Below are 144,179 nucleotides of genomic sequence, written 5' to 3'. Positions count from 1 at the left end.
TGATATGAAGAGAAAAAGAGGCCCAATTAAAACTCCACTCACTACCCCTACCCAAGACAGCGCCAGAGAGACTGGCATATAAACTGCCAACCGGGTCAAACATAATCATCTGAACACAACAAAGCATTTAGTTTTAGCCATTGAATTTTAGGACAGTTTACTAGCACAGCTACTGGTAATCCCCCCTCAAAAAAATGAATCAGTGGGTGATTACAGGCAAATTATGATGCTTAAAAGAGGCTGTAATGTTTTCATATATGAAGCCAGTTTAGAAATACAAGGAAATGTATGAGAATATGATATGAAAAAGAACCCTCTCATCTATGCTGGTTAAGAATCAGGAAAATCTCACAAACAAATTATGAATCATGTTCATAGTCATGTCTCAACTTCCTTATGGCCTATGGATAATAGGAATTCCTTTGACCTTTTTTCAAATTTTTTTTAAATCTCATCATCTTGTAGGCCTGTACAGTGTGTGTGTGTGTGTGTGTGTGTGTGTGTGTGTGTCTGTGTGTCTGTGTGTGTGTGTGCGTGTGTATCTGTGTCTATGTTGTATTTAAATGTAACTCTATTGAAAAGCCTCTAGGACCATTACTAATATCCACTTCCTAAGTGTCCCCCCTGACGATACTGAGCTTAAATCTACATTAAAACTGTCTCTTAACTAATTGCAGCAATTGAGTCGTTTTGAAATTCTTTTCTGTGCTGTTAAAGCAAGTATTACAACTTCACCTCACACAAGGCCTCCGGAAACGACACCTCCAGCTGCTGCAAACATCAGCATTGATGCGACTCTCTCAGTGCCACTGTCAATGCTATCCAGCGGTCTGCTCTCAATTCAAGGAATATTTATTGAGCCCCTGCATTGGCATGGAGGGAAAATGGAGCTCCTTTGAATCCACTTATACACAAGAAAAAAGTTTTACTTGAAAGCTAGGCATCTCCACGCTATTGATTCCAGCATCCTCAAGGTGGCCTTGATTGCAACAGCAGCAAGAAGCCTCTGCTTCAGAGACCACTGACATGATAAAGTAATGTTTGAGGCATTCGTTTGGCAGGAGCATAGAGATACGCTGTGGAGAGTGCAATGGAAACTGAGCTGAGTCTAACCCAAGGTGGACATAAAAGGAGAGAGTTGGGTAAAATGTAGAATATGAAAAATAATGAGATTGGGAGGAAAAGTGGTGTCATTAACATAAAAATGTAGGAATGTGAGGCCAATGGAAAAGCAGTAATGGATGGAAGGTCCACCCATAATTACACTTACTCATTCAGATCAGAGAATAACTTAACAGGGCTATTATATGAACTGTTGTCAGCAAATAAGTGTCTGGGGAACAGATAGGTAACCCAGGAAGGTACAAATCCAGGATGCCACCATGTGTGTCCCTTTGAATTGGACATTGTTTTCTCCCACCTTCCAAATGACTTCATGTTCTAAGATATGATTGATGGCTCAGAATTCCAGAGGGCTGCCTGTGGTGATATATTGTTTATGATCTAATAAAGCCACTGAAGATCACAATGCAAAGCCAGCCACACTAATTAGCTATAGAAGCTGGGCAGCGGTGGTGCACATCTTTAATCCCAGGACTCAGGAGACAGCAGCGGATGTATCTCTGTGAGTTCAAGGCCACCCTGCACTACAAGAGAGTGAATCAGTCTAAAAGAGAAACAGAGTTCACACCTTTAATCCCAGCACCAGAGAGGTACATAAGATAGGAGCAGGGTATCAGAGCTGGGAATTAGTCTCCAGCCATGATGAGGATGGGGGAGATTCAGTTTTCAGTCACAGAGAAGACAGGTCTCCATTTCAGCCTTGGGAGAGGTAAGAGGCTGGCTGCTTTGCTTTCATGGTCTTCAACTTGAACCCTACTATCAGTCTCTGGATTTTTATTGTTCATGCTACAGCTTCCTCATGAGACTTCTTCCTGAGGATATCATCATGCTTCTAGACTGCCCAAGAATCACAGAAGAAAGGTGGTTCTCCCAAAACAGAGAACAAAGCACCAAGCCTAATTTGATACCCAAAGGAGATTCACTATGGCCTACTCACCCAGAAAAGTAATAAAATTCGATTACTTATGCTTCAAGCATACACTGCATATGGCAAGGTACTTGGCGCCCTACCAATAACTTGGTAACATCTCAGCATTCTTCAAAGTCATTTGAAGAAGCTTCTGTCTTTCATCACTCATGACTCCAGATATCCCTGTATTTAAGCCAGAAATTGAAAATGAATAATACTGTAGCAATGAAACCATACATGGATGGCTTCAGTTCTGTCATGCCATGTGATCCATTGTTTTATGCTTAAAAGTTTAAAACAATAAAACAGAATTTGAAAATCATGTTCAAATGAATCTGAAATCCAGATTCCTCTTTAATGTATTTTTATCATTTTTGTTTGCTCCAAATTGCTTACTTGCATATATTGTGTTCTGTATATTGTGTCCTTGCATCCTCTGCCCTCCCTTCTCTAAGCCCCTCCTTCCTCCTGTTGGTTTCCTTTGTCCCCCCAGACAATTTCAATTCTACCTCCATGTTGTGTGTATGTGTGTGTGTATTCATGAACGTGGGGGGGGATTGTGTATTTATATAAAACCTGGGATATACAATACTTGCCTTACTTTTTTGTTTGTTTTTAAAATACTTTTGACATTTAACTCTTTTAATTTTTTAAGAATTCCATATGTGAGTGCTGTTACATCATTTCTGCACATTCATCTTTCTCCTCCTTCCAACTCTCCCTGAGTCCCCCTCACTTGATCTCAAATTTGTGAGCTCTTCCTCTGTAATTATTGTTATGTATCATATATATGCTTGCTCATATGTATATGTGATTAGGGCTGAGTACTTGGAAGTGAATGACCTACCAGGGGCCTCATCCCTGGACAAGATTGATTCTCCCTCTTTCCACAGCTATTGATAGACTGTGGCTCTTCTTCTATGTATAGGGCCTTGTGAGATTTCCCTCAACAATGGTGGCATATCAGCTGGCCCAAGGAGCCAGTCTTATTTAGGTGACCATATATTTGAGATTCTAGGAGCCCAGCATCCCTGTCATTTATAGAAGATACTATCCTCACAGTAGATGCCCTGGCTCATACAATCTTTCCACCCCCTCTTCCGTGATGTTCCCTGTTTGATATATACCTTTCCAAGACTGGTTTAAATTACTTAATATGATTATCTATAGTTGTATCCATTTTCCTGCTAGCAACACAACTTAGCTCTTTATGGGTTATGAGAAAATCTCATTGTGTATGTGTAACACATTTTCCTTGTTCGTTTTCTATTGTTAGACACCTAGGCTGGCCTCACAGTTTATCTATTTTAATATACTTTCAAAGCCAGAGTATATAGTTGATATCTCTTCTGTTAGGGACCAACTATAGTTTATACTATACCCTTATATCTCTTTAGTAATTTTTGATATTCAGATAGCAAAATATTTTCTTTTAGGAAGGACCATTTTATAACTATTGTGACATATAGTGATAAATTTTAAGGATACCAATTTTCAGCTGGCTTCGTTTTCTTTTTAATTTTTTTCTTTCTAGATAAGCTTCATTATAAAAAATGCAAATAAAATTCAAAATCCCTCTCAAAATTCTCTTCAGAAATGTACCCAATTATTATCTATGCACATGGTGAACCATTCTCATTACCCTTGCTGTGAGATGGTACTGAGATGCCTCCGTTTCCCCAGAGTAAATGGCTGCATGTCAGAATGAAGATACAGACTGGAGGGAGTTCTTTTAGTCAAAGCTGAACAACAATGTGGGATTACTTTCCTTACCATTACCTCCTCTGCATAGTCTCACTCTTATACAACAATCAAAATAAGAACTAACATTTTTACCGCTTCCTCTGGGCCAGGTCTCACACAAGGCACCTTGCAGAAAGACTCTCATTCAGCTCTCACACAGAGTTAGTTGACAGCACCGTCTGCCCTGTTTTGTCAGAAAGTAAAATAAGCTAGGAGAAGCTGAGCAAGTCACCCAAGTATTGAGTGCATGCCCTGTTGCCTGGACCGCTCGTTCTCCACAGTATCTGTCCCTTTCTCTCTCTTTTCCTTTGACTTACTGCCAGATCATGATCTTAACTCTATTGCATCTAGACTAACTGTCACCAACGGAATGAAGAGAAAGTGATTAACACCACCCTCAACTGGTGCCTGAAACAAGTTCCAGCAGATTGTCCCTACTTGCTTTCTTCCTGTGCCTGCAGGATGAATGCAGGGGATGCGCTGGAAGACTTGGGAGGGAGCCTGGGCCATGTGCTGGAGATCCACAGAGACATGGGATAGGATGGAAGCACACATGTAAACCTGCATACAAGTAAATGTGAACATTCAGAAGCTGGAAACATACATACGCACATATAAGTACAATGGTTATGTGATCTAGGCTCCCAGAGTTACAAATACTGAGGGGTCTTAAGACCTGTAAGCTGGGATCCAGCAAAGCTGGTGGTGTAAAGGCCCGAGAGCCAGAGATCCCTGGGCAGAAAACTGACGCTCCTGCTCAAGCCTTCAGATATAAAGCCAGAGAATCTTACTTTCCTTCTACTCAGACCCTCAAGGTTAGAGAAGGCCCTCCCACACTGGGGAAGGTGAACTTCCTCCTCAACACACCAAAACTTTTTGCTGGTCTCCTCAAGACACACTCTCACAGAAATAATATTTAACGCGAGATAGCGGACATCCTGTGAGCCAATCTAGTTGACAACATAAAGTTAACCATCACAATCCCTGCATCTTTCCATGAATGTATGTAAGCATGATCAAGCTCAAACTAATTTTCTGAAAGATGAATCACCACATGGAATTGAAATAAGCCATCTCAGCTAGCCAGCTAAGTTTAGCCAGCCCTCAGCCCTCTCTGCAGCTGACCAGATGTGTGAGATACAAAAAATACACAGACAACAGCAAGGGAGAGAAATACATCTTTATTGTGAGAAGACAGTGTGAGCTTTGTATTACATATTGTCATTGGTACTTTTAGTCAACTCCAATGCCTGTTCTTTCAACAAGCCGAGACTGGTGATGAATACCATGTTCTAATAAAGTTCTCCCAATATCACCTGGCTGTTCAGAAAATGACCCTAAGACACGTTAAACTCATGCTTTTACCAGTACTAGAAAAAAAAATCTCAGGAAATACCCACTTGGGAAAGCTTTTTTACATAACAAACCACCCCAAAACCAAGTAGCTTACAATGAAACAACCCCACATAAATACCATCCCCCACCCAAACCGCATGTTCTAGTGCACAAGTGTGAGACTCTGCAGTATTTTCTGAGCTTAGCTGGGCCGTTCTGCCCACCTAAGTCACGCTCTGCTGATATCAGCTGGAGCACCCGAGGGCCAGCCACGAGTTGGGTGATGAAGTAAGCATGACTGAGCCAATTGCCTCTACTTGGAGTGTCTCTTCCTCTAGTAGACTAGCTGAGTTTGATAGCTTGGTCGCCATGGCAGAGACCGCAAGAACAGCAAGAGGGCAAAACTGCATGTTTTCAAATTACTTGGTCAAAGCAGGTTCAATGGCTATACCAAGAAAAAAGTGTGGGAGGCCATCATCAAATGCAAGGGTATGGAGAGGTGGGAACAAATGAGGTTATTACTACAAACCATCTGCTGCAGTATCCCAGGATACTGTCCCCAAAGTCATTTCTTCTAGCCTCTGACCTTTAAACCTCAAGCTAACCAACAGTAACTAAGTCTTCACGACAGCAGCAGCACCAGTTAGTCTTTTTTGGCATGTATTAGAAGCCACACTTAGAAAGAAGTGACCGATTCATTACTCTCATGGCTGCTTTGGCAGGGCCCTTGGAGGCGGAGCACCAACTCCATCTGACCAAAGCCTGTTCCCACAGGATGTGAGAAATCTTCGTGCAAAGAACTATTTGTGGTGTACAGAGCACCCTGCCTCCTTGTACTCCTCTACGTGGCAAAGATGTTGTGTAGCAATTTCCCAAGACAGAGCCCTCCATCTTGGAGGGAAGTTCATTAAGCTGAGGAAGTGAACAACTCACAGGCTGCAAGAAACTCCTGGAACCGACCAGATTTATTAGGCCCCTACCTCCCCAAGCATATAAAAGCAGTGAGAACTGCTGAGAGACCGTCACAAAAAAAAAACTGAACTGTCTACAAGACTCTCTGACAAGCTCACCTGCCTAGAAGAGGGTCAGACCAGCCAGGCTACCTGGAAGGAGCACAGATAACCTGCGGTTTCTGAAAGGGACAGTCTCCTACATACTGAACTGCCTGCAGCTTGTGCATGCATCCTAGGTTTCCAGCTTCCGTCACATATGCTGGGGTGGACTGTTGGTGATGTAGCCATCTGAGTCATTTTTGCTCTTATAAGTTACACCTCGCCCATGTTTTTTCAACAAACCCAATAAAACTCACTGAATCAGTACAACACCACGTTGGACTTCGGTGGTATCCTTACCTTGGTCTGTCCTTGATTCCCTAACTGGGGAGAGTGGATGTTTGCCTACATCTCTACAGGAACAGGGTCACATGACAGAGGATGTGACCAAAGCCCAGTTGAGTACAGTACACTTTCCCCTAAAGGACTAGGAATACAGGAAGATAGTGAGGTTTAAAAAAAATCACCAGAGCTGCTGTTCAAGTTACTACTACCCAGTTTTATTTCCTTCCTCTTTGCCTTAGTTTTTATATACAAGGGCTTCTCTTGTGGCTTATTGCTTCTATTAAAATACATTTCATTTAACAATTTACCTCAGTCAAGAAAAACAAAATGTCTAACAATAGCAATAACACGTTTCAGTGACTTAAGACCAGACTGTTAGTTTCAGTTGTGTCTGCTTCCAAACTTGGATGCCAAAGTTCTAACCCCGTAGTTCAGAATGTGACCCACCTTGGGTACAGGGTCATTCCAAATGCAATCAGTTAAGACAGAGTTATGCTGATACACACACAAAGAGAATAGCATATAGTGATGCAATCAGAGACTGGGGTGGCCCAACAGAAGCCAGAGGACACCAAGGATTGTCAACAAACCACCAGAAGACAGAAGAGAGGCATAGATCAGCTGTCATAGATGTCTACTCTTCAGGAATATAAGATGAACCTTCCCTGTTTCTTAAGCCATCCAATCTGTGGCCATTTGTTATGGCAGTCCTAGAAAATGAGTACATGTGTGTACTATGGGCTACTGCACACTTATTCCAATTTTTTGCATTTTACTCTTAAAATTGCTGGCCCCAGTTCCATCTATGAACACAGGCGGTGTTTGCCTGGGCTCAGCCTGCATGGTCAAAAAACAGTTCAAATCTCAATCTCCTGACCCAAACTATGCACTTTTTGCAAGTCATTACTCTGTAGACATTTCTAACAAAAACAACAACAAAGTTAAGAACAAAGCAAAGGCTGGAGCTCCTATTCGGTGGTGCCCCCATTGTGCAATAGATTGGTTTCTAAAAGAATTAGTTCTTAATCGATTCCTTATAAACTCAATGGTATTTTAAGCACTTCCAAGGCATTTCCCATTTAAAAGTGCCCTGTGGGAACTCCTTTTGTACAGCGAAGGGTATTTTTTGCAATGTGAATGATTACCTGCTTCCTTCTAAATTTGTTTGTTTTCCAAGTATAATTTCCTTTCCTATAAGAGATTTGTGTGTGTGCATGAAAGTAGGCCTGCCTTCAGTTCTGTGCCTCTGCTTTGCCTAGCGGGGGTAAGCAAATGCTTGCCTCTGCCACTAGTTAATGATAGAAATGAAGGCTGCCCACAAGTAGCAGCACCTTTTAAATACACGTGGTTTCTGAAATGCCTCTCTCCATTTCCAGCCATTTGGAACATCCTCAACTTAAAAATCATTGCTCATGTAGGAAAAGGGGGAAAGCATCATTTTGTAGATGCCCAACCCTGAGTTATTTACTCCCTAACTATTAGAGAGTTCTGTATTAATTACTAGTCCAGATACCTAGTGGTATGTAAAACAGCAGGTGCTCCCTTTCCTTCTCTGGGTCTGCCTCTAGCTGTCTGTGGAGGAAGAAATCCTTCTGGTGGTCCATGTGGGAAGGGATGGCTATGGCTAACAATGCAACTAATTGTGTGACTTTAATAACTGTTTTTAGAGGCAACAGAAATGGTTCCAAAGTTAAGAACACTTACCTGTTTTCAGTTCTCAGCATATATATAACTGTTAATAGATGTCTATAACACCACTTCTAAGGGATCAGATGCCCTCTTCTGGCCTCCTTGGGCCCTGGGCACACATGTGGTGCACATACATGCATGCAGACAAAACATCTCTGTCCATAATAATCTTTAGTAACAGCTAACATTGGGAATGAAAGTTACCAATGTTTTCAGGATTCTCTTTTGCTGTTGCTTTTGTTACTGATTAGATAATTTCACAAACACCTGTAGAGAACCCAAGTGTCAGGTGCTGCTTTTAGTCCTAGGGACACAAAGGTGAAGAGAACTCTGGCCCTATGTCTCACATGTTCTCTCTCCACTGAGAAGATTTATGTACAAACAACAACCACAGCAACGTGGAAGAACAGAGTTATAGAAAGGCACTTAGGGAACACAATGAGAAGGGCCACACTTTGCCTGAAGTGAAAGAGCATTTCCCCAGAGTTGGTGATATTCTCACGAAATCGTAAAGAATGAGTAGGTGTGTGCCAAACGCATGATGTCACCTTTCAAGAAGAGATAGTCATGCATTCTCTGAGGCAGTGATGCGATCCTGGTGGGTGGTGGGCGGCAGGACACAGGAAATGAGGAGTGAGTAGGAAGCTGGTTGGAAACAATCATGGCGTCAAGACCACAGTGCAGCCTGGGCATTCGTTTGCTGTGGAAGGATGTCTGGGTTACTTTTTTCTATTGTTATAATAAGACACTACATCCGAAACAACTTACAGAAGAGTTTATTGAGGTTTAGAGTTTCAAAGAATGGACCCATGATCATCATGGTGGGGAGTATGGCAGGAGGCAGACAGGCATGGCACTAGAGTAGTAGCTAAGGACTCATACCCTGATTCACAACCACAAGGCAGAGAGAGAGGGGGGGGGAGAGAGAGAGAGAGAGAGGGAGGGAGGGAGGGAGGGGGGGGAGAGGGAGGGGGGAGGGAGGGAGGGAGAGAGAGAGAGAGAGAGAGAGAGAGAGAGAGAGAGAGAGAGAGAGAGAAAGCTGATAATGGCATGGGCTTTTGACCCTCAGGCCCACCCTCAATGACACATCTCCTCCAATAAGACCCCATCTCCTAATCCTTCCCAAACAGTTCCAACAACAGGGGACAAGTATTCAAATACGCAGGGGTCAAGTATTCAAACATATGGACTGTTCTTTTTCAAACAGCTACAATAAGGAAAGGACATAATGGAATCTGGTAGCCTTGGAAATGGCCTGAAATCTGTTGGGGTTGAGGACAGGGAGCTGAAACAGAAACAAATATAATGCCAGGACAGCAACTATGGGGAAGGAGAAAGGGCAAATGATTTATACAATAGTGGTAAAGTAAAGCAAAGTAAAAACCTACAAGTTGATGATTGAAATAGGAGAAAAAATGATCTTGGAAGATCACACATCTCTGGCCTCAGCATACATGTGTCCTGGGTGTTATGTGTCAAAGAACAAGCTAATGGGACAGATTTCCAGAGACCAGAATGTTCAGAAACTTCAAAGGAGATGTTTAAGAGTTATATCCCCACTCACTGCTACGTGCAGGTTTGGGACCAGCTTGCTTATTCTGACCCAGCTACTCCTCAGAAATCTTACTTTCAGTCAGAGTAGAAATGAGGCCAATTTGCAGCCAACAGCCAGAGGAAGCATCAGCCCTTAACAACCAACAATCAGGAGCTGTGTCTGCCAGGGTCTCACTTCCACACAGCAGGAAGTCCTACCTGCTTTAGTCAAGGAAGAAAAAAAATCATTAGAATATATGATTGGCTCATAAAACCACCCAGAAGGCCAGGTTTGGAAGCATCATGGCCAGGGATAACACTTGGACCACACAGGACTGCTTATGTTGGACTCTGGAAGCCTAAAATTCTTCCTCTGTTGCTCAAAAGTCATGCAGATTGATCAGAAAAGTCATGCTGATGGATCGGAAAATAGTCCCTAGGCTTTATTTCCTCCCTTTCTTTTTTCCCACCAAACTCTCCCATCAATGAATGTAATTGGTAGAACTTGAATCTACGGATATGTCCAGAAGGTAAAAATGCACATGTTTGACTTTTTACTTGGGGAGGTGAAGTTCGTGAGTGCAGAAAACAATTGTTGCTTCAAAGGGTCACTGTGAAAGACAAAGGTAGAACTAAGAAACCCCCTGTTCCTATAACTTGGGAGCTGGGATAATTGAAAACTTTACAACTTTGTGTTTTGTAGGATAATTCTCCCCAGATTGGAGAACTCACTGTGGCACATGAAGCATTTTCAGTTTTGGATAGTGCATTCAGGCAGCACAAGCTCTGTCAATGTGGTCCTCTTGCCAGGCCATGGCAATTATGAAACTCTCAGCTTATGCATTCATTGAATACTAACTGCATGCCTATGATGGGCCCTGACCTATGTTTAGCATTAAAGTCAATTGAGCAGAAGTATTGGAGACATCTGTGCCCATATCATTCCATGTCATGTTCACAGAGATGACACCTGGAGTCTGTCATCACTGCCACAATCTGTCATTGTTATAGAAGCAATTACAGTTTGCTATGACACAAAGACCTTCATGGTCACTCGGGGACATGAGAGCTTGCTTGGCAGGTGCAGCGGGACTATCTTGCTACATCTTCCAGCTAGCTACTACAGACTGCTTCAGTAAAAAGAAGTCACCAAGGAAAAGACATGAGGTCCAAGGAGAAATAGGTCAACATCTTCAAATAAGGATCACAGGCCTGGGAGAGAGCTTTACTTCCTGATAATCATCTCCATCTTTCCCCCAAGGGCAGTCACCAGGGACACCCAGCCCACTGGACTCTCAGTCCCTTTGTGGCACAGGGAGATTCCAGACCCTCATTCCCCGTCTCCAGAGTCTCTCCACACCAGAAAGACTTGAACCATCCTGAGGAAAGAAGCCGTGTTGCTGTAGAATTAAGCAACATCCTAAGAGGCACAGTAAGCCATGGCAAATGGCTTCATGCCTTAGTAATGGGCTAATGTTTAGGTGTGAAGAGTTCTCCTGGGCTTGGGCCTGTTTCCCTGGAAACATGGGCAGAAACGGTCTTCATGGGAACCAGGTAATCACACTATGATCAGGGGTCCATGAGCACTTGGTTCCAATAACTATTAGTAAGATTAATGTTGCAGCTTCCGTGTACCTAGACTTCCCTGTCCTGCTCTAGGAAAGCCTTCGGCATGGCCCAGTGTGCACTTCTGACATGTGACAGGCAGAGCTGACTATGTAGAGTGTAGCACATTGAGACTATGTTAATGCTCCCCACCTACTCCAGGCCTGCACAGTTGCACTTCTTACAGCCACGGCACTGTTCTTTTGAATTCAGGACTCGTTTTAAATGAGGTATTTTAGTAATCTCACCCTAAGATGTTTTATATCAGCTTCTACTTCCAACAAGGTGGAATAAGGATGAACCAAATCGGCACCCTTATGAAACAACAAAACTGAATACAGTCTATTGAAAAATGTTCAGGCATCATACAATTAAAAATAAAAAGAAGGAACAAAATAAGTGGACACTAAGTATGCTGGTGCTTATCTAGAGTTTGTTGTTGTTGCTGTTATAGTGATAGGTGACTGACTAACAGAACTTACCTGCTCAGTGAGAGATCTGTGGAGATTGACAAGATAGGTTATTGAATATGGTTGCTCCATGGTCTCCACAGTGAATTGGTTCCAGGAAATCCCACAAACACCAACATCTGAGGACACTTAAGTCCAACATGTAAAATGGCATAGTTCATGTGAGTGTAGCCTACACACATGCTCTGATAGACTTCACTCATTACATACACATTACAATGCAAATGCTGTGTGAATCACCGTCATGTTGAGTTGTTTAGGGAGTAATGAGGGGGGAAAGACAGGTCACTACAAAATTGAGTATAAACATAGATTTTTTTAAGAATATGCTCCATACAAGGATGAGTAAATAAATCTGCAGACATGAGACCAAAGGATACAAAGGTTACCTGTGCTGATTAGCACCTGTCTGTGAGAAAACTGCCTGAGACAGGAGAAACTAATGGGAACTGCTAACACCACTATTTCACTCAGTAAAAATCACTTTGAAGTCTATCCCCCAAGAACTTTAGATAACACGGTTTTATTTTTACTCTTTTATTTTACTGTTTACTGTGCTGGTGCTAGTCGAAGTGCTGCGGCTGGTGCTAGTGTGGTGCTGGTGCCGGTGCCGGTGCCGGTGCCGGTGCCGGTGCCGGTGCCGGTGCCGGTGCCGGTGCTGGTGCTGGTACCGGTGCTGGTGCTGGTGCTGGTACCGGTGCTGGTGCTGCTGGTGGTGGTGGTGCTAGTGTGATGCTGATGTTGTTGGAGGTGGTGCTGGTGCTGGTGGTGCTGGAGGTGGTGCTGGTGCTGATGGTGCTGGAGGTGGTGTTGGTGGTGGTACTGTTTCCCATAGTTTTGGGTTTGAGTCTTTGAGGAAATGTCTCACTAATTCCAATCAGAACTCAAGCTCACTACAGTCTGGGCTGCCCAAGAACTAGCTGTCCTCTTTCAGCCACCATCCACCGCCCCATGCTAGATTATAGACATATGACACCACATCTAATGTGTTTTCATGGCTTCAAGTTGCTAAATTTGTGTTAATCTGTTACAAGCAATAGCATAAAACTAATACCTGGGAAGGACATTTCCAACTTATTCCACAAGGCCAGCACTATCATAATACCCCAAACAGACCACAACATTACAGTAAAGAAACCCACAAAACCATTACCAAATTAGCAAGCCTACTCTAACAATATAGAAAAAGGACAAGTCATCATGACTAAGTGCAATTTATCCCAGGAAAGCTATAATGTGTTCAAACCCCAATGCTTTCCTGTGTCCCAAATTCCTCTAATGGGTTTGACATCCAACATCCATCATGTGTCACCCTTTATCTTTCCCCATTCTGTCCTTAACTCAGGCTTCACCCACAGTCGCTATCTTTCTGTTTCCTAACTTGCAAAGCACCCCCACATGCCTTGACAAGCTCAGGCTCTGCCACAGCAAACAGTCTTCTCTCACCCTCTCCTGGGAACCATCTCTTACTGATCCTGGAGCAGATGTGCCCTGGGGTTCTGCCTCAGGCTCCTCCTCTCCACCTCTCCTACCTTTCCACCACACTCTATTAGGACTTCTATACCAAGACTCCACTTTCTATTAACTATTGCTTCTTTTCTAGACTATGATTTCCAATGAGATGAATGTGTTATTCAAGGCATCTTTGAGTCTAAATGCCTAGCATAGCGTCTGGCATATGGTAGACTCTTCATATACATCTATTGATATGTATCTATTGAATAGGTCGTACTTCCTAGAGATAAAATCCAGTGTTCTGGGACACAGAGAGGACTAATTAAAAAAAATAAATGCTCCTCCGTGGACACTGAAAGGGCTCCAAAAACAAACATATCAACTTTCCACTCAAAAATACACTCCACAATTTGCCTGTGTTCATGGGCATGCCATGTCAAAGTATTTATAATATGTCAGACTGTCTGAGACACTAGGGAGGATGCGTTGAAGTTCATTTCTCTGGTGAGAAAACTGAGAGCCAGGAAGGAAGAAATGCCTAAGAGTCTGGTGTGGGATGCAGCAGAGCAGCTGGACCCATCTGCAGCTGGCTCATTCGCTGGCCCCCACTCTGTCTGCTCCCTCTGGCATGGGCTGCAGTCCCGCCCCTACCTATAGAGAGCAGAAATTAAAAGGGCTTTTGCACTTGCCTTGGGCTCTGTACATTCCATCTCTATTTCTGTTCTCTGCCCTCTGCATGACTTTTGCAACAATTGAATTGCAGCAAGTCCACTCAGCCCACAAGAACCCCAGTTAACCCTTTGGTCCCTAGACTTTCTGGGCATTGCTTTTGCTTTCAGGCAAGCAGGCTACCTCTTTTATTATCCTCCTTAAATGTCAATTTAAGAAATGGAAATGGGTATCTGAATAGAGAATTGATTGGGTACAACTAAACGGGCCAACATCCCACTGAGTCTTTCCTGTTTCACATCCTGGCCACTATTTCATCTCTAGACACAGCCCACTGGTCTACCATAACCATGTGTCCCACTTCAGTGATGGTAGGGAATCATCGGTCCTGTCTTGTGTTCCTGTGTGGACCCCTGCTCTTGTTTGGCGTGTAACTTACTGTACCAGTCTCCCTCATCCACCCTTTATTCTTTAACATTTCTGGGTTTCTTCCTCTCTTTACCCAGCTGCCCCATTGCTACCATGTTCCTTTTTTGCCTCTGTTTCTCACCTTGAGAACTGTCTTCAGGTTCTGTTATTCAGGCTCCATCACTCCTTGTCATCTAGGAAATTACCTTAATTTCCTTCCCACTGATTATTCATTTTTTCATTTGTTTGATGTCATATTTTAATTTCTTCCTTTACAACCATCACATTTCTCAGTCTATTTAGACCTCTGCCAAATTCCTCAGATTTGCATTTTTTCAGACTAGTACTACAGCATCTTCAGAAGAAATGCTTTCCTGGTGGGTGGTCCTTGATCTCCAACAACCTTGAAGAACAAAGGAACACCTTTGTATATTACAGGGCAAATCAGAAATTGAGTCCTGTTTTAGTCAGGGTTTCCTAAGAGGACAGAAATGATATAATATAAAACATATCTGAGGAATTGATTAGCTTGGCTTACAAGCTATGGTCTGGGTAGCTCAGCCTGGCTCTCTCAGACTAGAATGACAAGGAATCAGCTGTTCAGTCCATGAGAAGCCCTAATCTGGCATAAAGGCCTAGAAGGTTCCTGGAGAGTCTTTGGTTTCAGTTTATTGAAGCAGCCCCCCAAACTTGGTTCTAGTATTAGTGAACACATTCCAGAGCAATGGGACAGATGAATTTGCCAGTGAGAGTGAGGGTCAGTAGTCACAAAGCAAAGAGCAAAGAGCAAAGCTTCCTTTATTCTTGTCTTTCTCTCTAGAATGGTATTAGAAGGTTCTGCTCACATTTAGGGTGACCTTCCTGCTTCAGATAACCTGATCAAGAAAATCCCTCTCTGGAGTGCCCGGCAGCACTCAGATGGGCCCGGGTGACATCTAGGATTAGCCGTTACTGGCAGCAAAGTCTGGGGACACAGAAGTGCATGACGTCCCTTAAAACGGTGATATGTAGCACTTATAAAGCCTTCCATGTGTGTCATATATATAAAGAAACCACATAAAGAAATTATCACAAGGCGGTTGCTAGAAGTAATGAAGGTACTTACTCTTAAGAGAATTCCGCTTTTGTGTTGTGTTTTGTACTTCCCCATTTTGTGTCTCCTTTCTCCTTGAGGGACAATTGGATTGGTTCAAGTGCCCAGCACAAACCCTCAGAAAACCCATTCATTCCCCTTTGCAAGATTTCTGCTGCTGTTAGGAAACTTCAATTCTCCAGTCTTCTCTGGATGTGTCTTCATGTCACTTCTCAACACTTGAACTCTACTGTCAGTCATAATTGTTCCTCCATCTTTATCCTAGAATTGAAATCGATTCAGACATGAACTCAATCTTATTCTTTAAGGTAGAGGGCAGGAGGAAGATAAAGAGAGGTGGGGAAACACTTTTTAGTGTAAGGAAGATTAGTTCAAATTCGGAGAAACAGAGTAGCTCTCGTGTGTGTGTGTGTGTGTGTGTGTGTGTGTGTGTGTGTGTGTGTGTGTACAAACCTCTAAAAACTGAGCCTCGGGACTTCCTTGCAAGAAGTGGGCTTCCCTATTCATTCTGGGAGAAGCTATATTTGGCTCTTAGCCGTCCTCCAAGGGCCAAAATCTTGAGTTCCTGATTTTGTACCAAGTTACACTCCTGCTACGGCATGCTGCTTTGTCACAAGCCAAAAGCAGCAAACTAACCAACCCTGAGTTGAAGTGAACCTCTTCTTTCTGTAAATTGATGTCCCCAGGTATTCGCTATAGTACCAGAGGGCTGACTAACACAGGGTACCCATCCATTCTCTGACCTCTCCTTTGTCTTCTCCTTGCTCTGTTCTCTTCCTATTCTCTAAATTCATGTCCATTTCTCCAGATTAAAGAAACTAAAAGAAACAAAACTGAGTCTTAAATTCTTTTCAATAGCCATCACTGAATGAGGGTAGGTTATGGATGAGAAAAAAAGAGTTGGGACCCTTAGCAGGTTACCAAGTAGCTATTAAGGCATTTCCCGTGCCAAAAGCAGCAGGAAATCCAGAGGCAACCACAAAGATAGCTATTTTTAATTATGAATACAAACAGGGAAACTGAGGCTTCCAAAGGGTTCATGTCACTGCTGATTCTTTGTTAACTGGATACACAAAACCTCTGAGACACAATTTTCCATTACTGCTCCCAATGCTGGGGCTACAGTCCTATTTTAAGACACAATCAATTGTGTTTCGAACATTTTAGGGAAACAGCATGGATTTCTCCATCCAGCTCCATGGGAGGCCTGTGAAATAGAATTGCGATGTGTGGCCTGCTCCGGGTTTGTCTCGTGTCAGTACAGGATTCTGAGTGTTGTCCTCACTTTTTTCTGGAAGTGTGATCACTAATGATATGTTGCCTCCACTGTGGATGATACTTATTGAACTGATTCAGAAAAAAATTAGTTTCTATTCCAACAAATACAATACTTAATTTAAAGAGAATCTCAGGTTTTCTCTTTCTCTGCTGTATTATTTTTTCCTACACTGCATTATTATAATGTGATTTGGGTTTTGTCTCTGTTCATAAATCAATAGTTTGCAGCAGTAATAAAATATAATTGCATACATCAGTGGTAAAGGGACACAAAGGTCGCTGCCTTTATGTTGTATTTACTTAACGTAGATTGAGATCCCTGTTGGACTTTTTTTCTGAGAGAGTCTCATGTTATAGCCTAGGCTGTCCTGAAATTTACAACAATCCTCTTTGCTGTTGTCCCAAGAACTGGAATTACAGGTGTGAGTCATCACACCCGATGCTGCATTCTCTAAGAAAACAAGGTCAAGAGTTCCTATGGATCATCTTACCAGTGCCTCCTATCTATGTGTGGTATCCCCCAGACACTTGTCCTCAGCACAATTTGGGTAGGACAGCCATGGAGTGTGGAACCTGGGGCTCACAAATGAAAACAAATGAGCAGTATATGTCAAGTCTGAGGGTAGGGAGAAGGATCCTATGACCAAGGGGGAAGTTCAGAGATCTTTTATCCATCCAGATGGTTGCTAGAATGTCAAAAGAGAGATGGAGTCACATCTCTAGAAGGTATGGGATACTGAGTGGATTGTCAAAGCAAGGTCCCAACTCATTCAATTATTTAAGAAGTATTTGTGAATGGTTACTATGCATCCATCATTGTTTTGAAGGTTAGAGGAGCAATAGAAGATTAGAAAATAGTTCCTACCATAACAGAGCTTCTAACCTTGCAAGAAAGACAAGTCATAATTAAATAATCAAACCAACGATTAACTACTCATAGGATGCTGAGGTGAGGAAGAGGTGTGGGACCATCAGGAGCTCACAACGGTGATTCCCAGCTGGGTCTGGGAAACTGAAATGGGAGTGGCATTGGTGAGTTACGATATAAGGTTGAGTTAGCTAAGTGAAAGGTCGAGGCTGGAGGTCAGCGATTGGAAAGGACAAGAAGGAAGAGTGATCCATAAAAAAAAAAAATGAGCCTTCCCAAAGGCCTAAAGGAGGGACAAGGCTTGACTCGGTCAATGACATGGAAGAAGGAAAATGTCCAGATAGATGTGACAGAAGATGGTGCCTGGGGAGGCAGAGAGCCAGCCAGGAGCCACATCATGAAGGATCTCATCATACTCATGGCTCTCTGATGTCCCTGAAGCAGTGGAAAATCGTTGAAATGTATTTGTGCATTTTTTTCAAAATATGTGATGTAATCTTTTTTTTTTAATTTTATTTTCCAGTTTAAATTTAGATAAGAATCAAGGTTGCTTCACAAGTCAGTTCCAGGTCCCTCTCCCATTCCCTCCCTTCCTCCCGTGTCCTCCCCCCCGTTATCCCCTCATTTATGTGATGTAATCTTATTGGATGTTTTTTAAGATCCTTGTCAGTTACAGTATAAAAAAATAGTTTGGAGGGGACTAGAGATGGCTCAGTTGGTAAAGGGCTTGCTGTGAAATCATGAACCCTTCAGATGCCTGGCACACATGAAAAAAACTGGGCATATCAGTACATATTGATAATCTCAGCACTATAGAGACAGGGACACATTCCGTGAGCTTGCTATCCAGCCAATTTAACCACCTCCATGAGTTCTGGGTTCAGTAAGAGATCCTGTCTCAAAATATATGGTGAAGAGAAACTGAGGAAGACACCCCAAATGGACCTCTGTTACCCACATGTACACAAGTATATGCACGTGCATACTCATACATGTAGGCACATGTACACTTTCGCACACATGTAATAGTTTGGGGCATTGGAGAAAGAGATATATAGGAAAACCAACTAAGTGGCTCCGAAGAGTCAGAAAGAAGCTTGGCTCTAGACATAAGGGTGAGAGGTGGGGATGGAGACTGTGGCCAGGACCAGACACTCAAATGAACACTGGGTCTTTTAGGCTCTAGGTCAGGTTAAGCCTGAAATTGAGGTTGCCATGGCATGCTAAGCCTCAGAGGAGTGTGTGGCCCCCTATCTCCTCTGCTAAGGAGGAGCAGATACAGAGGTGTCATTGCTGAGCACTGAGCTGAAAAGTCCTAAAGCTAAATCTCACCACCTGATCTATGAAGAGCCATCTTGTTGATGTATACTTCTTCCACAGTTAGTTTAACTGAAAAACCTAATGGTGCAGGAAGAAGAGTGGAGTAGTAAGGGCTGGGAGTGTGAATAACCCAGGGGAATTTAAAGAAGGTATATACCTTCTACTGAGGTTGTCTACAAACCTGGGTCTATTTACGAGTGGTAATCCCACCAGGGTCAAATCTGTATAACCAGCTTACAGCTTACCTCTTGAAGTCTGGAAACGAAACAAACAAAAAATGAAGGGGCTGCTGTTGTGAGGTCTCTTCTCTGCGGGGATGCGCTCACTCTTGACATTCTACAGGCAGGGTTTGGGGGTTTTCCACTAGCCCACACCCCACACTACCCAACACATTCAGTCAAGCAATCTTCACGAGTAGGATGGGAACAGGCAGTCAAAGGGCAGGGCCTAACCAAAACGGAGGAAGGGGCTCTTGCAGAAAACGTGGGTTTCTGCTTGAGCTGAAAGGGAAGACAGGTGGGAAGCAAAGAGACAGAAGGCTAGAGAGACAGGTTGGGTTCTCAATGCCCTATGAGGGGATTCCAATCAACCTGTGTGCTAGAAAAGGGAGGGGGAAGGAGAAGGAAGAATCTAGGTTGCTTTAGAGGTTCCTAATGAGGAGACACTAGGAACTTCAGCCAGAAACAGTTGGCAAAGGAGATAGTAGCTGGCTGGAAGAGAATATCAACTCATTGATAAAGCAGGAATGTCAGGACACTCAAAGAAAGAAACACCTAGCAGGTAGATTGGAACACTTGAATTGAGAAGAAATGTCTGGTTGGAGGGACAAGCACAGAAGACACCCTTGACAATAACAGTCAAATCCAATATCATGAGTGAAAGCCCTGAGGGACTCTGGGGAGAACCCCTTAGGAAATGGTCAGACGCTGAAGGAAATCAACGGGCTGGGGTGGGGGGATCCTGGCCTTAGAGGAAGGAAATAATGTTGCTGAACTGATAAGAACCAAGAAGAAGGTTTTAAGTGTGTCATAAACAGGACCTTTGGCAGCACAGGGAGAAGCCAGAGCACATCTCCACGAGCTTTACAGAGGCTGGCTGTCAGACTATTTGAGCAGCCCTGTATTCTGGGCTAAGTGATTGTGGAACAGTCTATGCTGAGCTTCTTACCACAACTGGAAGAAAATTTGGTCACTCTGGCCCTAAAGTCGTAGCCCACAAAGTAATAAATGGAACTGTGCCTCTCCTTTTGTACACTTGGAACTTGAGACTTAGTCTAGCCTCTTACCTGTCTTCAAGCCATCTCAGCCAGATTGGAATCCACCTCCATTTATAACCGCTTCAGAGACAATTGCTCAACTTTTGGTAGTCTGCTCTTCAGTTTCTGGAAAATCCTGCTAAGGTCCATGAGAAGATAGGCCTTTGTGACCCGTAATTTCTAAAAGGCATGCTTGACAATGAGTAATGACTCAATCGATAGGAAAAATAAAGTCAGAGATCCCCCTCTTGTGAAAAGTCAGAGCACAGGGTCATGGCAGCTGAGGAACCCAGGCTGGAATCCCTCAGAACATGTTGGAGGGCCCCAGCGAGGGAACTGAGGACCTCTGTCCTACCCAGTAACATCAAATGCTTGGAGAACAAAGGAGCATTTGTATGCTGCAGCCAGAAAATAAGCTCCAATGGAGTTATGCATAAGGAATGGTTGTTGTCAAGGTCTTGTCATTGGAGTTTTCCCAATTTTTTGGTACCCAGAACTGATAACCCTTCAGACAATGTACAGTGCTTAAAGATAAAGGGCATCAATTAACATCAGGCAAACATACTGGAAACCCACTGAGAAAGACTCAGGATACAAATGCATCGTTACTGTAGGTAACAGGACAGTTTGCAGGGTTTATCAGGGAGGCATGGAAAATAAGGTTTCATCATATTTCCAAGAATAGATTTATTTTGCAAATGCTTAGTGAATACTGACACTGAACTGAGTGACAGAGCGCAGCGGCACATTGTCCTGAAGAGGCAACAGCCTCCTGCGGGAGATCAGTGTGAGCGAGCACTTCGAACAGCGCATAGGCAGCCAGCACAGGCAGGTGTGCGGTGCTGCAGCAGGTAAAGGAGGCTCATACGAAAAGTGGAAACCCAGCAGGGTCCAGGTGTAGCGCCAGAGCAGGGCATGCCTAGAATCCGGCAGTCCTAGGGTAGACCCCCAACGCCAGCAAAAGGGGAGAGGGAAACAAAGAAGAGCCTCACAGAGCAGATGTTGAACTTGGGAGTACTTCATCTGCACTCCATGCGCAGGCGCACTGGCATCTGACAACCAGCAGCTGGGAAGACTAACAGTCCCCAGTGAAGGACCTGAAAGGTCCATGTCACAAAGCAGTTTGCTGGGACGAAAGTTTGAATGAGCTTCCGGGGAGTGAGAGAGTCCTTGCCAGCCACATATCCAGTGTGTGGACCTCATTCAACACCTGGCATTTGTGTCCCCATATAATGTAGCTCTACTCTTCTATTGACATTTACGCAGTAAGGCTCACAATGATTCATTTTTTTCCTTCTTGTAACTCAAGCAATGATGCAATTGATAAGGTAATCGTGCAATGTAATGAAATAAGTTTATTTTAATGGCAAATCTTATTTAAATACCTTTAGAAATTATCATAATCCCATATTTGCAGAACAATTAAGAGTCTAAGAGGACTCCTTACATTTTATGGCTACGGCTTACTGTATTTTATGGTTGAAATTATGTCATGATGACATTCATGATTCTGGAGACTCACCAAGGTCATGGGTAAATGCTTCAAGGGAATAATGGATCAAAGTCTGTAGGTAATATATTTTATTGACACTCTGCTAGATACAATAAAGTCTTACTTTGAATTTTGAAAATAAAAATATTCCCCTTTACAAAATTTTTCTACAAGTTGAAGACAGCTAACAGGCCCTCCCCATTTAAGTCAGCTTGGCTTGCACTTCCAGAAGACAATGAAGATATTTATCCACACAACCACAGACTGACAAATTATTCAAATGAGAAAGATAACCTGATTCTCCAGCTGCACATTTTTCTTTCCTATTTCCTAGAAGATAATAACCACTAAAACTCCAACTCTGGCCCCCTCCCCCACACAGGCTCTTGAGGATCTCCAACTTAACCTGATTTCACTCATAACCCCAACATACTCCTATTTTTTGTCTTCTGATAACATGGGTTTTATCACCAAAGCTGGAAAACCCAATAGGTGGCCCAAACCTTCCTCTGACACTAATCAATCACTGAGTAAATCAAATTTACCTCCTAATGACTCTCAGACACAGCCAGACAGAGCCCCCGTAATTCCACCCTAACTCAAGGCCTAGTCATCTGTCACCACAGATCCAGAAGTCTTGCCTGTTTCTAGACTCCATTTTATACAGAGTCATCCACTCCCAATATGGTGAACTTGCTTTCATCAGCCTCCTCTGAAGATCAGCTACTGTGTCAGCCAGTGGCTTGGGGACAGAGATTTGGCACCCACTGTCCACAGATGACGTTGAGAAACACTTTGACCAGCAGCAGTTTTTCCCCCAGTGTAGTTCTGTGCATCTTGCTTTTGACACACTGTCTCCTTCTCACCCTCACACTATTCTCTTCTTGGAGCCTCCATCAGTCCTTCAGGATCCAATTCAATTGTCATTGTTTAGGTAGAGCCATCTATAAATCTGTGTGGCTTCCCACGGCATTGGGTGTATGTTCCTGTTAAAGTGGTATCACAGATGACCGTAATAACTTGTTACCAAATTCACCTTGTCAAGTGAACCACATGCTTTTGTTCAACTCGGAATCTCCAGTTCCCAGCACAATACTTGGCTCCTGCCAAGCCTCCAGGAAGCATTTGCTGAATAAAAGGACCTGCGATTGAGGTCTGCAGCTACATCATAAAATAAGCCATGTCACTAAAGAAGAAAATTGCTTTTCTGTTAACTCTAAAGTGAACCGAAGTGTCAAAAAAGCTAAGACAAGGATGAAGGCTGCTTTTAGATCTTGAGTAATTTTTAAATTCCTCATCATATCTGTTCTAACTAAAGACTAATCCCAGCAGGCTCCTGTGGCCTGTTAGCGGAGTTCGCTTGAGTACCAGATCCAGCAAATCCTCAATGATCATAAAAGAGAGAGAGAGAGAGAGAGAGAGAGAGAGAGAGAGAGAGAGAGAGAGAGAGAGAGAGACAAAGACAGAGAGACAGAGACAGAGACAGACAGAGACAGAGAGAGAGCATGAAAGAAGCTACTGGCTCTAAATGATGTGAGAAGATGCACAGTAAAAAAATTATCTGCTAAATATTCTTCCTCTTTGACACTGAGATCACAGTAACACACACGGCAGATACACTGAATGACATGTACCGCACATCTGTGGGGGCAGTTTCCATCAGCAGAACTGTAGACAAGGGCTTTTCCATCATACGTTCACTCCGACACAACTGTTAGGGAGTGACTATGTGCTGGCCACTATGCAACTTCCAGAGAAATAAAGACAAGAAAGGACCCCTGAAATTCCCAGATTTCTGTGTCGTGGATGGTTTACTACAAATTGGCGTTTTGACTTTGTATGACCAAGTAGTTACTCTTTAATCCTCCCCGGTTCTATAACGTCCTGAACGTTCCCTTGTACACAACAGGCCTTGGTAACACGGGGAAGGCAGCTAAGCATTCTCATCTAGCTAAATGATGGTGCTAAGCACAACCTGTCTCAGGATGCGAGACATTGAAACAGCAGTGTTTCCCAAGGAGTTTCAATTCCCCGGTGTGTGTTGTGCTCTGATGAAAGAGTATATTCGGGGGTTGTGGAGGGGTTGGAAGAAAGCAGGCCACGAGTAAGCTGAGCTCGTGCTTAGACTCTCACTGGCATTCTGGTGATTCTGTGTCAGCCTCCAACGGGATTTCTCAGGTACCCACTCTCAATACAGTGGTGCAAAGAAAAGCTTCTACTAGACTCTAGTAACTAGAGGAAAAGGCGGGCCAGGGAAACAGGTAAATCCATTCAGTGCCACTGCTGGAACCCACACTTCAGCCTTCCTCCCGATAGGATACCAGAGGAGGTCACGCCCAACTCTAACAAACTAAATCACAAATAAATGTCAGATAGAGCAGGTTCTCCAGCCCCTTGGCTGCCTCGATCGTTTTCTCCTCCAGGAGTCCCTAACCCGCTGTGGTTCCCACCGGTCTCTGAACAGCGCCGCGCCCTCTCGGCCCCACCCAACACACAGGGGCCGGTGTCTGCACCCCTCTACCACTTGCGGGGCGCCACCTATCGGGGTCCCGGCCCCGCCCAGCCCCACGTGCAGGGCCCCGCCCGGGAGCTAGCGGCCCTTTAAACTCCCCCACCCTTGCACACTACCCCCCCACCCGGACGGCAGCCGAAGAGGGACAAACTCATGGCGTACAGCCAGTGTCTTCCGCGGAGCGCGTCCCCCTCTGCCCTGGCCCGCTGGGCTCTCCACCCAGGGCTTCGACCCCCTGGCGCCCCCCGCGCCCCCGAGTCCAGGTGCAGGAGTGTGGGCGCTGTCCGACTCCAGGGAGGGGCGGGAGGGAGCGCTATCTCCGCCGCCTGCCTCCGCCTGCCGCTCGGGCCGCCCGCTCGCCCGCCGCTGGGTGCGCTGCACGCGGGGGGCAGCCGCGGTGCAGAGGTTCATGCAGCGGCGGCGGCGGCGGCGGCTGCTGCTGCTGCCGCCGCGGAAACAGACAGACCGGGCGCTGCCGCCGCCACCCTCCCGCAGCTCCATGCCGCCGCCACCGTCGCCTCCTCTCCGGCGAAGGGCGGGGGGCTCCGGCCCGGGGTGGGCAACACTCCTCGCAGCGCCGCTCCCCTCCCTGCCCTCCGCCGGGGCGCGGGAGCCGGCGAGAGCGCCCGCCGCCTCCTAGGAGCGCACGCTCCGCGCGCCCTTGCTAGAGCAAGGAGGCGGGCGTGGGCGGGCGTCGGGGCAGCCGCGACCCAGCGCGCGGAAAGGGGAGGGGGCTTCCCCGGAGGATGCCCCGCGGCGGTGGCTCCTCGCTCTTAGGCGCTAGCTGAGCTGGACCGGGAGCGAGCGGCGCGTCGCCATGCCGGCGTGACGGGCGCCCGCGGCTGCCCGCGCCGGGCCCCCGCGCTGCCCCACGCCGCGCCGCGCCGGCGCCGGGCGGCAGGATGGGCTGTATCCAAAGCATCACCTGCAAGGCGCGGATCCGGCGCGAGAACATCGTGGTGTACGATGTGTGCGCCACCATCGACCAGTGCCCCACGCGCATCGAGGAGACCTCGCCCATCGTCCTGCGCTACAAGACCCCTTACTTCAAAGCCTCGGCCCGCGTGGTCATGCCCCCCATCCCCCGCCACGAGACCTGGGTGGTGGGCTGGATCCAGGCGTGCAACCAGATGGAGTTCTTCAACACCTACAGCGACCTGGGCATGTAAGCCACCGGCCACGCCACGCGGCGCGGAAGCGGGGTCCTGGTCCCTCTCTCCCCTGTCCATTCCGGTCCCCCTCCCCAGCCCCTCTTACCGTTGTCCCCATCTCTCTCCGAACCCTCCTCCCGCCTCCCCACCCACCTCCCTCCTCCCTGCGCTTTTGTTTCAGTGACAGGGCGGGTGACGGGAGGCTCCTCGCGAAGGCATTTTCTCGTGCTTTGCTTCTGACTTCCTCAGAAAGGCGAGGAGAATAGTGAGGGGCAGAAAGAACGCGACTGGGGGGTTCGAGAGGCAAAGATGGGGTGATTGGCGAGTGTCATGGTAGTTTTGGGGGCGCAGTCTGTGCTTGTGGGTCTCCCCGGGAAGAGTTTGGGGAGAGGAATGGAGTGCCTGGGGCGCATGGTCTGTGTCGTGCGTCCTTTGGAGGAAACCAAGCCGGTTTAGATGAGAAGGTACAGGGCGTCCGAGTGGGAGTTAGAGGTTCTTCCATCGCCCCCCAAGCCTGTGAGCATAGCGGCATCTCCGCCTGGAACGTCCTGCCGGGCAGAGAGCCTCTGTGGCGGTGCGCCCCAGGGACCAGGTCTGGGCGATGGGAAGCTGGGAGGCACAGGATGCTCCCGGGGCCAAGCGGAACTGATGGCCTTGTGCTAGCGACCGGCTGGTGCAGCACTAGATGTTTCTTAGACTCGAGGAAAGGATGAGTCCCTTCAGCTGTCTGGGGTCTTTACTTTTCAAAACTTTCCTAATTGCGGCGCTGGAAGTGATTCCCAGGCGCCCACCGTCGAATCCTGTCAGCTGGCTGGGAGCTCTCCAACTTCCTTCAGCAGCGCCCTTTGGTGCGCGCTGAGGGTTTGGCCGCTGCGGTGCACCTAGATCGCCAGGGCTCCGTCGCCACCAGGGGCGGACATCCTACCCTGGAACCGCAGGCTTTGGGAGGTCGCGTTCTGGACTTTTTTTACTTACTAATTTTTCATCTGTCCTTCTGTCCCTTTTCAGGACTAGCCTCCTCCGTGCACTTGGCAACTATATATGGCTAGGAGATTTGGGCCCTGCATTCTACCTACTATTACAATGTCAGTCTCGAACACCCTAATTAGCTTGTGGCCTTTAGGGAAACCCCTTTCTCTGGAAATTCAACCTCATTTCATTTCTTAATCTAAAATCGTGGCGCTCCCAAGATTTACCTATTTAAAATGGATATGGGATGGGGGAGTTCTAGTTTTAAAAGGTCAAATCATCTTTTTAGCAGCAGTTTCTGGGCTTTTTCTTGCACTCTCAGAGCATGCAAGTTAACACTAGTCATAGGTGCTAAGAGGAATTTTGACAGATCGTTTTGTTTCCTTTTCCTCCCAGAGTTTGCACTTTGCTCTTTAAGCATAAAAGCTCAGTAGAGAAAGCTGGTTGGTGGTGGAAAGATATGTGAGCCCTGCATTGCAATACGCCTGAGCACACTGTGTTCTTGTCTTTCTGGAAATGAGAGAAATGGGGGACATATTATTTTGGGTGAATCATGCCATCTAAAAAGACACAACCTGAAAGGAGTGGTCATATCTTTATATGTGTGTTAGAACTGTTTGTTTTGTTTGGGTCTGTTTGAAACTCATTCTTTTCAGCCAAGTAAGAGAATGTGTGGCTAGGGATGGGCATGCATTTCATGCTTCTGGCCTCACCCTGATGGGGGCAGTCACAGAGCCTGAATCCCCTAGTAAAGGAAGCCTTGAGGGACTTAGCAGGAACAGCCCCATATTTCCCAAGATTATACAGAAGAGCCCTCTGTGGCTTAAGTCCCTTGTAAATCAGTAAGTACAAAGTGCATATATATCAATTCCTTCTGTAAATTACATTTTACCAAAGAAGTCAAGTTGAGCTATAAACAGATATGATAGTGGGACTTCCTTGTATCTAGGGAGGGTGTGTCTACTTTGGAACCATTTGCACAGTCATGAATCCCTTACAATAAAGTCCCTTGACATGCCCTTCTGAATTCCTGCATTTGAGGTCTGGAAAGATTTTGTTTGTTTCATATAACTTCTACTTTCAGTATTTTAGGGTTGCTTGTTTCTGTGTTGTTGGTGCAGGGAAGCAAGAACAGTCCCAAAGAAAGCATAAGTTGCATTATTACAGGTCTGTATCCAGAGTTGATCTATCTCTATGTGGTTGTAATAATTGCTATGTGTTTAGAGCCTAGATTTTACGGATTCAGTTTCTACCGAATATTTATGCCCTGAAAACTTTGCCAGTGCAAACTTTTTAATAGAATGGCAAATTGCATGGAAGTGATTGTAGTCTGTTGGTTGGTTGTCTGTCAGCTTTAGCCAGTACCATGAGCAGCAGACACTGAAGGCTGGGTTTTCACTCCTATACAGCTATACAGTGTTCTGTCACAGAAGCATGGTGCAGTGAAGTTTGGGTTAGAAGGGTGCCTTTTCAATATTTTGGAAACAATTATGCAATTTTAAATCCACAACTAAAACAGCAAGAAACCACTAGTTCCAGAACATGCCTTTGTGGTTTAAATGTTGAAGTTCCTCAAGAGAGGGAGAGCGTAGGCTTTTTAAAAAATTATTATTAGCATACAAGGAGTTAGGTTTCATGACAGCATTTTTCAAACAAAATTTTTGCTGTTGTTTCTCTTTACCCCTCCCCCACCCCAGTCCCCATCCCTTCCTGTGCCCTTTGACCCCCGTAGCCTCCTTTCTGCTTTCCTGTTACATCTGACCTATTGACCTTTCCCCTTTCTCAATAGTTCCCCGTACCCACTCTCACATACGTACAAACACCAGAATTTAGAATCTGCATCTAAGAGAGAACATGAGAATTTGGGGAGGGTGTTGTTGTAGTTGTTGTTGTTGGGGGAGGTTGTTTTGTTTTTGTCTTTCTGAGTCCAGGTCACCTTACTTTAATGTGATTCTTTGTGGATCCATCTATTTTCTTGCAGGTTTCATAATTTTATTTCTCTTTATGGTTAAGCAAAATTCCGCTGGACATATGTGCCACGTTCTCATTCTCCATTCTTCTATTGGTGAACTTCTGGGGTAGTTCCATTTCCTTCTTGTTGCAAATAAAGAAACAACACACATGGCTGTGCAGTTATCTCTGTAGTTGGATACAGAATCCTTTGGTCGTATACCTAGGAGTGTTGTGGTAGTTCTATGGTATGGTGTGGTGTGGTATGATATTGTATGGTAGTTTTATTTTAATTCACTTCAGACAACGCCATACTGATTTCCATAACAGATAACTGGATTTGCACTCCCAATACTGAATAAGGGTTCTTCTTTTCCCCATGTCCCTGCCAGGATTTATTGTCCCCCCCCCTTGATCATAGCCATTCTGATTGGAGTGGAATGAAATCTCAAAGTGGATTTAATTTCCATTGTGAAGGGAAAGCTTCTAAAGGAACATTTTGAATCATTGATGGCCATGATGTTGTAGTTTGAACTTGAACTCAAGTGACTTGGTATTTCCCCTAGTGACCATGAAGAGTCACATTGGTGACTACTTGCATCACTTCCTTATTTCTAACTTGGGTCTGGTGAATCTGGCTAATGCAGTCTTCAGCAGAATGTTCGAAGTCTTCCTCCTCCATCAAGAAGAGTCACTGGTTTCTCAATCAGCCTGCAGTGAACATACTTACCAAGTGTCCTGATATACAAGCACCACAAGGGAACAATGGGATTTGTAGTGGTCTCACTTCCTCACACTAGAGAAACCAGTGCTGAAAAGAAAGTAAGAGAAGGATCTGGAGAAGAGGGACCAGGAAGGGTTTTCTGAAGTACAGTGTTTCCAGTTGGTCTCTATAATATGGAGAAGCGGGGGGGGGATTTTAAAACAGGAGGTTTAGGGGGAGAAGGAAAGAAGACATTTTAAACTGCAAGGACTAGGATATGGGGAGTGTGCCCAGAGAACAGTAGCTGAAGTCTAAAGGGTAGGTGGGGCCTATTGGGAGGCATCACATAACAGTCTAAAAAAGGGGAAATTTAATGTCAGCTCTTCATCGCCAGGGGGTGTTAGGAGTTCTCTGTGCCTTCTTCATACCTCTTGCGTGTGCAGAAGCTGCCCAGCAGAGGCAGAAGAACAGCCCCAAGTGTTCAACACAACTCCCAAGACATTTCCTGGGTGGGGCTTGAGCAGGAATGGAGCTCTCTTGCCAGGAATGGATGAGGTGAAGCTGAGGCGATCAGGGGAAAGGTTGTGGCTAGAGAGCCTCTCACCCACACTGTCTTCTAGGGCTGTAAAGGAAATCTTCCATAATAGCTCAGACCTGCCAATCTGGAGAACTTTGGCTTGGGTGAAATTGAGGTCATATTTCCCTCCTCACTTTGAAGAGAGAGTCTGCTCACTCTCTACTTCATCATTCCTGTAGTTGGTGAGCATCTGACTAGCCTCTCACCTCTGAGACCTGTTCACTGCTATCCAAGCTGCTCCCATTCCATTGAGAAACCCACTCATTTCGAGTTTTTAATTTCCACGTTGCTAACTCCAATTGACCTGCTATTGAAAGACACTCACCTTCCCAAGTGACTGACAGCTTTCTGCATTAGTTAACTACTCTCATATCTTAGCTTCCATACTCTTTCCAGCTGTTCTGGCCTCTGTCTTACCTTATAAATCTTACTCTATGTTATTCAAAATACATATTTCTCTTCTCATTCTTCACTTTCTCCGACTAATTCCATCCATCCCAATAGCTCCAGATGCTCTCTATATCTCTCTGGTATGCAGCCAGGTACGTGTGTCTCTGCAGTTCTGCCTGACTATTGGAAAGGTATCTCAGGCTTAAGATTTCCACACTTGAGTTATTTTCTGTTCATCTCTTTTGATGTTGTTGTTTATTTAGTCTTTTGAGAAATATTGTACTATGTAACCGCACATGGTCTGCCAGCCTGGAATTCATGGCAATCCTCCTGCTTTGACCTCCTGCACACTGAGACTACAGGGCTCCACACACCCAGCTTCACTCATAAATGTTTCATCCCCACTGAAGCATTCACCAAATTTCTGCATTCACAATCCTTGCCTGTCTTAATAAAGAATAGCTCCACTCCCTGAGTTGCAACATGCTAAAACATCTCCGTATCATTCCAGATCTTCCTCCACACATCCAGTCTACCGTCAGACCTACTGACCGCACTCCGTATCTGTGATGCAGCCGTTTCTCTCAGTGTATTGGTGCCTGCCTCCTGTGCTTTCCACCTGACCTTGCCACTCCATCCTTGTTCCCCCACTCCTCCACCTCACCCCACCCACCCCTGCGGCACCAGTCTCTTCCCACACAGCTGGGCAGAGCGATACATTATAAACACAGGTGTTACCATTCCCCTGCTTAAACTTTTTCCTGACTTCTGGCATAGTGGGTATACAATGTATAAACCACTCCCCACTCTGGATGTCTGTTCTTAAGACATGTCAGTGGTCTCCAGGTCTTCAGCGGAACTGACTCTACCCAGCACAGGCTTCACCCCAGACTGGCCTCTGTCTGAAATGCTCCTCCTGCCTACCCTGCTCTACCTAATTCCTGCTCTTCATTCAAGTCTCAGCTGCCCCTCAGAAGCCATCATTGACTTTACAGTTTCAGTGAGGTTCTCCGGTTCTGCTCTCCCATAATGTCCTGTTCCTATACCTACAACTAGGGGGTGTGTAATGGTTCATTTAACTTGCTACAAGTATCATGAAAGTAGATATTATGGCTGTTGTGTCCTACATAGAAAACTGCCATAGAAGATATTCAGAATGCATGTGATATCATTAAATACATGAGCCATTTTTATCACTTTAAATCACCAGTGTTAACAGATCATGTCTCTTCAAAATTAGCTTTTCATGTGAACCCTCAGCCTAATCCACAAAATTCCTGACACCCCAGGGAATGCTTGACACTAACACCCTGCCTAACTGCCCCATGCTTTGGTGTCCATTTTGTTCTGCTAGACCTCACTGAGAGGTTTGCTTCTCAGTATGTGGCTTGTATCTGTCACCTCCTCCGTCTCCCGTCTGTGTCCTGCTCATCAAATGCTGAAGCCTCACTCTCATGTCACGTAACTGCTATAAAGTGGCATCAGTGCCCACCCAAAGAAGCAGAGGTGTAGAAACCCTGGATCCATTGATCCACCTGAACCCGTGATTCTGTAAATCCCAGGATTTGTGGGAATGATGACATAAAGGTCATGCCTGATTGGGTCCTGTTCCCCTTAGCTAGTGCTTGCTTTTTTGTTATAGGATATATGCCGTTGTGTGCACAGGGTGGTTTAGAGGGTGGCCCCTGCTCATAGGCATTGCCTTCTTTCGGCATTTTGCTCTTCAAAACCAGATCAGCCATTTGTCAGAGGAATCTAGTTGAGTCTCCACGCTGCTGGACCATTACTCATGATCCCTTCCCATTATAGTCTCATCGGGACACTCATGAAACACTGGGGACCCTAGTCTGGAGCGTCAGGTGGAAAACAAGATCCAATTCCCTGCTGCATGTCCTGAGCGCCCTTGAAGGGGAGATGGCCCAGCCCTTTCCCTCTAATCTCCTCCATCTCTGCAAAAGAGGAGCAGCAGAGGATTAACTGGGTTTATCAGCAAAGCATTGAGCTCACTGGAGATAACACACAACTCCCAAAGGGATGGAGAGTACACACCTGATTAGGGGAAAGGTAGAAGGAAGAAAACATGATGTGCTTTGTGCCGGGTGCCAGACTGTGGCTGCATGGGCATGGTGGGAAGGGGGGAAGCAGAAGAGGGTAGCTTGAGGGCACTGGCCTGCAGAATATAAGTGACCTTCCACTGGGCAGCAGGAGTACATGGAGTCTTAGGGGGGCATCAGTTTCCCTCCTTCCAGCTTCCTTCTCTTGTCTACATTGTTGCACTAGGAAAGGTTGCCAGGGATGACAGGGGTCACTGTTTCTGTTGTGCTAACACTAAACAGGAAGTGGCTACAATTTAGAAGTTGGTATGTATGGACCCCTTTAAGAAGGAAAAACAATAGGAAATAAGTGAAGAGCATCTGGGTGAACACTGAGAGTCTCTGGGAGGGAGAGGCTGGAGCCTGAACTCCAACAGTGGAGACACAATGTGAGGTAAGCATCCACAGAGGTGTCATGGGGTACATTGCCTCTTGTATTCTTACAGGTTCAAATCAATATGATGTTTAAGGACCGGTTCCATAGTTGTGATGGATTTCAGTACAAAGCAGGTGATGACATGTGTGGGGAGAATTGTCCACATGGAGGAATGCCCGGAAAATCTGGATGGCTTTGCTTGAGAAGGGAAGGATCACAAAATAACACATGTTCTACGCGTTAGAGTCTTGTGTATGTGCCATGATGCTGAGTGCCCCTCATATGTAGCCTCATGGAAACTTACCCTGAAAAGGAGTGTCTCCTAGTAAGGTTCAGCAAACAGCAAGCCTGTGTTTCCTGGCCCCTCCATTTCTAATGGACCACTTTGCCTTCCAGGAAGGAGGCTCTACAGACTTGCTCTGCTAATAAAAATAATGAACTTAGTCTTGTTGTTTTTACTGATTTGTGCATTTCCTGGATAATTGTGCATTTCCTCAATTCTTTGGAATTGAGTTCAGAGAGCATGAAAGGAAATCTTTTTGAGTCTCCACCTCATGCTCCCCCACTCCCAGAGAGAAAGTTGTGATTAACAGTAAGAAATCGAATCTTTGTAGGAGGGTGGGAACAAAGACAGTAGGGACTGAGCAGCATCTATGCCAGATCTCGTTTTCTGGGAACAGAGGCATCATCTCCAGCTCCCAGACTCCTCACAGTGGACCAGCTGCAGAGTTTAGCTCTGGGGAGTGTTTTCTGGTGACTCTGCCCTTAGACATTCAGACATGCTTCTGGCTCCTGCAATTCTTGGCCTATTCCTTTCATTAAAGCCCATCAGACCAGTGCTAGTGGGTGGACCCTGCTTCTAATTAAGTTCTGGGAGACACACCAATTGCAGCTATTCGCCATGCCAGTTTAAGAGCTGCTGACTCCCCAACACAGAGCCCCAGTCAGAAGAACTGGGTTCCAGTGCCAACTCTGAGACCTTTGGCAGGGTCCTCAAAATTCAGTGTCTAGTCTGCTAGTACATAAATGAGCAATCATGTCTACAGTTAGGAAGCAACTGAAGTGAAAACTGTGAGGAGACATTCCAAACAGTGGTATGCTATGTACACATGAGTTTGATTATTATAGAGCTTATTGGTTAGTGTTACTAGTTGGTGACTCCAGAAGACCCTTAGGAAACAGTGGCCCTGTGTCCTCCTTTGGCAGAGAGTCACTTAGACCTTCGAGAGTGTCCTGGCAGCTGCCCAACAGCCCTCTCCAGATCTAGAGGAGCTGGGAAAGACTCGTTTTGTACCTTGAAGGCCGTGCGTTCCACTCATATGGAGAGGCAAGAGGGGAAGACACCCCCAGTCCACCAAAAGCCACTTCCCAACTGTGCTCTAGGCCGCACTCAGGACCCTGCCTTGAATCCCGGAAGCTTAGTCACATCCTCAATGGGACCACCTGCCCAACCTGGAACCCTCCCTTGGTCACAGTGTCACTCAAATAAAGAAGCTACAGTGTACCCCATGCAAGGAGTTAGGGGCAGCACCCTGCTTTTCATAGCCTAGAAAGTCACAGGTTTTCCATTTTAGAGAAGACAGAAACCATTGAAATCACTTATATCCAAAACAATCTTTAATATTCTTTATTCTTTCCAAGCCCTTTGCACAATTTCATCTCTCTGTAAGGGGATGTCCCATAATTAATCTTACAATAATCATGAAACAGATTTTAGGACAATTATTTCCTATTTTAGATGAGCAAGTAGAGGCTCAGAGAGACTCAATAATGTGTTCAGTTTCATCTTGGCAACTGTGAGTGGGATCAGGCCAGGTACGTGACCCCCCACTCCCTTGCCCAGTGTCCTCCCACAAGTACACAGGAGTTAGGCTTGGGAGACACTGTCATCCATGTGTATGTGTGTTGCTTGGTGTGGGCATGTTTGGAGACATCATTTATAGCCTCTGAAAACCAGAGAGTGGAAAACAGGAACATCTAAATGTGTTCAACAAACACAGTGAGAACTTTCAGGCTGTCAGGTAAGCACAGAGTAAATAAGGCTGTCTGATGGTCTGGTGGTCCATGAGTGGGGTGACTATGTCAGTCCTGTCTCTGGAGCCTCCACTGGCTTAACCTCCTGGGGCCTGACCTTTCCCAGCTGGCTTGTGAGCCTGTGTCAGGCCACAGCACTCAAAGGCCGTCAGAGGTCTGGCTAATGGGAAATGGTAAATCGCCATTCTCAGCAGCCACAGCAGCATCCTGAAGGGGCAGACAGGCCAGGGCTTCCAGGGAATGAGTGGTATGGGGAACAGGCTCTGGCAAAGCTAGGAGCCACCAGAAACCAGTAAATTAGATCTTGTCCTCTGCCATGGAGTAGGGAGTGGGGATGTCAGGGACTGGATATGTGAGGAAGGAGAAGCTTCAGGACATTCAGAGCGCTGGTTCTATGAGGAAACAGGGTCAGACTCGCTCATCCCTTTTTTTCTTTTTTAACCTTGAGAGTCATACCATGAGCCTCCATTCCAAAATGGCAGCCTCCACACCTGAGCCAGGAAAATCAATTCAATAACTGATTGTTTTAAATGACTCCACTCTTCCAAATTTCCATGAGCCATCTTCACATTGTTTAGAGAAGAGATTTATGCCACCAAACTAAACCCAAAGCCCCTGCTGGAGATATCTTCTTGACCTTTGGAACCAGGGAGCCAATCTTTTATATCGACACCTGTACACTTTGAGTGATTGACAGGTATCTCTTGGCACATATCCCTGTGCAACCATAACCAACTTACCCAACTTAATGAGTACAAAGCTTTTTGTTGAAGACTTAAATAGGGCCAAGTGCTTTGTATGCATTGCTTCTGAAGTAGGAACCGCCATTGTTTTCCTCCAGAATAAAATAATGAAATAGGAATAAAGAGGTTTGGGTGTCGTGTCTAGTATTAGGCAGCTAATGAGAAGGGCATATTTAGGAACGGATAATTCTAATGACTGTGGTCAGCTGCCTCAGAAGAGTTGAATAAATGGATGGATGGACGGACAGACAGACAGATAAGTAAATGGGTGAATGGATGGATGAACATTGGATATTCTGGACGTTGACTCATTGCTTGTTTTTGTCCTTGCTGAGAAAACCAGGGAAACAAAAGGTTTAAACCAAATTGGATATCTTAGTGTTCTTGCGTTCCAGCTGCCTAGTCCATCCAGCTGGTCAGGATCTGGTGCTAATGAGACCGAGGTCTTAGGAAGAAACCCAAGAAAGAATGTGAGCGCCTGAGTCAGGACTCTGGGCTTCCAGCTCCCTCGCCAGTAACTGTCCCCAGCTGCTCTGGTTCATAGCAAGTGAACTGACGGTGAAAAGGCTAGAAAACACCAAAGTGGTGGTTCAGCAGAATCCTCTTTGCCTCGCCAGATGGTCAATTACATGACCCGGAAGCACACTTTACAGACATGCACACTGAGGCCCAGAGAAGAGCAGGGTGAGAATGTGAGCTTGAGTGAGTGGCAGAACCAGGATTCAGACCCAGGTCTCTCTGATGCCATTGCTAATGTTTCCCATCCCGGGGACCTCTCCCCACTGCCTTACTCTGTGGGTCAAGGATGGAAACATTCCTAGTCTTTTAGTTTGAAAATCAGTAAACGGGTTTTAACCTTCTAATTTTACACACACACACACACACACACACACACACACACACACACACACACACACACCCTTGTTTGCTGAGAGTCCAGGTCAGCTGCAGAAGTAATCACCTGTATCAGAGAGGAAGCAGACAGAGCATAGGAAAAGTCAAGTCCCTTGGCAGCACAGAAGGAAACTCAGATCAGTCCAAGGGATGTCTGCACAATTGCCAGGAGCAGAGACCAGTCCATTGCCAGTGTCTGTACACAGTGATTAGCAAGCTGGAGAGGAGAGGGTCTCCCCAGAGACACCCATCACAGATGGCAGGAAATAGGAGTTCCTGGCAGCCAAGAGAGACTGGACGCATGGAGAAACTGCGATTCAGCTGGGATGCCCAGCAACTCAGAAGCCCTATTCTCCAGCCTCCCCACACCTACCCCACCCAGCCCAGGTGCTAATGGCAAGCTTGGTCCTCCTGGCTGCCTGCCCACAGACAGGCATGATATCTTCGTGTCCCCTGGCAGCTCCAAAAGAAACAAGATCCAAGTGGTGTCAAAGATGACAGATTGTGAGGGGGCCAAGGGCCCTCCTCTGACAGCAGGGCTCAGCTGGGAGGCCCTGGAGAGCAGAACAGATGGGGGGAGTCTGACGGGGATATCCTAGAAGCCTGGGACTCTGTCTCTGTTGTGGCTTTTAGTTGGGTTTCATTTTTTTAAAACATTTTCTTTTTGTGTTAAGGGCTTTTAGCATAGGGACATAATAATGCTGTGTCTGCTTACTCTAATGGAGGTGAGCTGGGAAGGAACGGGGAGAATGGGTCTATGCCACTCTGTTGTGCTTTGGTCTTTAGGGGACTTAAGATGAGTATAGAGGAACCCATTCGGAGGGGAAAGTGTAGACCTCCCAGTAGATGTCACAACACCAGAGCTGTCATCTGTACCTTTCCAGGCCACATCTCATGAGGACTCCAGAAATCCAGGGCGATGTCAGGTGATCAGCCTCCCTTTCTCGGCCCTATTCCAGCCTAACCTCCACCCTCAAAGCCTGCACTAAAACCTAGTTCCTGCCTTCCCTGGAGGAGTAGGCAGACTCGGATCTCCTGGGCAACTAGGCCCCTATTATCAACTCGGAGAGCTCCTGATGCCTGGTTAGCCTGTCACTTGTTAGCACTTGCTGTCATGCCCCTCCTGGCCTGCTTGCTGTTGGTTTTTATCTTTTTAGATGTATTTACTTGTGTATTTTATGTACATGAATGCTCTGTCTTCATGCACACCAGAAGAGGGTATTAGATCTCATTACAGATGTTTGTGAGCCACCATGTGGATGCTGGGAATTGAACTCAGGACCTCTGGAAGAGCAGCTAGTGCTCTTAACCTCTGCACCATCTCTCCAGCCCTTCCTGCTTATTTTTTTGTCAAGATCTGCTTGGGGTGTGTGTGCGTGCGTGCGTGCGTGCGTGCGTGCGTGCGTGCGTGCGTGTGTGTGTGTGTGTGTGTGTGTGTGTGTGTGTGTGTGTTGAAACTACTAGCTGTCTTGTTCCTACCCACTGCTTTCTTTGGGCCTGCCACCTTTTCAGACTGTTAGGCCTCACTTGATGGGTCTTCTGAATCCTCTGACTTTTCATTGGTTCCCTCCCTTGGGCTCACCCAACTGAAGTTAAGAAATAGATGCAGATAGGGCTGCAACCAGACCATCAATGCTACACACCCTAAAAGCAGGACCTCCTACCCTTCTGGGAGCCCATGAACTACTGAGTCCTCTACCTTCCCTCACAGCCTTGGTGGGCCGCTGCTTTCCAGAGGAAAATCACTCCTGGATGCTCTTTAAAGAAATTTACCTGTGAAATTATAGCTCTGAAGCCCACAGATTGGACCATGGTGTTGAGGAGTCAAAGTAGGAAGGGTTTGGAATCTGTGGAGAATGCAGAGAGGAGGAGGTATAAGTCAACCTTTAAGAACCAGTTTCTTTCCACAAACTCCTGGCAAAGAGAGTGATAGGAAAGAAGTTGGAGAACTTGGTTTGCGTCCCCTTTTCCTTGGAGACCATCAGAAAGCCCTGAATATCAAAAGCAGCCTCTTAGGATGTAAAAATGAAACAGATGTAGGGTTGCTAGGGCCCAGGGAAGCCATACTGGGCCTTGTGCTTTCTGACAGTGCCTCACAACTCAACCTTTTGCCTTGCCTTGCCTTGCCTTGCCCTGTCTAAGTGTGAAACTGGAAAGCCACAAGCAAGGTTTGTAGGTGTGGCCATGCATAACCCTGTACCTAAGAGCAGCCATCTGCTATGGCCTCCTCTACAACAAAGACCCCTGAAGGAACAGCCTCCAGCCAGGTGCCTGAGATGTACTCTCTTTACAGATCCCTGAGGGCTGAAGAGCTGGACCAGCAATTAAGAACACTTACTACACTTTGAGAGGACCCAGGTTTGGTTCCCAACACCCACACCACAGCTCACAGCCATGAGTAACTCCAGCTCCAGGGGAATCCAACATTCTCATCTGGCCCCCAAGGATACAAGGCCACATGGTGCACATACATACATGTATGTAGGCAAAACACTCATATGCATAAAGTAGAAGTTAATAAACCTTTTTTAAAGATCCATGAGAGGGAAGGGAGGACAGAAGCCAGAGCACTGAAGTGGCCCATCTACAGCCAGGGGACCCAGTGAGCTGGCCAGTGACGGCTTCTGGGATTCTCTTGTGTCTCTGTGGCAACCTCTTTTAAAATCCTGAGTCTCCAAAAACATCTTTAGGTTACTTGTGACCTTGCTTAAGTTCCAGAAACTTTCAGAAGTGAACTGAGGCATGATTAGCCTGAGAGTTGAACCTGAAGGGAGGCTGACTCAACGGGAGGCTTTCGCCCACAGTAACTTCCAGACCTGCAGAGCTGAATGGAAGGGGAGAAATAGTCTCTGTTTATATAGTAAAGTTTTCTTGAAAACTCTTCCTGTTGACCTTTAACCTTAGGGCCTGTGCATAGTTACTTTTTCATGAAGTAGAAAATTCTCTTCAGCCAAATGGTTGGATAGTTGAGTGAATCTAGCACTTGCGGTAAGGTCATTAGCGAACAGCCATATTGGGGATTGTTTTTTGAACACCTAGATGGTTTCTTTTCCACTTATTCTACATTTTACCAAGTGACCTCAGGTACTTATCAGTTAGACATCCCCATAAGTGGATACACTGTTGGTGGTTAGTGAAATCTCAGGTACTTCTCAGTTAGGCATCCCCACAAGTGGACACACTGTTGGCGGTTAGTGAAATCTCAGGTACCTATCAGTTAGACATCCCCATAAGTGGATACACTGTTGGCGGTTAGACGAAAGCAGATGTGTTCTCAAATCCGAAGGCAACTGTGACTAGGTCTATACCTTGAGAGGAAAACCACTTATGTGGATGCTGAGAGATTTTACCTCAGAACCTGATACTTCCTGACGTGGTGGGTCACTTACATTAGCACCCAGAATTACAATTTCCACAAAGGAAAAAGTTTCCTGGAATTTTTTCCCTTCTCCCATAACCACAAACACTGGACAATATTCCAGTATAAATATTGCTGGTTAAACTGAGGTAAGATGCCTAGACAGAAAGACATGGATGAAACACTCATTTTTTTGTTCAGAGGGACAGGTCAAGAGCCATATGATCTGGAGTTTAAGAGCATAGACAGGTTTAGCTGGGCATTGGTGGAGCACGCCTTTAATCCCAGCATTCAGGAGGCAGAGGCAGGCGGATCTCTGTGAGTTCGAAGCCAGCCTGGTCTACAGGGCAAGTTCCAGGACAGCCTCCAAAACAAAACAGAAACCCTGTCTCGAAAAACCATTTAAAAAAAAAAGAGCATAGACTTGATTACAGCGTAGCATTTAAACTCTAGGGCTTTTAAAACCTGACTGCTTCCTGTCTTGAGTGTTCTGTTTCTCTGAAGCTGACCCACATGACCCAACACAGAGCTGACAGAAGCTCCCTGGCCTGCAGGTTCCAAACTAGATCACAGTCTTATGTCTGGGTTACACCATCAACCTTCCACGTGGTTTTGATTAGTTTCTGTAAATGTTTTAAAAGAAGTTGTATAAGATCCAACTTGTTGAAAATGATGTAGGGGTATTCTGTGTTCTAGATGATTCTATCTTAAAATGTTGCAAAGGTATTCTGTGTTCTAGATGATTCTATCTTGAAAATGTTTCAGAGGTGTTCTGTGCTCTAAATGATTCTATCTTGAAAATGATGCAGAGGTGTTCTGTGTTCTAGATGATTCTATCTTGAAAATGATGTAGGGGTATTCTGTGTTATAAATAATTCTATCTTTAAAATGTTGCAGGGGTGTTCTGTGTTCTAGATGATGCTGTCTTCTTGGATTGCCAGTTATGCAGGTCTAGTGAAGTGTCTCACTATCCCAAATAGTTTATGGCTGCTCTTTCTGTTTTTACATTATTTTTTAGGATGAGTCTTAAGTTTGAATTTTCAGTTTTTGTTTCATTTTTTAGTCCAAGAAATTTATTTTGCAAATTTAGCCATGCACTAAGAAGAAATTCATAATGGGGATATTTTCCAAGATGTTTAGCTTATTATGATTTGTTTACTAGATCTTTCATTACTCAGTTATGGACAGAAGTTAGCTTTTAGTGATTCCTGTCTGGATTGAGTGAATATTTTCCAAATAAACTTGTATTTGGCAGCACTCTTAAAAGAAGTGCTGTTTCTCAGCATTCTGTATTAGGAATTGAGAAGAGAGCCAAGGTACCAGGAGACTTCTGACTGAGGCCAAGGTCAAGGGAACCCAGTAAATTCCCCCACTGCGCACTTGATACAACCACAGAGGCAGACTGATGCCTCAGCAGATCTAGTTTTTCCTGAAGTATTACAAAGGACTCTGATGAATGACAGTCATCTTTATCACGCAGCTGTACACACTGTAAGGCACAGACCCTTATGACAAGTCAGAAGATTCTTCTAGAAAGGAGTCTGCATTCCTAAGATGCCTCCAGGCTCTCCTGAAGCCCAGCAACCCACAATGTCTCCCTGGAGTGTCAGAGACACAAGCAGCTGGCTCCAAGTTTTACTGCACCTGTTCTCTGGCCTTGCCCCAAGGGCTCATTTTGCACTGGCATTTGGCTTCGGGCAGGCAGGAGCTTGTCTGCTTCCTTCTCTTCCAGATGGCTCTGAGAAAGACCAGCAGAGGAGGGAGGTGGGGTAAGGATAGAAAATAGGACCAGGAGGCAAAATGCCTGCCATTTGGAAGATGCAACCAGGGACCCCTGAGGAGGCACACATGCCTAAAGTCAGCCTGGTGCTTGATAGTCTGACTCTAGATGGGGGGCGGCGGGACAGGGGACAAAGCACAGGACTCCTTGCTGGGTTATTCTGGGATGCAGCAATATCAGGTTTGTTGGAGCCATATAAACCGACACGCCCATAAACAAATGAACTAACAGGCAAAGAAACAAGCTGAAAGGTCAGGCTGTACCCAGGACTCATAGAGATGCTTGTGTGTGTTCCTTCTGCGGAGCCCCTACTCACTGTTAGAGGCTAGATACAGAATTACCATTCTCCATAGAACAAGTGGGCAACCCAGGGTTCAGCAGAGCCTAACAGACAGGTTTACATAGTTAAGAAGTGCTTACACTTCCCATCCAATTCCACACCGATTGTTCCCTTAAATAGCTAGTGGGGGATTGGGGTGGGCTGTGGGGGACTGTTCAGAAGCTAAAGGACCAGAGATCTTAGTGAAATGCCTTTATCTCACAGGTAAGGAAACGGATTAAGGAGAAGGGGAACTGCCCAAGGTCAATCAAGTTCTTCAGTGATGGAGCTTATTTTAAAAGTCTGTATTTCAAAATATTTAATTCAGATAATGTCATTTTTAATGAATGTTTAACATTTCTCTTAGAAACCCCACCCTGCCACAGAATGACAATCTATGGGAATGGCCCAGCCTAATAGACAATTAATTGTATAGGAAGAAAGGATCTCAGGCCTATTTCATTTTCACCTGTGTAAAGACACAGACTGGGTTGTCTCCTCCCATTTAGTCTCCATTAAAAGAATCTGAGCTGTGGAGTATCTGTCACTGATACCTAGTGACAAGTAAAATTCAGAAGGATGGGGAGGAGGAGAAGGCGGAAAAAGAAGAGCATGAGATGCTAACTGTTTACACAAATTTTAACTCATTTAAAGCTCATTCAAATTCATATTACCTCCATTCCATATGCAAAGAAATGGGGGCTTTTGGAAGATTGTGTGATTTATCCAAGCTTGTTGTGCAAAGAATTCTAAATGAACACGGGATCACCAAGCATATGGGTGTTTATCTTTAAAAAAAAGAGCAAATATCAAATTGTAAGATTTGAAAACACTGTAAACAGCAAATAGTTGAGCATTTCAAACAAAACCATTACACTCTTCCCAAACTGAAACTGTACAAAATATATTCAAGATCCATCTATAAGCCAAAAGCTCCAGAATACACCAAGGCATTGAATTCCATAAGTTTTCAGCTTTCTGGGCCCCTATAGCATCCTAAGTGTCCCTCCGAGGTTTCCTGATAGGAAGAGCTCCGTGCTGAATATCCACCGCTGTTAAAACTGAATGTCTAACTTAATACAAAGGTGTGGCTCAGTAGAGAGGAGCATGAGATCCAGAAACCAACAGCCAAGAATTTATTACCCCTGACTTTCCTCTCATGAGAAACATCATATAGAAAGCATGGGCCAAGGAATCTCAGTACAGAATTATCCTTCTCCATAGAGCAAGTGGGCAACCCTGCCTGCCCCTGACAACTTACTAATACCTCGGCCTGCTTCCCCATCTAGAAGAATGAATAGTGATTGTCCTACTTCATGAGCTTGTTGGCAAGATTAAATGAGTTGTTGGCATTTATAAAGGTCTCCAAACAGTACCAGCTACACTGAAGATGCAATGTTTTGTTAAATGGTTAAAGAAAAGATAAGCCTTGAATGAAAAGCGGAAATTAATCCTTGGGGTCAAAAGCCCCCCCAAAAAAGTGGTGGTTATAGTGAACTTTGAGGCCTAAAATCCCTGCATTATCCTCAGGGAAGACACTGAGCCTGCCAAGATGTGCAGATACTCATCCTTCATCTTGGTCCTACGTGCTAGCATCCTTTTATCTACTGCTTCCCTTTGCTCCTCCCATGGCTGTATGAGGAGGGCAGAGAAGGTATCTTCTCTATTGCACGTAAAGAAACTGGGGCTCTGGGAAGTTTTATGATTTGTCCTAGACCAGAGGGAGCAGACAAAAGACTAAAAATGTGTCTCTGACTCACTGCCCACCACTTGTCTACATTATCATCCCACTGGCCTTCAGGTTCTGAATTTGAATACCAGCTTAGTAGGCAGCCAAAAGAAAAAAAGCATTAGTCACCTTTCCTTTGGAAAGCTTGAATGGGCTCCACTGAATGCTAAGAAGGTGTCTGACTTGAGCTTGTCTCTGAATCTGCGGTAGAAGTTCCAAGACTGGACATTTTGCTGACTTTGGCTAAGAAAATGCATTGTGGCCTACCTTTGAGTCATAAAGCAGCTAGAAGGGACTTTGGAGAAATATCTGACTCATGTCTTCCCTTCCTCCCTGCCACCCGGAGGCAAGTAAATGTCTCTACTCTGTGGGCCTTCTTCCCTGTTAAAAGCTTAGACAAAGTGCATGGATGGCCTCGGGCATCAGCTTGCAGACTACTTGGATGGAAGACACCAGGTGTACTCTGGGAGGCTGGATTGGACAGGGGCATGATATAACAAAGGTTTCTTGATGTAAAATCCCCACCCTTGGGTCTGTGTTGGGGGGCTCTAAATTGTATAGATGAGTCTGGAACAGATTTGATGGAAGTGAGAGGCATCTCAAGCAGAGATGGTGACTCCTGCATCTTGGCTTCCTGAATCTGTGTATCAGAGAGGAGTTCAGCTTCAGTATCCCAGGACTAGCCTTAGCAGTGGTGCCTATAGTGGACTCTTTCAGTGAGAGCATCTCCCCAGCCTCCTAATCTGCTGTCTTTGGCATAGCTTGTGTTTCTGTTACTTTTCTTGTTGGTGGCAAAATACCTGAGAAAAGCATCTTAAGGAAGGAAGGAGGTTTTGCTGGCCTCACCGTCTGAGGGACAGTCTCTCGTGGTAGGGAGATCATGGGGCTCACAGTCTGAGGGACAGTCTCTGGTGGTAGGGAGATCATGGGGCTCACAGTCTGAGGGACAGTCTCTCATGGTAGGGAGATCATGGGGCAGGAGCTTGAGATAGCTGCTCAGTTTGCACGTACAGTCATGAAGCAGAGGCTTTTGGTTTTCTTTCCTTTCTGTGATTAAGGCCATGGCCAAAGACAACTTGGCCAAAGGCAGTTTGGTTTACGTGTCCCAAGTCACAGGCTGATGAGGGAGGCCAAGGCAGGAACTCAAAGTAGGAACCTGGAGGGAGGAACTGGAGCAGAACTGGAAGGATGCTGCTTGCTGGCTTGCTCCTCATGGCTTGCTCAGCCTGCTTTCTTTTACAACCCAGGAGCATCTGCCCAGGAATGGTACCAACCACAGTAAATTAAGCCCTCCCCCATCAATCATTAATCAAGAAAATGCCCCCACAGGCTTGCCTGCAGGCTGATTTGTTGGGGGCATTTTCTCAGTCGAGATTCCCTCTTTTCAGATGTCTCTAGCTTGTGTCAAGTAGATTAAAAAAAACTAACCAACAAACAGGAAGTGCTGAGTGTGGGTGATCAGCTCACCCTATCCTTTTCTTCAGTCCAGGACCCCAGCCCATGGACAGCACCACCTACACTCAGGGTAGGTCTTCCCATGTCAGTTAACCCAGTATAAACTCCCTCACAAAATGCCCAGAGGTTTATTTCCATGGTGATTCTAAATCCTGGAGTTGACAATTAAAATTAACCATTATGGTTTGAGATGCTAAGAAGTGGGTATGAGGGCACCCACTTAACTTCAAAATGAAGTTAAGTCTAGTGCTCCCACACTCCACTCCACTCCTGAGGTTCCAAAAAACCCCAAGCTTCTTCATGAACAAGGACAAGAAGAGGGCTTGCTTGCCGCTTTGTGGGAAGATGAATGAATTCACAGAAGCCTCCAGGTCAATGTGGAAGGAAGAGAGAGATGTCTTGTAGGAAGGAGTGGCAGGCCTCTCTCCTTTGCGTCCTGTGTATCTTTGATGTGCCCCACTGTAACTGAAGATGTGCCCGGAAGGAAGTTAGTTTACACCTCTTTACTGAAGAAAATAGCTGGGATTTCAAAGATAAACAGCCACCCACTCCCTGTCTATCAGGAGAGAAGCTGTTTAAGATGAATGGAGACCTCTCTCCTCTCTGCTCCCCGCCCACCCCATCACTCTCTGATGCTTCCTGCTCTATCAGGAGGACAGCCAGCCTCCTCCTCCCCTTCCTGCCACTCACCTTTGGAGGGAGGCAGATCAGACTTGGGCTAATCCCTTCAGAAATATTTCATGGTCCCGTTCCTGCCCTGACTAGAAGCAGTTTAAGGGTTCCTGTGGCTCTGGGTTTTAAATCGCTTTCATTTCCTACAAATTTATTGGCATCTGTTGATTTCATTTCAGTGACACCCACATCAAGATCATTCATAAGGAGAATTAGACCACTCCTGGACCCCTCCCTTCCTCTCAGCTTGCTCCCATTCAAACAGCTGAGCCCAGATCTATAAACACACTCTCTCTCTCTCTCTCTCTCTCTCTCTCTCTCTCTCTCTCTCTCTCTCTCTCTCTCTCTCTCTCTCTCTCTCTCTCTCTCTCTCTCCCTCTCGCTCTCCCTCCCTCCCTCCCTCCCTCCTTCCCTCCTTCCCTCCCTCTCTCCCCTTGATGGGCTGTCAGGCAATCTTGAGTTTTGAGGTATATGTCATTTCTTCTTTAAACCTGGTTTCTGGAACCTTCTGTTTGAGCCGAGGATTTCTTCTGTGCCACTAGTCAGCTGTTTGATCTGCCTCGTCATTACCTCTCAGTGAAACTGCACCCTTTGCATTTTTATTGAAGGGCAGGGGCAGGCTGTGTGCTGCTCCCCCTCCATCATTCCCAGCCACATACATTGTAGGGTTTGGATAAGAGCTTCAGAGGTGCCCCATGGGCTGTATTGGGCACAGGGCCAATGTACACATGCACACACACACACACACACACACACACACACACACACACTAAATTATTTGTCTAAGACTTCTCAGCTTTTAAGAGCTGCGGCTTAAATCCAAAGATCTGAAGTCCACACTTGGAGTTCCTGGGCTCTGTACCCACACATGTATTGTGCCATAAACCAAACCACAGTTATTCTAGGTCTCTTGAGCTGAGAAAGCATGTGCCACTATCCAGGTTGTGTTCTGGAACCTGGTGTGGGTCACAAACATGATCATTCTCAAAATTAAGCCCTCTCTTCAACCAACTTTCCAGGACTGTCATACTCAGTAGATCGTAAACCTAACCCGCCCCATCACTCCAGTGGACCTGAGTTGTTCAGAACACTGGAACTTCCCTTAAGTGAAGTCTAGTCCCTGCCTATTTATGTTTCCATTCATGACACATGACATTCATGTAGTGTCCTGTAGTGACCTACATAGGTATACGCACACGCAAAAAGCAACCTAGCTCTTCTATGTGACATGACTCAGGTCAGAGCAGAGCTGGTCATCCTCACATCCAGCCTGACCTTTTGAGAGATGTGCTAAGGGCAAGGAAACTCGGGACCTGTCACTGTTGACCTGTTCTGCTGGGACACACAGAGAGCAGTGCAGCTTTTCACAAACCAGCCAGCCCCTGCTCCCTGCCTTCTCCCTTTCTCCTCACTATCCCCAGAGCAGTAACCCTCCTCCAAAGCAGGATGCACCTGGCGTGAATACCTGTGCCCATCAGGTGTGCACAGAGGACAATGCAAGTTGTCCCCGAATCGTGCATCCAGGCAACAGCCGGAACAGTCAGAGGTAGCTGTCCTGAGTCTACCAGTCACACTTTGCCTTGATGTGCACCACCGTAACACCTCCATGCTGGAACTTTCCTGCCATGTAAAGTGGGAATAAAGATCCTACATTTGCAAACTAGAAAGATGCTTGTTAGGTACCTGTTGTGAGCTCAGCTCCCAGAACAAAGTCAATAATTAAGGGTGGTATTGATAAAGTCTCCCCTAGATGAAGGCTATCCAACAGTGTGAAAGCACACAGGGAAAGACATTATGTCTTCTTGCTGTGGTTGGATGGCCTGTGTGACTAGGACATGCAGGGAGGCATGTCTTGCTCCATAAGTAGGGTAAAACTCCTATGGGGTTCATGTCCCCAGACTACCAGAGTGCTCAGCGTCACCATTTGTCCCATTACTTGTTTGTCTCCCTGTGACACAATTGCATGTTGACTATGTCTGCTGTGAGAGATCATCAGATCTGTGTCCCTTATAGACAGCTGCCCTCTTACCCTCGTAGGCCATCTTGGTGCGATCATGCAGGAGCCTCCTTTGTTCATGTTCACCTCACCAACCATTTGTGTCAGGGGAGCATGCCTGATGATTGAAAGGGCACACATTCTGCAGACATTTAATGTTCCTCTAATTCATTTTGCTTACAGAGGGTTTGCTTTCTGAAAAGCAGATTATAGTCACAGGTAGCCTCCTAGTTGCCTGTGAGCTGTGAAAAAACTGCTTGGTTCCTCTAAGCCATAGTCTCTTAATTTGGAAAAAATGGGTGCATGATGATAATACCTCCCTCACAGGCTGCTTTAAAAGTGAGCATAGCTATAACCTTCCCTCTCCATAGTACAGACAAGCACGAGCCCAGTGGTTAGGGTAGGTACCACTCATGCCCACGCAGCTCTTTCATTGTGTCTTATCATTATTTTCTAAGAGACCCTCCACATTCTTTCGCTAGTCATTATCCCACCTAGAGATACTGATGCATGCCTTGACAACTTAACATCAGCTAAGGGTACAAAGACAGAGGTCCCTGCAGATGAGTCCCATCACTCCTCCTGTGTATAGATGATGGCTCCTCTGTCTGTCTTCTGGCTTAGTTAAGAAGACAAGTTTCAGATTTATTAGCGGCCCTAACTGCTGTTTTCCTTGAAAGCCCTGAGCTCTTTCAGCTGCCGTCTGGCTCCTGAGATTTATAATCACTATTTCTAGCCACTAATGATGTCTGCAGTTTGATTTGCATGTCCACCTTCCCTGTTCAATCTACATCCACCCCAGTGACTGTCATGCTAGAGGTGGCCCTTTCCCAGCAAGTAAGCTTTCTTTGTCCTGCAGAGTGGTGACACTTAAGAGCCATAGGTTGGCAGTGGATCAGGCTGTGGGAAAGAATCAACGTGCAACCTGCACACTGGAGGCTTGCAGGGGCACAGAGTGGCGCTTCTGCTCCTGGAATGTCCACACCGCCACTAGAAAGGTTCTCTCATAACTTAGAAGAAAGAGTCCAGCCCCACCAGAATGTGACACAAGTACGCATACTCTAAACTGTTTCCTATTTACTTAAAGCAGTCTTCCAAAAACAATGGCAGAAGCCTGTTTCTACCTCCCTCTTCATCCCGCATGACCTCCAGCGTATCCTACCCCAGTGGGGCCCCTGACAGTGGTAAAGACTCATATCCAAAAATGAACATCCTCCCTCCTCCAGCCCAACTTGATGTCTCATGAAAATGTAACAGAAAGGGAAGATCCTCATAAATCCCTTCAGAAAGAACGCACTTGGCTACTTCTGAGGAGGCACAGACCTGGCTGGTGGTGTCCACAGAAAGAGTACCCTCTTGGATTCACCAGTCTGGTTAAGGCCAGCCTGCAGCCTCCTCTGCGAGCTGCACACCAGATACATGCAAAGAAAAGCAATTTGCAAATCTTAGCTAGGGTTTCCATGGCTGCAGTGAAACTCCATGACCAAAATCAAGTTGGGGAGGGAACGGTTTATTTGACATTGAAGGAAGCCAGGACAGGAACTCAAACAGGCAGGAACTGATGCAGAGACCATGGAGGAGGGCTGCTTACTGACTTGCTCCTGATAGCTTTGCTCAGCCTGCTTTTTTATGGCATCCAGGACCATCAGTCCAGGGATGGCACTATCTTTCACGGGCCGGGCTCTACCCCATTAATCACTAATAAAGAAAATTCCTTACATCTGGATCTTACGGAGGCATTTTCTCAGTTGAGTTTCCCTCCTTTCAGATGACTTTAGCTTGCATTAAGTTGACAAAACTAGCCAGCACACTAACCTAGGCAAAAGTCAAATGTTCAAATGCTGCAGCCTCCACCAGGAAACATTATTTGACATAGGGACTTCTCCTATGTTACCTTCTGGCACGATCATGTCATTATGGTCAGTTTGTGGGATTGTGGAATGTAAGTACCAAATTGTAGAGACATTTGTTTTCAACTCAGCATTCTGAAAATCCAGGGTGGTTCATAGTACATGGTCTTTGTGTCTGTTGCGTGAATAATGAATCCAGTGTTGAGCTAGGAGTGTAACTCAAGGGTGGGGTCCTGAGTTCTCATTCTCTGTTCTCTCTCTCTCTCTCTCTCTCTCTCTCTCTCTCTCGACTGCATCTAAATCTCTAGTGGGTTTGAGCTATATTAAAGAATTCTGCTACTCTCATGAATAGCATAAAAAAGATTATAAATACATTGATCTCAGATTTGTTTTTCCTACAAAGTTTCTGCAATGTGGAACTCATCACAACTGTTTTTTTTTTTTTTTTTTTTTTTTTTTTTTTTAGTTTTTACGAGACAGGGTTTCTCTGTATTGTTTTCGAGGCTGTTGGTCCAGCCCAGCCTCGAACTCACAGAGATCCGCCTGCCTCTGCCTCCCGAGTGCTGGGATTAAAGGCGTGCACCACCACCGCCCGGTTTAACACAATTCCTGAACCGTCAGCCTAGGCTTTTCCTTCAACTGTAGCTACTGTATCAGATACACCTTCATTTTCTCTTCAGAATAAGAGTGTTGGTAAGAAAGAAAAATTCCCAGTGTCCCCTGGTACTCTGTGATTCTGAAACTCTAATAAGACAGAGGGTCTGGCTTTTTTTCACATAATTTTCAGGGACCTACAAATGTTTTGTCAGGGAAGGAGATGACTTGGGGAGCATGACAGCTGTCTCAAATTATTTCAGGGCCTGTCATGTAGAAGATGAAAAGGATTAGATTTTTTTGAAAGGCCCCAAGGACTACATGCAAGACCAATTATTAATTCATTCAACAAATATTTTTGAGTGCATGCCATATGTCATGCACTATTCTGGGCAATAGCAAGGCAGTTACGAGGAAAACTACCAAAAAATCCCTGCCTTTTAGGAATTTACATTTTAATGAAGAGAGATTACCCAGAAATAAATGAACCCAGTGGAAAGGAGCTTCACAGATCCTCAGTGCAAGCTTCCTATGAGCTCATTAGGCAATGTCCTGTCACTGTAGCCTGAGAAAATCTACTTTTATTAATCAGATTTTATTTTGGCTCATGGTTTCTCAGGCTTGGCCCAAAATCAGTTGGTTTCATCACTATGGGCCTGAGGTAAGGTGGAATATCATGGCGGTGAGAGCTTTAGCTGGACCAGGCTGCTCACCTCATGACAGTCAGGAAGCAGTAAAATGAAAAAGAAAATGAATCTGGGAGAAAATACACCCCTCAAAGGCATGATGCCAATGGCCTGCTTCCTCAACTAGACCCTATAAAATAATAGCCAATCCAGTTTGAGACTCATCAATAGATTAATACCATGATGAGGTCCAGTGCTTTCATGATCCAGCCTCCTTTCAAAGTCTCACGTCTGCATATTGCTGCATCAAAAAACAAGCCCTCAATTACCTGGTTTGGGGAATACTCTATATCCAAACTATACCATCTGCTCTTAACCTCCAAAGACTCTTGACATCTCTTCATGCAAAATGCACTTATCATATATCTAAGGGTTCCCAAAAGTGTAACAGTACCAGCATTGCTCAAAAGTCAAAGGCTTTTGAGAGATTCATGGTGACTATTACCTTTGAGCCTGTAACTTTTCTATTGCTGTGCTAAGACACCATGGCCAATACAACTTAATATGGTTTATTGGGTTTACAGTTGCAAAGGATGAGTCCTTAACCATCATGATGAGAAGCATGGCAGCAGACAGGCCAGCATGGTGCGAGAGCAGCAGCTGAGAGCTTACATGCTGAGACAGCAACCACAAGTCAGAGAGAGAACTGACTAGAATGGCATCAATTTGTGAAACCTCCAAGCTTGCTGCTAGTGACATGCCTCTTCCAACAAGGCCACACCTCCTCATCCTTTCCAAACAATTCCACCAACTGTGGACCAAGCATTCAAATATATGGGCCAATGGGAGCCCATACAGGTAAAAGTTTCCATTCCAAAAGTAAATAATGAAGATAGCAAGGAGAAGTGAGGCTAAAGCAAGACTAGACCACACAGAGCAAACAATAAGTCCTGTAGTTCCATCTTCAACATGTAGTTGTGACATAAGCTGCAAAGTGCTTGAACAACCATACCCGTATGACCTTGCTAATGGCAGCCCAGATGTTCATTCCCTTTGATCTGGCTCCACTTGCTTCCTGTGTCTTTTCTCAATAGATATGTGCTCCTGACATCTCCTAACTTCCTGGGGTTTTCACTGCAGCTTCAACTTCACTCATATTCTATTGTGTGTTGCCTATTCAGGAACCACCATCGAGGACTCTAATCATGCTGCATGTTGCCTTACTTTGAAATCTGGGTGTGAACCTCCATTATCCTGTAAGTCTTGCATTCTGCTTCCCTGCCAAGCAAGCATGAGCGGGACACCATCAGAGTCTGCTTCCAATCCATGGAGGATCTGGGCCTGCTTGGACCACATCGACAGGAGCCTAAGTGCCAGAATAGATCCACATGATAAGGTGGATCCTAGAGTAGCATCTTCTTAAGCAATCCTGTCTAAGGGAAGTACTGAAGTACTTTTTTCACAAAATCTTTCTAAAGAGTTCATACTTGTATACTCTGGAACCAGCTCCTAGCTTAGCAGTTGCTGAGATGCTCTTGGGTGTCATGCCTGGTGTCCTGACAGACAGTACTGGGCTTCCTCCCAATGGAACTATTTCTTCAACACCAACATTACTGGTATTTCTCCTCTTACCAAACTGTAAGGTTTTCAAATTTTTGTGTTCTGATTTTGCTTTCAGTTATCATTGTAAATCTGGCTAAAAGTAGCTAGCAGTACCCATGTCATGGCCTAAATGCTTTGGTGTCTTGAAATTTCCTCTATCAGGCTAGTCCATCATCTTTAAATTCTGTATCCTTCAAAGTCTGAGGACACAAACAAAATGTACATAAATGTCTTTCTGACTATAAAACAAATGTCCTCTAGTCTAATTTCTAATAGAGCCCATATTTCTTTCTGAAGCCTTATGAGTAGAGCCATTATTGCTTATATTCATATCAGAATTTTGATCTGAGTGCCGTCAGCATAGACTGTTAAGTTCTGTTGATGGAATTTCAACAGTTTTTAGCCACAATCTTCAAACCTTTCCAAATGTCTCCTACAAACCAGTTCCAAAGGTTTCCTAACCACATCATCAGGTAATAATATCACAGCAACCAACCGACTCCTGATACCAACTTTCTGTATTAGCTTCCTCTCAGTTGAAAAATACCTAGGAGCATCATGTAAGAGATTAATCATCTAATTTGGGCTCATGATTTCAGAAATTTCCACCCACAGTTGGCTGACTCTGTTGCTTTGGTCTTGAAGCAAGATTGAACATCATGGTGGTAGAAGTTTGTAATGCAGAAAGATTGGTTAATGGCATCTAGAAAGGAGAGACACAGAGATAGAGAGACACAGAGACAGAGAAACAGATAGAGCAAGCAAAACATACCCTTCAAAAGTATACCTCCTTTGAAGTAGCTACTTCCTTTCCTTTAGCTATGAACTCAACTCATTGATCTTATTGATGAGTTTAATACTTTCTCCAGTCACCGCCCCCAGGCCCTCCAGGGTTAAATCTTCACTACACAAATCTTAGGAGCAGGGGAATAGTTTGTATTCAAACAATAACAATGTTCAAACATAAATCTACTATGATGACCCATTTCTAGTGGCTTATTAGATCAAACAACCCTGTTAGTTCCTTCTAGTCCTATAATTTCATGAGTATAAGACTAGTTAAGATGGATGATATTTCAAATTCTAACATTTCCAACTCAAATCATGATCTCCACTCTGGGCAGCATCTCATCAAGGTAAATGTAGTTGTGAAAAGTATCAAGAAATAATCCTTTAAAAATCATTCACTGGCTGGAAGATGGTGGTGTACACCTTTAATCCCAGCACTTGGGAAGCAGAAGAAGGAGGATCTCTGTGAGTTCGAGGCCAGCCTGGTCTACAGAGCAAGTTTCAGGATAGTCAATACTACACAAAGAAACCCTGTCTCAAAAAACAAGAAACAAAAATAAATAAATAAATAGTTCATTGTAGTAGGGAAAGGGTGTGTACTCTCTATGTAGACAAGGCTGGCCTGGAACTCACAGATCCAATTATCTCTTTGGGGATCAAAGGTTTTGTGCCACCATGCATGGCTTGAGGAGACTGATTCTACTTTAAGTCATTGTGAGTCTAAAGCTGAAGAAAAAAACTACAGGAGTTGAACAATTTGGTTGATGAACCAACAGAAGTGAGCTGTAAGGAAAAGAAGGAGGTGATAATGGGCAGGCAAGTGGAGCTTCTGACAAAGAGAATAAGGATGCGACAGAGCTTGGAGACGGGCCAAGGGAGAACCACCAACTAGAGATCTAGGAACCCTAGCATCATCCTCCTTTGCTGCCACCGACCTCTTCTATGAGGAGATGGGAGTCTAGATACATTGTCCAGTTGTGAATTCATCCTCAATGAACATTCCATCTGAGAGCAAGAAGGAGCAGGATGCAAGAATTCAGAAGTCCTACCCAGTTGGAAGTGTTCACTTCCTGTCACACCCTTTGACCTGAAACTACACAGAACCAGATGCCTTGGGGAAAGGAGGATCTGTTTGTGCTGTAGCCATGATTTCCTCTTGGGCTCCTACACACAGGGATGTAGAGTAGAAGCCAGTAGGTCTGTAACAGATACAATGAGTCAGTCTAGAGCCCTAGATGCCTAACATCTTGTAATTCCCATAACATCCTGTAATGCCCGGTAACAAACATCCTGTGTTCCCCTGCATCTTGTATAACTGCCCTGTGTTTATTATTTTTCCATCGACTGATAATGTCATGGTACAGCAGCATGGACATGGGCTGGGAGGCCATTTAGGGAACTTGGATATTTCATTTGATTTTCAGCTGTTCTATGAGATAGGAAACAGAATTCAATCACAAATAACTCCTTTACCCACACCTATAGCTAGTAACTGATATTAGGCCCAGGATACCATAACATAATAGGAAAGTACTTACTTTCCCAGAGTGGTAGGTTCAAAGCTCAGCTCCCCCAATACACAGTTATGTCCTCTTGAATCCATGCACGAGTCTATTGTCTATAAAATAGGTGGGACTAGAAAAGGGAAATGTGACAAGTGGATGACATCTATGGAATTACTTGTCCTTTCCTTGTCTGTGTCACCACAATATACCACACTGTCCCACTGGGTCTGACACACCCCCGAGTCCTCAGTGCATACCTTGCAGGAGCCAGCAGCCCTTGCTGAACATTGACTATGGAGTGCAAATACTTGCCATATCTCAGCTTACTGTCCACACCCCTTTTTAGGCTAACATTCTTGTCTTAGACAACTAGTTTCTTCCTTTTCAGTCTCGCATTGTCTCCAGGTCATTCTGGAATGCTCCTTTCCTATAGATCAGTAGGAAATATAATAAATAGCCTGGGACTGAGACAGCCTCGGGACAGACCCCCTTTCTGGACATTACAAACTTGTTTCCTTATGCTTCCGTGGATATAGTTGTGGAAAGTACTCAGCTACAGTGGATGAATACTTTTCTAAACTGTAAAATGCAGTGCTGGCTGGTCATTCTCTTGGCAGATCTGGTTGTGTGCCCATTCTGTGCCAGGCTCTGTGCTAATACACTGGAACTTAGGATCCTCACAAAGCCATGAGACCCAGATCTCCTGCTGCCTCTGGGGCTGAGCAGGTGCCTAAAGTATGGACCACTGGGCAGACCATGCTGTGTCCTGTTCATTGTCTTTCTTTTGGCAGATCCTCTTGCTCCCCTTCACTTGCTTACCTGCTCTTTGGCTCTTTATTCTTTACTTAGCTTACTGCTAAAGTGATGCAGATTAAAGGGGGAGGAGGGGAGGGGTCCAATGCTTTCTAACTCTGGGACAGAGTTGGCAGGAGCAGTGGCAGCTGAGAGGGCAGAGAGATGGAGCATCTGGAGACAGCTGTCCTGCTCCCCACATCACTGCTCTGCTCATAGAAACCAGCATACAGCTAGAAGTCAGCTTCCCCAGCCCTCACCCTGTCCCTGCAGGCTCAAGCTTTCCATTACCAGGCTCTGTGAAGATTAACGTGTCATCTTTAAAGCACTAGGCGCTCCTTGGGAAAAGCCATGCTGTGAATTCAGGCATTGCTAAAAGACTGAACTCTTATTAAGTTTCCGACACCCTGCATGCATCAGAATTCTTACAGCCTTTGCTGTTACATCTCCAGTGTCCTGGGTTAGTTCCCAGCTGGCCCCATAGACAAGCAAATTACTGGCAAGCTCTGGTTAAGACACTGTACTTAGCACACCTAAAGTACTAGTGAGTGACAAGGCTCTAAAAAGCTGTTTGAAAAGAGACTTGCCTCATCCCTACACCCCTTCTTTTCCATCTTGAGAATGCAGGAACCTCTTGGGATTTTATAGGTCTTGGGAGGCTAGATCTCTTAATATATCAAAAACCAACCTTAGATAACAGGCTTTCTCTGTGCTGATTCTAAAATGCTTGGGTGTTAACCTTTGTGCTCTCTCTCTCTCTCTCTCTCTCTCTCTCTCTCTCTCTCTCTCTCTCTCTCTCTCTCTCTCTCTCTCTCTCCAACAGAACATATCTGTTTGGTGGGGAGAAAGCTCATCTAGGCCTTGGCTTCCCTTCTTCACTTGGCAAAGTCATAGTGCAGAGTTTCACACCCTGTTCCTGCATCTGTTGGGTGAGGCAGGGAATCAGAACCAGACCATGGTGGAAACTGTTCCATTAGGAATTCTCTCTGACTTGGATCCTCTTCCATCCCTTTCCTCCCCCTGGCTCCAAACAAAGACTTAAGAATGCAGTCCGACTGTTCTGTCTTTGCATCAATAAAGAGAACGCCCCGCCCAATGTGCCCCTTGCTATTGGGCTGAGCAGACCAACACCCAAGACTTATTCCTCCACATGAGAAACAAAGCTTGTTGAGAAGAGTCTTACAATGCAATGGGCCTTCCCTCGGGAGGGTGGCTCCTGGCATTCCATCGGCCTTTTGAAATAGCTCTACCCACTATGAACCAAAGTGGAGTTGTTCTGTGAGCACTGAACTTTGAAAACAAACAAATTCATTTTCAGGAGTCACCGCTGGTATATTTTGACTATATTCTTTGGATCCCTGCCCCACCCAGTGTTACCCAATGTTATTTTTTTTCTTCTGGTTCAGAGATAAACCAGGCCCATACAGGTGTCTAAAGAAAATTCTTGCTGAAACAGGTTTCCAGCTGGGGAAAGTTAGACAGTGTAAATGGACTGAACTTTTTCAGGACACTTGTTGGAACCTCAAAATTGGCCTAATTAATGTGTTTGCATAGCATTATGCCTGTTTTCATTGTCGGCTTAATTAGCTTCTTTAAAAATAATTCTTCAGGTGAAGGATGTTAATGGCTTCTCATCCTGCCCTGCTGCGCAAAGCCAGAGAGCTCGATAGTTTAAGGCCAAACAGAAGGAAGTAGTATTTTACGCTGCAGGTAGTCAGTGTGTGAAAATCGTTACTCTAAGAAACAGTATGGGCTGGAGTTATAAATAGATCCCGGGAATGAACTTTCAGAGAAAGTCATGGATGACAACTATAAACTGGGTTATCAAAGGAGACTCAGGGGACATTTCCTAAAATTTTAAAGCTAACATTGTAGTTAAGTCACCCGTATTCTCCCAGGACCATCTTGATGTTGCCCTCTGGGACAGAATGGAAGGCAGTGACTGCTATCTGACCTATTGAGCTACTTCAAGATATCCATGCTCCATTGTTTTTAAACCTATTTAGTTACTTCACTTTTCACTTTACTTTACTCACTCCCCTCAGTGAGCTGATCTTTTAAATGGGCACTTCTTCAGAACTCTGAAGTGACTTTAGAATGGTGAGCCTAACCATAAGACAGGAAACTCAAGCTCAAATTCGGACTCTGCTACTAACTAGTTGCCTGATTAGTACTCATTCCCATCTGGACATCACTAATCATTACACCTTCCTGCCACTTCATTTTACTTTTTAAAGGTTGGGGGGGGGGTATAGATTCAGGGTCCCATTGGCGACTAAAGTCTGACTCAGTCAGCAAATGCTACATGCACTTGTTCAGGGACCCCTGAGATGAAAGGATTGTCACCGAGTGGGGCAGCATAGCTGAAGGAAGTAGCATGGGAGGGTCACAGCCTGCATCCCACAGCCAGGCAGGAACACATTTTAATTAAGTCAGCCGTAGTCAGGTGTAATACATTCTAACCCCTGAACATCAGATCCAGTGTTCCATACTCTGTCTAGGTTTGTCTTTTTTCAAGATTGCTCTTCAAAAGTTGCCTGTCTTTTAATTAATCACTGGAAATCATTACACATTTGTGGAATCTGGGAATGATCTTTACTTGAAACTCTCTCGCAGTTTGGTTTGTATTACAGCCGCCTGCTGGTGGAGTGTGTAAATTGCAGGTTCTTTTAAAGAAGTCCCTCTGAGGTTCATCTCAGAAAGTGTTTACCTAGAACCTGTAGAGCAGCAAGCATCCTCCGTGCTGTGAGCCCTCCTAACCAGCTCTGGGGAAGGCAAAAAGCAGCGCTTAGAAGGAGTCTTGGGCACTGCCATGCAACTACAGATTGGGGCACACAGCTGGGCTATGCTGGGCCCTTGTATCCACCCAAGAAGCCTAGAGGAGAAACAGATCCTGTCTCTAGTGGAAATCTTCTTCTCCAAAAGCAAAGGAGCCACTCTGCTCCTTACTAAGCCAACAATGCAGCTCCCAGACATCAGCAGTTTAACAAACAACCACTCCTTCCTTTTGTAATGGAAGCTCAGCTCCAGTCCTCCACAGATTTCCATAACCCGAGACTGACAGGCTGCAGAGATTGCTCCCATGCCCCAGAAAGCTTAACTAAGACAGTGGCAACTTTACACTACAAGATGTTAGGCATCTAGGGCTCTAGACTGACTCATTGTATCTGTTACAGACCTACTGGCTTCTACTCTACATCGCTGTGTGTAGGAGCCCAAGAGGAAATCATGGCTACAGCACAAACAGATCCTCCTTTCCCCCAAGGCATCTGGTTCTGTGTAGTTTCAGGTCAAAGGGTGTGATAGGAGGTGAACACTTCCAACTGGGTAGGACTTCTGGATTCTTGCGCCTCGCTCCTTTTTGCTCTCAGAGGGAATGTCCCAGACCTGTTCAATGAGGATGAACTCACAACTGGACACTGTATCTAAACTCCTATCTCAAAGAAGAGGCCGGTGGCAGCAGGACATCCTACTGCAGAGGAGGATAATGCCAGGGTTCCCAGGTCTCTATTTTTACAACCAACCTTTACCTATCATGATCTTGGAGAGTCATCACATGCCATGAAGCAATCCCTTCTTTGCGTTGAGCTGGTAGTATACCTGTAAATTGTTTTTAAATGATCCAGAGTAGTACAGAATTAAACAAACACATAATGGGTGCTTCCTTCACAGAAAACAACTGGAGGAAAGTGGCTTTTGAACTTTAGGACTTCATCCAAACATGAGAATCTCTGCCTGATTTTGTGGGATGATCTGCTGTGAGACAGCAACGGGTGAGAGTAATGAGTTAGGGGCACGGGGGACTCTCCATCGAGGAAGGGGATAACGTGTGGGGAAGCCCTGTGCTCTGGTGGCTGGCCTTCACCAGTCATTTGCTGCACGTGTGTGCTGTGTGCATTCCCTACTTTATTTTCTCCACAAGTACCTCGCTGGGTCCCTAGAAGATGCTATAAGTTACGTAGAAAACTGCAGAAAAAGTTAAATGACATACCAGGTATAGTCATGTTCAGTTACACCACCAGATTGTGAACTTAGCCAATTAACGTGAGTCAAGCTCAGTATAGTCTGATCTTCATGCTGTGGGTGTTGAGGAGATGGGTACATTTAGGATGACTCATGAGTAGCAAATAGAGAACAAAGTATCTTTAAGTTATGTATGCGAATAGCTTGTTACACAGCAGCCATGACAGGGTACCACCAAGCCTATCTTATTCCTTTTGTGATAACCATGTTTCACGATGACATTTCCAAATCCACAGAGCTCTGCCTGCCTCTGCCTCCAGAGTCCAGGAATTAAAGGTGTGTGCCATCATGCCTGGTTTCTGACAAGTTTTTGTTCATTTGTTTGTTTTTTGGTTTTGTTTTGGTTTGATTTTTGTTTTTTTGAGACAGGGTTTCTCTGTGGCTTTGGAGGCTGTCCTGAAACTTGCTCTTGTAGACCAGGCTGGTCTCGAACTCACAGAGACCTGCCTGCCTCTGCCTCCTGAGTGCTGAGATTAAAGGTGTGCACCACCACCACCCGGCTCTGACAAGTTTTTTTAATTGAGAAAAAAACTGCTTTGGTGTTACATCTTTGCTGGCATTCTGCCTCAGATAAAAACAGGCATCTTTCCACCTAAGGGCCTTTTTCAGGCACCCGGGACTCTGCAGAGTCCCCTGCCATTTTAGGGACAGGATGTTCTAAGTTTCATCGGGCACCCTGCTGAGGCTTGCTGTTGTGGTTTCAGCTCAAGTCCTGCAATTAGCACACAACATAGCCTCCTTTTTGCTTTCAAAAAATATAACACGATCTTGGATGTTTCCCATTGGAACCTTCTTTAGTGTTCCTCAGAAGTTATCCAGATTACCCTGATCCCCAGGGGTCTGGAACGTTGTGCCATTTTAGACAGTTCTCATTCTTATCAAGCTCAAGTACAGCATATATCCAAGTCTTGCCTCCCAGAGCCTCTCAGGGCGCCTTCCACAGAACCACACGGTGTCCCTGCAGGTACTGGAAGGTGCTCATTACCGGCAGCTTCTGCTTTCCCATACCACTCCCCACAGCAAAGACACTTGGGCTGGAGGCTCAGGCACCCATTCTTTGGGGGTTGTTTTCCTCTCTCTGGCCTCTCCTCACATGGACATGTATAGTTGCTTCAACCCTGGAGCAGCCTTGCCTGGCCACTAGAATAAGGCTTAGCTATGCTCTGGCCTTCAAGTATGGCTGCCCCACTGTCCTATCCACTTTGAAGGAGCTAGCTATAGCAATCACCTAGGGGAGGGGCTAGTAGGCCTAGTTGTTTTTCCTGCGCCCTGTGACCTGTGGTCACTTTGACATCTACCAAGCTGAACAATGGCAGCAATCTTTATCAGGTGTGACATTTTTCGGTTCCTGCTGTGACATCTGATTATGCAGGTGAACCCATGATCTCAGGAGGAAAATCACTCAGAGAATCAAAAACTGGGGATTAGACCTAGTTCTCTCTCCTGTTAGCTGTTGTCCTGGGGAAGACGTGTAGTTGTGACTCAGTTTCTTCACCTGGAGTGATGTCAATGCCTATTTTACATTAATTCAAGGTTTCCTGCCAGTACCATTATTGACATTTTGGTCTGACAAGTTTATTCCTACTGTGTAGACTGGCCTGTGAATTGTCAGGTGGTAATCGGCATCCCTCTCCCCATAACTGCAAATAGCACCCCTCCCAGGCATAACAGAGCAGGCATCTCCAGACCTTACCAAGTGCCTCTGGTAGTTAAGCTGCCCCAGGTAGACTCTCCTGACTCATAGGTTTATTGAAATACATTCATTCTCATCATGAGGAAATGCAGCCTGGTGGTTTTCCTCCTCCTCCTCCTCCTCCTCCTTCTCCTCCTCCTCCAGCATCTTAGTTTTCTCCAACTTTGCTTTGATGTAAAAGCCAGCAAAGAGTGATTTTCACACCACACCCTTCTCCAGTCCAGAAGAAAACTTGATAAGCCTCTGTTATGCAGTTCAAGGAAGCTTCTCCCTTTTAATGTATTTAAGAGCCACCGTGTGTGGAGAGTCACAAAGTAATGGTGCCTGTTTTCCTGGCTGATTCGTTCTTATGGGAGGAATATTTAAACAGAAGTGACTAGAATACAAAATGCAGGAAAGTAGGACCAAAAGTGAGGGCTCAGGTAGCAGACAAGAAAGGCTCCATGGTGGAAGGTGATGTTGGGGTGGGTCCTGAGGGTCGGGCAGGGTTTTAGCTGTCAGAGGTGGGCCTGAAGGTGGTTGAGGAAAAAGAGTAGCATGGTCTGGGGCAGAGAGCTCAGAGGATTAGAGGAGAAGGCAGGAGGGGGTTAGACCTTGTGGCCAGTTCATGAATGCTCCAGTGCCATGTTGGGACGGTGGATTTACCGGAGATTGTTTCATAGTGTGGGAGTGGCATGCTCAGAATCCTGTCTGCCAGGTAGGAGGAGCTGAGTGAGCAGGGGTGAGGGGAGCCAGTTACAACATAGTGAGCACCAGATTAGACAGGGAGAGTGAAGACAAGCTAAGAGGGGAAAGCATGAGAGACACTGGAGCAGGCCAAAGAAAGGAGAGGCGGCAGCAGAGGGTAAGAATGCAGATCTGAGTCCCTGGGAAAGGGGTTCCATTAGTAGAGCAGTAGTCAAGAAGAACCAGGAGTCGGGAACTTTCAGCATTGGGCAAGAGCCAGGGAGCAGCATTTAACTGGGAGGTTTCTGGACTTTTCCACACCCATGTCTGAAAGGTCGCCGGTACTTCCCGTGAGAAAGCATGAGGGTTTTCCCTCAGAGACTTGCTTTGCCCTGGGGGGATCAGTTATGAGATCCTCAGAAAGTAGCATTCGGGGTCTTTTTGCTTTGTTTAGTTCTGTTTTTTCGATTGGAAAGCAGCTCATCTGGATCCTTCCCCTGTTCTCGCTCTCTCTGAGTACAGACAGGCAAAGTTCAGATGTCACTGAGTTGACCACAGGAACACAACTGCATGTGGCACATGTGCTGTAGGCATTCCCTGATGTCCCAGCAGCACTCCAGGATGCTCTAAGTCGGGTACACTGGGAGTGTGTCCTAGCAGCACAGGATGCTCTAAGTCGGGTTACACTGGGGGTGTGTCCCAGCAGACATTAGGATGCTCTAAATCGGGTTACACTGGGTGGTGTCCCAGCAGCACATTAGGATGCTCTAAGTCTGGTTACACTGGGAGTGTGTCCCCAGCAGACATTAGGATGCTCTAAGTCAGGTTACACTGGGGGGTGTGTCCCCAGCAGGGGATGGGGGCACTAACTACAGTTGGGCTTCCCTCTATGTTCACACAGCCCAGACGGCAAGTGGCAAGTCACGGCCTGAACTTCAGAGAGCAGGAGGCAGATCCCACATTTGCGTTCTGGCAGAAGGCTCCCATCCTTCCCAGGGACTGCTTGGTCACGTTTCCATTCTGTCCTCTCAGTAGGTGACTTGACTTCGATCCATTATTGTTCCAAGGAACCTTGCCTTTACCTCCCCCAGTCTTTATTATCTCATTCTGACACTCCCTCCCCTCCACGTGATTACAGTGCTGAGCTCCTTAAATACAGTCAAGGAGGGACAGTCACAGCGGTGACTCCCAGAACACCCACCCACCATCCACCTGATATACATATTCACCCTCAATATTTATCTGCTGGCAACACAAGGGGTACTCTGTGCACCACTGAACCTGCCCACCATGTTCATTTAGAGCCCCTAAGTCACGTTCACTCTCAGTGGGACAGAGGGAGGAGAAGCCCAAGGACCTGCCCCCACCCCCACTCCAGCTGTGAATGTGACAGTAAGATCCAGGTGTGAGATCTCTACTCCAGCTCCTATTCAAAGAATGGCTTCTCTGTGGGTAGTTCCCCTCCGCTGTGTAGGCACCCTCACAGCACCAGCCCGTCCTGTGACAGTGGGACCTGGTACAGGTAATAACTCCCTGCCTCATAGAGGGAAGGTAACCATGAAGGACCAGACTGGCTGCACCTGCTCACCGCCGCCCACCACCACCTCCTCCTGTGTTTTCTTTCCATGTCTTTCCGCAGGCTCCCTCTGCCCTGCTCCACTCTTGCTAGGAACTGCATGGACGAGAAGTAAATCCAGGAGGGATGAACTAAGTGCATAAAATTGATGAAGGAATAAAATGAGTGAAGTAATAGGAAAATAAAAGGAGAGGCAGGGTTAGTCAGACGGTCCAGCTGGAAAAGACACTTGCCACCAGGCCTGTGTTCAGTCCCCAGGACCCACATGGCAGAAGGAGGAAACTAACTCCCACAGACTATGTTGTGGTATTCCTGCCTGGGTCCCGTTGCCGCTTTAGCTCACAAATAACACACGAGACACCATATTAATTATGAAGCTTTTGGCCGTTTGTTATGGTTTCTTAATGGCTAGCTCTGACTTAATTATTAACCCATACTTACTAATACATATTTTCATAAGGTCTTATCTTACTGAGAACTTGCACCCTCTTCTCCCAGGATCCCATGGTCACTCTCTACCCTTGACTACATTTCCCAGAATCCTCCTCAACTCTTAGTCCCACCTATCTTGCTTCCCTGTTGGCCAACAGTACTTTATTTTTCAACCAATCAGACAAACATATACACAGAAGGCCTTCCCCCATCAAGACTGTCCTTTGACCTGCATCCATGTGTGGACTGTGGTGCATACGCATGTGTGCACTCACACACACACACACTAAATAAATAAACAAATAAATAAATCTGATGGAAGTCTAATGCAGGGAAACACAAAAGGATAAAACGTCAGTTCCCGTTTACAGGCCTGATTCAGGTGTCAAATTTGTTTCTGTATATTTAGCCTTTCTGGTTCTCAATATGCACACATTTTTTTAGTTCCTATGTTCTCAGCTTTTATGTCTTAGGAATTTCCCAGTGTTTACAATCAAGTCTACTCCTGAGGACAGTTTCAAGGGTTGCTTTTATCAAGTACCACAATTCCTTATCTGATACTGATGGTTTTTCTAAAATAACCCTTTTAACCAAATAAGTCTGTGTGGATCTATTTACCACCTGATAGCCAGGACAGTCACAGATTAGGTCTGGTCTGGGGACTTCCTTGGCCTTCAGGTCCACTCAGCAGGGACTCTGTGTGATTTCTGGTCTTGGTGAGCTTATTTGCCATGCTCAACCTCGAGGAGTACTCAGACAGTACTGTGAATTAAACATGTTGCTCTCCTCCATAACAAAGTTGTCTTTACCAGCATCTGTCCAAACTGGCTGTACATTGTTTTTTCTTTTTTTTGGCGGCAACAAATCCCAGTTCTACCAACTGACAATTTATGGGGCCTCGAACTTGTATCTCTAACTCCTTAGACAGAGTTGTAAGCATCTGCAGTTAAACTCCCCCTGGTGAGACAGAGACCATAAATCTCAAGCCTGGAGGGAGATGAAGTTGGTCTCAGGTGCAGTCTCCCTAACCTCAGGAACACCTGCCCCAGGACCAAGCGTGTCATTGGAGGTAGTGGCCATGGAGACTATCTGTGCATATCCTGTCTCTGTCTGGGTACTTGGTGATGGTCAGGGACTATAGCTGGAAGAAGCCAGGGAAGGAGATAAGAAGTGAAGGAGGGGCTGTCAGTACTTTCAGAGCCCTTGCACACTGATCATTTAATTTAATCTCCCCAGTCCTATAATGCTGGAATGATTGTCTTTATTGCACATCCAAAGACCATGCCGTATGTCACCCAATGAAGGAAGATCGGGCTTGAGCCTTGAAGTCTTTCTTCCATCACATGAGAATTATATCTCTAAGATTCCTTCCAGGTGGAAACTTTCTGAGTCTTATGACCTGGCAGCTTCTTTTTCTTGATGGGGGCAGACATCACATCTTGGCTTGTCATGTCTTAGGAGGCATGTATTAGGATGAAATCATGAGCCTGGACGTAGGCCACATACGTTCACTTCCTGCTCTGATATGTGTAGGTCATATCACCTTAAATGAGACATGTAACCTCTCCCTACCCTATTTTCCTCATCTGTAAAATGGGGCTAATAATGGCACTTACATTGTGTCCCAAGTAATAGAACAGTGGTTCGTTTCACACCCTACATGATATTGCTCCAAATCACACCTTATCTTCATCTCCCCCATCTCCATTCCTTCCTGGCCTTCCCCCTGAGAAGCCCAGGAAGTGTTCCCGCCCTTAGCATTTGCCTAGAATGTTCCCCAGATCTGCACATGTGGACACTATCTTAGTTAGGGTTTCTATCCGTGTGATGAGACACCAGAAGCGACTTGGGGAGGAAAGAGTTTACTTTGCTTACACTTGCAAATCACAGCCTGTCAGTGAAGGAGGTTAGGGCAGACCTGGAGGCAGGAACTGGTGCAGAGTCCGCGGAGGAATAACACTGAGGCAGGTTATTAGAATGGGTCTCCATGGCGACTGGAGAAACTAAGTTGGCATTTGGAAGCTTGTTGCAGCATCATAACTTGGCAGGGGCTGTTGCTGACTTGAAGGAAAGGGAAACTGAGTTGAAGGAGACCAGAGTTCCAGTGAGCAGCTCCCTGAAGAAACTTCATTTTCATGCTGCCTCTGGAGGCTCCATAACCTTTGCTTTAAGGATCTCAATGCAAGTTGGAATGTGGAGAGGTGTGTCTGTATTAGGAAGGGACATTTCACAGAGGTGACCTTGAAGGGTATAGGGCTCTGGGTGGCTTACTTGGTGTCTTATGTCCCCTCCTTATACCAAGTCTGCCAGGACAGCCACTGTGGGGTTGAGCTTCTAATCCCCATGGGTCCAGGTAGCCTCGTCTTCCTCCTTCCTCCTTCCTCCTGCTGCTGCTCAGTGAAGATTCTACTTCATTCTGTCAGTGTGGTGTGAGTGTCTCAGTCAGCACCATGAAGTATGAGGCTGGCTGTCACAGGCCCTTCATCATAGGCCAAATGGGTAGACTGGGGCCTGCTGGGTTACTTCGACAGAGCACAGGCTCAGGGTCACAGTGGCTCTGCTGTTAGCTTTGTGGTCCCAGAAAAGTTATGTGGGCCACCTGACCTCAGTTCACTACCTGCAGAAAGTGGGACTAATAAGAACACCTACTGTTGTGGGAAATACATGGTTAATTGAAGTGCATCAAGTGTCCAGAGTGTGGCTTGGACCGTAGTCCATGTGCCGTGTGTTGGCTTCTACGGCCATTCTCATCCCCGCTGTTCATTGTTATGGTGTAGCAACCACCATAAAGGCACGCAGGTGAACTGGGAGCTCTGCAGGAAGATCTAGTCTAGGAGCCTAGGAAGGGCTCTTGGAAGAGGACAATGAACTGGATCTCTAAGGTTGACTAGCATGTACCCAAGCCAAAAAAAAAAAACCATGCAGAAAATATGCTAGAAACCATAGGCAGAAGGAGATGAGTTACCACCGAGGCCCTGACACCACTGTGGTGTCACATACAGGGTAGAGAGCAGTGAGATGTCTCAAGGTCAGATTGTGTTAAGCTCTGTCTTCATCGTCTCAGAACCTCCTGACCTCCTTAGCCCTGACCCACTCCCCTCCCTGACTCTGCACTAGGCCCAGCCCTGGAACCCAGCTACCAGTCAACTGCATTCTTTCACTGTATTGTCCGCAGTATGGAAAGGAGAACATGTGGCTTGAGCTGGTCAATTATGGTGTTCCCCAGAGTTTCTGCCAGAATGGTAGCACAATGCAGTCTGCCCTTATGACAGGTTATTGGGAAGAGTAGTTTGGGGCCATGGGAGGCCATTGCCCCTGTCCGAGGTCTGGCCCTTGAGCTCCCAAGAGCCCTGTGATTGTCCCTTTAAGGAAAGTAAGTCCCTGTGTCTCTTCCTTCTGTGCTATGAGTGTTCCCAGTATCCTACCAACAACCCTTTTTTAAAATCAAAGTTTCTTCAATCTGATTTCTTAACATCTGTGGGTGAAAAGGTCCTAACTAGTAGACTAAGGAGTGTGGATCCCACCCTTTATGCACTGAGGAGCTATAGAAGGGGATTAAATTGGGCTCAGCTGTACATTTTAGAGCTGTGTGAAGCAAGACTAAGAGAAAGAGAGGTTGAAGGTGGGGCTGCTGGGTAGGAGCTATCGCCCATTGTCCGGGAGAGAAAAGCACATAGAAAGAAACAGGCAAGGAAGGTGATCTGGGGAATGCCAAGTATGTGCTTGAGCTGTAGTAAGGCAACCACGTCAAGGTTTATTGGCAGCTGTGCTCCCATCTGTGAAACTGAGGACTCGCTGCAGGTGGTCTAGGCATGTGTGAGGCCAAGTCCCAGAGGTAGGCAGTTGGCAGAGGCAGTAAAGGTCTGCTCTCTCTTATAGCCCACACCTTCCTGTCACACCTCACTGTCACCTTGCTGGGTCAGGATTCAGCTTCCAGGAGAGAGATACAGAAGTTAGAAATGGCCGAAGAGAGAGAACGTGACATTTCGAATGCACATTTTATACACCAGAGATGTTTGTCCTTCTTGTAGTAATTCTGTAAGACAAATAATGTACCATTTATACATAAGAAAGTCAGGGTTCAAGAAGAACAGATGTTGTAAATAACACCACATACCTGCTAAGGGAGTAAATGAGGATTTGAACCCAAACCTGAACAACTCACAGCGTACACCCCCTTTCACCTGTAGGGCAACCATTTTTGAATGAATAGGTTGTAGCTGGTACCCATTCTGAAGTCTGTTAATGTCTAAAATGTGAATTGGCTTGTTTGTTATTGGATGGCGAGCCTTTCAAATGTGCATAAATAGTGGATCAATATTTATCCCTAGTATATGAATAGACTTTGGGAGCCCATTCCACATAGAGGGATGCTCTCTCAGCCTAGACACATGGGGAGGACCTAGGTCCTGCTCCAAATGATATGAAAACTTTGAAGATCCCCCATGGAAGGCTTCACCCTCACTGAGGAGCAGAAAGGGGATGAGATAGGGGGTTGGTGGGGGTAGGGGAGGAGGGGAGGGAGAGGGAACTGGGATTGACATGTAAAACAAGCTTGTCTCTAATTTAAATTAAAAAATATGTATAAGGTGGGTGGCATTTTCCTTGGCATCCACTCTGGTCTTGGGTAAGTTAGGGTTCTGGGAGGACCTATCTCAGGTGCAATGGCACTTGTTTCTTTGGCTCATACTTCTCCCCAACACAAGGGCAGCTTCCATCACTAGCTGCTGGAAGCCCTGCTCATCTGAAGTTTGTTCAGTGCTCTGCTCTGAGCAACCTTCTGACTATCAGCTATGGTGTCCAGCCACCAGTGTCCCACGCCCCTGGGGATCCAATGCTTTGTCCTGGCTGAGCACTTACCTCCAGCTTCCCAAGTGATGCAGTCAGCAAATCCACTGCTCCAAGCCAGGAAATTCACTCATGACTCAGCAAGGCAGTCAGTGTGGGACTCACTCTGGCAAAGGGAGGTTCTGGATATTCACAAATGTAGGCCACAACTATACAGCAGGCAGTTCAGCTGGGAGTTGTCTTCAGGCCTGAGCTCTGAAGGCTGCACTAGAAACTGTGTGTCCTAAAGATAGGTTATACCCCAGGTAGAGGGTGTGTAGCATGTGAAGAGGATGGAGGACCTGCAGCCAGAGGACCTAGCTCCCTCACTAAAGCGTTTTGAGCAAGTCTTAAGCTCCTCATCCAAAAAACACCAGCAGTTTACCTTACAGAGTTCTATGAACTTAACACACATGTGTAAATATCAGGTGGGTGACATTTTCCTTGGCATCCACTCTAGTATGGGTAACTTAACACATGTAACTTGCTCAGGGCAACTGTAGGCTATCAGCGTCTTTAATACACAGTGTACATTGAGCATTAGCAAAAATTATTGCCAGTCTCATTCTTGTCCAGGTCCCATGCTTCAGAGAGCACCACTGTGGCCCTCCTGTATGACTCCTTTCATGGGTTTTGAAGTTCTGAAGGCCCCCAAACCATTCTTCTAGACCATTCTTCAGTGGCAGCTGGGGCCCTGGCATCTTCTACTAAAATAGCTTAGAATTTCCAGAACCCATATGGACATCTCCTGGGTTATTTTCTGAAAATGGACTCTACTGCCTTCTGAGCCCAAAGGGAAGGAAGGGCTGGAAACAGTCTTTGCAGACGGGACCGGGTGTCCATCCATTCTCCATGGTTCACTCAAAAGCCCAAAGGTGTCTGGAAGTCAGGGTGTGGACAGTGTGTGATCCTGTCGACTTCTGTATACCATGGCAAGTACATGACTCCTTGAGGATGGTGGCATCACATGCTCAATTCTGTGTAGCAGCTAAATGACTCCTCGAGGATGGTGGTTTCCACTTGTTCATTTCTGTGTAGCTTCTTGTAGATCCAGAATACTGCATTCCAATGCTGATCAGAAGCAAAGATAGTTGTTGAGGTAGGGGACTATCACAAATGTAGCAACTTGTAGGCTAAAAGGATAACTTTTAAGTGTAAAGTCATATGATAGGAAGGTTCGTTTTTATTCTTGTTACAGATTCTGGGCGCTTTGGGGTCTGGTCCTTTTGCTTGGTGAAAAGTGAGAGCAGAGAGCCTCGCGCCTGGAAGTGACCCTGTTACCACACTGATCTGTGCACTCGCTTCCTCTTCCTGCTCTCTTTGCTCCAGTAGACAGGGAGGGAAGGGCTGGAAACAGTCTTTGCAGTCGGGACTGGGTGTCCATCCATTCTCCTTGGTTCACTTAGTCTGAGCTAAAGATCAGGCAGCACTACCCACTCCTACTCACAGAAAACCGCTCTCGGCTCCTCCCATTTCCACCCTCCCACCTCACTCCTGGTCACTCGAGGACTTGGCTGTTTTTGCTATCTTAAGCTTCCTTTGCAACATCTCTCAGGGACGCCTCTCCATGTCCCAAATGAACGCAGCTGGCAGTATCGCAGCCACGATCAGTTCGCGCCAACATAAACGAGCGTTTCTCTGGGAAAACCAGGTGTGCCTTCGTGTTCCTCGGCTCTGCAAATGCCCTTCGGTTTCCACGCGTTCCGTGTGCAGTGCGCTGCACCACGTACTGAAAGGGCAAGAGGCTCAGGCCTCCTGCAGCCCTGGAGAAAGAGCATCTATGGAGTTTGGAGGTGGCGCCACGGGACGGAATGCCCCATTGCACCACGGGCTCCATTCTCTGCAGCACTGACTTGACTGATGTGTGGATGCTACATATATAAGACGAGAACAGTGCTGCTGACTTCGTGCCTGTATGAGGAGTTAAAGAAACCGCATACGCAGAGCTCCAGACACAGCACCGGGCACAGACGTCAGTAAACATAGACATGAGGGCCCTGTTTGTCTTCGTCCTCAGCGCTATGCCCAGTGTGGTCCTAACACTCCATGTTGGTCCACATCATCTTTGTGCTGAGAGGAGCTGACTTGTAGGAGGGGGAGGCTGAGCTCCGAGGGACAGGTAACAAGAAAGTCACTAACTGAGTCCTAAGCAGGGATACCTCTGTGAACTCATCTTCTCTGTTGGCCTCAGCTTTCCCCTGTGGTTGCAAAATGTCACCCTCGAAATTAAAGTTTACGCCTGAGCTGGGCAAGAACTCTTTGGCCTGGGATAGCACAGGCACCGTCAGTAGAGTGTATTGCTTTTCAAGGCTTCAGGGACCTGGAGTGAGCCCTTCTGACGTGCCTTATTCTCTCAGCCACGTATGTTCAGAGTGTTAATTCACTTTCATCCCTTCTGTGAATATTTATTCCTGACTGTCTAAGAGAGATGCTTGGTGAAGTGAGGAGAGCACAGACAATGAAACGGTGAGACCATGGAATAGGATGAAACAGCCTCCTGAGGGACAGCTGGGAGTTGTGGGTTTCAGAGTACACTGTCCTGGACAAACGCAGGTTGTTACAAATGTCTGATTGGTTCTTGTCACTCTGGGAAATCTCCCACTCAGACGACAGAAGACTGATGAGGCCCTCAGGTTGGCCATTTGTTCCTTTAGATATAATCGTGGCCAGGGAGGGCTCGTTGTCCCCCTTCACGCCATCCCCACCGGAGCCTCTTGTCTCAGAGGAAGGTAAATGTCAGACTCCTGTGTGGTTTGCTGTCTGTAGCAGATGCTGCTGGAGGAGCTGAAGACAACTAGGTGTGTTAAAAATCATTTTAACCCATTAGGGCTGCTTGAAGTAATTTCCCTGGAAACCTGTGGAAAGGGTTCTCGAGTTGAGCTTCAGACGGTTGTAAATGTGTCCTTTTGTTGGATAACAGAAGGTGAATGCTAATGCTGAGAGGGGCCCTGGGAGCCAAAGGAGCTCTTCTCTGCAGAGCTCTCAGAGTGCCTTCCTCGCCTCCGCCTCTTGGCCCACACGTGATGGTTCTCGAGGTTGGGGACTGTCCTGTGAGTAGGCAGGTGCGGTGGTGACCCCAGCCTGTCAGTTCACCTCTGCCTCTCAGCCTCTGTGTCTGTAAAGTCACAGTGTAGATGATGTGGAGAGATGCTAATCAACAAAGGATCCAGGAATGAGACACGGGGAGCAACGGTGCCCTGAGTCGGTCACCAACTAGCTCACCTGAACTAATTCACTTAATGCTGTCACTGATACTTTTCTTGTACAAAATCACGGAGTTAGACTCCATCAAAAAGGGAAAAGCATTTTCTCCCGAGAGCCAGATAATACTAGGTCTTAAGCTTCAGGACCCGAAACTCCCCAGCCCTGCCACTACAGCATAAAAACAGTCCAAGATAGCTAAGTGGGTGGCCATGGCTGTGCACCGATATAACTTTATTCATAAAAACTGACAGCAAGCCATACTTTGCCAGCCCCTGGATTGCATAACTATAAGATTCTTTCTTAAAGTTAATGAATTTTATCTTGTGAAGCCATAAAAAGAGTATTTGAATGTGGGATTATCAATTCTTTTACTTACCGTGTGATTCACTGCTTTCTTGGTGTTGAATTTTCTAAAATGTTAGAGCCCCAATGCCCTTATAGATCATGAAGTTGCAGGCCCTTTCCCTGCTAGAAGCTCCTTGACAAGACTCTGGCTGTGTGCATTTGTTGCAGTGAACTTCTTATCTTGAGATCTTGAGATACACACACAGACACAGACACACACACACAGACACACACACACACACACACACACACACATACACACACACACCTATTCAAGGCCTAATGAAGCTAATGAAGCAGAACCTGCTTCTGGTGACCTTTCTTCACAGTCTTATGTGCACCACCTCCTTTGTTCTGCCCCCCTCCTTCCGTGGATGGGGTGCTGCTTTCCTGCTGAGCCCACGAAGCCAAGCTCCCCCTCACTCATGCTATCCTAGTTACCAGCCCACCGCCCATTGTCTTGTGCTACACTTACTCTTGGCTGAGTCTGGCAGGGGGAACAGTATCGTAGCACTGCCTGCTTGCTCTAGCTGCACTCCTGTCTACTAGACCCCAAAGGACCCATCTTATGTACGACTTCCAGACACCCAGGAACTACTCTTTGGGCCTCAGTTTGTCCAGAGTGGAGGATTGGAATGTTTAATATAACCTTAGGTATTTGAACTCCACTCTTTCCAGGCCAGACAGAACTCCCGTGTATCCCACTGTATGCCCACAGTTCAGGCATTCCTGCATGAATAAAACAACTAGCTGCTTCTCAACAACAACAACAACAAATCTATGCTAATACGAGAATGCATCCATAGAAAAATAAATACCATTAAGACTGGAATGAAATGGAGGCCCTTGGAGTAGCGTTTCTCAGATGGGAGTAAATGGGTACTCACTGTTATTAGCCTATCAGAGAAACAGCAGCTTGTGCTGATGAGGGAATGTGATATGGAGATGCCAAGACTGTAATGGCTGATCCTCTAAATGAAGGAAGGAAAATGTGCTATTCGGAAGCCTATTAATCTGCTGTCGTATTTACTGAGCACCAACGGCAAACTACATGCTCCACAAGATGCAAAATGCAAAGTGAGACACAAGTCTTACTCAGGGAGTTACAAGTTTCCCAAAACAGACAGGAAAAGAGAAAGTGCACAAAAGCAAAACCCAAGGTCAAACAGGAGGGACATGGTCAAGGGTAGATGACAGGGCCCTGCCATTAGTGACAAAGGGCTGTGAAGTCCAAGAGGTTCAAGCTAGGAGAGATCTTGGGCTCTTCTGTTCCAGCATTCCTCTTTATAGATTGTCATTGGAACCTGAAGAGTGCTCAGGTTCTTGAGCCACTGTTTTGCCTTAAGCTGAGAGTAGACATTTCTGCCAAGAAAGTAGACTTACTGTGGGACAAGTCTGATGGAGAGAGAGTACGGTGCAGGGTGGAATGGATGAGCCTTGGGTTGGGGAAGGAGACTTTCCTGAAGGCACTCCAGAAGAGAGCAGGTGGCTCATACATCATTCCAGCTTCATTGTTGGGAGTTGTTTCATTTTACACTCTGACCTGGCCAATATGTCAATGGAAATTTACTCCTGAGATGTGCCTTCTATATAGAGAGTGGAAATTCTTCTTTCCCTGGCAGAGTGCCTCTAGCTGTAGAGAAATACAGTTCTGGCCTGAGCCATATCTGGCTTATAATAGAAACAGCATCCCACTCCCAAATGTAGCCAAACGACAATACAAATAGCCAAACACCTGCATCCTGAGGTTCTGGTTGGAGACCATGAAGCAGCCAGAAGCAAGGAGGACGAAGCACACACGTTTGGGCATTTCCAGCTTACCGTTATGGTAAACATCACAGCTGTGCCCACTGAGAGCTAGAGTGGGCACAGAAGCCGCCAGGCCCTGAGATAAGAGGCCTGGCCGTAGATCCCTATAGGACAAGTGAGCAGGCTGGATAGATCCGTGAAGATGGATAGTGAGGAGCTTGTGCATCTGCCTGGCACATGCTCACACAGGTCCATGGTGGAGAGCACAAGGAGATGCTAACCAGTGTGGTACACTGATCTAGGATTCACAATCCTCAAAGCAGATTCATACCTTGACCTTATCTTCTCTGGAGAAAAGTCTTAGTGTTCTCATTTTATTCACGAGCAAGTTGAACCTCGGGATGACTAAAAGATTAGACCAAGATGAAGGATGGCAACCCTGGACGTGAAGCACAGCCACTCTGTAACAGGTCATTACTGACCCTACAGAGCTTAAAATGCTGACCCCGGGAGCCCTTCCCACCCCAAAGCCCCTCCAAACACCCCAGCAGGGCCATGAGGTCCTCAGTTCAGCTCCTTCTTTGCCTATCCTCCCTTGCTGGGTCATCAGATGCATGAAGTCAGGGCCATGGCTTGTCCATTTTTGTGTCCCCAGACACAATAGTTGACAGGCTTATAGAAGACACAGAACAAATGCCCAAGTACCAGCATGACTCAGGGGCTGAGCATCTGCACCCCCACTCTGCTCCCTACCTCTTTGATGATTTCACCTCTATCCCCCTTCCCTAAGCTGGCCTCAGGTGCACGAAATACATTGACACCTCCAAGCCTTTACCTTTGTCCTTGTAGTCGGAACTTTGGGCATCAGATATTCCTTCTCTTCATTGGCATTCATTTAAAATAGCAAAGAAATCATCTTCACAGATCGGAAAGCAGCCATGTTTCTCATTGCCTTTGTGTGTTTGATGTCTGCAGATAAGACCTCCCAGGGAGAAGGGACTTTATTCACTGTTGCGATCCTAGAACTTAGTGCAATGTCTGGGCCCAATAAACATCTGCAGAGGGAATGTCAAATCACACCATCCCATCCTGGAGTAGCTAGAAAGTGCCCTGTCACTGTTTACATGTCCCTCCTCCTTCCTGAAATATGAAGAGTCACCTCTGTTGTCAAGTGGAGGATGCTGAGGGAACTCATTCTATAAGATCAGACTGTGGCCCTATGACCTTTAAAGAACTACAGGCCACCAAGGAATGCTGTGAGCAGGAGAAATACTCTTCTCCAGGGAAGACCCACCCCCCACTGATAAATGCTCATCACTGAAATTATATGCCTTCAAATAACATTACATAGAATTGATATATTTAAGAAAGTATGTGTGTATATATATGTATATTGATATATATATAGATATCAACAATTAAAGGACTTGAGAACAATCAAGAGGGTACATTGGAGGGAGGGAATGGAAGGGGCAAAATGATGTAATTGTATTTCAATTTCAAAAAAGTAAAAAAATTATACAAAAAAGCTCTTAAGACCAGACTGTGTCCCTGGCATCGGGAGGCCCCGAGAGATGCTGAGTCACAGGGGAGGTGCTTGCTGACATAGCTGCGGTTTCTGAGTTTGGGGAGGAAATGAACAGCAACAAAGCTAAAACAAAGACTCTAAACTATAGTGTTGTCTTCGAAAATAGAGAATCGTATGTTGTTGTCATCCCCTCCTAGGTAGGCTCCCTGTCCTCCCTTTCTGTGCCCTCTGAGGTAACTCGCATAGGAAGGGGTATATCATGGCTGCCTGCTCCTCACCCCCACTCTGTTAAAATGCAGACTGGACCATGTCTCAATCGTGTTCTATTGCTGTGAAGAGACACCATAATCATGCAACTCTTACAATGGGGTGACCTGCTTATAGTTTGAGAGGTTTAATGCATTGTCATCGTGGCGGGACATGGTGGCATGCAGGCAGACATGGTGCTGAAGAAGGAGCTGAGAGTGGAGAAGGAGCTACATCTTGATCCCACAGGCGACAGGAAGTGGTCTGAACTGGGCATAGCCTGAGCATAGGAGACCTCAAAGCCCTCCCCCACAGTGACACACTTCCTCCCACAAAGCCAAACCTACTTCAACAAAGCCACATTCAAACTACCACAGGCCATGTTGTTTCAAGTCTTGCTGGCAATTTCCTAGCTCAAAACCTTGAGTCAAGGCCTCATGAATGGTGGTACCAGGTCATTGGCTGCTGGGCTGCTCAGGGCAGAGAATGGCAGCTGGAGACAGCCAGCGCAGACACGCCCTCTCACAGTCCTTGCAACCAGCTGGATGAGCAACAGAACTCTGGTGTTTCTTATGCTGCCTCCACACCCACCTAACTGGACGATCATTTATTAAATCCCTCTACCAACGATCAAGTATTCTTGGAATCCTAATTGTTAGCCACACCCTCATGAAAATACATTTAGTTATGGACTGATTACTGAGGTTTATAAAGCCTCAGTGTTGTCTCGTCACACATTTATAACTCTGAGAAGTAGCTGTGAGCCCTGTCTTAACACCTAAGGAAACTGGATCAGTAACCTGAAGGCTCCAAGGCAGAGAGAAAGGATTTCAGCACAGCCTTATCTCCCCGCTGAGCATGTCTCTGCCCTGTACCACACTATCTCCCAGGAGTCTGCAAGTCTGGAGGAAGTAATCCCCTGCTTAGGGGAAGGACACCAAATTGAGGACCTGCTTAAGATGGGCCCTAGCCAAGGGCAGCCCATATGGTCTAGAGACCTCGGTGAGAGTCAGCTTGTCCATCTACCGGCCACTTTCCACCCCTACCCCCCACCTCCCAAAAGAGAAAGTCTAGGGTCTCGGGAACACTGACCATCATAAGGCTGAATGACCATCAGCGGAGACACAGCTGAACTTGGCTTGCTACGGAATTGGTGTATTTTCATTTATTTAATTGGAAAGTGGTTATTTAAAATCTCTCATGTCTCTGATTTAGCCAATGTAACAATGCACTTAAAGTGGTCTTTCCAAGATTAGAGATGAGAGAATCTGATAGTTTAGATCCCAGCTGTGGCATTTATTAATGACATGACTTTGGGTAAATTACGTAATCCCCATGGGCCTCAGTTTTCACATCTATAAAATGCCTGTAACCTAGACAGATACTTCCACATTAGGTGAAACTTGTTTGTTATATAGAGTGCTTAGCGCATGGCAGGCATGTAGCAAAAGCTCACAGAATCCTGGGTGGTCCAGGACCTAGTAGTCATCACCCCATGCACTCTGTTTGAGGACAGGAGTTTGGGCAATGCCCGCCTTCAGTGGCAGCACCACTCCTTCAACAGTGGAGAAGGGAGTGGCAGGCGTGGCAAGTTTGCTGTCTTTGCTCTCAGCAGAGTCCAGGCAGTCACAGCTTCATGGATGGCCTTTCAGAGATCCAGCCGAGCCAAGGCAATTCCGAGAGAGCCGGAGCTGAGCCTCCACACACCGGGAAGCGTGGACTGATGGAAAGCACCTGCTCAGGCTCCCAGGTGTTGTAATTTAAGAACAGCAGCTCTGGAGAGAAAGACGCCATGAGACAGGGTTCAAGCAGAGGGTTTTTTTAATTAGGGAAAGAATCATGAAAAGGGGGAAGGGAAGTGGGTAGACTGGCCTCCAGAGACAGGAGCAGCTAGAGAGGAAAGAGGGAGAGAGAGAGAGAGAGAGAGAGAGAGAGAGAGAGAGAGAGAGAGAGAGAGAGAGAGAGAGGGAGGGAGGGAGGGAGGGAGGGAGGGAGGGAGGGAGGGAGGGAGGGAGAGAGGAGGGGGGATAGGAGGTGGGCAGGGACCTCTTAAAAGGGAACCTAGTGAATGTACACAGGTGGTGCTCTTAGTGGCTTCAACTGAGGGTGTACTGTCAGAACCCCAAGGACAGGCCAGAACAGATGCCTGAATACTAACATCAGGTTTCCCTTCTCAGTTACTGTAGACTGTTCACCCCAAAGCCTTCATCAGACAGCTTCATAAAAGGGGTGGCATGGAGATCAGAAGGAAAGGAAGAGGGGAGGCTCATAGACCCTGCTGCGGACTCACACCTGTCTTTCCCTCAGCCACAGACTGTTTTGGGTCAGTCTATCCAGAGACCAGGCTTTCGAGTACAATTATCATAGAAATGTAATAAATGACTATCATGAATGTCTAGTTAATCTATTTAAAGGATGGGAATGAATGAACTGAAAGACAAACTCAGAAGCACTGGCGAGCCACACCCTAAGAATTTAGACAGAGACGGCAATGCCACCTGCCTCAAGACGAAATGCAAAATTATAGCCTGGGAGGCCCAGCACTGAGTAATGTCTCCCGATGTTAATAAAGTCTTTGAGAGCCTGGATCGTGCAACTTATTGCACTTAATTTATATTCTCTTAGGCAAAATCACCATGACCTGGATAGAAATTTAGCCAGAAAGTAATAAAGCATGGAGAGCCACAGGTTATGAAGCAGCCCGAGAGCAGCCAGGAGTCCTGCTCTATGACTCAGTATATTTTAAATGTTGTAGGAAATTAGATCATATTGGACATTTATTGAGCGAATTTGATGTGTCAGGAACTGTGCTGTGCGCTCTGATGACCCACAGTCACCAGTCACCTTCAGAAGCCTTCTGCAGAAACCATTGCAGTCGGACGTTTCTGTTAGAAGACATGTTCTTTGACCTTGGCAGTTTGACTTTTCTTCCATTGGGGTGGCCAAAAAGAAGCCATGTTCCTAGTTACTTACGAGACTTCTTGCATTCCTACAGCGGGCTGTTAACAGTAGTCCACCTGTCCACATGGTAGACAGAAATCCTGTCTCTGTCACAGAGGCGTCTGAACACTTCTGAGATGTCTAGGTTTCTCTCCACACTCGGTGAGATCAGACAGATACCCAGGCTCAGAAAACCACTGGTTGGAGTGCAGAGAACAAATAGGAACCCCATCTTAGCACTACTCTTTCTGCCCCTCCCACTGACTGGGAGAGAGTTCTCACAAACTCTGGGACTCTGAGGACCCTTTGATAAGGAAAACAGGCTATCATTCCCACCAGAGCCCAGCCCCCTTGCTCTTGTATTTGCTTCACCTAGGACAGAAAGACAGCAGGACCGGGTCTGGACTGGTGTTTCTGAGATGGTTGGGAGACCCTGGTATACAATGGCCCCTCTACTTGTCTCCTTCCCGCAGAAACCTCACACCTTGCACCCTAGGAACTTGTTTCTTTAAACTGATGATTCAGGGACTGGAGAGATAGCTTATTTTGGTAAAGTGCCTGCCACGTTGAGTTCAGATCCCTAGTACCTGTGCTAAAGCTAACCCTAGCCCTCAGAGGAGGTAGAGAGAAGCAGAGCTCAGAGCTCACTGCCAAACTAGTCTAGCCAACAAGTGCACTCTGGGTTCAGTGATAGACCCTGAATCAAAAATATACAGTGTAGAGAGAGGGTGGGAGATATATGAGACTAACCTCCAGCCTCCTTACACATGCATAGGTATGCACACGCGAGTGTGTGCACACTCACACACACACACAAACATACACACACACACACACACACACACACACACACACACGCACGGTAACAGTTCATACTGTTATTTCATCTATCACAGTTCCTGCATCCTTGGTCATATTTGATGGTGGGAACTTCTGAGGTTTCTCTAACTCCTGTGCAGATGTATAGGACACAGGACTTTCTAGATATAGTGCCAGGACTAGTTCACACTTAGGACTTAATTCATCACCTGCCCTAAGACCACTCTGACTTCTTGGACCATCCGCCTCAGAGTTCCAGATGCGCTCAGCTTCCCTGAGCTCTGCCAGATGAGGTGTCAGAACTAGAGTAATAGCTGGGGCCACACACCCTTCTCTCCAAAGCCAGAGATTTTCAGTTTTTCCCGTGTGGCTCTGTTTCAGGTTTCATGGCAACTGAAGTCACTGTTGCTGTCTAGCCACCAGTGATTATGCACATGGGGTGTAGCTGATGCTTCTGTGTTGTCAATCGATAAAGAGACAGTGACGTGAGCTACTAGGAGGGATTTGGGCAGCATTGCATGAAAGGAAAACTAGTGATTGCCCATCTCTCTCAGTGGCAACAGATAATGAATAAATTCCAAATTGTCAGAAGAAATCAGTTGCAGTCTCTTACTGCCCGACTCTTCAAAGATGGCCAGCTGTGCAAAGTGGGGATCTGAAGTCTGGATTTCATGATACTCCGGGAATAATGAGGTCAGGGCCAGTAATAAATCCAGGTTCCTTTTCCTTTGAAGATGGCTCCTTGTATTCTCTGGATCCCAGGACTCCAGACTGGCTCCCCCTGGAAACCAGCTGGGTGTCTGAATCAAAGGTCAGAGGGAAGGAAAGGGATTGAGTGACCTGTCTGCCACCAGTAGGTATGCAGGGCCAGGGCCAACTGGTGAGGACAGGTAACAGGCTCAGGAATGGAAAACAAAAATGTTGGCACAGGTTTTGTTGTTGTTGTTGTTGTTTGTTTGTTTTGTTGTTGTTGGTTGTGGTGGTTTGTTTTTGTTTTTGTTTTTAACTCTTTTAAGTGGTTGAAGATATTCCCTGCTTTATTGATGAAAAAACAGTGGCATGAAATGTTAAGGAACTTACCCCAGGTCACACGCAGGTTACCGTAGACATAGATTAGTCAGGGAAAGAATTTCCCTCCTTGAAGGAGACCCCAGCAGCCAACCGTGGAGAGACTGTGCATCTAAGGCTGTTCTCTTAGAAAGCTGATGGGCGCATGACTGGCCAGGTGTGAACCAAGTTCACTGCCCCACCCCTGCAGAGTGGCCATTCTGTACACTGGCCAGTGACCAGCCTGCCCCCATCAGTGTCTCCAGGGTCACCACAGGGACTCCAAGACCTAAAAAAAAGCTGAAATTCCCATGTGTGCTTTTCCCACTAGCTGGAGCAACTCAGGACGGATAATTTGCTGAGAACAGCAGAGACCCCTGGGACAAGTGGCAATTGGAGTTTCTCAGAGACAGACAATATGTTGGTACCAGATGTCATTTTAAGTTAAAGACCTATGGTTATGTTGCTTAGATGATCTTTTTTATTTACTCTAACCCATAATCCCCAAGCCATTCTAGATTGAGTGTGGGCTGCTGAGCATTCCTGGGAGAGCCACAGCTCAGTATTTTTAGGTGTTGCCGTTTCCGGCTGGGGAGTAACTTCTGCCTGCAGCTTCCTGCATTTAGTATCTGATTGCCTCTGCATTCATTCTGCCGTGGGTCCTCAGAAGTCAGCATCTTGCTTCTCTCTCCCAGGAGAGTGTCAGTGCTGAATGGTGTTCTCATCCAGGCCCACAGGGCTCCCAGGGAGAGTCTGTGCCTCACTGTTTAGATCTGTCACTTGGACAGGTTCCTGCCCCTTCTCTCCTGCCCCCTCACCCCCATGCTGTCTAGGCATTACTGAGAAGAGGGGACTCAGGAAAGGACCAGGGACCCTGTGGGTTCCCAGAGGTGGGACAAAGGCAAGAGTGAGCATTCTCTGACAGGGCAGTGCCTGAGAGTCTGGCGGAGGGGCCTGCTGTCACGAGCCTGTTGAACATGGTGCTGATGCGCTCCTTCCCCTCCCTTGGAGGCGCTGGACAGCCCACACCCCAGAATTGGCCAGCTGTGAAGAGCACTTTGCCCCACATACGCCTGAGCTGCTGGCCGTCACCAGGCCTGCTCCACCATCTGTGTGTCCTCCAGTCTGTCCTGGTCCTGACTGCCCCCAACCTCTTGTTCCACTGGGTACCTGGGTACTCTTCAACAGGCCAAGTCCTCCTGGAACTGGCATGCTTCCCCTCCCTGCCCCTGTCAGGGCTGCTCTGGCCTGTCACCATTAGGATGGCGGGAGAGGCTGATGTATAAAGGAAGGGAAACTGTAGTTGATTTTTTTTATTCTTTTTATTCTTTGGGGGCCCAGCTCCTAAATAATCACACGGAGACTCTTTCTTACTTATGGATGCTTGCCCTTAGGTTGCCATGTTGCTACCTGGCTTTCCTTAACAAGTTATCCTGTCTACTTTTGCCTGTGGGCTTTTACCTTTCTCTATTTCTGTATCTTTTCTTTTCTTCCATCTGTGGCTGACTGTGTGGCTGAAAGGTTGACCCCTGGCATCCTCCTTTCCTTCTTTTCCTGCTCCTCCCTCTTCTCATTCTTTCCTTCTGTTTATTCTTTCTGACTGGGAGCCCCTCCTATTCTTGCTGGGGATCCAAACTCAGGTCCAATGGCAAGCTACCAAATGAGTCATCTTCTCCACCCTCTGATAAAGCCACTCTAAGTTTACCCTAAGTTTCCTAAAAAGCATTTAGTACATCTCAACTACTGAGCACCACAGCTCAGCAGCACGGTACACCGTAGATGTTCAGGCGTTTACCCTGTGGGTGCTCACTGCCACTGCCCAGCCTAGCATTGTGAGAGCATCATCCATGGACCACTAGCCCAGGAAAGATGGAATTCCAAGTTTAGTCTCCACTGAATGCTGATCACTTTTGTACCATCGTAAAGTCAAAGCATCCAAGGTTGAAGCTTTGTAAGTAGGATCTGTCTGCACAGGAAGTAGATCTGATCAGTCTCACTATGCAAAAGTGCTCTTCTCAGGATCGAAGTGAGGGGCTGTGTGTATGTAAGATGCTCCTTCCTTCCAAGGCACTGAATGGAGCTGTTGACCTAGCTGCCTCTGTAATGCTAATGAAGGTGACCATGGCTCAGCCTCACTACTCCCCTCCTCCCTTCTCTCCTGCTCCTCTCAGCACTCCCTCCAGAATATATGACCATTCTGATTCACAGGGGGCATTAATGCAAGGTCAAAATATTCACTGCAGAAAAAAATTAAGGCACGCCCCACCCCTCATACACATCTACAGTGGACTCCCACACTATCAGTCTTGAGAAAAACCTGCCCTGACAAAACATGACAGCATGAACTCGTAGACTAACTTCAACACAATGCAGCATGGCCAAGGGCAGTGGATTGGAAAATGCCTACTGTAACACTCTGCCAGTGTGAGGGGGTCGGCATCACAGGCACACAGCCTGACAAGAATCACATCATAGCACAGAGCCTATTTCTATAAAAACTACAGAGCACAGCCTGCATGCCTGTCCCTGTGCAGAGTGATGACCACCTGCGTATCTTTTTTTCTGGACTACACCTCCCCTTTCTGTTGTGGCCCACATGATTGTCATCATCCGTGCCTCCCTGCCCCTGCCCCTCACTTAGCACCATTTCCTTCTGGCCTGTGAGCTTGGGCATCCTAAGCGTAGGCCCACCCTAATGGTATAGCATCAATTCTAGTTGGAATTAATAATAAAAACCCAGAGACAGATATTAGGGTTAAAGCTGAAGATCAGAGAAGCAAAGCAGCCAGCTACTAGAGAGATCTCACCTCTACCAATGCTCAGACCGAAAGGTGATCCTGTCCTCAGACTGCATCTCCAGACTGCCATCTGTCTCCAGACTTCGTCTGTCTCCAGCAAACCTCAGAGTGAACTGAGCTCTTGTCTCCTCCCTCCACCTCATATACCTCTCTAGTGTTGGGATTAAAGGTGTGGGATTCCAAGTGCTGAAATCACCTTTGTGTGAGCTTTGTTTCTCATTTAGGCTAGATCAAATTTGTGTAGCCCAGGGTGGCTTTGAACTAACAGAGATCCCTCTGCCTCTGTCTCCCAAGTCCTGGGATTAAAGGTGTGTACCACCACTTCCCAGCCTCTATGACTAACTAGTGTGACTTCTGGGATTAAAGATGTGTGCACTACTGCCTGGCCTCTATGGCTAACTAGTGTGGCTAGCTTTGCATTCTGATCTTCAGGCAAGATTTGTTAGATCATGAACAAAATATCACCACAAGATCCTTCCTGCCCCCTCTGGCTCCATAAAACTGAACTAATGCCACCCAGAGGTGCCCTCTCCAGGTCCTCCCATACCCCTGTGTGAAGTAAGTTCCCTTAGTGGTAGCCCTGGATCATCCCTACCAGTGAGGGAATATTGAGAAACAATTCTAATCTTCCCCCAAAAAAATAAAACTATAAAAAGTAAATCAATACTTGCCTTTCCCCCAGTGCCCAGTCTACACCTGCTAATTTTGTCACCTTCTTTTAAAATACAATAAAGAGCTCGTCCCACGTGACCGCTTGTCTGCCATTCACAGCCCCCGAGAAGCCTCTGCTGATCAGGGCTCTTTTATCCTGCCAAGAATTGCTTTGGCACACTTTTTCTCTAGTGGGTTTGTCCTCCATTAATTTAGCACAGGTTCAGTCTCTTAGAGCCTTTAAATGTGGGAAGGGATAGAAGGATGTTATATGTTATAGAAAGCCTTCAAATGGGGGCCTGTGAGCCATGCATCATAGAGGGTCAAATATGTTAGGGCTCTTTCTACCTCATTTAGCTCAGAAGAAAAGGAAATAAAGGAAACAAGACTGCTACCTGCCCCTGTGACTTTTTAAAAGCAGTGGGAAGAACATTTGAAGCAGATGTTTGGAAATTAGAATTTAAGGCCACCACATTTTCCCCGTGCAATTCACAACCACAGTTTATGCCCATAGTTAAGGAACAACTTGTCCATGCAATCCTACCCATTTGCCTAATACCTGTTCTGGGTAATTCTTACAAACAAACATGCTTCACTTTGGCAAAGGGGGAGATTTAATTCTTTTTTATTTTTATGTATTGATTTAGTGTGTGTGTGTGTGTGTGTGTGTGTGTGTGTGTATGCTGAGAATCAAACCCAGGACCTCACAAACATGCTAGGCAAGTACTATACCACTGAGCCATGCCCTATCCCAGCCTCTAAATAGAATATTCTAATGGTGTGGCCTTCAGTGGGTCAACCATGCGCTAGTGAAAGGCCACACATTCAAGAGTATGTAATCAGCACAAATTATACTTGATGGATTAAAAAAGAAAAGGACACAAAGTTGAGTAAGGAAGGGGGTGGATCTGGGAGAAACTGGGGGAAGGAGTGAGTATTATCAAAATGCATCGTATGACATTCTCAAAGGACTAATATAAATTAGGAAAAATATAACAGGAGAAATGAATGGGTGTTCGTTTACATATTACATTGAAATGTTGCTCTTCCCAGTGCTCCTTTTTAAGAAATGGTGTTGCCGGGTGGTGGTGGTGCACGCCTTTAATCCCAGCACTCTGGAGGCAGAGGCAGGCGGATCTCTGTGAGTTCCAGGCCGGGGTGGACCAACAGCCTCTAAAACAATAGAGAGAAACCTTGTCTCGTAAAACCAAAAAAAAAAAAAAAAAAAAAAAAAAAGAAATGGTGTTTGTGTATATTGAATTGTTTCTTCACATACCCTTTACTGATACTGAGTTTACAAACAGATTTGGAACTCAGAAACAAGTGGCCACTTAGTAGCATACATTATCTCCAATATCTGAGGTGCTTGTCTCTAAAACTAGATGACCAAAATTCTTGAAGGGATGAAATAAGCTTAATCCTTCATTCATCAAAAATATATATTATGGACTGGCAAAGTTGCTCAGTGGTTAAGAGCACATACTGTTCTCAAAGAAGGCCTGATTCCAAACACCCAGCTTACAACTGCCTCGAGCTCCAGTTTCCGGGAGCCAAACTTCCCTGGCCTCCATGGGCACATTCACACACACACATACATAAACATAAATAGATAAAAACATTTTAAACTGTGTATTAGAATAACATTTCTTAAAACTCTTACTCTTATCATATCAATAAAGAATAATAGTAGCTGGTAAGATATCACCAAATTTAAGAGAGAATGATTGGAAGTAAAGTTGTGGTGCATTGCAAAATTCACTCTAGGAAGGTGGAGAGCCCAGACCCTTGAGCCCCAAGGATCAGGATTGGATTTGTAGGTAGGCAAGGATGGCTTGCATCTCAGGCATGCAGAGTAACCAAGGATCAGAGTCTGTATTCTAGATGATGGCAACAGATTCAAGGAAGGCATAACTAGAGAGTAGGCAGAGGACCAAAATAGATCTAAGGTGAAGGGGTCTCTAGGACAGAAAGGGCAAGGGACAACTTGCTGTAGGAGCAGGATGATGATGAGAGTACCCGCCCAGGTGCCTTTGAAGAAGACCTTGGATGAAAAAAGGCAGCTGGTAATGTGAGTTGGGACTGTGGGTTCGGGTACACACTGGCCAAGCCAGGGTGACTCCCTCTCACACTTTTCCATAGCCTTTCATTCTCTACATCAGTGCTTGCCTGGATTGGCTCAGACAACTAACGTTAGCTAATTATGTCTGCCTGGTATTTACCAAGTGTATTACAGGCAATTTGGATTTATCTCCTTGTGAGAAAAGACCTGGAAAATTCTTTAGAAGATAGACTCAAACACATCGGGTATCCACTCTTTTTGTTCTGCAGAAAATAGTGATGGCTCCACCATTCAGACCACAGTTTACAGGATCTCTGTGGTCTTAACTCAGACACACATGTTCAAGCCTTGTCAGCATCACTTACGAACTGTTGAACTTTGAGCTTTGTTTTCTTCTTCTATTTAAGAATATAATAGTTACTTTGTGGGCTTATTGTGAAAATGGGTAATGTTTTATGAAATGTACAAGTGAATGTCTATTTTGAGTTCCTTTCTCATTCGTTCAGTCACCAAGTAGGGGGGGAGCATCTACATAGCAGGAAAGATGGTGGGACCCCAAAAGATTTATGCTTGGGTTGTACCTTCTAGACCACCCAGCCAGACAGTCTGGGGCATTGTCACAGCCTCGACTTCCCAGGCTGCCTACTCTTCTTTCCTTCTCGAACCTAATTTATGTTCCGTTAGTACCCTCTCTCTCTGCCTACACCAAGCCCTAAACACTGTGCATCGCTCTTGTCTCTTCTGCTCATCCTACATCCAAGGTTTGCTCAGGAACCAGTCAACCTGTCTTCAAATTCTTTGTTGTCCAAGGCTGGTGCCTTTACCTCCCCAAACCTGACCCCTCGCTCCTCTATAAACAGGTGTAGCTGCAGTACATACGTTGTAAGTTCCTCCTGTGAAGCCTGTTTGAAGATGCGTGGACAGTGCCCGTGCAGTGTGAGCTATTGGTCAACACTGACTGTGGTGATTGTCACCGACATCCTGCCCTTCCGACTGCCCAGGCCCTTTTGCTGCTGACCCTGATACCTCTGTCCCCAAATGACCCACATTGTGTTTATGTGATTTCCATAAGTCTTTGCTCTCCAGATAAGGGAGGATCTCCCTCAGAACAGGGACACTGTCTCGGGAGTCTTGGTGTCCCTCACATACAGGAGATGCCAAGCCCATTGTAACTAATCAAGAATCAGTGAGGGGGTGTCAAATGAACCCTCTCTCTGAAGTGCTTTTCTGTACTACTCATCTTGACTTGTGTCTGTATCCTCTCCAATAGAGTTGGTTGTAGGACTTGGCAACCTTTGATCTTAAATGACTCTTAACTACATTGTCATTAGAGTACTGGCTTCATGACACTTACTGCCCTGCTGGCTTGCACCTTTCAGCCTATACTCGTGCTGAATAAGGGATTGCTTTCAGGGGTGCAGCATTGCTCTGCCTGTCCAGAGTTGCAGGCTCATCTGTCAGTGAGAAAAGCAGATGGCCTTGATGGCATTGGCCTGGAGAATATAGAGTAATCACTTCTGGTTGTGTACACAGAAGGCCTAAAAAGTGTGTGTGTGTGTGTGTGTGTGTGTGTGTGTGTGTGTGTGTGTGTGTGTGTGTAGGAGGGCTCTCTGTTTTGCAACTTTTATATTGGTATCTTTCCACCCACACCAGAATTCAGGATCCTAGAGTGGGCATTGAGGAGAACTACTGGACTCAGGCAAGGATGAGAAGGGCTTTATATAACTAACCTGGGTATGAACTCTTTCATTTTAACCAGCTGCTCCTGCAGTCCACAATTATCTACTTCCGGTTTGGCTATCCATCCTCCCCTGCCTCTGCTGTTCAATTTTGTAATTGCTGTCAGGATAACCAGCGTCTTGGTGTGTGGCTCCTGGACAGCAGGCCTGGGATCTCAGGAGTCTAGCTGAGGGCTGCAGACTCCAAAGGGAAGGAGGCTCTGGACCCTGTACCTCTGTACCCTGCTGTTAGCAGAGTCCCGTCTCCCCCAGACAGCTCCTCATCCTGAGTCCAGCGGGCACTGCTGAGGTTCCAGTCCTCTCAAACAGCAGCGATTCAGAACCACTCATCCCATAGAGATGATCTCAGACCCCTCCATGGTGCCCTCTCCTGCTTCCTGCCTGTTCCCGAGTTCCCAGGAAACACTGAATGTCCCACACTCCAGCACCGCTCAGAGCTCACACCTGCTGTCTCACAACACAGTAGCCTTCACAGCTGTACCTCCAAAGCCTTACATGCCCACAGCCGGCTCCGAAGCCTTACATGCACACAGCCCGCTCCGAAGCCTTACATGCACACAGCCGGCTCCGAAGCCTTACATGCACACAGCCGGCTCCGAAGCCTTACATGCCCACAGCCGGCTCCGAAGCCTTACATGCACACAGCCGGCTCCGAAGCCTTACATGCCCACAGCCGGCTCCGAAGCCTTACATGCCCACAGCCGGCTCCGAAGCCTTACATGCACACAGCCGGCTCCGAAGCCTTACATGCACACAGCCGGCTCCGAAGCCTTACATGCACACAGCCGGCTCCGAAGCCTTACATGCCCACAGCCCGCTCCGAAACCTTACATGCCCACAGCCGGCTCCGAAGCCTTACATGCACACAGCCCGCTCCGAAGCCTTACATGCACACAGCCCGCTCTTGGGCTTCTTGCCATGGCTGGTCTGCCATGTCCCTGCCTGCTCTACCTTGCTCTTCCTCACTGTAACTACTGCTTCCCCAGTGGTCTCTGCCATATTTCCCCCAGAGGAAATGGACATTAAAGTATACATGGGGATATTCATACCACGCCATGTAACTAAAAACGGCACTAAGGTGCATGAATCAGGAAAACACGGAGTTCTAAAGGAGACCTTAATTTAGTTCAGTGTGGGAAGATAGAAGGGGTGGATCAGGGAAGGTGTCCCAGAGGAAGTGAATCTTAACACTTCAATTCACACTTCCCCACGGATTACACACAGTTAACCAGTTAAGTGGCACTTCTCCGAGCACACGCTAAGGCCCTGGGGCAGAGAGTGGCCTGTGTAAGAATGTATGAGAAGCTAGTGGCAGGAGAGCATTGAGAGTGAAATGAGATGAAGCCAGGGCGTTGTCAGAAACTAGATTCCGCGTTGTCAGAAACTAGATTGCGCGGGTCCTGGGGGGAACAAATTAAGGGTTTGTGTTGTACTCCAGTGACAATGAGAAATCTTTCAGGGGTTGGAAACCAGGAAGGTCACCAGCCCAGCACAGCCCAGATTTCAGATTAGCATGTTGCCATTCCCTCTGTCTCCCACCCTAGGGTGATCGGGAAGATGGGAAGTCAGGAAGCCCATAAGAAAGAATCAAGTGGTGGGAATGTCTGTCCGAAGCTGAACACCGCCTGATAAAGCCTGAGAATTACACGCATAATCTAACACTCAGATGTGTCACATGGTGCCCTATGTTGAGAGGACATTACTATCCTGTTTCCCCCTTAGGACACAGAGGACATTGATAGAGCGGTACAAAGCTACGCAGCTGAGTAACAGGCCAGAACACAGACCCAGAACTGATTGCAAAGCTTGCACTGTTTCTGCCCCTCCCAGCAGGGTCTGCACACAGTCCCCAGGGAAGACAGGAGTAGAGAAAAGCACCTTGCAGGTGTGCTGGTGTCCCTAAAATTCCCTTGGCGGCTTGAAGGGCCCCCCACTGAAGGCGCTCCTGATTTCAATTTAACATTTGAAGAGTGAGGTTCCTGAGGCCTGTGTTGCATGCTGGCTCCTCCCCTGCTGGCTCTCACAGGGACACCAGACTCACCAGAGCAGAGATGATCCATCCAGGGACAAAAGCCAGCGCCCTGAGCCTTTGAAGGAGAGGAACAACCAGCCTGAGCAGAATGGGTTCAGAGAACCTGCTAGCTGGCTCTTACTGAGAGATGCCTACCTCTGAACCACTGCCCAGGGAGCCAAGCCGGGAAGCAGCACACTGATGTAGCCTGCTATCCCTGGCACCCCAGAACCTCCTCTGGCCCTCCTAGCACCCCTCTCATTCCTCCATTCACTGTGATCACTGATACAGGAACCAGGCCACAGGCATCCTTGTGTCCCTCTCCACACTGCCTTAGACACATAGGGCTTAAATAATTGCTTGTTAAAGGGCCGAGCCGATCGATCCACATGCATAGTGGATGGGAGGACGCGGAGAAATAATGCAACTTGTAGACACTGAAAGCTGAATCGGTCACGTGGGAGGCTCCCTTGTGGATCCAGGCTGACACACAGTGGACAAAAGTTACTCGACGCCCCTCCATCCAAGCTGCAGCATTTGCAAGCTGTGCCTCCCCCACCAGCACTGCGGAGTAAGCACCCACCACGGTGCAATGGGCAAAGGATAGTGAGGCTTAAGGAATGCCGTCTCCCTCCCTGGGGGCTTTGCAATTGCATGAGTGAGGATGCTGCCACCATGACTGACTCCAGCTGTCATCCTGGATGTCAGGCAAGCTCTCCCAAGGCCCAGTTTCCTCCTTTGCAGAATGGGGATGGTGCTAAAGTAGCTACATGGGGTGTCACTGTAGATTAAGTGAGAGCAAGCGCATGAGCCATTTGAACCCACAATCGCTGCCAGGGCCTCCCCTCTGAACATGCTGCTTCTGGTGCCAGTTAAGCACGCTGAGAAATCCTTCAGCCTCCCTTCCCCCTCACTGTTTAGAGTTTGCCTTGTGAATTCCTCTGTCCCTGTGTGTATGTCGGCATGGCCTCCACCTCTGCCCACTGTAGACTTGTGCCCACTTTGTGTGCTGGTAGGACATTTCCACATCCTACCAGGGCATGCACAGCTGTGAGCACCCTAGTAGCTCCTGCCCAGGCTGAGCTGCAGCTGGGAACCCCTCACATCTGTGGCCCTGCCCAGAAGGCAGTGAAATGCTGCATGCTGAGAACACCACGTGGAAAGTTAATGAAAACAATAAAGCCTGCTTTTGGAAATCTCTGCCACTAGACCACACCCACCTCCATCCTTCTGTTTTCCCATACCCGCCTCCCTCCGCTGTTCGGCATCCATGAACCTGGCCCCTCCCCACACCCTTCCTTCCCTCTTAGGTGCCATTTGGCCAGAACTGGAACACGTTCCATCTTCCCGCTTTTGGTACCAGTGAAACAAGTAAATGTTCCCAGTTGCACTGGCTGAACCCTGCTCCTCTGGTACCCTGGCTCTGATGTTACCAGAGAAGAGAACCAGTGCTTTGGGGATGGTGGGGAAGGAATAAGGCTATAGGACCCAGACCTGTGCTGGCTATGACAGCCTTTGGTACAGTCTGCACGGGGGACACTGAGTCGGTGCCAGGCCCCTCCCAGCTCTGCAACACTCTTGCTTTGTGACATTATTGAGCAATTTGCCTGAGCTCCAGCCCTCTTGTGAAAGAAAACAAAGCAGCATACCAGCTAAAAGGTTGCTGTGTGGACCATTTAGTCGAATGCTTGGTACACAGTAGACTCCAGTAAATATCAGTAGTGGCAATATCATAACACCTGACTTTTGAGGGTCCCGCTCTCTGTCTGCCCTGATCATCTTAACTTAGTCACCACAGCTATTTAGCTCTGTGGTTCCCCTGGCCTTGTTCTTGTGCCAATAGATAGATTTCTCTGACTTTGAATTCATTTCTTGGCTTCCACACTTTGGAAGTCTGCTGGACCACTGAGACCAAGGAGCCTCAGCCTAGACCGCTCCGCCCCCAGGTCCTCAGATCTTGTCCCTCTTCAAGGTCACCCTTGACTTAGGAACCCAGAACGTGGGTTTGTCAGGCTCTATTCTGGTCCATCAGACTTTCTGTCCATCCTTTCCCCGTTTATTTGCCCCAGAAATAAATGTCTCTTAGTGCATTCAGCCTGACCCCTCTTGTCCCTTCCATAGGCTGGCTAAGGGGGTTTGGCAAGAGTACAAGGGAACATCACCCCTCTCCCATGTTATGGAGCAGCTAGGGGACCCGTGAGCCTCCTGTGGCTATGGTCAGAGGAGCTGGTTTAAGCGTGGTGACAGTTAACATGTCCTGGTCATGGCCACTTCTCCTTGGATCACTGATGCTCCATGGAAGCAGAAGGATGAAAACACTGTCCTGTCCTAGTGGTGCCCCTACTGCCACCTGAGGGCCCAGGACACTGCTGCTTTGTTCACTCAGGGAATAAATGTCTAATGACTCCCCTTGCATCCTGGAGATTTGACAACTGTGTCTTCATCAATATGTTCTTGTCCTTGAAGATTTGTTCTCCTTAATCAGATAGGAAAAATCACAAGTACTCCTGGCCCAACTAATCTGAAGAAACCCGTTCGGACCTCAGTTTTTAAAACTAACACAAGTTTAGGTCCAGATATCAAGGTCTGACAGACAGAATGGTTTTCCTTCACCCAAGGGCTGCCCGGAGCCCTCATCTAACCATTCTCTCTGTTCATTGTCACCAACAGATGACTGGCACTACTGCATTCAACCACAAAAATCTAGCCGTATCTTTATAGATAGCTATGCAGTAGATATACTGTGCTGAAGCTAGCAGAGATTAAAGGCCTAGACTGTGTCAGCAAACTGCAGTGGGGTAAATGGGGCGATCCCACAATGTCCACTTCTGAGGACCCACTGAGGATTTCACACTAGGAATCTAACTTGTATATTGTACTAGCAAATAAGGAGCCTCATCCCTCCTAGTTGGTGACAAGGCACCAAAAAAAGAAGAGAGAGAGAGAGAGAGGAAGGAAGGAAGGAAGGAAGGAAGGAAGGAAGGAAGGAAGGAAGGAAGGAAGGAAGGAAGGAAATAAAAGAAATTCAGAGAGGTTGAGTGTCACAGTTAGGAGCTATGGAATCCTAGATTTTGGCAGGTACTCTAGGGGAATCGTGTCTTTGGGAATCCAGGTAGTGTGCAGACAACTCCCAAAGTTGAACATAATGTTGAAACAAAGTTGCTATCTTGGTGTTGTCCCTGACTGGGTCATTTCTCTATTCTGGCGTCCCCACTAAATAATAAATTAAGTGTGACTGTTTACCCTCCTTTTGCCTCCTCTAGGTGAAAGTGAAATACTCCAATTCCATCTGCATAAAGGGAAGAAAGTTCCCTTCCAGGACTCTGGGGCCACAGCTAGTCACCATCACTAGTTTGAAAAGAGCAATATACATCTTAGTATCCCCTCATAAAGCACGCATGCTTCCTCTTGATCCACACAGCGCCCATGCATGATCCATACTCTACTTATTTAAAAGAGCGTTTGGTCCATCATCACCCCATAGGCTCTGAACTCCTTGAGGATTGGGGAAGAATCGCTCCTTGCCTGCCACTGGGTTTTGTGCATTTATGAACCCAAAAGGGCTTGTTGTGTGGCCTGTGGTCTGCGGCCTCGCCCTGCAGGCATGACTAAGCACCCCTCTGTGTGCCCGACTACTGCCCTGTGCAGTAAATGAGAGGAAGAGGTGCTGTGCTCCGGGAGGCTTAGAAATGGAGAGAGGCAAACCATCCTCAGACATGACCCAGAAAGCTGGCCACCGGCCTGAGGGCTGTCAAATAGAGAAGCTGGCAGAGACTGTTGAGTCCCAGTTGGGACAGATGACCTCCACATACTGAAGGATATGAGCACATCCGAGGTGCCATGGAGAAACCAAGCATGAGGGTGGGAAATGACAGAGGCCTCCGTTTAAACATGAGGCCCCTGCCAGGACTGTGGAATCTTGGAAAACATGGGAAATTTTCTTCTCTGCAATAAAAGGGAGAAAAAAATGTCTGCCTGTGTGCCAAAGAGAAACGGATGTGGTCAGAAAGGAGGGAGGCAGAACAGGAGGTGGGTGGATAGTGTTTACAGGCTTCTCAGAGTCTGACATAAACAATGCAGAATGAGGGGAATCCTAATTTTAAAACTTACTCTGCAGTTGCAGTGCAAACCATCAACTGGGACATGGGCCAGGGCCAGGGCCAGGGCTGGAAACCGAGTGACTGCTCAGAGGCAGTTGGGACTTACGATTCATCAGGAGACACAAGGGGCCGTGGCCTGGGTCCCCCCACCACCACCACAGCCCCCTCTGCCTCCGCCCTGACTCAATCTTTCACCTGCTCCATGCCTTTCCTTCAGAAGCCTGACAAGAACTAAGGTCAGATCCTGTCAGGGCAGAGTTCGGAGGGAGAGGTGCTACAGAGCCTGAAATGACTGAGACCCTGAGACTCCTGGGCAGGAAGCATGTCTCCCCCTCTTCAGCACTGGGTGTAGAAAAGCTTGAGTTCTCAGAGTAGGTGCCGCTCTCTTCTCTAGAATGGTAATTCCTCAGGCTCCACCAAAGGAGATTAGGAGTGGAGGTCTGAGCTCCACCCGCCCCATCTAAGTTCAGCACAGTTACCTCAGCAACTGGTATCCCTTCAAAGCAGGCTCAATGTGGTGGTTAGACCACAAACTCTCAGCACAGTACTAGTAGTGAGGGTGTTACAACCAGCTAGGATGGGGTGATGTCAGAGCCGACATCAGCCCCACAGGGAGAACGGGCTGATGGCAGTCCTCTGCTCTGCCTGTGTTAACCCTTGAAGTTAATGAATTACCTAAGGAGGCTCAGGTAAGCCTGGGGAGCCAGGGTGAAGGCCCTGTGAAGAGGAGGAATGACTAGCTAGTAGCTGTACAAGAATGTCTCATATTTTAATGCTAATATTTAATAGCAGTGTGTATGAGACAAAGTCATCCATGACTACTACTGTCATTTCTCAGGAGTCCAGGGCCATGTAACACCAAGGAGGCAATGTGAGGTAGCAGGTGATGTAGAATCAGACCTCTGTTTTGCCACACAGTTCTGACCTCCCTAGCTAGATGACTTTGAACAGGTTTCCTGTCCAACACTGTCGCCCAACCCCCCCCCACCCCTACCTCCCAGGGTTAGGAGGTATAGAGTGGCCCTTCTGAAAAGGCCTGCTATGTCTAGTCCCTTGCTCGTACTAGGGACACTGACCAGGTCAGAGTGCACCGGCGCCTTCACTCAGAGAGAGCTCATTTGAATGAGCTGTTCAGCAGGAGTGATGGGGTTGAGATTTACTTCTTCTAAAAGAGAGACAGAAAGCACAAAGGTTGCAATAATCGATGTTTTCATTATTAGGCCCATTGGCGGGTGCATTAGCGGGGAGCTTTGGGTCAATGGCTGATTGTTTAAAATGAAAGCACTGTTTATCACAGTGAAGAGAAAGGTTGTGGGGGAAAACAGAGAGTGAGATAATAACTAATATTGGCACAGAATGGTATGCTTTACAAAGTGTTTGCTCATACACCAACACTTTGTTTTATTCTTGCAATAACTCTCAGATGAAGGGAATGCCCAGAGCTGTTTCCTTCCCATTTTACACATGAGGAGCCTGAGGCTCACAGAATGACTTGCCTGAAGTCAGCTAGATCTTAAGAAACTGTAAAAAGATGGAAAATAAAAGAGAACAAACAACCGAGCCTTCCAAAGCTAACCTGTTAAGAGGTGTGACAAAACCAGCAGAGAACCCTGGGAAAGAGATGTAAGCTAGGGAGGAAACAAAGAGTATCACAGATTCACCATGTCCCTGGCACTGCATTCTGAGCCAAGGTCACAGCAAGCATGGCCCTGTCTCACTGTTCCGTGGAGAAGCTGGGAGCTTTAAAGCCTGAAACCCCATTACGAGTGAGCTCAAGGATGACGATAGGATGTCTGAAACAGACCACAAGCGTGCTCCCTCTGTGAATGCTATAAACATACGTAAGCTTGGCTCAGCTGAGTGACACTTTGGCTGCATCCCTTTCTTGTATCTGTACTCTGTGATTGGTCCCCAAAGCTCAGAGAGTCTACCTTACCTTCAGCCACCAGCCTAGGCGAAGGCCCCAATAAGAATTCTGTAAGCCAGGCTTTAGTGATGGTAAGCATGTGTAATCTAAGTGCTTGGGACAGGAGTCAGGGGGATCCACAGTTCAGGGATGTCCTCAACTCACTCGCAACTCATTCTCATCTAGCCTGGATTGCATGAGACTGTTTCAAAACAAACAAAACCTAAAAAAAAGCAAAAACAAAAACCAATAGCTATTAGCTACAATGTTGCAAATGTTCCTGTTCATCCTTTCTCTCTCTCCCTACAACAAGCAAGTTCTCCTTTGAACCTGACCATAGCTGGCCAGAAGCCTCCAGTGCAAATCCCTTCACCTCTAGGATGAAGTCTGAATGCCAAAGCCCATTATTCAAGACACCCATCAAGCCAAGACCACCCTAACCACTGCTTCATTCTCACGCTTTCCTACATTCACTTCTGCAAGTCATCCCTTCTGCTTCCTGGACACTCTGTCTCATGCTTGGTGTCACTTTGACCTGCGATTAAAATGCCTGTCTTTATCTCCCATAACCCATTTCCTCTGCAAAGCTCCCCCTCCCCAGCTCTTGCCTTTGTGGATGTCTACACATCCGGAACCAGTAGCACTTGGGAGTTTGTGCTACTCATTTTCATATGTTTGCTATGTGCTGGCAAAAATAGTCTCTGAAATACATTCGTGCTTACTAATTCACTCATTTGAAATGTGGCTTGCCTCCCCCGAAGACAAATAACGTTCAGTGGAAGGTGTGCAGCTATCCTAATAATAGATTCTAGATGAATAATAGATGTTAGGGTTTTGGGAGCGAGCAAATATATAAAGTGTAGCGCTGTGATAACAGATTCTGTTGTGCACAAGTTCTATCAAGCCCCACACATAAAGGTATGAGGCGCAAACACAATATTCAATCCTTTGAGAAATATTAAGGTTTCAAAATGTATTTTATTAATTCTTTGAAGTGCATACAATGTATTTTGATTATATTCACCCTTTCTACTCCCTCCTGGACCTACCTAGTTCCTCCCAGATCTAACCTTCACTTCCCTCCCTTCCTCCTGACTTCATAGTCTCTCTCTCTCTCTCTCTCTCTCTCTCTCTCTCTCTCTCTCTCTCGTGTGTGTGTGTGTGTGTGTGTGTGTGTGTGTGTGTGTCTGTGTCTGTGTCTGTGTCTGTGTCTGTGTTTAACAGACTGAATCCAGTTTGTGGCGCTCATATAATCGGGGGTGGATCCATCCAAGAAATACTAAGTGTTAGCTGTGTGCCAGCCATGTACTAGAACTGATTCAAAAGTATTCACAATTTCAAGGACATTGACATCTAATCAAGAAAGAGGCATAAAAACTAAAAGTTAAGATGTAATCTGGCACTCATCAATCTGAACACACCCATAGATTGGTGGAAATATTGATCCTGCTGTTGTGGCTCGTGATTCTCAAAGGGGGAGTGGTTAGATATAGTGGAGTTTTATTAGGAGGGTGAGCAGTGTGAGCAAAGGGTGTGTCAAGAACTATGGGGTGAAGAAGAGAAACAATGTGGTACATGGGGCAGAGAGGACAGATCGCAATGAGCCAGGTCTGTGCCAGTAAAGAACTCATATTTTATCCTATGAGTGACCCAGTGATTTCCATGTAAAGGACTCATAGAAGCATTCTACGTGTAGAGCCAAGAAATTGAGAACTTGTGCAGCCTACAAGATGAGGCAGAGGGAAGTCAGCACTGGATACAGAGATCAGTTGGTGGGTCATGACAGGACACCATCTAGGAGATGCTAAAGGCTTGGAGTAAACGAAAGCAGTGAGGGGCAGGTAGAGAAAAAGAAAGAAATCCACACGTGATTTGTGGGTCAAAAGTCACAAGGTGGCTGTGGTGGTCTATGTGAGGGGTGGGAAGAGTCAAATGTGGCCCTCACTTCTGACCTGAAGGTTGGATGTGGCAGAGAGGGAAAGGCCCAGCTCTACGGTGGAGATGGGACGTTCTGTTTAGACCTTGAGGAGTCTGAAGTGCCTTCAGATCACAAAAGTCCTCTAGCAGCCACCAAGGGCCTACCATGGTTGGAGCTTCTCAAGGACCTCTCTGAAAACCACTGCTGGTGCCCTCTCTTCTTCTACATAAACCAGTTGAGTGTTTTATAGGCAAAGCTCTTTCAAGCCACTGTCTGGAAGTAAGTATCTAATTTTCATAGAATAAATAAAAATATGGTAATTTTCTGATAGAGAGCTACTTCCCCTTCACTAGACTTAAGTCATAATGAATTTGGTTATTTCCTAAATTAAGCGGCCCCTCCATACTGTAGATAAAGGTAGATACTGGTTCCATGGGGCAGTAGGAGAGATCCCACTTTGAACTCAAGCAACTCTAAAACAGAAGCCAAATCAAGACAGACATATAGCCCCCTAAGGTCACAAGCACAAGACTACACTCAGCCTGATCCATGCTTGCTGAGATGTGGTAGCTAAGAAGCTTAAGACACTGAGGCATTCCAGAGCATCCTATGAGACAACTCTCTACCTCCGTTTCTGAGACAGGCACACTTGTGCTCCTCATTACACCATCTCCATTCATTAGAAAACCTGGTATTATTGTCTCCCAACCAGACTGACCTAGAATGCGGGCTCAGGTCTCTGCCCTTGGCTCTAGGCAGGAAGATGAAGGCAAAATGTGGATGGTAACTCAGCTATGGACAAAGGAATTGATTAACTATCAAGATACCTAGTCCTGAAAAACTCAGTATTGTAGTGGAACAAGGAGTGCATCCACTTGAATTGTAATGGAACAAGGAACTCATCCACTGGAAACAGAATTCTCGAGACTAGGCACAGCACAGTTGGCTGTGAGAAGGGCAGGGGAACAAGCCTGACCTAGCGCTACTGGAAAGACCTGTCCTCTGGTTACTCAGAAAGTGTCAGAGTGCTTAAAATAAAAAGCGAGGTTTGGAAATAATGTCCAGTGACAGACATTGTCTTGGTCCCTTAGTTGGGACACAGTGACTTCAGTGTGGTCATTTCATGAACCCAGCAAGCAGATTAGCCAGTTGTTTCTCTACCATGCTAACGCATGCATAATTATATTACACTCAAGCAACATGCACTCCTTTCTAAACAATAAGAAGTGACAATATATGTATATTTATATATTATCTGGGAATATATATGTATGTAGCAACAGTTGATTGTAAAAAGAGGTCATGAATTTCAAAGAGAGCCAGTAGAGGTAAATGGGAGGTTTTAGAGGGAAGAAAGAGGAAAATGTAATTATGCCAGGCATAGTGGTGAGTTTTTTTAAATGGTGAATATTTTTAAATCCATAATTTGGAAGGTAGAAGCACACAGATCTCTGAGTTCAAAGCCAGCCTGGTCTACATAGCACGTTCTGAGCCAGCTAGGGCTATAGAGAGAGAGACCCTGTCTCAAAAAGGGAGGGAGGGAGGGAAGGAGGGTGGGTGGGAAGGCAGGTGGAAGGAAGGAAGGAAGGAAGGAAGGAAGGAAGGAAGGAAGGAAGGAAGGAAGGAAGGAAGGATGGACAACAGCTACAGAATGATCTGGGAGCTCCACCCAGCACAACACACCAACATGCATAGTAGTAAGATGAGCACTCTGACTTTGTATCAGGTCAGTTTCTGTTACTTAGCTTTTGCCAACCATAATGCACTACAATTATTCTCAACAGTCAGCAAGGACACGAAGACAAGAGAAAAGCTTCTTGCAGCTGTGGGCTCTCCTCCCCAGGCAGTGCAGCCCTCCCCTCACTTGTGATGGGATGACTGGCATAGAAAGTCCCATGGTGGTGGCCAGAAGCAGCAGTTAGTGTTTTCATGCTCCCTAGCAGAGGATACTGAAATATTGTCAGCGTCAGCTTGAGCATGTACCCCCTTTTCTACCATTTGAATAAGCCCTGCAGGGTCTTCTGTCTGAAGGGAAAAACTTTATATCAGACAAAGCCACCACCACCTCTTAGCTAATAAATGGAAAATTCACCATTCTTTAATTATTGAATTATAGGCATTGTTACCAAACATTGCTTTCATTCCTGGTTCCAGGGGTAGAAATATGTAGAATGTCCCTGTTAGGGTCCATTCAAATTCCCCGTGGCTGTGCTAAGGACTGTTGGTTAGATCATTACACAGCATAAGTTGCCTTTACTCTGACTTCTCCCATTACCATGTATGGATACTTGGAAGCAGTATGGTACAATGGTCAAAATCATGGACTCTAGAGTAAAACAATCTAACCTCTGAGAATCTGTAGGATGCTAGATACATACCAACATTTCAAGCCTCTTGTGTGAAAAAAAATAGAAGTAAAGCCTAGTTATAGCATGGAATCTTTTGAACATGAGCTGCGATAGCAGAGTACTTAACACAGTGGTTGGAGTGGGCTAAGTGTTCTGTAACTGTCAGTCATGACCATTATGATTATCATCATTATAAGCAACATTCCCTGGGAGGAGGTACATGGACCAAGAACGGCCACATGTTCTCCTCTGTCATTCTGTACAAGGATGGGAGAGGGGCAGGAAGAGCAGAGAGTACTAAGAATGCCAAGGCCACAACACAGGCGATGAAGAAGATTCCAGCCAGGACACTAAGCCAAGGGGAGAGCAGTGTATGAGGGAGCATGCGTGCCAGCCTACAGCATTTCCACAAAGCATTTTAGCTTTAGTGGAAAAGTGACCGGTACTCCAGCACAGCTTTTCTTTTTCTGTGTTTTCTGAGTGCTCGTTTGGTTTAATAGTAGAATTTAAAGATACAATGTAAAATAGAAATTCTACTACTAAGGCTTTTCTAAGAAATTAATATAATGCTGAACTTCACTTCTTTTACCCCTCCTATCCTTTCCTCCTGCTGCATCCTTCCAAATACATTAAATTTCATATCACCTCTTCCAGAGGTCAAACCTTATTCAAACATTCTTCCTCCAAAAGGTGCATCCTGCCATGGGTTACCGCTAAACTGCTCATCACCATCATTCCGATGAGTTGACAGCTATATGTGGTCTCATCACTGTTTGGGCTTGTTTTCCATCGGGTCAGCTAGGCTTTTATTTAACTTACTTTGGCACTGCGTTTTCATTGTAATGTGTTTTTTTCCTCATTTAATCCTGATACAGCCCAGCATAGAACTTTTTGGCCTAGATTCCCCCTCCCGTCTTCCCATTTTTCCCAGCTTGACTGTGATAGTTAAGTGGTGGGCACCTGCCCAACTTGAAGGAAAATTCACTCAGCTTATTCTTGTGTATCCCCTTTGTTTTGCCAGGTCAAGCTGGGAGCTGCCTGACTTGAGGGAAGGGAGAGTAAAAGCCATCAGTGACTCAGATGGGGTGAGCTACCCCTGGTACGGGAACACCACAGAGACTGTGACCCTGGTTGGCCCCACCAACAAGATCTCCAGGTTCTCCGTCAGCATGAATGATAACTTCTACCCCAGTGTGACATGGGCAGTGCCAGTGAGTGACAGCAACGTGCCACTTCTCACAAGAATCAAGAGGGACCAAAGTTTCACCACCTGGCTGGTGGCCATGAACACCACCACAAAGGAGAAGATCATTCTGCAGACCATCAAGTGGAGAATGAGAGTGGACATTGAAGTGGACCCTCTCCAGCTGCTGGGGCAGCGGGCGCGGCTCGTGGGCAGGACTCAGCAGGAGCAGCCCCGGATTCTGAGCCGGATGGAACCCATCCCCCCTAATGCACTAGTGAAGCCCAATGCCAACGATGCCCAGGTCCTCATGTGGAGGCCCAAGCGGGGGCCGCCTCTGGTTGTGATACCTCCTAAGTAGAAGCAGACTGCCCAACTGTGCGTGGAACACGTGCCACTGAGACACGCAGTGGGATTGCCAGGGGTGACAGGAGCCAAACTGAGTTTCTGAGCCAAAGCAGACCTCTTGGTTTGCCAGCCTCTGCAGCTGCTTGTGAAGAGTACAGCTGCTCCTTGGTGGTAGAACCATAACCCTTAGGAAAAGCCCCTTCCTCTTAGGAATAAAGAAATCACTGATTTGACAGACTTGCTGTGATTACCATGCAAGTAGCCATATTTTGCAGCTGACCGGGATGATTCTTTTATTTGAACTATTGACCATTTCTTTCCTGTGAGAAGCAGGGGATGTAAATGAAACTAAACAGTGCCTGTGGCGGATGCTGCTTCCCAACCAATTAGAAGCACGAGTGGAAACATCCACACCAGGTGTTCGTAAGACAGTCCCCATGTGTGTGACTGGAGGGTGTTGGGGAGTTGGGTGATGGGGAGAGAGAAGACGAAGTTGTTGCTACAGATTAATATCAAGTATTAGTTGATGATCAGATCGTCAACACACCCACTGGAAGGAGAGTAACACTTAAACGTGAAAGGTAGTGTGAACCCCGTGTACGGAGTGAGAGCTGCCCTGGGAACTGTCCAAAGTGCTGATGTCAGCAGCCCTGGTGGAGACATGCTGCTTCCATCCACTCCCCTCTTTCCAAAGAGAAGGCTCGTGCTAAGTGTTGTTAGTCACAGTACTGGACATGTAGTTCCTGTTTTCTGTAGTAACGATGGCACTGGGTCCCTCCTGAGCTTTTAGTGACTCAATCTGTGACTTCGTTTACAGCTACAGATTTCTCACCAGCCTTCAATTTACAAAGATGTATAGCCTCCCATTCATATAGGGGTTTGGGAACATCTCAACAAATGAGAACAATACCTTCAAGTTTTAGTCTCTGAATTGTTTGGGCTCAGGAAATGCACACACCTGTGCATGCACTTGTGTGCTCACACACCAGTATTCAGAGATAATAGCAGCTAATCTTACCAGTAGTGCCTGAATATTCATCAATGGCCTTTAAACACACATAGTACGCACACTGTAAGTCCTTGAGCAAACTTGTGTTACTGAGACCCAGTCAATAAAGGTGGGAAGCCAAATGTCCTTTAGTCAGGCAGTGTAACACTCTCCGAAGGGTTTCCAGTATTTACATATTTCCAACCCTTTCAGCATAAATCATCCTCCCCCCCACACACAAAGAGTTTTCCTTGTTATTTTTAATAGTGCAGATTGTTAGATAGAGCCTTCCCTGTTCAGAAGCTCCCTGTGCAAACAAACTACAGATTTCTCATAATGTGGCACAATGAATAAGTAAATTCTTCAAGCCTAATTTCAGAGATGAGAGATGCCGAGTCTGGAGCCATTATACAGATCCTGTCATTGATCCAAATCTGCCAGAGATTGGGGACAGAGAATGTGAACCAGGAAGACTTGTTCATTGTTTTTGTTTAAAATGCACTGTAGTCTAATTTCTTTCATGCTCTTGTCCCAGAGGATGCTACTCACAATTATATATATAGCACTAACTTCACACCCCAACCATCAGCTTCTCTCCTGTAGACTAGTTATTGACGGCAAGTCATTTATAACAATACATCAATGCCCATAGGTGAGTTGCAAAGACTCTATCTAGAAATAATTCTATTTAGAATAATTCAGCTATTACTTTTGGATGTCCCTGTCCCTTTCCCATGCTTTCCTACTTTTTCATGGCAGAGCTGATCTGAGAGAGATACAGGCTGAAGAGTAAAGCTGCTTATTTTCCATTCTGACATCAGAAACACCAGTCTCTCCCTCACTGAATTAGATGCCACTTTTATGAGATTTGGGACAGTGGATGCTGGTCTTGCAATGCAAGCCACGCAGTCCCACTTTAAGAAAACCTGATTTTTTTTTACATCTAAAATTGTAACAACAGATGAATAAGAAAGAGTTTATATTAAAAATCCTATACAAGGTTTCAGTCTGTAAATGTCCCTAGAACATTAAGATGTGACTCACACAATTATCTTTACATAAAATATAGCTTTTCAAAGCGCTGTCTATACTTACAAAGCAAGATGCAACATTTGCTTACCTAGGCTTATTCCTCCTTAAAAAGAATCACTCCAGATTTTTAAAATAAATTACCCCCAGGTGATTTTCTGGGAAATGATGTAATAAAAAATTGAGAAAAAATATGGGAAAGGGCTTATAAAAGGTAAAAGCACTGTGCAAATATGCATTACCATTGTCATTTGTTACTTCTGTAAACTCTCTCAGTTCTGAAGTCAATCTGGCAGAACACTCAATTTCCTGTAGCCAATTATGTTAAAGTTATCATTGTTTTACAAGGATATGACCCCCTTTCTCGCTATCTGTGGATCATTGCCTTTTAGCTTAGTCAGGATATTACCAAGCAAAGGGCTCTCTTACAGGAGAGAATTAAGCTTGAGATCTCTGCTGGGGTCACCTACATCTTCACATCGGCCTACATTCCCTTGAGAACGGGTGGTCTGACACCAGATAACATCGATTTCAAAGGGGCTCATTCTGTGACTTTGGTGTGAATTGGGAGGTCTCCAGACTGCATTTGGATTCTGTATGGGTTCATTGTTTCTTAGTGGCACCACAGTTTTAAACTCCAATATTTGAAACAACATTTCATCAGATTTTAAATCCTTAAAATCTGAGGTCACCTTTGAGATCTTCTAGTCTATGATCTCCAAGGAAATTGAGGCCCTTAAATTAGGTCATCTATTCAGGATCACAAATCTAATCGGCACAGGCCAAGAGAAGGCCTGAGTCTCCCAGATCCAGCTTACAATACAGGCACATTACCTGGGACTGGGGTCTTCCCTTGTCTCCAGCCAGAAACACTGTCATTGTCCCAGAATCATTCACCCACAAATCAATTAGCCTAGATATGAAAAACAATTGGGTCCAGAACCCTTTTCACTATAATGTTAAAAAATGAACATTCCAGATTGCTTCCTGTCTGTGACAGCTGTTTAGATATTGAACCCTCAGCCTTTGTTCTCTGCTGCATGCATACCAACCACATCATCAGGTCGTTGCTGTAGTCCACAGCACATGGGAGGCTGGAGGCTGGAGGCTGGTCCCCTTTCTGCTTTCCATCCAATGAATCATTTTGGATTCCCCCCACCCCTGCAACAGATACCTCAAAGGCCAAAATCATGGTCCAAGAAACAACTCTGCATCGTAAAATAAAATAGCAATGATTTATAAAAGATTTTACAAAAGGCCTCTACATGCGTTTTCTCGTTCACAGTTCATCTTATCAGAAGTGTCGTTTAGTGGTGGTGGTGGTGGTGATGGTGGTGGTGGTGTTATTGTCTGCATTTTACAAATAGCAAATTGAGACCAAAGAGGTTAAATGATATATCCACAGGCACACAAACAAAAAAATGCCAAGGGCCTTTTGACTCAAACCCCCATTTTCTCCCTCTGTATGGTGCTATCCCTTAGTTTACTCCTTAGCACAAAGGAGAAGAAAGAAAAGGAGAAGGCAGGTCACTGTCACCTGCACAGTCATGTAGTCCTCCCCTACCTACCAAGTGGAATCATTAAAAATGAGAGAATGAAAGCTGTTTTCTTCCTCAAAGAGCCTTGTAATCCCCAGGGAGGTTGGCCAAGAAAAATGCCTGTCAGGGACTGTGGTGTGGGGGAGGTGGCTGTCACTTGTAATTAATGGAGTAAGGAAAGCTGTTCCCCTGGTCTCCGAATCCCTTAAACACCACAAATACAAAGACAGGCAGGAAGCAGGCATCCTAAGGCGAGGTCCCAGCTGAGCAGTGCCCTGCCACCCGCGGTCCCTCAATGCATGTGCAGGAGCAGCCCGTGGGGCGGAGGCAGTGGAAACAATGACTTTCCAAGGCCTTCTTGGCACATTGAATGTTCTTGTTAAGAGTGGAGGGCACAATTAAACATCGCTAGAGCCAGTTCCCAACTGAGTTGCAAAGAACGATATAAACGTGCACACACATACACGCACACACATGCACATGCACAAAGACCTACCACACTCACACACTTTCCGCGCTGAAAAGAAAATTAATCAAAAACCCAATGAATGCCTGAACTCTATAATTAAGCCTAAATGATCCTTGGATAGAAAAGGAGCTGAGTGAACAAGCTCAGTGAGCAAGCACACAGATATTTTTACCCCAGAGTCTTATTGCCACTAATTTCTTTTGAGATCTTGAGTACATCTGGTCCCCATTTCCCTGGTAGGACATCTGCCTATAGAAGGCTTCCCAGGGAATTGGCAGTTCAGTGATGGCCAAGGCTATCTAACCATTCCCAAACACTTCTATAGGAACTCCTGTGGACAGATGTGGCATCATCGATCCCTGGGCCAGCTATATGCTCTCCCGTAACAGAGCCAATCACTAGCCCCAGTAGACATTGGCATGGTCTCTGAAACACTGGACAGTATCTCAACTAAGCGTTGCTTGGCATAAGACATTATCATATCAGTAGACACACTGGGCTGGAGCTAGTTAGCAGACCTTCAGCATCCATCAATTTGGAAGCCCAAAACCTCATTCAGTCCCGGTGAAGTAAGGCCTGGTCTCTGGGAAGTTCTCTCAGCTCTCCCCAGCATTAGCCCCCTGGCTAAGAGAAGCCTATATCCAGGTAGGGGCAGAAAAGAAAAACAGAAGAATACCACATGGTCCTGGGTGTAGCTAAAATTCCAAGAGGGCTTTAGGAGGGTACAGGTGGCTAAGTGTCAGGACAAGGCTAGATGGAAAAATCCCAGCAAAACTTGCTGGATTGAAAGCCACAAAAGCCACCCCGGAACAGCTGCATTTTCCTCATCCTGTGCTCCCTTGGCAGACACAGAAGGAAAATATGTATATCTCAAATCTTTGCATGGGTCTCTACTGGCCCATCTGTCCCTTTAGTTTTGGCTTAAACCTTACAGTTTGCAAGTGACTTTACAGATCTGTAATCTTGAAGCAGATAAAATGAGAAGTACTTCCCCTTACCCTGTACATATACAACACAACACACCCCAGGCTATCCTGCAATGGTGGCTTCTCTCTACATCTGCCTATAGTGACCCCTTTCTCTATGGTCTCTCTTAGACCAGCTACATAGTTTTCTTTGAGCCTCCCCAGTCCCAGTCCCATGCCTCAAATTATCTATTTCTCCCAGCTGAGCTGAAGGATGTTCTCTGAGAAAACCTACCAGCTCTTCTTTCCAAGACAAATATGGATCCAGGCCTCTAGGCAGCAGGAGGCCAAGCATAGAATCTCTTCCACCTCTCAACCCACCTTTGTCTTCAGCTTACCTAGAAAATGTGGGTTGGTCCTTAAAGCAGTTGAGTGCTGGTTCAGAAATACCCAGGGATGGGGAAAATACATATGTCAGAAAAGAAAGAACCGAGACACAGAGCCAAGACACAAACAGGGCCCAGTGCCACATGGGATCATGAGGCATACGGACAGTGCTGTGAGATATTTAAATGATAGCATCATTGAATCTTGGGCTGGCTGAGGGCTGGCTGAGGGCCAGCATTACTGGGGCAAGGAGGAGATAAAAAGAAGGACAGGGTGTTTTTCTAGTTGCAGGCTAAGGTACATCTGAGGAAGACATAAGAAGGCACCCACTGTGTGCTTGCATGGTACAGTAAGCCTTCTTGGCATTTGCTGCGGTGCCTGGCTTAACCCCTTCCTCTCTGCCCCACTTCACAACTCCCTCTAATTCTCTGCTTTCCACACAGAAGAGCAAAGAGGGAAGGTATCACGGTAATTTTCCAAATGCCCATTCTGCTAGCAAGTCTTTCTACAACAAATCTCCTACATACTTGGCAAAACAAAATCCTTGCCCTCAGTGGGACAGTGTTCATAGGAAGCTGTAGAAGGCACTCGTACATTGTGAGGTAGCCCAGGCCCTTGTAAAGTGTCTCAGAGTCATCTCTCTACATGATGGATGCATCAACCAGTCTATCTTTTTAGAGGGACTGTTATGACCCCTCTCTAGTCCCTAAGGGGAGATAAAGTAACAGGACAAGACTTCTCAAACACCCTGTCCTAAAGAAAACCCCAGAGACCCTGCGGCCCCACCAGTACATACCCCAGCATTTGGGTTATCTCTCCATCTGCTATATCTCCTTTGCCCCTACCCTAAAAACCAATTAGAATATTCCACACAAACATTATCCAATGAACTGTTAATTGTAAAAATAACAGGAAAGATAATACATGCACTTCAGGCTGAGAACTATTTCATTAAACTGGGCTTTGAAAGCAAGACAGCCAATTAAGTAATTTCCCACTTCACTCCCTCACATATCAGAAACTATGGAAAGCTATTACTTCTAATTAATTAGGGGGAAAGGCTTTACATGTGAATATCAGATGAATGGAGATAGAGATGCTCCCACACATACCTCCTTATGCTTGCACATACACATGTACATGCACATGTGCACACACACCAGAAAACTAAGGACTTTCTCACCTAAAGAATTCCATGGATCTTGCCGGGCAGGGTGGTGTGTACCTTTAATCCCAGCATTCAGGAAGCAGAGGCAGGTGAATCTCTCGAGTTCAAGGCCAGCGTGGTCTACACAGTGAGTTCCAGGACAACCGAGCTACACAGAGAAACCCTGTCCTGAGAAAATACAGAATTCCATTGATCTTCTTAAACAGTCAAAAAATTCCTAGTCCCAAGAGCCACTAACAAAACTAAAGTATTTCTTCTTTAAGTACATTCATGAGAAAGAAAATAGGATATTTCATATAAAAGAATAAACAGTTTTAAAATCAGTTCAATTATGAGCCTTTTACAGAAAAAAAAGGATCTTGCCTTTTTGTCTTCAGTAAAGTAGATATTTCTACCCAGTTCTCTATATACCAAACATATTATTCATTAATACAGGGGACCAAGGAGTCAGGGGACTGAGCTCCCGAGGCCTGATTTTGTATTGATGTCATACTGACCTTCACTTATTTATCTGTGACACAAGAAGACGGCCCCTTCTCAGTGCCATCTGCACCCCACAAAGTGTTTAAGTTGTAAGAGCACCCTTAACAGAGAGCTCTGGATTGCTTGTGTCTTGCCTTAGGAAAACTAATAGATAAAAGTAAACCACACAGTTAAAATATTTCCTATACAAAAATTATGCTGTCTAAGGCATCGCTATTATATAACACATATAATTAATATACTAAAGACATAAGGACTAATATCAATAATAAAAACATGATTTTTTTTGGTTTTTCAAGACAAGGTTTCTCTGTATTGTCTTAGAAGCTGTCCTGGAACTCGCTTTGTAGACCAGGCTGGCCTCGAACTCACAGAGATCCACATGCCTCAGCCTCCCGAGTGCTGGGATTAAAGGCGTGCGCCACCAATGCCCGGCTAAAACATGATTCTTAAGGCTGTTTTCTTGGTGATGTGACTTCTGCTCATGAGCATCTGTGTGGTGTGCTCTGTGAACATCAAGTAGACTGAGTTCAGCTTAGGCCTCTGTTCATATATGCTTACTTTGTACCCAACCTTCTCCCCAACTTACCATGTTTGTTGTTCTATGCCATGCCAGGTATCAAAGGCTGGCAGACTCTGGCACAGTCAGGACCTCTGACCCATCTTGGTTAATCACATTCCTGGAGAAATGGGAACTGGCATTTACAGGTGCCAAAGAGCATGGCCGCTGTTGTGGTGAACAGGGTTCACAGGGGGATTTTTCTAAAACATCTTAGACCAGGTCCCTGTTTATATATGAAATGGGTTTATCTTCTAATTTCAGAGCATCAAGACAAGTTTATTTAACCATCAACATAAATGTTTTGGATTCTTCTTCCAAAACCTGGAGAGAGAGAGAGAGAGAGAGAGAGAGAGAGAGAGAGAGAGAGAGAGAGGGAGGGAGGGAGGGAGGGAGGGAGGGAGGGAGGGAGGGAGGGAGGGAGGGAGGGAGAGGGAGGGAGGGAGAGGGAGGGAGAGAGGGAGGGAGAGAGAGACAGAGAGACAGAGAGAGAGAGGGAGAGAGATGGCTGATTAGACAGTTTAGTTAGACTAGCGAGCTCCAGGCTCAAACAGAGAGACCCTGTCTCAAAAAAATAGTGTAGAACTACTGGGAAAGACACTGAAAATAGACCTCCAACCTCTACATTTATGTGCACACACATGCATGTGCACCCACACACGTACAACACACATACTCACAGACACACATGTACATACATTCACAAACATGAACTCTCACACATATGTACACACATACACAAATAAAAAATTCAGGAGAAAGAAAAGAATTCACAACATTTCACTTTATCTCAGACCAGTTCCCTTGTTTTATTTTTAAAATTGGGTTCACCCACTTCTTTAGGACTTCGGCTGTTACATAAAGCAGCATATACAAGCTCCCACAAAAGAAAGTTGCTATATATTTTCTTCCTAATGAAAATTTGATTGACAGCTTAAGGTTGAATGATATAGATATGTAGTGAAGTAGGGAGCTTTGGTAATATTGGCATGAGTCAATGACAGAAATCCTGGTTCCAGTCGGTTCAGTTTCTGCAAATCTCTGTGCCTGGAATACTGAGGAGCGGTGTCTGAATTTCCACCCATTCCTGTAGATCCTTTTGTGCTTTCCTAGTGACCTAAACAAACAAAATGACTTGGAATCTCTTCATGTTGTTTTAGTTTTCAATCTTTTAAGAATAGATGAATGTTATAAACCTCCTATGTAGGGAAATATGCCTGAAGATGCTCAAAACTTTGCACAAAATTTAAGTTATTATCCCTTTAAAATCTACTTACGAAGCTTGAATTATGAACATCTGCTTTTAAGGGATGGTGTTCCCTTGGCCACTGTCTTAATGCACACTGTTTGCATGTTTCTATGTCCACATGCAGGTCTCCTAGTAGGACAAAGCAAGCTCAGCAAGCAGAACCACATGGCAAGACACTGAGGAGAAGGATATGAGCAATGGCTGGTGACTCTGGAAGCTGACACCCTGGACAGCTGATTTCCTATTTAAAAAGCGTGCCATCTTGCCTGTCTCCTCACCACCCTCCCATCCTGTGACCAGTACCTCCTCTTCCCACCGCGTGTGTCCAGCCAGGCCAGCTGGTTGGCTCATGGGGGAGCGTTGCTAAAGTGGAAGTTGTGCCTGCTGCACCTTTTGCGGTGTGGAAAGATTGAGTTCACCCACACCTCCAGCTCATCCCCTCCCTCCACATGAAGCCTCCCAAGGACAAGGCTGGTCATCCTGGACTGAAGGGACCCCACACGGCCCAGCCCTGGCTCCCAAGCCTGCCACCCCACACCACACTTTTGGGTGGGAAACAGGGAGAATATGTATCTCCCATTCCCCTCTCTCTTCTCTATGTGGATAGCCGATGTCAATCATCCCCTGAGGTTCCTCTAAGGTCTTTGGAAGGCAACTGTTTGCCCTACCATGGACAGACTTGGTGCCTTCAGATGACCAAGAGCAGCATTTATGTCGCCAGGATCAGTGGAGTGAGAGCAGAACTTCCCCCAACAGGGAAAAAGTGGTATATGTTGTTTTAGTGATTGTTTTATTTATTGGTATTCTCATCTATTTATTTATGGAATCTGTATTTATTATACACCAGAAAATCTACTTCCATCTTTCAAACATCAGCCCAAAAATTGTCGTTTGCCTCTACAGAGCACAGTAAATGATTCCTCTTTGAAGCCACAGAAAAAGAGGGAAATTCTTCTCCCTGATCCCAAATGCTTCTACCCCAGACCAATTTTCAACCAGAAATTGGATCAGAAACTACCAGCTCATAGTAATCTGTCCAGCCACAGGAATCAGCACAGGCCCAGCTAGACAGAAACCCAGAGTATTCCAGCCCCTTACTCTTTCACTTTTTTCCCTTCCATTCCTTCCCAAACTCATGCAAGACCAATCAACTGACTCCAGACTGGTGGTTAAGACTGGACTTCTCAGTCTGCTGTGGTGTAGAATGCTTGGAACCAGGTACACATTAGAATCTATGCCAGGAGCTTTGCCTGGTTTCCACCTCATGTATCCATAGCAGAATTTCCAAGGGCTGAGCAGCAGAGGTCTTTTTAGTAACCCAGATGATTCTAATTTGTAAATGCAGTTGATTAAAAAAACCCTTCTACTATCTTCTTCATCCCCACCCACCTCCAAGACCTCTTCCTCTGGACAAGCTTCCTCTGGAGTCCCTATTCCTCCAGTCCCCTTTTCTCCTTAAACTTTCCGCATCAGTACTATCAACCTTAGCAGACCCAAAGAGGTGACTGGTTCTAGGAGTCACACCCGAAGCTGATGCCTACACTTGGCCTCTCTAGAAGCAAAAGCTCATCCCCTGCCCAAGTTCACCTTCCATCTGCACTTCCCCCCACCACACATGCCTCCCTCCAAGAGTTAGAAGGTTACATGGTTATTCCTATCGCTATGCCTCAATCTTAAGGCAAGGCTCATTTCAGTCTTCATAACCCAAGAGTTGGATGTTTCTGCAGAGCAACATGAATTACCTAAGGCCCCACTGATAACAGGAAAGGGTCATTCATAATAGGAAAGGACTGTCCCCCCAACAGTAATGACAGCAACCCCCCATTCTGGCATCCAAATCATAGATGACTAGAGGAGACTTCTCACCCCTCATGTTGACAAGTTCTCAAACAATGAATACAAGTGAAGGGATGTGTGTGTGTGTGTGTGTGTGTGTGTGTGTGTGTGTGTGAACTGTCTTCATATAAACTACATTGATCTATGGAGATGCTGAACTTCAACTTTACAATATAGACTTTTATCTGAAAATAATCAAGAACTTGAGTGGTCTTGCACTCAGTGGATTCCCTGCGCCCATTTCCTCAAAGGCCCAAGTGAGTTCCACAGTAGTGCTCCATGCAGAATGTTGTAATATCTAAAAACTGTTGGATGTGTTAGAGAGTGTCTGTTGTATGCACAAGAGAGTGCCCCAACATAGAAAGAGTTCATTTTCCTACCCCACCTCCAGCATCTAAGCAGGTTCCAAGAGCAAGCGGATTTCTCCTGCATTCATAGCACCATGCCTTCTTGCCCCATTCATCAGACTGTCCTGCACCAAGTCCCATCTCTCAGGGTCCTACTCTCTGATAGGCAACAGTTCAGTCAGTGGGTGCTAAAGAGTTGAGTGTTACACTTCTTAAGTGACATTTACCTTTTAATTGGGGCTATAGACAATGCCTTAATCTGAAGGAATAGCTTGAATGCTGGGAATTTCAGGTGCAGAAGTGGGCCAGTAAGAGAGATTATTTTTTCCTTAGGGGGGCATTTTAGAGCTTCCCCTCCCCCATACGTATCTTTAAACTCAGCTCATAAGTACATAAGCACAAGCAAGCACACTTACCTACATCCACATCCCATAATTTTGAAATACCTCCCATGCATTGGCCCCATCGTTAAAAATAAAAATAAAAAAATTTAAAAAGAAACCAGCTAAATTCATTTAAACCTCATTGGGAAATGCAGCCTATTTTTTCACCGGCCACCAGCCATCTGGTCTACCCCACCCTGTTCCATTTCCTTCCTGCTCCTTCTCTTTTCGGTTACTGGACTATCAGTTAAATTATGTGTACATGTCCTCTCTGCTCTCTCCTTGCTTCCCCTCAAATGTATTTTCCTCCCTTAAAATTGTGTCGTTTTTGGTGTTGTCCAAGGACAGACGTGGAGGCTAAGAGCATGAGCATGTATGTGTGTCACTGAAGACAGAGAAGCCAGGTATTCTGCTACAGTTTGAAGAATAATGCCACAAAGGAAGATATGAAAGCTGGCTCTGCAGAGTGCCTTAAAATGACTTTAATTAGGAAATTCTGAGTTGTCAGTCTTTGGATGTTACATAAACTCAAATGGATGTTGCATTTCACTTCTCTGGGATTAAAAAAAGTTAAATACAGTATGTATTCAACAATCACAAGTATATTTTCTCTTTAATTTGGTCCTTAAAGATTTAGTACTGAGAAGGTGGGAGATTTGAGGGCTGGAGAGATGGCTCAGGGATTAAAAGCACTTGCTACTCTTGAAGGGGACCAGAGTTCAGTTCCCAGCACCCATGACAAGTGGTCCACAGCTATCTGTAGCTCAAGCTCTAGGGGATCTGACACTATTTTCAGACCTCGACAGGCACCCAGGCACACATGCATACGCACACTTGCACAAAGAGGGAGGGGAAGGGAAGAAGAAAAGAGAAAGGTGGGGAGACGGAGGGAAATGCACACACCCATAAGTAAAATAAATCTTTTCTGTTTGTTATTTAGTCTCTGATTTTTCACAAAATCAAGGGAAGACTCCAGGCACATACAAGCTCTGGGATGTACAGAGGACAGACACAAGAACCAGGTTCTGCATGTTTAATAAAGCTCTGCCAATGAAGGCCACACACTACAACCAAATCCCATTCACCAAGTAGTTTTACAGTGAGAAATAAACACAGACATTGTGAGCAAGGAAAAGAGATTTCCCCTTCTACCTGATGCTGCACTGTTTGTCTTCATCTGCTGAGGCGTCCATAGCAAAATGCCACTAACTAGGTAACTTACACACACACACACACACACACACACACACACACACACACACAAATTTACTTCTCACATACCTAGAGGTTGGGAAGTCCAAGATCAAGTTTCCTGCACTCTTAGGGTCTGCTAAGTTGCTGGTCCATGGACAGCCTTCTCTTGTGTTCACATAGAAGAGTGAACAGGCTCCTTCAGGTCACTTCATAATTCAGTTCACAGGTACTCCATTATCATGGCTTAATCACCTCCCAAAGCCCCACCTCTGACATCATCACCTTAATGCTTGGGATTTAAGCGTATGAATTTGGGGAAGAGAACATACAAGCAACATATACCACTCTCCTAGTCTTTGTTTCAGTGAGAAGTTGGAAGAATATTCCAGAAATGCAGAAGCTAAACCTTACCCTTTCACCTCTTTTTTGATACCCCACCTACTTTGTTTAGCTGAACTTTTGCCACCCAAGGAGCTAACCCAAACCCAGTTACTTTGGAGTAATTGAGTTTGTGCAAGCAGTTAAGTTTCTGCACTGTTACCTTCTCTCTCAGAGAGTTGAATTTTTAAAGGTCAGATATCCGCTAAGCAAGAGTGGGAAGGGCAGAGTTGGGAGGGAGGCCTTGACATACAATTGGTTCCTGAAAAGTCAGTGTAGTTGGGAAGGAAATGGAGCTCCCAGTTCTACCAGGCCTAGCTCCTACCTCTTTCCACTGCCTGCACCTGGTTCCTGCACACCTGAACTTTGTTCCTTCACACCTACACCTTGTTCCTGCAGTGCTGGCTGGTAAGTGGCTGGTACCATTCAGCTAATAGCTTCTCTCTCTTCTAGTCAAATCTGTCATAGTTATTTTCCACAAGAGGCATGACCCTTCTCTAAGGCCAGCAGTTTTAAGAAGACTGAAAGTCAATAATTAATATTCTCTTTCTCTGTTCCTCCCCACTCCCTGAACACTCCCCCATGCATCAAAATAGCAGTGAGACACAGATACAGAGAGAAAAAACAGTCTCTACTCACCACTATAATACCTCTGTCAGACACAAATTATGAACTCAAAAGGATGAGGGGAGTAGTTTTTAAACATTTGTTGGGTTTGTTCTTAAAACAGGGTTTCTCTGCATAGCCCTGGCTGTCCTGGAACTCACTCTGTAGACCTGTAGACCAGGCTAGCCTCAAACTCAGAGGCCCAAGGCCCACATCCCTCTACCTCCCAAGACGGGATTAAAGGGTAAGCCTTCACTACCCACTCTAAGCATTTATATTTTTAAGGCAAGATAGCCCCACCCTTCCAAGCCAGCAGAGCAACACATGCTCAACTCTGCAAAAGCAGTTTCACAGACAATTTAGAAAAGGGAGACCTGCATCATCCCTATCAGAAAGCATGGTCTGAAGTATGCCATCATGAAAGGACACTTGCTAGGTAAGGATGAGGCCATGGGTTCAATTTCTAACCCAGCACACACACACAAACACACACACACATTTTAAAGGACATTTGTACTTTTTCTTTGTTCATTCATTTTAAGCACTAAATAGTGATCCAACCATTAGGAACCCCATTGCAGAATGTATATGTGTATATGCATGCAAAGCCCTACTGTAAGAGAGGGTTAGAGAAATGTAGCAGCAGTTGAGGCAAACTGAAAAGATAAGTGGGATTTGTTCCCCATTTTAAAAGAACTGAGAAAATTGTGTTGAACACTGTGATGAGTTGGGAGAAGGAATATGGATGTTTCAGATTTTCAAGAAACTAAGCTGTCATATATTCAAAGACACTTGGGCACTCAAAGACCGAGTTTTCTACATGAGGGAGTGACATTACATGCCTAAATATCTTGAGCTACAAATATGGGCACATACAGCATGTTACATATTAATTTTACCTTCTCAGAGCAGAAAACACAATCAATCCCTTTCTGAAGTGTCTTACCCACACACCACCATTTCCCCAAAACCATTTGACCTTAAACCTATCTAGATAAAGAAAACAACAAGCAGAAAGCATGAGATCAGGTCAGCTGTTCCTTCTAACTTGTACCTTCTCTGCCCACTGCCTGAAGCAGGACAGCAGTTCGTGGCAGACAGGATGCCCAGGACACTAGCTGAGCATACCACTAGGCCAGTCACTGTTCTCAAAGGACCAGGACTTCATTTCATCAGGTCAAAAGCTTAAGCCCTTCCCCCTCCCCAACACAATGATGTCACCATATTTCCTAGGGTCCAAGCCCAGTTCCACGCCTCTGGGAGACTCTAATGTCCAACCCAACTTCAAACCTTGTGAAGATTAATTGAGGGGTTGTTCCTTGACTCCCAGAATGCCCCAGGTTCCTTTGGCAAATTAATCCCATTCTTCCAACCCCACATACTCTCCTTCTCCAAGAGATCCTACATTTGCACAATTAAAGACTCCTAGTGTGGCCTGCAGAGTGAAAGGACCACGTTTCTATAAGACTACCTTGTAAGTAGAAAGAATCTATCCCTCTAAGACCCTCCTTTCTAGTGGGAAGAAAAAGAAAATCGATACAATAAGAAAATTATATACTAGTATGGGAGAGGAAGAAAGGGCAGATAAGGGAAGGGGGATAACTGGTAGAGTTAATTCCAGGTGATATTCTGTCTGGATTCTATTAAAAGTAGTTGTCAAATAAACTTACTATTTGAATGATTCTAGCCCCTTATTCTATGCAGCCATGGATATCCTAGTTCATGGAAGCCTGTGCTCTACACACTACAGATTCCAGAGCAGAGCCAAGTTCATGGCCTTTTACTGCTGCAGCAACCCATGGAGACCCTGTTTACTGCAGCTAAAAGAAAGACAAAGTGACTTTGTCAAAGTCACACATCCTCTGAGTGTCAGAGCAAGGATCCCAATATGGCTGCTGAGACTCTAGTGTGTGGCTTTTCCCAATGCAGTCATAAAGAACACAATTCCAGAAGATCTAGAATTGAGAGACTCAGGCTAGGGATGTAGCTCAGTAGGTGGAGTGCTAGCCTAGCATTCTAAAATGTTTTTTATTAGGTGTGTAAAATATCAATGGGCTCCCTGCAAACATAAGGTAAGACAAGATATGAGATTCCAATATGAATTATAAGACACAGGACAAATGTGAAGCTTTGGGGCAGCTCTGCAGGCTATCTCAAAATGCCACTTACCTACCATCTGTGTGATTCATCAGGCAAATAAATATAATTAAAAGGAGCTGTTTTTATAACATGTTACACATAATTCCCAAAGCAATCCTTAGTCAAGCTGGAAAAATTAAAACAGTATATATTTTCTGTCTATGAACTAATTATCTGATTCACATGGATTCAAAGCAAGCCCACTCCCAAGGTATTTTCTAAAGTATGTGCATAATTGCCCTAAATATATTGAGGAAGCACCAGTGCATGGTCCTTGTTATGAGCCTCTGAGCACTTTCCACATCACCCAAGAGTGAAGCAAAGAACATTCATATGTGACAGTTCCCTGAGAAGTAAATGCAGCTGAGAATATCCAATAAGATGCACTGTATTTTTTTTTGAAGAAGAAGCCTGCTTCAGCTTTGCTCCTCCAGCCATCAAAGGCATATTATGCTGAATGGCAGCTGGTACCAAGTCCATCCATCTAAGCTGCCAAATAAGACAGCCCTACATCTGGGCAGGCTTAGAAGAAACAAATCCTAAGAAGAAAAACCAATTCTACTTTCTGACAGGGTCCTGAAATTTAGCTAGCTTCTCTGAGAGAGATATTGTAGGCTTCAAAAACTTATTATACTCTCAAAAATAAAAAATAAAATAAAAAATGAGAAAAAACACACGGACATACACAAAAAAAATGAAAGTAAATTTCATCTTCACAGTGCTGCCAAATGCTGTCTGCTCTTTTCTTCCCAAAGTCAGAGTATGGGGCTCTACAACAGGGAAAGTCAACCTTATCATCATCTTGCCAGCTTGGGGATGTACAAAAGTGTCTTTGCTACCTCTCTAGGGTTCCTTCTGATCAAGATCCCAAGAGAAATTAGAAAGCAAGCACAGCATAGGCAAAGATGAAACTGATAACAGCTTCATTCTCAGGCACAGAGGAGCTCCAGGATGGAGAACGGGTCGAGGCAGAAGACGAAAGTACTCCGGGAACAAGCAAACAGGACGCGAGAGATACTAAAAGTCATGGGGACTGGAGTTTCCAAACTGGAAATTCATGTCCCGTCTAAGACAAAATGTAGTTTATAAGTACTCTCTCCTCCCAATTCCAGAACTTGTCTTTATCTCTACCCAACTGCCAAGTCTGTGCTGTAGCAATTACTCACTCCCAGGATGTTGTTTTTCCATCACTGTGGAAGGACAAAGAGAAATGGGCTCCGAGTGAAACTGTTGGTGGCTTTTGTTAAGGTTTTGAGGAGATGGTGATGAAAATGGTACATGGTGGAGAATGCTACCTCTTCTTAACACACCCTTCCCACCCAGTAAGTTCACAGTCCCTGAGAACTTCTGAGTTAGCACTGACTCCTTCTTCTAAATCCCAAGGTGTTAGGTGGATATCTAAAGGTGTCACCTTGTTTTAGATGTGCAACTCCCAATGTATTTGCCCCCAAACCCCTCTCCATAAATACCACTAAAGATAAAGATACACCACTGAGTCACAACTCTAGTCAGAGTCAATAGATTCCCAAACTCATTCACATGCCCACTTGCCATGTGGTCAAACACTGAGCCCTGGCCCCTGCCCCACCCAAGCTCCTTTCTATCTTAGACTTTCAGGAAACTCTTTCTGTTGTGGGAAGTGGGTGTTGCAGACAGATTGAGTCTCCAGGGTATCTGGGTGTTCTACTAAGCCCTGTAGAGGTTGATATGTCACCAGAGCCCAGCCCTAAGAAAAATCTCCTCTCCTGAGTCAGTCCTAGAATGGTTGATTTTAAGGAAATTCAGGGCTAGCTTGTGCCCTCTACAAAGAAATACATCTTTAGAAAAAATGCCTAGTCTAGCCCTAATCCCATATGGTCTCTATGGTATTTTTCCTCACCAGCCTAGCTCTTCACAGTTTGTTCCTGGGAATGCTCCTGCAGCACAATCCTCATTCCCCACAAAAGTCAAGAGAGACTGCTGGGAAGTCTCTGAGTTGATAGAATGAAAATCAAAATCATTCCCAAGTGACAGAGAGTCTAGCAGGGAGTTACTCAGTAACCAGATGACCGAATTCAAGGGGTCAGCCTTATGGAGCACACAGGCTGGTGCTGCCTCTTCCTGTCCTACCAACATAGTACCTTCTTGCTGCTGACTCCAGGCAGGTGGAAACTAGAAGCTGTGAACAAGGAAATCTTGGGCCTCTGGTTAGCACCCTGTTGCTTCACCATACTAGGAAACTAACACTGAATATAGTAAGACAGCTCTCAGGGAGCAGTGAGAGGAAGAGCAGTCAGTTTAAAAAGATCAGTAGATTCCCAATACACAGGAGAATAAAAGAGGAGTGTCCCACTCAGTCTCACAGCACCTATGGGAGCCTGTGACCAGCATCTGTAGAGGGATAAGATGCCCCGGAGAAAGGACCATGGGCCTTAGAGTCTAAGGGATGTTGTCTAGAGGCCAGGCAGAAGATAGCCCAGCTAGGCTCCCTTGATGTACAACCACTACCCAGCACTTGTGAGCAAACATACAGAATGAGCCTTCATTCCCATCATTTAGTCCTAGAAACAAAAGATCCATTGCTTTCTTTTATCCAAAAAAATATGTGGGACACATCTACTGTGCAATAGAAAGTGTTTGGGTACCAGGGCACAGGAGTGAAAAATGCAAACAAACTCTCTTCAGGAGCTTGTATTCTAGATGGAGGTCTTAAAGGTGAAGTGTTAGAGAAAACTGGTACAACATATGCTATGCTGGTGTTGGGGGCTCTGGAGGAAAGGAAAGTGAAGCCAGAGATAAAAGTGTACATTGTGGTCCAGGGAGATTCCTTCAAATGGTGAGATGGAGTCGGGCTTAAGAGAAGGGAATGGAGTGGGCAGTGGTGGTGCACGCCTTTAATCCTAGCACTCGGGAGGCAGAGGCAGATGGATCTCTGAGTTTGAGATCAGCCTGGTCTACAAAACTATGCAGAGAAACCCTGACTAGAAAAACAAAAAACAAAAACAAAAAGAGGGGATGGGATGTATGGATAACTAAAGAAACACTCAAAGGGAAGAGAAAATTACCTATGCAAGGGTCCTGGGGTGTAGTGGGATATTTGTACACTGTGTGAAGATATATTGCTGTGATTGGTTTACTAAAGAGCTAAACAGCCAATGGCTAAGTGGGAGGTATAAGCAGGACGTCCAGACAGAGAAAGAAGTAGGGATGAATGAGGTGTGCAGAAGATGCCATGAAGACTCAGAATGAGTTGGACACACAGGAAAAGAGGAAAAAAGCCACATTGTAGGATGAAGATTAATAAAAAAATGTGTTAATTTAAGTTATGAGAGCTAGTTCAAAAGAAGCCTGAGCTAAAGGCTAAGCTTTCACAATTAATAATAAGTCTCTGTGTAGTTATTTGGGAGCTGACTGGTGGGATAGAGAAAGGCTCGTTACACTGGGGCTCTTCTCAGAGGCCTGGAACATGAGGTGGTTGCAGTGGAGCAGACTCCCCCCAGAACCATGGACAACTGGACCCAGCACAGCCCCTTACCATCATGAGGACTCCACAGGGGAGAGTGGTACTCAGTGGCCACAGAAAATATAAGTCCGGTCTAGCCAGCTCCAGCTGTTGCTGGGGCCAAACAGACTCTAGGCAAACAGTTCTCAGCCTTAATTATCTTTTGTCAAAGTGAGAGGCCAGCTATGACATTTGCTGCTACAAGAGTGTAAGGGCTTGATCTCCAGTGCCCTGCACTAAAGGCTGTTTGGCAAGGGGGAGGGAAAGGCACACTTTGGTGGGAAGAGGGAGTAGTGCAAGGGTATCCCAGGCTCCCCGAAAGTGCCCAGGCAGGTCAATTCTGACATGCCATCTGCCTCTCAGACCTTCCAAACTCACAGAGCAGCACAGAAGCACACCAGCAGCCAGCAGCCAGTGTCCCTACATCACAGCATGGATAAAAATAGAGCTGAAGTTTGGCCACAGGGGTGGTCTTTAGTCTCCAGAGATCCCTTGTTTCTATTGGAAACTTCATAGCACAATCTTTACTGTCTGAATTTCCATCAGCATTCTCTTAGTCCTTGCTAGGACTGCCCATTCATCTACACTTACAGGGTTCTAGAGTCTCTCTAGCTTGCTTCTCAAATCCCTCCCACAAACCCATTCTGAAGGCTTCCCATGTCATCTCAGTTACAGTCACATTAACGACCCACTTCTCAGTAGCAACTTTCTATTTGATCAGCTTTCTGTTGCTATGATAAAATACCTGAAACAGTCACTGTACAGTGAGGAAAGATTTATTTTTGGCCCAGAAGTTCAGAAGTTTTAGTCCATGATCATTAGGACATGTTGCTTTGGGCCTGTGGTGGTATGAGTCCTTTATTGTGCTCTGTGATACTGTTGACTGTTCACTTCATGGTGGCTAGGAAGAGAGGCAGGGCCTGGGGTCCCAATCCCTTCAATGGCATACCCCTCAATGACTTAATATCCTCCCATTGGGCCCCTCCTACTAAAGAAGGGCATTTTCTACAGGTCTTAAAATGCACTCCCTGCTGGTATCTTTTTCCCTGTTGCTCTGGTTCATAGACAAAGCCCAGCATGGCTCACTTCCCCTATCTCCAAGCCTGTGGTTAATGTTACCTTCTCAATGAGACTCACCCAAATCACTATCAACAAAAGCACAGTTCATCCCTAGTATCATGCTTAACTTCCCTCAAAGCACTCGGCACCTCTGGTAGCAGATGATTTCCTTGTAGGCACTGTTCCAGCACTGTGATACTCACTTAGTAAGATGGCGACACAGGATAACAACAGACTCAGCAAGGAAGTCATACCATTGTTCTGTTAAGACAGCCTTCCTTCCCCACTTATGACAGAAAGTAATTCACAATAAGAAGCACTACTATTGGAAATCAAACTTCAAGCTAGAAATGTCCAAGGGACCAAGTGGGAACTACGTGTATCACCCCTCGTAAGCTACTTTGTCATTGCTTCCATGGTTTCTATTCTTCCCTTCAGTAATCCATTCCATTCACCTATTAAGGCCCTGCCCCTCATGTGTTCATTCAATCCGTGGGTCGCATGTCCCATTTGGCTTCTCCCCTTTTGGTCTCCTTGTGATTTTCCTATATCTTCTCCCACAGTCCACTGCTCTGTTTTCTGGAACAAGCTGTCTTATTGGTTTCTTCTTGTCAGGGTAGGTCAACTGACAGTGGCTATCCGTCAGCTATATTTCCTCCAGAAGACCTAGGGACCTTGTGGTCCCATGACTAGGATCATAGGCAATAAGCAACAGTAAAGGTATGACTGTCACCAGCTCTTTTAGTAGAACTGTTTTCCAGACCAGCTCTTATAGGAATGAAGATCAGGAAGTCAAGGATGGGAAGAGAGATGTTGTGAGGTCTGGGTACCATGCAAGAGGCTTGCAGAACTGAGGATAGTCTAGAGACACTGGGCACCCAAGAACTCAATGGAAAGCACAGGAAATTGGCAAAGCAGTTTCCATGGAAGAACAGAATGAGAAATCTTCAAGACCTTTATAGTCTGGCCTTAAGTTAGACTTGTCTTAGTGTTTACCCTTGACCTTTCTTTAGCCCCCTTAGTTGCAATGAATTTTAAAGAAACTCATAAGAAAAACTCCAAGTGGGTTGATGTAATTGAGATGCCAAAAGGAGAAATGTGTAGAACAGTCCTGTCTCTCAGACCTACTGCTCCCTTCTCCTTTGAAAGACCCAGCCTTTGTAAGGCCCAGCCTAGCTGAATATCTGGTGTGTCTCTGTCCTTATATTCAGTCCTCTCTAGGACTCAAACCTCTTCTCTTCTGACCTTCAAGGAAGCCTGTCCCAGAGATGGTGCCTACAAAACTGCAGGCAAAGGGTGTATGGTTTGATGATACTCCCACAGAAGTAACAGAACAATGTCCCCTTATTCCTGTCCCAAACAAACCAAGTTTCACTTGATGAGATAGCTGTGTATGTTCAGGGACATAAAGACTGTATATGTTGCCCAGCCCTCCCTTCAGCAGGCTAGACAAACAATGAGGGCCTGGGCCAACCCACACTACCCATGGCTCTGAGTCCTTCCAGAACTGAGACCAGAATCATTTTTCCATCCCAGCAGACCCAAGGAAGCTCTCCTGGTGGGTTTTGGATATCCATAGTCCTCAAATTCAGAAGAAAATCCTATTCCTTGGCCTCAATGCCTTTAGCTGCTTCTGACACACCTTGAATAGAATAGTCCTGAGCTCTTTTCATTCATTCCAGGGTTGATATAGTCTTCAGATCCATAGTGAAAGCCAGAGTTACAAACACTGATAGCACTGAGATTCTGAAGGACTGTGTCTTCACTTGTTACAAAGCCTGCATTCCTGAATAATATTCTCTCTCTCTCTGTCTTTCTCTGTCTCTCCCTCTGTCTCTCTGCCCCTCTCTCTGTCTCTCTATCTGTTTCTCTCTCTCTCTCTCTCTCTCTCTCTCCTCAACAAACTTGAGACATGAACTAAGATATAAATCACTAGGAATACCAGGACAGACTCAAAGCCCTCTATTCCCTCTTGTTCCAAGGTGAACCAGCCTACCAAGGCCTACTTGAGAAGCTGAGGTCTTAACTCTCACAATCTCATGTCTATACCCAATCCACTGGAGTCTGGTTCTCAATGTGTCTTTTCAATCCATGGGAGCTTTTCTTCATGTAAGCTTACTTTTAAAGATATTATATATATATATATATATATATATATATATATATATATATATATATATGAGTCTTTGCTTGGATGTATGTGACTGATGCTCATGGAGACCGGAAAAGGGCATCAGATCCCCTAGAACTGGAATCACAGGCATTTGAGGGCCACCAAGTAGATACTAGAAACCAAATCCAGATCTTCTGTAAGAGCAGAAAGTACCCTTACCCAATGTACCAACTCTCCAAACCAAATACATATTGAGGAATAATCTTGCTATGTAAACTAGGCTGGCCTTAAGATCTCAATGATCCATCTGCCTCTACCTCCCAAGTACATGTACTAAAGTTATAACTACTTTTTAATGAAGACAAGCATGCATTCATCTAACACTTACACACACACACACACACACACACACACACACACACACACACACACAAAACTTCCATGTACCTGTGCAGAGAGCCTTCTGGGCTCTGGGCTCTGCCTGTATATAGTATCTCCAATAACTGTCGGAGCCTGCATACATACTCCCTAGGCAAATACAGAGGGCCTCTGCACTAGGAGCTATCTTTAATAGCCTTCCTGGGGTCTCTGCCTTTGGTACACATATAGAACCCCTTAAGGCAGACAGAGCTCCTTCGGGTAAGGCACAAGCCCCCAGAGCATTGCTCTTCCTCGGACTCTGAGAGATTATTATTTACACCTCCTTAATGCCTACTTTCCATTCCTGGCTTCTTATGAAGCAATAAAACAGGAGACACACTCCACCTGCTCTGAGTGCTCACCTGGCTGCAAACAAAAGCTTCTGGTGACTTAGGTCCCGCCCTCACCATGGGTCCAGGCAGGCTTTCCCACATGCTGTAATTATACTTCTGTTACAAGGGGATGTGGAGCCTGCCTCTTGAGCTGTCTAAAACAGACTGCTGTGTTTATATGTTAGTAAGGGCAGGCCCACTGACCTGGAGGGGTCGAGGGCTGAGTGCATGAATTAATCCAGGAGCCTGCCAGCACTCAGGGCAGGCAACCCATCAATAAAACATCAAAGGCCAGCACCATTAGAGGAGGAAAGCGAGATATTTTATTCATGACTATATTTTGAAGGGGCTTGCTCATGACTCACAAATTATTCATGAGCTTCTTTCTATTTTTAAATGTAAATTACAAGAGTGTTTAAAGGGGTGGAAGTCCAACACCCACCCTCTGGTACCACTCTGCTATTTTGGGAACGGTCTGTCCCCTCTCAGGTGAAGTCCTGTCCCACAGAGCAGTCTGTTGTTCCCTGAGAGGGCCTGTTGACTTGGGAGGCAGGCTTGCCTGCTAGTCATTGTGACAACACTTCCTGGCCAGGCAGACCCAAACACTATCCCTGTCACAGGGACTTCAATTCCTCCAGCATGCTAGGCTAAAGAAGTGACTACCTGTAGCCCTGCTTCCCACACACTCCCACCACCTCCTATTTCAAGGCACAGACCCTGGGCCCCTCTCTGGCTGTCTGAATCAGAACTTGTGGAGTGGAACCCAGATATTTCCATTTTATATAAATAACCCCATAAGTTCTTACGAAGGTTGCTCTGGGTCCCATGATGCTTTGCCCTGTTCCAGCGTTACCCAGACAGCATGTAAAAGGTAGGCCACCGAGCCTACTTCTGATTCTGTGGGTTTGAGGTGGAATCTGAGAAACTGTATTTCTACCAAGTTCCCAGGTGATGTGGGGGTCTCTGATCTGGAGACTACACCTGGCGGCGATCTGCTAATCTAAGGCCACCACTTTTCTGAGAACTGTAAAGACCTGTCTTTGGTGACATCCACACATCTGAGGGAACCAGTGGTACTCTGAGCTCAGATCTCCTGGGCTTCAATTCCCATCATCTCTCATCACATCCCAGAATGTCTCTCATTACATTCCTGAAGTTTCTCCTACTTTTGAACCTGTTCCCAGGGCCCTCTAGCCTGCCAGAATGTAGTCAAGGTAATGACATCATTCAAATACCACAACAGTTTAGAAAAAAAGTTACAAAGCACTTCTTTAAATCCCTCTCTTCAGAATTTTCCACATATACAGCAAAGGGCTTTCAACATGCCCTGGGGGCATTTCTTTATCCCACAGACACCAGCTAAGTCCTCACTATGTGTCACCAAGCATGCAAACATACAGAGTCTCTGCCCTCAAGGAACTGACACTACAGAGGGGCAAATACAAGCAGGTCATGATATTACATTCGGGTTCTAGGCACTGACATGCATGGGGACTCGGGTAAGGGATGGGAGCCTGGGGAGAGCTACACTGGAGCTGAGTCTCGAAGGTGGGGAAGGGAGATCAACCTCTGCAATGGAACAATGACGAGTGGCACTCGTGAGTGACAGGCTCAGGAGCAGGGAAGTGAGTTCCTGTGGGCCCTTGGTCTGTGGTGGAAGTACCACTGGCGTTTCCTAGCTCCCCACCCAAGTTTGTGGGAAGGGAGCTTTAGGATGGGAGGTAGGGCACTTTCTCAGCTTTTAGAAGCTAGGCCAGAACAAGAATTAAGAAAAACTGTGAATCTACGACTATGACTCTCTCCTTGAGAATCTGCCTCAAGAGAAGTAGTACTCCAGTACTGAGGGAGAAGGGATTAAGGTGAAAAGCTGGTGAAGTTTCCTGGTGAGGCCTAGTAGCTGGCCTTGGACAAGCCGGGTCCACTGGCTGGCCTCAGAAGAGCTCTGCACAGGCTTCCAACAGTAGCTTGTCCCATCATCCCCTGCACAGTCAAACCCATTCTTCAAGGGAAGGGTATCTTGTAACACACTTCCCTCAAGATTTCCCTGTTCCTTCCATTAGAAGCAGGTCTCCCCTCCTATATTTTAGCCTCCTATAGCATTTGCTGTGTCCCTCCCTGGTATCACACACCTCCCTCTGTGCTTGTTATTCCAAAGGTCCTAAGGGGAGAAGGTGTGGCTCATTCATGATTCAATTCAGGCACATAGCATCCAGTAGTATACCTAGCACATAGTAGAGGCTTAGAAATGTTGAATAGTTGGGAGAATAAGTTGAATGAGATTATTTCCCATCATGGTCTCTTTCCCAGAAGGCAGACTTGCCACTGTACTGGACTGACCCCAAAGGACTTTATGTGTATGTCTATGATGTGAATACATGTGTGTATGAAGGGGTATGTGTATTGAGAGTGCCTGTGCATGTGTGCATGCATGTGTGTTTTAAAGTGTGTGGGTGTACATGCATGTTTGTGTGTGTGCACCACAGTGCACATGTGGAGGTCAGAGGACAATCTCGTTGCTGCTCCTCAGTATACCCTTCTAAAGAAAGAGTCTCTGCTGTTTACCACTGCATCTTCCAGCCCAGCTGGCCCCGGAGTTTCTGGGAATTCTTCTGTCTCTGCCTCCCATCATGATTTGGGAACAGTGAGAGTATAGAAGTAATTTACCATGCTCATATTTACAGTGGTTCTGGGCTTTCAAACTCATTTCCTTAGGTTTGTTCAGGAAACACTTTCACCAACTGAGCCAACCCTTCATCTCCTACCTGAATTGTGTGTGTGTGCGTCCGTGCGTGCATGTGTGTGTGTGTGTGTGTGCACGCGCGTGTGCGGGTGTGCGTGTGCTTGGTTGAGTTGGGTTTTTGTTTGATTGATTGCTTGCTTGCTTTTTAAGACAGGGTCTTCCTATGTAGCCCTTGATGACCTAGAACTCTCTATGTTGACGAGACTGGCCATGAATCCAAAGAGATCTCTGCCTCCCAAGTTCTGGGATTAAAGGCATGTGCTACCACACCTGGCTCCTCCCCCCCTTCTACATGGATGCTGGGAATGTGAACTCCAGCCCTCATATGTGCATAGTCAGCATTTTTCAGCCACATAGCCTTCACCAGATCCCCACTAAATGCTTACTCTTGACCTCTAGGCATTGCTAGTGGACAGTCAGCCTCAGTTATTGAACCTCTCGTATGTAGAAACCCTGCAGTGAGATTCAATGCTCCCTGGCCAGAGATCCTAGGACCCAACCAACAGAGGGCCATCAGAGTCCCAGATCCCATCAGGAGCTGACAGATCACTCTGTGTGTGCTGAGCAGATAATTAGTTTATATGCACTAGGGACCACGGACACTTTGGGGAAACAATTATAGCAGGTCAAGAGCTCAGCCCAGACAGAATCGAATGAAATCATACTGACTGCTGAGGTCAGAAAAAGAGCTGCCCTGGTCTCTGAACTCTCATCACAGTGATTAGGAAAAGACGGTGGAGGGTGAGAAAGGGGAAGAAGGAGAGAGGAAGGACAAAGGTCAGGTTCCTGCCCGTGATGGTAAATACTGACTGTCAGCTTGACAGGATCTACCATCACCTAGTAGACCAGCCTCTGGGGAGTCTATAAGAAAGTTTGAGGCTAGAAGACTTGCCCTAAATGTGAGTGGCACTAAAAGTGGCACTCGCCGCTCCCTGACTGTGACAGCACTGTGACCAGCTCCCTCATGCTCTGGCCACGCTTTTCCCACTATGAGGAACTATGCCTTCAAATGGTGGACCAAGAGAACCCCTTCCTTCCCTGAGTTACTTTTGTAAGGTGTTTTAGCACGACAATAAGAAAAACAATAACACACCATCTCTAATTAAACTGAGAGGACTCTGGGAAGATGTAGACCCAGCCCAACAAAAACATCCCACCTCTGTGCTCTCACATGGAGAGTGACAGAGGTACATTTCCCAAGCATGCCCTGCTTATTTCCCCACCATGCCACACACACGTTCTAGTCCCTCAGTGAAGCCTGTTAGGAATGAGGATATCAAAATAAAACACAAATATCCCAGTGTACAGCTTTGGAATTTCTGAGAGACCACTCCATTGTCTACTCAGGAAATCAAGCAATCCCGTGTTAATCAGTAGTTGTGCCTAGATATGGGCTAGGCTCAGAAGCAGTGGGTAAACCAGGAAGTCTCCCCTAGTCATAGATAGTTTAGCTCTCAATTTTGAGAGAGAAAATTAAGGCATATGAAAGAATTGCTCCTGCACTTGACAGGCCAGGAGTAACTGGTAAGAAGTGGTGTACCAAAGGGACTATCAAAGAGGAGCCACTGCCCAGCCCAGCGGAGTACAGGGGTTTGGTGTGTGCCCAGAAGATGTAAGAACAGTAAGTCAACTAAAGGTATGTGGGTTCTTTGTTGTCGCCGTTGTCACAGCTATGAAGACTGTCCACGATAAATTATTCTTCTGCACAGCAGCAAATGACCCTGCCACACCCTCCCTCCATAAGCCACTGCTGTTAGTTAGAAATGATAAGGGCAGGGGAGTTAATACAGATTCCATTTTAGTAGTTTAGGGAGACATTCTAGATAAGGAGAATCGAAGGTTAAGCCTTGACCTATGAAGAGAATTTGAAAATCAAGGGACATTTTAGACACCCCAGACAAGATACCTTTCTGCATCCACCAAGGCAAAGAGTTCGTATTGGTTTCCCAGAGATGGGTAGGGTTAGAAGTGGCCTTGATGGATGGCCCAGCTTCCTGAGGGATTCCCACACAGAGAATCATGTCTAGTCAAAGCAGACTTGATCTATGCCTGGGACATCTGATCCAGGAGAGATTCTTAGACAAGAAAGGAAATGTAGTAGGATGCTTGATGACGTTCTCATGCCCCAGCTCTGAAATGAAATGAGAAAGTCCTTTGAGATATAGAAAACAGAAGGGCAACGGAGTGTGTTTGCCAGAATCCACAGTGCAAGCAGCAAAAACTAAGAGGCTATGTCCTTTGGACAGTTTGTGTTCTCTCTCTCTCTCTCTCTCTCTCTCTCTCTCTCTCTCTCTCTCTCTCTCTCTCTCTCTGTGTGTGTGTGTGTGTGTCTGACTTTCTCTGTCACTTTGTGTGCCTCTCTCTGTCTCTTTCCCTCACTCCATCCCTCCCTCCATCCCTCCCTCCTTCTCTTTCCACACTCCTCCAATTCAAAAGCATCTCACTTCTCAGCAGGGAACCTGAGAGAAGGCTCTGTATCACAAATAACTGCCAGAAAGAAGAAGGATTAATCTCACTGTGTAACTCCAGAGGCAAAATTAGGCTCTGTGGGTAGAAATTATAGGGAAGAAGATTTCAATACAACCTTAGCCTGATGTGGCCTTGCCATTAGATATACCGCACAGTACTGCATACTATCTAAGAGATGGAGAGTGCCCAGGCATTACACAGGACTAAAAACAAATAGCAAATGGATGGATGGCCTCTCACTAGAGGACGGAGGGTGCTGTATTCTACCAGTGAGCTTTGACCTCAGGGGTCACCTGAAGATGTCTCTTTAAAGCCAAAGTCCTATGAGTCCAGTTTTCATCTTTGACCAAGCTCTATTACACTAGCCAGTATCCAGTCTTACTGTACTAGTCCTAGAAATATAAATAATCTTTGGGGACATGCTCTCCCTGTTGGCCTGCCTAAGCCCCACACCATAGAGAGGTCACATTTTCTCCTGTTTTGTTAATAGTCAGGGTTAAGAAGGACACCAGCTCAGAAACAGGAGTCCCAGGGCCTGCTCTGAAGTCTGTCAGCAGGAACTCTGAACTCTTGTGTAAATCTCCACCCCCTCACTATGCACAGCTATCTAATAAGGTAAATGGGCAAAGCAGCCCCGCGCAGCTGATCAGTTCACTTACTTGGTCATACTTCATGGAAAACGCAGAAGCAATGAGGTGAGAACCACCTCACTTTCCCCTCCTGCCCCTGGGGTTCACACTCTGCCTCCTCTGCTAGCACAGAGAAGCAGCTCTCCTCCCTTCTGGAGTCCACTTCTCTGTGTGTTCTCTGACTTCAAGTCTGACAGGGCAGGTGGGTTCTGAGATGAGCTTCTCACTTCCTGTATCAGCAACTTTCTCCTCGTCCACCATCCAGGCAGTGCAGGGACATGAGAGCTACCGACCACAGCGTGTATGGACCTTATGGAGAAGGGCAAGCTGGACTATGCACAGGATGCACATCTGGACTTTATGGAGAAAGCTGAACTATGAACAGAGTGCACATCTGGACCTTATGGAGAAGGGCAAACTGGACTATGCACAGGGTGCACATCTGGACTTTATGGAGAAAGCTGAACTATGAACAGAGTGTACATCTGGATCTTATGGAGAAAGGCAAGCTGGGCTATGAACAGAGTGTACATTTGAATATTATGAAAACCCCAATTTTTGGAAATATACCCTATAAAATCATTTGCCAAACAGAAGAAAAAATAAATTCTAAGGATTTAATAGTATTAATGATTTCTTTTATTTAGGTATGGTAATGATATTGTGATAGCTAATTGTGTGTTTGATTGATTGGTTTGTTTTGACAAGGTCATGCTTTGTGGCCTACAATTCACAGCAATCCTCCTACCTCCAGAATTTCTCCTACCTCAGCCTTCTGGGTGCTGGGATTACAGAATGTGAGCCACCACACCTGGGTGATTTTTAAATTATACATACATTATTTCCTTTAAAATAAACCAAGGAAGTAGTAGGCATGCTAAGGAAGGAGAATTACAAGTTCCAGGCCAGTCTGGGGTACATAATGAGACCTAACTCAAAGACAGAAGGGACGGTTAAGTACATATAAAACCATGCTGAACATGCATCAGTAGTCATTAGGTTTGACAGGTGGATTCATAGTGCTATGTTACAACACAGACTGGTTTCCTTTAATCTGAAAATTCACACTCTAGAATGCTTTGAGTGTCAACATGATTGTCACAGATGGAAAACTGAATACCATGAAGTTCTGTTTCATTAATAAAAAAGTATTTAAAATACTATATACAATTACCATCAAGCTTTGTGTGTAAGTTGTACTTGTTTTATTTCTGTCGACACTGATAAAAATTCTTCTTAAAAACAACTTATGGAAGAAAGGGTTTGTCTTAGTCAGGGTTTCTATTGCTATGTGGAGACACCATGACCATGACATCTCTCATAAGGGAAAATATTTCATTGGGGCTGGCTTACAGTTCAGAGGTTTAGTTCATTGTCATCATGGTAGGACATGGCAGCCTACAAACAGACATGCTCCTGGAGAAGGAGCTGAGAGGTCTACATCTTGATCCACAGGCAACAGAAGCAACTGTGTCTCACTGAGTGTAGCTTGAGCATATAAGACCTCACAGCCTACCCCCACAGCAATGAACATCCTCCAACAAGGCCATGCCCACTCCAACAAAGCCACAATTCCAAATAGTGCCACTACCCCTGGGGGCCTTTTTTTTCTCAAAGCATCACAGGGTTTATTTTAGCTCACATTTCCAGGTTACAGTCCATGATGACAGAGAGATCAAGGCTGCAGGAAGTTAAAACAGTTCTTCACATCACACTCACAGCTAAGAACAGAGAGAAATGACGATGTGTTTAACTCTTGTGCTCAGATCACTCTATGCGAATAGAATCCTGGATCCCCAACCACAGAAAGTGGGGCAACTCACAATGGGTGGTTTTCCCACTGCAATTAATGTAATCAAGACAGTCCTCCCAAAGCCAACCTGATCTAGACAGTCTTTCACTGAGACCCTCTTCCTAAATGACTCTAGATGTGTCATGCTGATGATTAGAACCATCACAAAGATGTATACGAAACATACTGAAGTCTAGGTGAGATGGGAATCCCTATCTCTAAAATACTTTACTATGTTATGCAAATGGCCCTCAAATCTGGAAGAAAAAAATGTCTCAGACACTTCCAGTCTCAGATTTCTGATAAAGGATATTCAACCTCTGCTTCCTCACTTCTGTATATGGTTGAAATGTTCTAGTTACAAGTAATGATAAATGAAGGACAAGGCCTGCAGACTCTACATCACCTCTTGGAGGAGTTCTCCCAGAATTCAGATGCCTTCACAGGGAGGAGAGGTAGGTGGGCTCCACAGATGAGAGCACTCATCTCCCCGAAAGACAAATGGACAAGGCAGAGAAACAGGTTTGTGTCCCAGGACCCCACCCTACAGTCTGAGGTTCCAGGGTCACTTGGTCCCAGGAGCAGCAGCAGTCAGACCCTAAGAGGGATGGCAGCCCCAAGCCCCAGCTGTCCATCCCTCCAGTCACCTGGTGGTCCAGGTTGAGTCCATTTGCCCAGTGCCTGATGCTTCCTTGCAATGCTATCACGTCTCACTCTGTTCTTTTTCTTGCCATCACTCTCAGGTTGTTTCTGTTCTCCATTTTGTTGATAAGGAAATGGAGGCTCAAAGCAGGACAGAGCTCAGAGTGGGAGCTCCGTGGAAGATGTACTGTTTTCCTTTCTCTTCACTCACTGTAAACTCCTAGCGTGTGTGGACTACACTTCTTTTATACACATTTTTGAATCCTAAATACAAAAAATCATTCTGGAAACACAGTTGAATAGAGACACTTTTCAATGAAGCAGTTATTGCAACCTAGTGGCATAGGCATAATAAACATGGCTTCTGTCTCCTGGTAAAGTATGAAGCCCCCTTCTTCTGTGCTCCTGTGGCCCCCGGGAGGCCCAGGCCAATAGTCAGTCTGGAGAAATGACTGATTCCTTCAGCCTGGCAGTGGTCCATGCCTCTATAAGACAGCAGCGAATGTTTGTCACACCTTCTCTCAGTTGAAATGTGGATAGTTTCGTAGTGGCATAGAACTTGGGTTTAGGATGCACATGCTGATTTCTTTAACTGCTGACATGTGTCACTTTTACAAATCATTTTCCCTCTGTCATGGAAAAGTCAAATTGGGGCGCTGGAAATTGCATTGATTTTTCCATCCTTCCATAGGTTCCATTCACTATGGAGTTAGACCCTGGAAGGACTATGATCCTTCTCCATCCGGTGACATCAGACTTCCCAGAGCCTGTCAATAAGTTGGCAGAAGCCTTCTGAATTCCCCGAGAACGCCAAGTGCCTTGCTCTTGGCAAATGGCAAGACTTAGCACTCTCAGGCGCATCGAACAAAATCGATTGGTTAACAGGGGGAGGGGGGCCCACTAGGGAAATGCAAAGTTTAATTTCCTTCTCTGGTTCCCTGCCAGCTGAATATGACGGCAGATGCTAATACATTTCAAACAGCCAGTTTCACACACTTGTACTGTAAAAATCTGGGTTTTTTTTCAAACCCTGGGAAGCTAAAATGGTACATTGTGACTGCCCAGGGCTGGCATGGTCCCAGTGGACATGTTCGGAGGCCTCGACCCTGGCAGCTCCATCAGATACCAGTTATCCACCAGCCTGGCCTGGAGTCCTCCCCCCTGCAGTGAAGTGTCAAGATGTCTGCCAGGAGCAGTGTGTCGCTGCATCCACCATGAATTTTTAGTTAGACTGGAAATTTCCAAGGGGCTTTAGGAACAAAAAGAAAGATCAGGAGGACTTAGATAAACCAGGCACACAGAGATCAGCTTTTCATAAGCACGTGTGTGTGCCTCTACATACATGTCTCCCGGAAGAATAGGATGGCCACACAGGATGTGCTGACACCTAACCATGTCGTTCTAAGAACTTCCTCCCCCACTGGGGCTGGGGAAATGCACCCACACACACACCCCTCAGTGCCACCAAAGAAGGAACTCACATGATGCCAGTATGAATGGAGAATCCCACAGACTAGCTTCTAGCTCAGCCCTTTGAGGAAACTGTACCAGGATCCTGGGGAGAGAGAAACTGTGATTAAACGGGTACAAATAAAGACTTGCAGCATCCGAGGTGTTGAGAACTCTGTGGACATTGACACTAATATGATCTTCCCATTTCCCACCTCCTCTTGTAGTGAACAGCAGACCAGCAGGAGGAAACCCTAATGACTGAATACGAGTGGTCACCATGGCTACTGGTCTTTCCCCAAACCCAACCTAGGTTTTCTCACTGCCAACCCCGATTAAATTATGTGGTGAGGCTCTGAAGCACATAATTGAAATAAGACTTCAGTCCAGATTAAAAGGATTAGGTTGCCCAACACATGAGACCTAACTGCAATTTAATAAACAAATTGGAAATTTTTGTAGTTAATGATATAGCCAAGGATATCCCCCTTATCAGGGGTACCTCTGAAGTACAATAGAAACCAAAATGACAGGTGTCAAATGGACCTGGCACTCTGTACAACTATAGAACACACACATGCACACACATTCTGTCTCCAAAATGATGAAAACCAGTCAGGGAATTAGGAGTGAGACTCCACTTCAAAGACCTCAACCTTGACTTGAAGTTCCCAAAAAGCTATCCTTAAAAGAGGTATGTGTGTTGCTTTGAGCACATTTTCCAAAAGGAATGTTTCCCATAATAGACCTGGAGACCAAGAAGATGGCACAGTGGATAAAAGTTCAAGCCTGATGGTCTGAATTTTGAGCCCTGGAACCCACATTAAAAACCCTAGATTAGATAGTGTGCATCTGTAATCCCAGCACCCCAACAGTGAGATGGAGCCCAGGCAAGAGAATCAGCAGAGGCTGGCAAGCCAGCTAGCTTGGAGTACACAGCACACTGACAGAGACAAGAGAAAACTGCCACAAGCCAGGTGGAAGGCTGAACTAGCTCCTAAAAGGTGTCCCCTGACCTCTGTGCACAAACACACACACACACACACACACACACACACACACACACACACACACACACAAACACAGAGCCAAAATTAAGTGAAAAGAAAGCTGTGGATGTAACTCACCCAAAGCCTAGCATGTCTGAGGCCCTAGGTTCAGTACTACAAAATAAGTTAAATAAATAGGCAAATAGTGATCTGCAGGCAGGAACTGGTTATCAGGCAGCCCCGCTCAGGGACAGGATGAGGCTGGTCACCTTAGGAACAGAAGATAAACAAATCAGGAGTCCTTTGACTTCCACTGCCTCTGTAACCCATCAAAGCTGCCAAGCCCATCTTCTCACAAGAAGCTTGTATGGTTCCTCAGCCTGTTTATCACAAAGGCTGGTGACTTCACATTTGCATTGCAAATAGCTCTTTTGTGTTGACATTTCATTTGGTCTTGAAGGGCCCATAATATTTTTCCACAGTTTGGGCGGGGTTAGTGGCGCCCATCCAGAAACCAGTATTTATTCATGTACTCGAAATACAACAGATGCTCAGTAACTCTAATTTGAATGAATGAATAAATGAATGAATGAATTTGAAGATAGATTTCCAACTTTGCAGAGGCAACACACATTCAACTGTCTCTAAACAATTATGAAGTTAAAACGTTTTGATTTTTTTGAGATTAAATTCTCTTATTCATTATTTATTCATCCATCCTTACAAATGTTTGCTCAATACCTCACTTAATTCCTTTGACAAAATGGAATCCAGGGACCACATCACACTCACCTTTGCATCTTCAGTATTTCCTAGTATGTGTGAAATGCTCAATAAATATTTGTTTAATGGAAATGGGAATTCTACACGCCATTTCTTTTTCAAGGACATGCCAAACACACTCAAGCTAAGAACCTGATTTATTCATCACCTCTGAAATGAAGTAAAATAGTAGCAGAGACACAGCCTTGGTGGCCCTTGATTTGTGCAGCATGTAGTTGTAGGGGCCCATTCTTGTATTAATCCGGCATGGAGGATGCAGAGCTGAACCTGGCTTCAAAGCCTTATTGAGTGAAGGGAGAAAAGGAAGATCCAACAGCACAGCCATGGGGAGAGATGCAGAGCGGACCATGCCCTTCAGTTCTGGAGCTAGCTCTCCGGAATATTTATAATATTATTATTAAAGTACATATTAGTCATATTATTGAAAATATATTATATTATATATCATATTATTGTATATAATTAATAGATAATAAAATATACTAATACAAAAATATATAATATTTAATATAAGAGTGATATTTAACAGAGACTAAAGGCTAAAGACTAAGAGCCATGCAAAGGGAGTAAAGCCTATGATCAAACCTTAGAAATGTCCCATCCAGAGCTGGTCATACTACTAAGAAACCTAGGGGTCATATGACTCCATCACATGACTCCATGCTAGGGTTGAAGGCCTACGAGAAATCTGAAGGGAGGAAATAAAGCATCTTGAGTCAGTTTTTTATCTACCTGTCTCTCCCTCTCTTTCTCAATGTGGTCCACAGTAGGCCCTAAGAAGTGTGTTCCAATCCCATCCTGTTGCTTTGATAAAACACTCTGACCACAAAGCAAATTAGGCAGGAAAGGATTTATTTGGCTTCCACTTCCAGGTCACAGTCTACCATTGAGGTAAGTCGGGACAGAAATTCAAGCAGAAACGATATGAAGGAACGGTCTTTGCTGGCTCAGTTGCAAGCTCATGCTGAGTTGGCTCTCTTATATAGCCCAGACCATCTGCCCAGCATCATGCTGCCCACAGTGGGATGGACCTCTCCAACATCAATTGATAATCAAGATAATTTCATACCCCCAGATATGCTCAGATGTCAAGATGATCTTGACAGTCCCTCAATTGAGACTCCCTTCTCAGGTGACTTTTGATTGTATCAAGTAGACAGATAAAGTTAACTAGAACAAAGGAGCTTGATGGGAGGGAATTTTTCATTGAAAAGAAAGTCTGTATGAGACCTAAAGAGAAGAAACACAGAGGAGGAGATACAGCACTATTGAGGAGACAGGATAAGCCTGCCGGACCCTTTGGTTCATGACAGAAATTCAATTCAATTTCTAAGAACAAGAGGCTGTGGAGGCTGCAAAGCAGGTGCATGATCACTATATTTATAACTTTGAAATGTCTCTGCCTGCAGGATCCTCACGGGGAAGCACTTGCTCAGCTGAGCCATGATGGTAACTCAGGCTAGGGGAAGCGGAGGGGTGTCAAACGCCACAAAGTCGGTGAACTAAGGAAATATTAGGAGACAGACTCTGAATAGGCTAATGCGTCTTGGAACATTTCTTGACCTATTGCCATGTGCCATCCATGGACTGTCTTCTTCAACTCTCCATCCACTCACCCTCTAAGAGCGTTCCTATTCTTATCTGTGCTTTCACAAAGCAGAAGCTGAGACATCAAGCAGAACCACCCAGCTTGTCAGTAGCAGAGCTGAGATACAAGCCCAGCACTCAAGTACCAATCCTCTTATCCTTCCCTCTTAATCACTGTGTCGCACTATTGAGGTTTCCGGCTTGGGCAGCAGGGAGAATGATGGTACCATTTATTGAGGGACAGACAGCACATAGGAAGATTCATAAATGTGAGTGGGAAGAAGAGGCATGTGGGAGGGACATTCAAATGCAAATGAGAATGCATAAGACTGATTCAGGGAGCATCTGGCTCAAGACAGACAGAGGTCTGAAAATCAGCTGAAAATAGGCAGTAATCAGTTCACCCTTCCCCTCCTTCAGAAGGAGGCTGCGTTTGGATGCAGTTTCACTGCTCTTGAAGTGAGGTGGAGCTGAGAAGATGTCAGTAAAACTTAGACTACCTGAACCAAGGCATTGGGAGCCCCATTGAGGTCTCATCCATTTCTGATCCCCATTCAATAACTGCTCAAAAAGCATGGCACCAGGTTCCTGGTATTCTGGGACCCCAACCTTCCCAAGCCGTCTGGGTACCGACCCTTCATGTCTGTGACAGACACAGATGTTGTGCCTATTTCATACAGATTAACTCCTCCTTGCTCAGCATTGGGATTATTGTTTGGCTAATTACAAACAGCGCTGTTAGTCTCCAGCAGATACTAAGAGGGGCATAACCACCCTGTCCGTCCTAAAGATTGAAGCGTGACTGTTGAAAACCACCAACACAACACTTAAGACATTTGGAAATCGGCACTCAGGAGGCTGAGGCAGGAGGAATTTAAAGACAGACTGTGCTTTGTAGAGAAACTCTGTCTCAAAAACAAACAAACAAAAAAGGGCACAGAAACTTAGAGGGGTCATGACTCCCTGGCAACCAGCACCCTTCCCTCCACCCCCCACAGTCTCATGTCCCATATTTGCATACTGTGTAAATCTGAGGTTGAACCTGTTTGATAATAAAATATAAGAGTGAAGGTTTCAAAGATAGATCACCAATGGCTTTGCAATTTCCAAATTTGTGCTTTGGGTGACTAACTGGGTGACCTAGATGGTGCCATGTGGAGAACACACTCAGGCAGCCCTCCAAATAGACCCACGTGGTCAAGAGCTGAAGCCCCAGACAAGCACCAGGTCCAGTCTGCCAGTGTCGCATGACTTTTCCTGGGAAGCCCACGACAAGCATCTATTCCCCTCAAACAGTGCAGTGACAACAGATCAAAAGAAAAGGTTAAGATCTAGCTTAGGTTCTTTGGAGTTGCGTAGAGTTCCTTATAGGGACACAGGTGAAGAGCTAGTTACAGGAGCATGGGTTATCCCCAGCAGCTGTGTCACCCACCTCTAGCATGGGTGGTGATCCAGGAAAGCTGTTCATCCCTATAGTCGCCTCCCCAGCTCCCAGACTGCTCTGCCAATGTGACCTCTCTCCCAGCAGGGATTTATGAATTTTGTCATTTTCTGAGTTTCCTGAGTCTCCAAGCCCTTTCCTCTCACAGTTAGAAAGGACATGCACAACCAGGGTTTAGCTCCTCCAGCATGTCTACCTTCAAAGTTCCATCTTTTCCCTCCACTGTGCTGAGCCTCCCTGGAGATATCGCAGGACTCTCTCCAGCTCTGTGGCTGGGGAAATGGCCTGCCACCCCAGGCTCATTTTCTCTGCTGCAAAGTCACCCATTTCTAAGGTCCCAAATATTTCTACACTCTTTAGCTCCACACTATCTCACTATCAACAACATCTGCCTTCTGTCAAGAGCAGATCATTCTCAATGAGTTCCCTCTGGCTCTAACTTCAGCTCTCATGAAGAACTGGCCTCAACTATAGCAAGGGGGCCTTAAGAAACAACTAAAAGCCAGGTGTGGTGGAGCACACCTTTAATGCCAGCACTCAGGGATCAAAAGTAAGTGGATCTCTGTGAGTTCACAGCCACCTTGGTCTACATCATGAGTTCCAGAAGAGCCAGGGCTACACAGAGAAACACTGTCTCAAAAAATAAAAATAAATAAATAAAAGATAGATAGATAGATAGACAGACAGACAGACAGATAGATGGTAGATGAAAGCTAGATCCCTGAAAGAGCTGAGAAATTTAACTTAAGAAGAAAACAGAAATTCTCTTTCCAGGGATTTTCAAAAAATGCAGTGAACACTACCTTCCCAGGTGCTCTTACAATAGCTGAGAAAATCAGACAGAAGTGGAACTAGCTTGCAAAGACTGGAGATGCCCTGTGTTCACCACCATCCCACTTTGCTCTTTCTTATCCTGAGTCTGGAACACCTGCCAGATTCAGAAGCCTGATTGATGGGTAGCTCCATCCAAAGACTCCAGATTCATTGCTCTCACCATTTACTAACAAATGCTACCTAGAGGTGTTCAAAACTGAAATCAGAGAATCCCCTCAAAGGAAAGCTGATGGGATCACTTCTACATATTTCCAACCTTCTAGAACTTGGGGTTTTGTTATGTCAAGTTGACATTTTAGTGTTTCTCTCTCATTGCCTTTGCCCATGTCATGCTTCCTTTCATTTCTTCTCTCTCTCTATTCATTCCTGCCTCCTATACTCTTGTTTCTTACATACTCTGTGCCAAGACACTAAATGAAATAGAAGACATGGACAAAAGTTTAAAGAAATTAATACAGTAATCACACACACAAATGTGCAAGATCACCAGGATAAGCCAAGGATTACAACCTGTGTCATTACAAGGGTGAAGACAAAATGAATGGTACAAAGAGAAAGGGATTTTATCTGAAGACAGCGGGGAAAGGTTTGTGTGAACAATTGGAGTAAATTAAAAACTTATTTCCGAGTTAACTGAGAAATTTGCTCAAGTGTGGAAAGCCTAATATCCTAGAAATGGGCTATAATTGAAGTACAACTAAATAGCACAGATTTATAGAGCTTGAACTCTGGGTGTTTGTTGGGCACTGTGTAGGGCAAAATTGCTGCCACAAACTTACAGTCTTCTGGTTTGAGACAAACTCACAAAAAATAATTCCATGTGTACATAACAGAATAATTGGTAGACACACATTTTGTTAGATTGAACTATTCTTTGTAGAAAACTAAGTCCCTCAACAGGAAATTCCAGGCACTGAGCATCCTCTACTAGAAAGAGCAGAGAGCTTTGCTGTGTAGAACACAGAAGTGTTCTGATACTTGACATGATGAGGCATTTTTCGCCTTCTTTCAGCATAGGTTCTTATCATCTAGTTCTGGTGGAAAAACAAGAGCAATGGCAAAGGACTGTATTGTCTGGGGGAGTCTTTGGGACCTCCCTAACCATCAACTTATAAAAATCTACGTCACTGTTAGCACTGGGATTTTTAGTTAATAACATATGGATTTCTAGAAACAGCATTATCTAGCTAAACAGTACATTTTCCTTCTAACGTTTTTTAAAGAAGTTTTTTCAGATTTATTTATTTTATTTTATGTGAAGGAGAGTTTTGTCTGCCTGAGTACGTGTGCACCAGGTGCATACACATTACTTGCAAAGGTCAGAAAAAGGCGTCAGAGCTGTGGAGGGTTGAGGGTTCTTCACAAGAACAAACGCTCCTAACCTTCCAGCTATTTCTCTAACCCCGTGACCTTGACTTTTTTAACTTAGACTTGTCTTACAAAATAGTAGGTTTCCACATGGGTTTTTCATAGACCTTTCCTTTTGGAAATCCCTATCCCTTCATCTCTCTCATCCCCCGCACCCTCATCCCTGTTTCAACCTTCTCACCTCCAGTATTCCCTCTTTCCATGACTGGGGCAGTCCTAGGTGGGAGCTTATTTTAGTTATTCTAGTTGCTTAGTTAAATTGGCATGGGTCTGGCTGACCTCTAAACATCTTTGTTTATACCCTTAGACAAATGTTACTATCAGTATTGATCTGAGAAGTTTCTCTCTACAACGAAGAGTGATGACTAGGGAGACCCATGCTGCTCATGCTGAGAATAAGGGATGCTTGAATTCTCAACCTTAAACAAGGCATGTATACCACTTCCTCTAGGCTCAAGAAATATTATAGAAGAAAGGGTGGAAAGAATTCAAGAGCTGAAAAATAGGAAAATGGGATTAAAAAATGCTCTCTTCTGGGCAAGGCACAGCCATCGCCACCCTGAACTCAGCAGTTTCAGATGGCCCTGTGGAGTCTGCACAAATCTGGATTTGTCAACATTCAGTCATGGATGAGAGAGGGGCTCATAGAGCCCTACCCACTCTCTGCTGAACTATTGGTTACTATTGGATTCTGGAAGAGGGCAGGTTATCGTCTTCAGAGTTGAAGACTCCATTGAATAGTACTTAGTCATTCAAATGGCCCTCATTAAACTCAGTAGGCCACAAAACAAAGCTAAAAGGATCTGTGAAAGGACCTGTAAGGAATAGAGGGGATCGGCACGAGTGGGAGGGAGATAAGGGAGTGTGCGGGAAGTAAGAACAGTCAAAGAACATTGTATATACGTATGGCATTTTCAAAGAACAAATTGAATTAAGAACATAAATACTGACCTGTCTCTAAGTCTAATTTCCACACCTGAGAAAGGAAATTACTGTTGTCATGAGGATAAATTAAATGAGATAGCACACATAACGAGAGTTTGTAAATGGTGAAAGGGAAGGCAGACTACAAAGAATGATCTTAAGACTTGAATCCGTGTCTAGTCCTGTAAATTCTACATGGGTGTGAGACTGGTTATTCTGTCAACTCTAAGTTGGTCATGAGTCATGGTTAAAGTGAGGTTGATTATTTTGAGTTTTTGTGTTTAGTGGGAAAGAGGTTAACTTCAAAGAGGTTATGATGTGTTCTATAGTACTGTATCGAAATAAATAGCATACTCTGTGGAACCAAATGGGAGGAATAGAAAGAAAGTCATCTCCTCTGGCAATGATAGAGAAGGACTAATGAGAAATAAGGGCCTGCTTTAGTAAGAGAACCACATTTTTCTGCCTGGGCCCAACCTGATCATATTACTGAACGTTCTGCAGCCCTCTGCATTTACTTAACTACTATGATTCTTAACTTATGGGTTTTAAGATATCATTATGGTCTCTTCCTCTAATGAAGTGAGTGGATTTAACTGGATTAACCCATCATCAGTCTCTGGCAAGGCCTGAAACATCATGTTGGGGACTTGCCAGATGACAATAGCAATGCCAAGACCACTTTCTTCCTATAGTCTCACTTGACCATGCTGGGTATACAAGAAGCCATTTGTGATATAATCGGATCAGAGTGGAACCAGTGCCTCCCTGTGGGTGCTCCTGGAGGCTCATAGGATCAAACATGCTTAGACTATTGTGTGTATGTGTACTACATTGCAAGGATCAACCTCTAAGCAATGTCTGCAAGGGTCTGTCTAGAGAAGCAACCCTTCTTGGAGGTTCTCTGGGAGTGTATTCAGGTGGCTACTACATTGCACAGTTGGTGGATATGAATGCTGCTTTTGTGAAAGGAACAGCCCGATTTTGATGACCTACTAGAGTCTCTGGCAAAAGTGGCCACCAATGCTTCTGTTAAGAACTTAAAGAGCAATAAGAATGAACAAGTGGTTCCCCAGTTCTTGCAGAAAGCGGCTCAACCCCCACTTTTCTCCAACTGAAAGATGTCTAAAGTATCCTCTGATGGCTCAAGTACTTCAAAGAACAGACGCAGGAGCCCACTAAAGGTGGAAAACAAAACTGGAGTAGAAATAAAGGCATTTTCACATAAATAAACCCAAGAAAATTTGCCACATGCAAACATGAATTAATTGTTGAATTAAATGTTGCACTAAACAGTGGAGTGTTTCGAACAGAAAAGAAATTATCCAGACAAATGGACATAGATGTGGCAAGAAAAAAAAAGTGGAAGGAAAAAGAAAAGTATGTGTGCAATGTTGGCTGCAGAACTAATAATAAATATGTCTTGTGGAGTTTGAAATATAAATAAGCCAAAAATACAACAATAACAGTATGTAAGTCAGCAAGGATAAGTAGTGTCTAAGCCCCCTGAATTTTCTGGGACAAGGTTAAAAGGGTCAATTAATAATGGGCTGTAAAGCCGGGCGGTGGTGGCGCACGCCTTTAATCCCAGCACTCGGGAGGCAGAGGCAGGCGGATCTCTGTGAGTTCGAGGCCGGGCTGGACCAGCAGCCTCCGAAACAATACAGAGAAACCCTGTCTCGTAAAAACCAAAATAATAATAATAATAATAATAATAATAATAATAATGGGCTGTAAGTCAAAGTTGTCATCACTTAAGTTATCAACAAAAACATAATAAAAATGGCTAGCTACAAACCTAATAGTTTGGAGAGAAGAAATTTTAAAGTCAATTTAATAGAAAGAAGAAAAAAGAATTTGAAGCAGGTAGGATGAAGAAAAACAGAATGAGATAGTATAGATATGTCAAAAATGGATTGTGGTCATAATAAATGTAAGTAGGATGAATCCTCCCATTGACAAGATCATTCACCTGAACATAAAATCAAGCACTGCCATGTCCTCCTCCTGGGAGCTATAAGGAGATCATGAGGAAATGAAGAGGTTGACAGTAAAATAATAGGAAAACTCATGTCACTCAAACGCTAACACAGAAAAGGCTCATGAGCCCTGTCACAGAGCTGAAGGCAAAAAGCATTAAAAGGATACTTCATTTTGATAAAAGGCTTAATTTTCCAGGAAGACATAATACTTTAAAATTTTTATGTACTTAATAACTTCATCTCAAAAATAAATGAAGCAAAATCTGAATCAACAGCTAGAAGAACAAACA

The 144,179-nt window shown here is 45.6% G+C and overlaps 1 protein-coding gene across 2 annotated transcripts; it reads left to right on the top strand.

Moving 5' to 3' along the window:
• The first annotated feature begins 24,933 nt into the window (after positions 1-24,933).
• On the top strand, positions 24,934-113,138 carry Fam78b (family with sequence similarity 78 member B). 2 transcript variants are annotated; one of them, XM_040737779.1, is made up of 3 exons: positions 24,934-25,259; positions 100,688-101,616; positions 110,097-113,138. In XM_040737779.1, the coding sequence occupies exons 1-2, from the start codon at positions 24,997-24,999 to the stop codon at positions 101,208-101,210; spliced, it is 786 nt and encodes a 261-aa protein (XP_040593713.1). In that variant the 5' UTR covers positions 24,934-24,996; the 3' UTR covers positions 101,211-101,616; positions 110,097-113,138. The 2 variants fall into 2 exon arrangements, with proteins under 2 accessions (XP_040593713.1, XP_005071465.1); XM_005071408.4 differs by having other exon boundaries at positions 100,688-101,778.
• Positions 113,139-144,179: the final 31,041 nt, after the last annotated feature.

The sequence above is a fragment of the Mesocricetus auratus genome, unplaced genomic scaffold, assembly GCF_017639785.1.
Source record: "Mesocricetus auratus isolate SY011 unplaced genomic scaffold, BCM_Maur_2.0 Super-Scaffold_100676, whole genome shotgun sequence".
NCBI classification, from domain to species: domain Eukaryota; kingdom Metazoa; phylum Chordata; class Mammalia; order Rodentia; family Cricetidae; genus Mesocricetus; species Mesocricetus auratus.
The sequence above is the reverse complement of the archived record's forward strand: the minus strand, read 5'-3'. Positions and strand labels throughout refer to the sequence as shown.

Bases quoted from the DNA above. Each gene is read 5' to 3' on its own strand.
- Fam78b (XM_040737779.1), top strand. From the start codon at position 24,997: ATGGGCTGTATCCAAAGCATCACCTGCAAGGCGCGGATCCGGCGCGAG. The intron at 25,260-100,687 runs GTAAGCCACCGG...TTGTTTTGCCAG, and splicing joins ACCTACAGCGACCTGGGCAT to GTCAAGCTGGGAGCTGCCTG.